The sequence below is a fragment of the Jatropha curcas genome, chromosome 2, assembly GCF_041381405.1.
Source record: "Jatropha curcas cultivar XTBG-Jc1 chromosome 2, XTBG_Jcur_1.0, whole genome shotgun sequence".
NCBI lineage: Eukaryota > Viridiplantae > Streptophyta > Magnoliopsida > Malpighiales > Euphorbiaceae > Jatropha > Jatropha curcas.
In genome coordinates this window covers 27,117,193-27,255,063 of record NC_143152.1, presented here as the reverse complement: position 1 = coordinate 27,255,063, position 137,871 = coordinate 27,117,193, and the positions used below count along the sequence as shown (strand labels likewise).

General features: G+C 32.2%; 21 protein-coding genes and 2 long non-coding RNA genes across 35 annotated transcripts in view; 12 read left to right on the top strand and 11 right to left on the bottom strand.

Annotated features, from left to right (window-relative positions):
* Window positions 1–1,395: 1,395 nt before the first annotated feature.
* Window positions 1,396–3,503, bottom strand: LOC105648085 (SMAD/FHA domain-containing protein). 2 transcript variants are annotated; one of them, XM_012234376.4, is made up of 5 exons: window positions 2,223–3,503; window positions 2,091–2,155; window positions 1,957–2,017; window positions 1,718–1,882; window positions 1,396–1,601 (listed from the first exon to the last, which is right to left on the bottom strand). In XM_012234376.4, exons 1-5 carry the CDS (start codon window positions 2,464–2,466, stop codon window positions 1,468–1,470), a joined length of 669 nt encoding a protein of 222 aa, XP_012089766.1. In that variant the 5' UTR covers window positions 2,467–3,503; the 3' UTR covers window positions 1,396–1,467. The 2 variants fall into 2 exon arrangements, with proteins under 2 accessions (XP_012089766.1, XP_012089767.1); XM_012234377.4 differs by having other exon boundaries at window positions 1,718–1,864; window positions 2,223–3,498.
* Window positions 3,504–11,382: 7,879 nt separating this feature from the next.
* Window positions 11,383–13,701, top strand: LOC105648086 (uncharacterized). Its single transcript, XM_012234378.4, has 2 exons — window positions 11,383–11,617; window positions 13,393–13,701. Exons 1-2 carry the CDS (start codon window positions 11,507–11,509, stop codon window positions 13,609–13,611), a joined length of 330 nt encoding a protein of 109 aa, XP_012089768.1. The 5' UTR covers window positions 11,383–11,506; the 3' UTR covers window positions 13,612–13,701.
* A 2,340-nt stretch (window positions 13,702–16,041) lies between these two features.
* On the top strand, window positions 16,042–18,511 carry LOC105648087 (uncharacterized). 2 transcript variants are annotated; one of them, XM_012234379.3, is made up of 4 exons: window positions 16,042–16,250; window positions 17,688–17,888; window positions 17,975–18,033; window positions 18,191–18,511. In XM_012234379.3, exons 1-3 carry the CDS (start codon window positions 16,140–16,142, stop codon window positions 18,026–18,028), a joined length of 366 nt encoding a protein of 121 aa, XP_012089769.1. In that variant the 5' UTR covers window positions 16,042–16,139; the 3' UTR covers window positions 18,029–18,033; window positions 18,191–18,511. The 2 variants fall into 2 exon arrangements, with proteins under 2 accessions (XP_012089769.1, XP_012089770.1); XM_012234380.3 differs by lacking the exon at window positions 17,975–18,033 and having other exon boundaries at window positions 16,044–16,250.
* Window positions 18,512–21,320: 2,809 nt separating this feature from the next.
* On the top strand, window positions 21,321–22,346 carry LOC105648090 (PRA1 family protein B4). The gene has a single exon (XM_012234382.4). It carries the CDS (start codon window positions 21,360–21,362, stop codon window positions 22,026–22,028), a length of 669 nt encoding a protein of 222 aa, XP_012089772.1. The 5' UTR covers window positions 21,321–21,359; the 3' UTR covers window positions 22,029–22,346.
* A 2,137-nt stretch (window positions 22,347–24,483) lies between these two features.
* LOC105648089 (probably inactive leucine-rich repeat receptor-like protein kinase IMK2) lies at window positions 24,484–27,546 on the top strand. Its single transcript, XM_012234381.4, has 2 exons — window positions 24,484–26,576; window positions 26,710–27,546. Exons 1-2 carry the CDS (start codon window positions 24,716–24,718, stop codon window positions 27,315–27,317), a joined length of 2,469 nt encoding a protein of 822 aa, XP_012089771.1. The 5' UTR covers window positions 24,484–24,715; the 3' UTR covers window positions 27,318–27,546.
* A 726-nt stretch (window positions 27,547–28,272) lies between these two features.
* On the top strand, window positions 28,273–35,827 carry LOC105648091 (BRISC complex subunit Abro1-like protein). The gene is made up of 3 exons (XM_089717339.1): window positions 28,273–29,359; window positions 29,782–29,832; window positions 34,488–35,827. Exons 1-3 carry the CDS (start codon window positions 28,469–28,471, stop codon window positions 35,574–35,576), a joined length of 2,031 nt encoding a protein of 676 aa, XP_089573465.1. The 5' UTR covers window positions 28,273–28,468; the 3' UTR covers window positions 35,577–35,827.
* Window positions 35,828–36,445: 618 nt separating this feature from the next.
* LOC105648093 (MATE efflux family protein) lies at window positions 36,446–46,067 on the bottom strand. 5 transcript variants are annotated; one of them, XM_012234386.4, is made up of 13 exons: window positions 45,608–46,063; window positions 45,393–45,514; window positions 45,111–45,245; window positions 44,858–44,997; window positions 44,136–44,271; window positions 43,073–43,169; window positions 42,846–42,946; window positions 40,756–40,919; window positions 39,923–39,994; window positions 39,695–39,811; window positions 38,134–38,229; window positions 37,931–38,052; window positions 36,446–37,039 (listed from the first exon to the last, which is right to left on the bottom strand). In XM_012234386.4, the coding sequence occupies exons 1-13, from the start codon at window positions 45,895–45,897 to the stop codon at window positions 36,976–36,978; spliced, it is 1,656 nt and encodes a 551-aa protein (XP_012089776.1). In that variant the 5' UTR covers window positions 45,898–46,063; the 3' UTR covers window positions 36,446–36,975. The 5 variants fall into 5 exon arrangements, 3 of the variants coding, with proteins under 3 accessions (XP_012089776.1, XP_012089777.1, XP_020540561.1); XR_002286001.3 differs by lacking the exon at window positions 37,931–38,052 and having other exon boundaries at window positions 39,708–39,811; window positions 45,608–46,067; XM_012234387.4 differs by lacking the exon at window positions 37,931–38,052 and having other exon boundaries at window positions 45,608–46,066.
* Window positions 46,068–48,076: 2,009 nt separating this feature from the next.
* Window positions 48,077–50,322, bottom strand: LOC149498516 (uncharacterized). Its single transcript, XR_016319455.1, has 2 exons — window positions 49,886–50,322; window positions 48,077–48,626 (listed from the first exon to the last, which is right to left on the bottom strand). It is a non-coding gene; the product is annotated as an uncharacterized LOC149498516 (long non-coding RNA).
* Window positions 50,323–66,548: 16,226 nt separating this feature from the next.
* BRCA2B (BRCA2-like B) lies at window positions 66,549–74,686 on the top strand. Of its 5 annotated transcripts, none has more exons than XM_020684911.3 (21): window positions 66,550–66,794; window positions 66,870–67,022; window positions 67,626–68,648; window positions 68,751–68,875; window positions 68,948–69,102; window positions 69,503–69,625; window positions 69,712–69,903; window positions 69,979–70,060; window positions 70,158–70,214; window positions 70,307–70,382; window positions 70,510–70,621; window positions 70,716–70,787; window positions 71,513–71,705; window positions 71,784–71,960; window positions 72,201–72,343; window positions 72,409–72,471; window positions 72,573–72,783; window positions 73,483–73,650; window positions 73,746–73,833; window positions 73,955–74,102; window positions 74,181–74,686. In XM_020684911.3, exons 1-19 carry the CDS (start codon window positions 66,632–66,634, stop codon window positions 73,800–73,802), a joined length of 3,345 nt encoding a protein of 1,114 aa, XP_020540570.1. In that variant the 5' UTR covers window positions 66,550–66,631; the 3' UTR covers window positions 73,803–73,833; window positions 73,955–74,102; window positions 74,181–74,686. The 5 variants fall into 5 exon arrangements, with proteins under 5 accessions (XP_089574642.1, XP_020540570.1, XP_012089779.1 ...); XM_012234389.4 differs by having other exon boundaries at window positions 67,614–68,648; XM_012234388.4 differs by having other exon boundaries at window positions 67,608–68,648.
* A 1,487-nt stretch (window positions 74,687–76,173) lies between these two features.
* LOC105648142 (uncharacterized) lies at window positions 76,174–76,975 on the top strand. The gene is made up of 2 exons (XM_089717338.1): window positions 76,174–76,768; window positions 76,818–76,975. The coding sequence occupies exons 1-2, from the start codon at window positions 76,346–76,348 to the stop codon at window positions 76,950–76,952; spliced, it is 558 nt and encodes a 185-aa protein (XP_089573464.1). The 5' UTR covers window positions 76,174–76,345; the 3' UTR covers window positions 76,953–76,975.
* Window positions 76,976–77,086: 111 nt separating this feature from the next.
* TBL35 (TRICHOME BIREFRINGENCE-LIKE 35) lies at window positions 77,087–80,293 on the bottom strand. The gene is made up of 6 exons (XM_012234390.4): window positions 79,948–80,293; window positions 79,483–79,762; window positions 79,045–79,216; window positions 78,713–78,909; window positions 78,456–78,608; window positions 77,087–77,661 (listed from the first exon to the last, which is right to left on the bottom strand). Exons 1-6 carry the CDS (start codon window positions 80,150–80,152, stop codon window positions 77,331–77,333), a joined length of 1,338 nt encoding a protein of 445 aa, XP_012089780.1. The 5' UTR covers window positions 80,153–80,293; the 3' UTR covers window positions 77,087–77,330.
* Window positions 80,294–81,032: 739 nt separating this feature from the next.
* Window positions 81,033–84,412, bottom strand: TBL34 (TRICHOME BIREFRINGENCE-LIKE 34). The gene is made up of 5 exons (XM_012234445.4): window positions 84,011–84,412; window positions 83,671–83,842; window positions 81,845–82,041; window positions 81,579–81,737; window positions 81,033–81,494 (listed from the first exon to the last, which is right to left on the bottom strand). Exons 1-5 carry the CDS (start codon window positions 84,376–84,378, stop codon window positions 81,146–81,148), a joined length of 1,245 nt encoding a protein of 414 aa, XP_012089835.3. The 5' UTR covers window positions 84,379–84,412; the 3' UTR covers window positions 81,033–81,145.
* Window positions 84,413–88,717: 4,305 nt separating this feature from the next.
* On the bottom strand, window positions 88,718–89,715 carry PYL4 (PYR1-like 4). The gene has a single exon (XM_012234391.4). The coding sequence runs from the start codon at window positions 89,569–89,571 to the stop codon at window positions 88,945–88,947; it is 627 nt and encodes a 208-aa protein (XP_012089781.1). The 5' UTR covers window positions 89,572–89,715; the 3' UTR covers window positions 88,718–88,944.
* Window positions 89,716–96,250: 6,535 nt separating this feature from the next.
* Window positions 96,251–98,802, top strand: LOC105648098 (uncharacterized protein At5g01610). Its single transcript, XM_012234392.4, has 3 exons — window positions 96,251–96,485; window positions 97,418–97,472; window positions 98,231–98,802. The coding sequence occupies exons 1-3, from the start codon at window positions 96,399–96,401 to the stop codon at window positions 98,599–98,601; spliced, it is 513 nt and encodes a 170-aa protein (XP_012089782.1). The 5' UTR covers window positions 96,251–96,398; the 3' UTR covers window positions 98,602–98,802.
* Window positions 98,803–100,932: 2,130 nt separating this feature from the next.
* LOC105648099 (uncharacterized) lies at window positions 100,933–102,461 on the bottom strand. The gene is made up of 2 exons (XM_012234393.4): window positions 101,385–102,461; window positions 100,933–101,281 (listed from the first exon to the last, which is right to left on the bottom strand). The coding sequence occupies exons 1-2, from the start codon at window positions 102,141–102,143 to the stop codon at window positions 101,075–101,077; spliced, it is 966 nt and encodes a 321-aa protein (XP_012089783.1). The 5' UTR covers window positions 102,144–102,461; the 3' UTR covers window positions 100,933–101,074.
* Window positions 102,462–106,079: 3,618 nt separating this feature from the next.
* Window positions 106,080–108,057, top strand: FER1 (ferretin 1). Its single transcript, XM_012234394.4, has 8 exons — window positions 106,080–106,434; window positions 106,541–106,624; window positions 106,715–106,775; window positions 106,884–106,971; window positions 107,141–107,202; window positions 107,315–107,380; window positions 107,642–107,705; window positions 107,818–108,057. The coding sequence occupies exons 1-8, from the start codon at window positions 106,154–106,156 to the stop codon at window positions 107,865–107,867; spliced, it is 756 nt and encodes a 251-aa protein (XP_012089784.1). The 5' UTR covers window positions 106,080–106,153; the 3' UTR covers window positions 107,868–108,057.
* Window positions 107,903–108,868, bottom strand: LOC110010941 (uncharacterized). Its single transcript, XR_002285996.3, has 2 exons — window positions 108,588–108,868; window positions 107,903–108,480 (listed from the first exon to the last, which is right to left on the bottom strand). It is a non-coding gene; the product is annotated as an uncharacterized LOC110010941 (long non-coding RNA).
* A 1,630-nt stretch (window positions 108,869–110,498) lies between these two features.
* Window positions 110,499–111,475, bottom strand: LOC105648101 (uncharacterized). The gene is made up of 2 exons (XM_012234396.4): window positions 110,899–111,475; window positions 110,499–110,702 (listed from the first exon to the last, which is right to left on the bottom strand). The coding sequence occupies exons 1-2, from the start codon at window positions 111,218–111,220 to the stop codon at window positions 110,641–110,643; spliced, it is 384 nt and encodes a 127-aa protein (XP_012089786.1). The 5' UTR covers window positions 111,221–111,475; the 3' UTR covers window positions 110,499–110,640.
* Window positions 111,476–112,505: 1,030 nt separating this feature from the next.
* Window positions 112,506–116,506, bottom strand: LOC105648102 (histone-lysine N-methyltransferase ATXR3-like protein). Of its 2 annotated transcripts, none has more exons than XM_089718354.1 (6): window positions 115,718–116,506; window positions 115,413–115,610; window positions 114,487–114,769; window positions 114,153–114,315; window positions 113,361–113,603; window positions 112,506–113,026 (listed from the first exon to the last, which is right to left on the bottom strand). In XM_089718354.1, exons 1-5 carry the CDS (start codon window positions 116,409–116,411, stop codon window positions 113,403–113,405), a joined length of 1,539 nt encoding a protein of 512 aa, XP_089574480.1. In that variant the 5' UTR covers window positions 116,412–116,506; the 3' UTR covers window positions 112,506–113,026; window positions 113,361–113,402. The 2 variants fall into 2 exon arrangements, with proteins under 2 accessions (XP_089574480.1, XP_089574479.1); XM_089718353.1 differs by having other exon boundaries at window positions 112,506–113,023.
* A 758-nt stretch (window positions 116,507–117,264) lies between these two features.
* Window positions 117,265–120,114, top strand: LOC105648103 (gamma-interferon-responsive lysosomal thiol protein). The gene is made up of 5 exons (XM_012234400.4): window positions 117,265–117,599; window positions 118,618–118,683; window positions 118,848–118,985; window positions 119,077–119,169; window positions 119,713–120,114. Exons 1-5 carry the CDS (start codon window positions 117,333–117,335, stop codon window positions 119,902–119,904), a joined length of 756 nt encoding a protein of 251 aa, XP_012089790.1. The 5' UTR covers window positions 117,265–117,332; the 3' UTR covers window positions 119,905–120,114.
* A 2,737-nt stretch (window positions 120,115–122,851) lies between these two features.
* LOC149498515 (gamma-interferon-responsive lysosomal thiol protein-like) lies at window positions 122,852–125,023 on the top strand. Its single transcript, XM_089717537.1, has 5 exons — window positions 122,852–123,182; window positions 123,884–123,952; window positions 124,108–124,248; window positions 124,405–124,497; window positions 124,572–125,023. The coding sequence occupies exons 1-5, from the start codon at window positions 122,901–122,903 to the stop codon at window positions 124,782–124,784; spliced, it is 798 nt and encodes a 265-aa protein (XP_089573663.1). The 5' UTR covers window positions 122,852–122,900; the 3' UTR covers window positions 124,785–125,023.
* A 1,528-nt stretch (window positions 125,024–126,551) lies between these two features.
* On the bottom strand, window positions 126,552–128,695 carry LOC149498514 (kinetochore protein SPC24 homolog). The gene is made up of 5 exons (XM_089717480.1): window positions 128,310–128,695; window positions 127,556–127,697; window positions 127,355–127,456; window positions 127,108–127,181; window positions 126,552–126,979 (listed from the first exon to the last, which is right to left on the bottom strand). Exons 1-5 carry the CDS (start codon window positions 128,485–128,487, stop codon window positions 126,870–126,872), a joined length of 606 nt encoding a protein of 201 aa, XP_089573606.1. The 5' UTR covers window positions 128,488–128,695; the 3' UTR covers window positions 126,552–126,869.
* Window positions 128,696–137,007: 8,312 nt separating this feature from the next.
* LOC105648106 (ubiquitin-activating enzyme E1 1) overlaps window positions 137,008–137,871 on the top strand; it is a 6,147-nt gene continuing 5,283 nt past the window's right edge. Inside the window, exons 1-2 of one of the 2 annotated variants that reach the window (XM_012234403.4) lie at window positions 137,008–137,204; window positions 137,525–137,871. The exon at window positions 137,525–137,871 is cut by the window's right edge and continues 78 nt beyond it. In XM_012234403.4, the coding sequence (XP_012089793.1) occupies window positions 137,538–137,871 (334 nt within the window). In that variant the 5' untranslated portion in view covers window positions 137,008–137,204; window positions 137,525–137,537. Of the gene's footprint in view, window positions 137,205–137,489 lie in introns of those variants that run through there. The other variant, XM_089717832.1, reaches the window with a different exon arrangement.

Genomic DNA, 137,871 nt, shown 5'->3' with positions numbered 1-137,871 from the left:
GGATTACTTATTATTTCTTTTGTAAGAAAAAATAAATTTGTATTAATATATTAAATTAAATGCTAGAGATAATCTTTTTTTAGATATTATCTTGATAGAGCGATTCTCGAAAATATAAAACAACTTATCTTTTTATAATTTCTATAATTGTGCTAAATTGTGTGAATTCTAACATCCATTATTTTAAAATCTAAAATAATGCCAAGTAACAAGCTGTGCTACTTACACTTGGCTTCCATATAAAACAAATTACTCTGCTTTTATATATTATATAAATGATAGATATAGATTTTTCAACAGTAATAATAATTTTGAGAATTTAACTAATTATATTGAAATAAAAAATTACGTATTTTTTTATTTTATGTTTATTATTTTTTATAAATGATTGTTATTTATTATCATATCTCGTACATTTCCGTATCTCGTGTGCCGTGTCTCTGCAGCCGACTTTCTAGTATATAAGACTACTCCATACGTCAAGGTAATCATTAAAATAAAAAATTAAATATTTTTTATTTTATAATTTGGGTGATATGTATTTTAATTTAAACTAATTATATTAAAATAAAAATTAAGTATTTTTTATTTTTTATTTTTTATAAATGATTGTTTATTTATTATCATATATCCTGAGCGTTTTGTATCTCGTGTCATTTGTCCATGCAACCTAGCTTTTGGTATAAATTAGGTATTTCTTATTTCTTGAGTTATTTGTATTTTAATTAAATTTTAATCTAATTTAATGTATTATCTTGATGCGATATAACTAATAGATATTATCATGATAAATACATTATTTAAAAAATTATAAAACAATTTATCTTTTTATAATTATTGTCATTACACTTTATCTTCTTGCAACCGTGCTAAATAATTATTATTCTTTTCATACTTGACAATTTTAAAGGCTTACACTTGGCTTCTATACAATGGAAACTGCTCGGTTTGTATATATATATATATATATATATATATGGATTGCTTATGTTCTTCGGCATAATTCACATCTGATACGGCCAGTCGTCTTGGATACCCATTTTTGCTGTCGTTTGGGTCATAAATACAAACGCATGTTGCAGGTGACAAAACGAAAGGAAAAGTTTCTCTCCCGTCTTCCACCCATAGCCAACATTTTCTTGTTATACAGGAACAAGATTTTCCCTCCGGAATAACAATATTGTTTGTTTCGATTTTCAGAGACGAAGAAGATTATACAATTAATAACCATGACTTAAGTGTGTCCTTTTATGGATATTTCAAAGGAATATTATAGATCTGGATCTCTTTCTTTTAAGCGTAGGGATGGGCAAGCATTTGATTCAATTTTAATCAAAAAAAAAAAAAAAAAATTAAAATAAATAAATAGAAATTGGACGGAAATGAACAGTAGAATCAAATCAATCAAAATACTTTTAGTTTTATTGACAATAAATGATATTTCAATTATGTTTTAATTAGAAAAGTTTAACTTGTTTCATTGCTCTCAACTGGGCTACTACTCGTCTCTGCCTTCTGTTTAGATTCTTCTGGTTCTGGATTGCTTGCAGCTTCTACATTCTCAAGTTTTTTGACACGAAACATTGCAAGGTGAATATCGCCTGGAACAGAAAAGAGCACTCTGTATTATGTTATCTTAAAAAAGTAAAAGTGAAATTAAGTAAGTACTTAATATATGTAATTACATGAAGTTACAATAATTAGTTCAGTTCAGTACCAAAAGTGATAAAACTTCCAGGTGGTACAGAGGCAGCAACTCCAGGTATCAGTTTCTTTTCGTTAATGAATGTCCCATTAGTACTATCTAAGTCTGTAATCAACAGATTTCCTCCTTTCTTTTCAATACGAGCATGAACACCAGATACTGTTAAATTTAGAAACCCTATCACTTATATATAATTAGCTTTGATTAACCAAAAACCAAAAATAGATTAAAGAAGAACAATATATATATACCTGTTGCAACTGGAATCACCACATCTGCCTTATCAGCAAGACGACCAACAGTCACCTCACTCTGCATATGTATAGCTAATAAATGATCAATGATCTAAATTAATCAATATGTATATATATGATTAGATACTCACAGAAACAATTTCAAATGCATCTGGCATGTTAACTTTGAACCCTATGTGCCTTGAATCTCCATCACCTACATAATTAATTTATTATTCTTTCGATTTTAGGAAAGAAAAAGAAAAAGAAAAAGAAATACTGACCAGCAGGTTCAAGAAGCCATCTATCTTGTTGAAGTTGGGTGAATGTAGTTTCAGATTCAGAAACGTTTATAGGTCCAAGATTCCTTTGCTTTCTTGCTCTAATTCTAACAAACTGAAGATGTGTAGAAATGGTGTTTGGAGAGTGAAATGGTATTGATTTATGAGCAAAAAAATAAGGTTTAGAATTATGAAAGATTGGTGGTGATACAGAGGCATGGGAAAGAGACTGAGCAGTCATTTCCATTTTTCCGAAACAAAAATATAAATTTTTTTCTGTTAATCAGTGAGACTAAACAAACTAATGAAGTCCACCAGCTAAAAAATAAAAAGAAAATAAAAATGATGAATTGGTTCGGATAAAAAGCTTTTTGGCCACAGTATAGCGGAAGTATGTGGTAACCATTTAATGCCTTGACAAAGATATGGATAGGATCATAGGAACACCAAATCTTTTTTGTCTTCCAGTTTTTCCTATTTTACTTGACTTTTCCCACAAATATATATATATTCTTTTAATCATAATAAAGTTATTTGGTATTGTGTATGTCCTTGTAATCTAAATATTTCCCGTTTGCTCTGTAAAACAAGTAAAGAGCTAGCACATAGGAATTTTTGCACTGACCGTAATGCTAACCATGCAAGTTATTAGAAAAATATTTATAAAATGTATAATCATATAATAGTAAATATCAAATAAATTCCAATTACGTATTTATTATATAGCAATAAAGTTTATAGGTCATAGCTTTTTGATCTCTCTTCTTCAATTGAAGCTTTAATTAGGGAAGTTAAAACTTTAAATATTGAGATTGTTAAAAATAAAAAATAAAATAAAAAGAGAATCCGTACGTATAATTTTAAAAATATAAATAAAAATTGTGGAAGAAAAATTAAACTTTCCCGGTATTGCTAGGGAGGAAAAAGAAGGCGTAGCATGAGAAAAGGAAGAGACGGTCAATACCAAGTAGAGCTGCCCGCAAAATAACCAAAATCATCTGTATATTTTGCTAAAGGAGACTAATGCAACCAACGAACAATTGAGATGAGTGATTTGACACTCTTCTTTTTAAGTGAGGTCAAAAGTTTTACATTCATGGATAGAGTACATACTCTCTAGGAGTATTTTACTCTTTAATGGGCTGATCTAATGTTAAAACCAAAAAATAAAGGAGGCTGAAGCAAATAAACCAACGAAAAAAAGTGTTTGCGGGCAATTCATCCTTGGCACCAACACCAGACTCTGATCCTCTCATGCAATGCCTCTCTTCCTTAATTAATTTCATGTATATGATGCTATGCAAATTCCATGTCTTCAAGTCTGTTATTTATAGCCTTGTGGAAGAATAAAAACCACTATACACATATCTGTCAACGCCTCAAGGGACCACCATCTGGGTTTTGATACTCACCGAACATATTCTTGGTATACATGCACAATCATAATCTTTTTCCATATCTAGAATAAGGTGGGCGGAGAATTTTCTTGGTTTCAAACACGAGAAATTATTAGGCATTAGGCACCATAAATTTGACCCCTCAAAACCTTCAAAGGATATTGAGTTATGGGACAGAGTTGAGATTTTGTTCCATCTTCTTGCACCTTTTTGTTTTTGGGTCGTGATCTCCCACTAAAATATTTTGATTTATATATATATATAGTGTATGCTAAATATTGAAATATCAATTGAGTTGGATAGAAAATAAACTCGATCTAGAGAATATAAGCCAGAGTGAATTTAAAATTTTGAATCAACTCACCTTTTTAATAATAAAAGAATGTTGAATAGATACATATCAATTTTTATATGAAACAATAATTTTAATATTTTTATACACTTTTATATTATTACAAAGAATTCTATATTTATCGGCAAAATTCAATTTTCTATAAATAAAATGAAAAACCGACTGAATATTAAAGAAAAATAAGTGATTAAAAACTCATGGTTGGTAAATTTTCTACCGTCTAATATTATTCTATTGGTAAACTATCGATCATCATTTAGTCGGTAAATCGACTAAAATTGGTCAGTGAATGGTTTCTAATCTGTTGGCAATTAGTATTTTATCTAAATTTTGATGGCCCCAAATTTGTATTGTGTACTAAATCCGTTGCTAATTATTTTTTAAAGCATGTTTTGCACTTTAGTCTTATTTCCCATTTATCTCGTCCTTTTAACTTTAAGTTGAGAAACCCATTCTCAGAGCGAATCATTTCTTTTTTATGTCTCTATGTATAAGCAATCTTGAAGACTTGACTTAAAGAAAAAAAGAAAAAGACGAAACAATGGCAGCATCCACTTGTACTATCGCCATAGCCACCACTATTGCTTCTTTAGTCCTTCTTCTTGTTCCAACAACCTCTTATACCTATCCATCGATGATAAAAGGGTTAAAGTACATTTACTTCACATAAATGGTGTTGATCTTCTTGAATTTCCTTTAATTTTTGAATTTCTAGAAACTGACTTCTTTTTGAATGGGTCTTTGTGTTATGGTTTGGATACTTTTGCTCCAAACTTGAGCATTAGAGGCCCATCACCAATTGGTGCTGAGAGAGCTACTCTAGATAATTTTAATAGGGATATTATTAATACATGAATTTGACTTTAAAATTAAATTTCGTTTATTATTCTTGAGGCCCTTAAACTTTAAGAAAATCGCTAGAAAGATAATTACCGAAAGTTCACAATGAAATTATGCTTAAGACCATGCAATTTGGTTGGCAAGAATTGAGATATTTGAGGTTTAATTAATTTTCATATAAATTTCTATGCTTATTAATTATTAATACTCTTTATAAGGCTTACCAATTGAGATGCACTTATGCCCTATCTTTACAAGTCTAAGTGCATGATAGGTCATTAAACCTATCATTTATAAAGTTTAAAGTGTCACAAGATTAAAGTTGTAAAGTTTAAGGATGAATTTATATATTCAGTCTTGAAAGATACTTATTGAATTAAGAAATACTAGCTTAGACTGGGTCCATAATGTCACTTACGAACCAAACAAATGAAACTAGAGTTTTTTTAAAAAGTGTTTCGACTTTTTCTTCTTTTTTTTCCAAGTGTATAGTCAGAAATACTCTCGTCTCAATAAAAATACTTAATTTCATTGATTTGGTCCTAAGTGGGGCCATGGAGGTAATTAAGTTTCTCCCATATACTTAATAGCAAATACTAATTCTTAATAATTTACTTTGTGTTGTATAAAAACAAGATAAACGAGGTATTTTCATCAAATAAACAAAAACCTGAGCTTTGTCAAAGAAAAAAAAAATATTAGATGGGTTTGGACAGGATAATGAACTAAAGTGAGTGCATTTGGCAATAGCTATCATGGGGTTGTTGGTGGATGCCACAACAAGAGAAAATTGGATTAGTCCTTTGACACAAAAAATGTTCCCGTATCGACTGGTTAGATATGTTTGTTATATATGCATATGCACCATTCTTTTTATCCTTTTGGTAATCATTTGGCTTGTTACATGCTTATATCTCTTGTATCTAAAAGAGCCTACTGCGTACATCCCAAATTACAGGGTTTAAAAGGGGAACTTAGGCATTAGAGGGCCTTGGGTTTAGTTTATCAAGGTTAACCTTGAGTTAATTGAAAACTTTTGTTCTCAAAATTAGGATATTCACGGTGTAAAGGTCAAAACAGAGTAATTCTGCAGCAAATCGATAAGTTTAATCTAAAAATAATTTGTATCCAATGAATTACAAGATAATGAGGATGATGTGGTTATTGTAGATGCATGGGATATTAAACTAATGATAAAATAAAACAACATTTATCAATTTTTTTTTAATTTTTTAGAAAAATATAGATTCAATTCTATCTAAGCATGAATTATTACAACATTGATTTCATATAATGAATTATTACATGGTTACACTTAAGCATTATAAAAATATAAACATAGATATGTTGTTGATTTATTTATAAGATTGGCCATAGTGGCGGATCTACATTATAGAAAGGGGTTTCTTAATTTCTTTTTGATATATATGTATTTTTTTTCCATTGACTCCGGAAAATATTTTTCTGGATTCGTCACTAATTGGGCATGATAACCACATTGAGAACTTTTCTCTAAGTGCATATAGAAAATACAACACTGCTAATTATGACTTTCAATAAAGTAGTTAAGTGTCATGAGCTAAGCTGAGGATATAATTTGATGAAAAAAAAAAAAAAAAAAAAAAGAAATATAGCTCCATCCAAATTAAGCATCTTCCATTATGAAAGTAATATCTTTTTCTTTTTTGCCCATAAAATTAGTAATGTTTTTGTCCAATTGATATATTTAGTAAGTTTCAAAATAAAATTAATACTCCAATAGAATTTAGTATGCCATTTTTAATTCTTGCATGCCTGATTGATACATTGTTCATTGCATTTAAAAATAATATATTAATTTTTTTTCCACAAAATCAGTTTTTTTTTTACTCAATTAATGTATATTGTAAATTTCATAATAAAATTAATACTTTAATAGAATTTGATATGTCATTTTGAATCTTACGTGCCTAATTGATACCTTATTCGTTGCAATTTGGAAATAATATACTAACTTAAATCACACATTAAATATAGTTTAATAAAATAAATCATTTAATGGATTTCAGGATTCCACATCCAATTAAAAAAATGAGTATAAGAATTACATTTGAAACCATATAGAGGTCCAATTAAAAACCATGTGCCCTAATTGGAACTCATTCGATAGATAGCTAAATTGATTCATATATTCACAAATAATCATATAATTCTAATATCAATCACATATGATGGTATCTAATTAAAAATTATGTGGCATAATTGGAGCTCATTCAATTGATATCTAAATAAAAACTTATTCATTAATTCATTACGACTAACAAATTGATTCATATATTTACAAGTAAACACATATATTTTCAATTTTAATCACACGAGATGAGAATTAATTAAACACCGTGTGTCCTAATTGGAGCTCGTTCGATTGATAACTAAATAGAATCCTATACCTTAGTTAGTTGTAAATTGCTTCATATATTCACAAGTAATTACGTATAATTCCAATTCAATTGGAAATCTGATTTAGAGACATCAAAGACAAAATCCCGCTTGAGAGTTGAAATATATTGAAATTAAACAGTAATTGAAATCAATTAGTTTGATATTCTAGTTAATTACATTGAATTGAAAATCCTAATTGAGATAAATTGAAATTACACCAAAGTTGTAAGTACAATATAATCTCATTTTAATTGCACCTTAATCCCATATCAAGATATAATGAAATGAAATTCATAACCTAATTAATAATAAATGGAACTCCACTTCGAAGTACATTCAAGGATGATTCTTTATTATGTTTTTAGATATTAAAATGTTGGATGAGAGCACTTAGCTCAATCGGTAGTGAAGTATGCCATTTGGCTTGATAATTAGGGTTCATCTCCTCTATGTGAAGAGATCGATAAAAGTCATTCGTTTAATAAACAATCATAAAGTTTATTATGGAAAATAATTATTTAAATATACAAATTTAGAAAGAGTATTTAAATATACAAATTTAGAAACCTAGTAAACATTTTGAAATATCTAAAAAATGAATAACAGGCAAATAAAATGAGACGGAAAGAGTATTTAAAAGGAAAAATTTTAATAGCCCTTTTTAGAAATGTAAACAAGCCTTTATCACTAGATAACGAGATGTTAATAGGAAAGAGAATGAAATTCAAATTTTTATTCTCTTTTCATAAATCCTATTTCCCAAAGGTAAAAAATGACAATTTAAGTCCAGTTACTGAAAATGATCTGAATCATCATAATCCATTTAGCATCACTCAATAAATAAATACTTTGATAGCAGAAGAATTTGTTTTTTAATTTTTTGGAAGGTTTGAGGGGTTGAAAATATTTTTGACTGAATGTAGTGGTAAAAGCTTCAAAGTGAATCTCCTTTCAGCTTTCACCATATTTCAAAAATGTTTTTTTCATCTTCTTTTTGTTCGTCCAATCAAACCATAAGAAAATATTTTAAAATTACATTTTTTAATTTATCCATAAGAAAAACGTTTACCACGTATTTAATTCAACGGCATTGCATCTGTCGACTTAGCATTAGCAATAGAATCACGTTTAGAAAACATGTATAAATACATTTTTAAATAAGGTATTATTAAAAATAATATAATTAATTAATAATATAATATAATATAATATAATATAATTAATTATAATTAATTAATATAATTAATTAATGTATGTATATGCATTAGGATCCCAATTCATGGATCTCTCGGTTCGAGAAAGAAAAATAAGAGGATCGAACCAGTTCTTCTGACTTTGTTTCAAATTCGATAAATGTTGGTTAGTTGTATATTTCATTATAGTTCTATGATTCAGAGTATTATTTCCTATTTGATCCCTTTGAATTCCATATTTGAAGTCGCGATCAAATCTATTCATTAAAAAGAATTGAGTCAATACATTTCTTATGTACCCATAGGTACTATATTGGATTTGAATCAGATTTAGGATCAATCCATATTGATTGACTGCCTCCATTATGTTGTTGCGAGCAAATACCACTATTTTTTGTTTTGGGTCTTCCAAATCATTTCCGCAGGAGATCCGGACCCATTTTTTTCTAATCCTTCGATAAAAAGATTCATTCTCTTCATAAAAAATAGGAGGTAGAACCAATAAAGATTTCTTTTTCGATTTATCTCTGGAGTTGAATACCTCATTCAAGAATTATTTTTGTCAAATTTTTATTCTCTTTTCATTAATCCTATTTTCCAAGGATGAAACAGGACAATTTAAGACCAGTTAGTAGAAATGATCTAAATCATCAAGATCCATTTAGCATCACTCAATAAATAAATACTTTGATAGCAGAAGAATTTGTTTTTTTATTTTTTGGAGGGTTTGAGGGGTTGAAAATTGTGGATTACAACGAAGATAACTCTCCTTTTGACTGAATGTGGTGGTAAAAGCTTCAAAGTGAATCTCTTTTCAGCTTTCACCGTATTTCAAAAATATTTTTTTCATCTTCTTTTTGTTCGTCCAATCAAACCATAAGATAATATTTAAAAATTATTTTTTTTTTAATTTATCCATAATAAAAACGCTTACCACGTATTTAATTCAACGGCAGCGCATCTGTCGACTTAGCATTAGCAATAGAATCACGTTTAGAAAACATGTATAAATACATTTTAAAATAAGGTATTATTAAAAATATTATAATTAATTAATTAACAAAAAATAGTGAAATAAATAACTATAAATATTTTTATTTTTAAGGTGTCAACACCTTACAGTTTACAACGTGGTGCATATGGTCGCCAAGGCATTTGGTCGCCAAGGTAGTTGCTCAATTTATGGCTTTTTTTTTATAATTGTCATATTGTAGCCTTGTCCCCATATTTTTGAGAACATATATACTCCACTTACTGTAGTCACGTGGTTGATATGCATTAATTCAGGATAAATGTTTAGTTACCTTTGTTTGGAATAAATAAATTTCATAAAATTTTATGAAATTCATTTAGAAATTCATATTTTTGTGTTTGGAATGAAAAATATATAAATTTTAATTCTAGAAATTCAATTCCATAGAATGGATATGACTACACTAAATCCTATAAAAATAGGTGAAATTTTCAAATGAATTTCACAAAACTAAACAATCAAACTTTTACGATACAATTAACATTCTCTGTCTACAAAGTCAATTTTCACTTTTTAAATTATTCAAATTATTTACTTTATCAAACTTGACCAAATCCTTTTAAAAATTTTGTTTTTTTAGAATTTTTTATTGTGTTTTTATCACTAAATTAAACGCAACAATTTTATTAATATTATAAAAAAAAATTATATAGCATAGCATGAATATAATTGGAATTATTTATTTTTGGACATTTGTTTTATATAGAGAATGTAGTATATGGGAGTGTGCCAAAACGAAAATACTAGTTCACTCCCTAGATTAGTTCTTCTATAACTATTGTCTAGCACGGAAAAAAAGAAAAGTGGACGAAAATATTTTGATTAGCATTTAATACTTTTAAAATCCAAAGCAAGCAGTGGATCAGTTATATTTGACATTAAATTCGAAGTTTTCAACCCTATTTATTAGAGACAACAACGATCCCTCTTTTTCTATTATCTAAAGAATTGTTTTTAATAAAAGAAAATAAAAATTTTGGTCGAACCGAGTCGACCCGATCTCATCACAATCCATTTCAATATCCAGTCCAGTTTTAAAAACATTAATGAAACCAAATCCATATACATAAAAACAACCTTTTATTAACAATAAATCAAATAGCTAGCGGTGGAGGAAGAGGGTCGGGGGTGGCTCTAATTTTCATTTTTTTTTCCCTTAAAATTTTAATTTTTTATTTGACCTTCTTAATTAAAAAAAAAAAAAAAAAATCTTTTGGCTCCTAGCGACTGCGTTAGATTAAACCTTTAGAAGGACCTTTTGGTTCCGTCTTAATAATAACCTCCAATCAATTCGCATTCATTTAATCTATACACAACTTTCGTCCTATCATAAGGATCTTTTAGGAGTTTTTTTTTTTTTTTTTTTTCACTTCAATTATTATTTCAAAATATCACATAAGCATCATGTACTTTCTTTTTTTGAGCATAGCATCAAGTACTTTCTTCAACTTTGTCTTTATCATTTTGATATTTTCATTTAATAAATATTAATTATTTAGAAAATTAAAAATATATGTCTTTATCATTTTGTCTTAACAATGTCACTGTTGAAAAAAATATATGAAACAGTATGCTCGTATATAAATTTAAATAAATTTTATCCATAAAATAATATGTTTATTTTAGATTTGTGATTCAATATAAAAAATAAGTAAGTCGCACGTCAAAACATATTACAGTGGTAATTACACTTACACTTTCACTCAACATTCTTAAAAAAACAAGTCTATCTACGAAGAATCAGTGCACATTTGTTTGGATTTGGGGCCCAAAGTTTTGGCATTACCGTTTTTCATGTCCTACGACCGCCAGGTGCCAATCCAGCTCCAAATGGACCCAGTGCAGTGGGTGAAACTAAACTATCCACTATATGATAGTATTTCTTTTTTCTTTTTTTATTAAATCCTCAATTATAAAAGCCAACCATTACATTTAAATTAACCAGAATAGCAAAGCTTACCAGATCAGCGAGCAACAAAGCAAAGCTCTATTTAGAGAAGGGAAATAAGAGTCAAGAGGAAGGCAAGATCGTCAAATTCACATATAAAACCATGCCTTGCCTCTACATCTCTACTAACCTCAACCTCGCCGGCGTCGATGTTGATCCCATCTTCTCCGAAACCACTAAAGCCGTCGCTACCATCATCGGCAGACCTGAACATGTGAGTATTACTATTATTATTGTTGTTATTATAAACTCACTTTCTTTCTTTCTTTCTTTCTTCTTGATTTCTCTATTTTTCTTATTTCTTTGATTAAATTAATTGATTCTTGGTTTTCATTTCTCATTCTTGATGCTTAATCTGTTTATGCTTATTCTTTTTTTTTTTTTTTTTTTTGATGAATTTGATTTTGAAATTAAGAAAATGGAATATATTTGAGTTTGATATAATAAGCTAATTCTATATCAACTAGGATGAGAAATTAATGGCTGGCCTGGCTGTATTTGTTGCAAGTGGAGAGAAGAGAATATTAGAATAGTTGACGAAGATGAAAGAAAAGAGAGAAGAAAAAGTAACTTTCTTGGCGATAAGTATTATATGTCGGAGGTTTTCTTTATTATTTAAACAAAAGATTGCAAAACTCCAAGAAAATAAATTAATTTAATTAAATTATAATTTTTTTCTTTGTATTTTCCTAATATACCTATATGTTAATTTTTGTTAAAATTAAATTATTCATATTAAAATTTTCTTAATTATAAACATTTGATTAAATAAAATTTTTTAGAAGATTAAAAGCTTATATTTTAATTTTGTTTAAATATCAAAATTTAAGTAATAATAATAATAATAATACAATATTTTGACTATTATATTTATTCAGACAAAAAAAATATATTAAATAACGGAAAAGTAGTAAAATTTAAGTATTATTCACTCCTAAAAAATGAAATAGGCCAACAATTTAAAACAGATAATAAAAACAGAAAAATAGGACAAGAATCATGGAACAAAACGGAATATAATTTATATTATTTACATCACATCATGTTATATTATTAATTAAAATATTAATTGGACAAAATCAAAATTAACAAATGTCATTAAATTTACTCAACAATTACGATAAAATACTAGAAAATTTCCAATTCCTTGGGCCTCAATTTTGGTTTTTTGCCATTAGATTAAAGGCTCATTAGTTGTATGAAGAACACTTTGGTTGATATGATATATTAATGTGTCTATACACACACACACACGTGCACATGCATATATTTATTTTTTTAGCAGCTAAATAAATAAATTATCATTTAAAAAAAAAAAATCTTTTAGCCTTCTCATAAAAGAACTCAAATTCAAAATCTCTCACTCCTCACATAAGTAAGAACATCAACCAAATTACACCTGATCAGTATCAACTAAAGATTTTAGTTTATAAAAATACAACAATTAAATATAAATTTATACTCCCTCCCTCCCATTTTATTTGCATGGTTTGACAAAACACGCATATTAAAACTTAGTCAAAAAAATTTATTTTACCCTTTTTATCCTTAACTCATTAAGATATTAATGAAAATATTTCATTTAATGAACAATCATAAAAGTTTTCTTTCAACCGAGTCATAAAGGTTATTATAGGAAAAATAATTATTTACATGTCTAAATTTAGAAATCTTGCAAATATTTTAAAACATCTAAAAAGGAATAACAAGCAAACAAAATGGGTAGGAGGAGTATTATTTTTTAATGCCTAATAAATACTAGATAAATGTAATTTAATACATTTTCTTAAATTTAAGTCATTAAATAATAATTTTTTATATTTTTTGATTATTGGCACAATATTCAGAGTTGAAATATTGTAGGATAAGGTGTTTTTTTAACAAATTCTTGATGGTGCTACCCAATTTTGATGCCTGACAATTTTCTTTTCATCCCACTTGGTTATAAACCCACACTATTAATGTTTAGAATATATTGATGTTGTGCAGCTTGTGATGGTGATACTAAAGGGAGAGGTAGCTATATCCTTCAATGGAAACAAAGAACCAGCTGCATATGCAGAGATAGTGTCAATGGGAGGGATAACCAGACAAGTCAAAAGAAATCTTATTGCAACATTAGGCTTAATTCTTGAGAACAAGTTATCTATCCCAAGATCTCGTTTTTTCCTTAAAGTTTTTGACACCACAGCCGCCTCTAAATTATAATAATATTCATTAATATTGTCTTCTTCTTCTTTTAATTAATTATATATGTTCTGTATTGTTCTTAGTTTAATAAGAGTCATTAGTTTATTATGTGTGGATTAATTATTGTTAATCACGTTATTTTCATGTGTTTTAATGTCTATTTGCACTCAACAAAATTAAATGTGGAATTAAAAATAATGGATAGAATATCTTTATCATAAATCATATTTTAATGTAAGTTGCATTATATTTAATTAAGCAAACAATAATAATTAATCAGTGATTGAATTAAACTATAATGACTTGGTGATATGTTGTATTCAATACAAATTTGCATTATTAAATCCTTAATTAGTCAATTGCATTAGTTTTGTTTTAGAAAGAATTATTGATTCTCAATCAAACAATCAATATTTTTTTTTTTTAAATCTTAAAAATTCAATTTCTTCACATATATCTTTATAAAGGGTTTGTTCGTCAAAATTAATTAGCTGTTTTAGTAGCGTTTAACTGTTAATTATTTAATTGAATAACTTTTCATAAAAAGTTAAAAGTAGACGTTATATGGATTAACTTTTTAAAATGATGAAAAATATTTAAAATCCAAATTTTCTTTATCTTTTTCTCTTCTCCATCAAACTCTACATACGATTGGGGAAAAAAATTCAACCAAATTCTACAATTATATGCTTCAAATTTAATTTCAAATCCACCAAATTGCTTAATTTCTCATTGATAACTCTACAAACAGTATGAAATGAAATGTAAGCAATAATTGATGACTCAAAGTTTGGATCTATTGAGAAGAAGACAAAATGAGGATTAAATAGGAAGAGAAGAGAGGAGGATTTGATGGAGAGAAATTGGGGGAAGAGATAAAACTAGAGTAGAAAGAAAAAAGCGGATGGATGGAGAAGGTAGCAGTGAAGTTGATTTGATAATTTTTGTTTGATCAGTCAAAAAAATTGTAGAAATCAAAAAGAAATTGTGTTTTCTCTTTATTTTTTTTTTTTCTTCTTGGGTTGAATGTCGTTGAAAATTGGTATGGAATTTTTTTTTTTTTAAACCAAAAGGTATAATCCCTATTGCCCTTTGACGTATGAATTGGTTATACAAAATTTATTTTTCTGTATAATCAAATTGAACTTCGTTCGCAATTAAATTGAATCAATTTTCAGAATTGAACTAATTTAATTAAATTGAATCAGTTTTCAGAATTGAACTAATTTGAATTGTTGGGATTAATGCTCTAATCTCGAGTGGGGTCCGTGAAAAATGCCGGTGCTAGAAGTAAAATAAAATTACCGACGATAAAAGTTAATAGCGCCGATAAAAATTTAAATTACTATTACCACATTCACCTCCAATAATTACGTATTGGATATTGACGACCGAATCCACCAGAAATAATAATCACGATAAAAATTAAATAATTACCGTAAATGTCAGATGAAAAATAGGAACACAGAGATTTACGTGGTTCAACTTTCAACTATTATGGGCTACGTCCACGGGACAAAAAATCCGAATAATTCTTCTACTAAAAATAATAGGTACAAAAAAAATTACAAAAATAGTGGCACTCTAAGTGTTTTTCAAAAAAAACACATCAAAAATTATAATACTCATTATTTTTTCTCTTTTCCAATTTTAGAAAAGAGATCCCAATTTTAAGAACCCTTTCCTAAAATTCTCTAAACTTAACCGTGTATTCTTATTCTTTTGTCAGGAGAAGGACGTCCACGGCTGCAGCATTTTCTTCCTTTTTTTTCTCTGTCTGCAGCCTTGTTAGACCCTTAAAAAAACAGGTGTTTTGTTTCCCTTTTTTTTTTTTCCCTTCAAACTTATGTGGGTCCCATGTGTTGGAGGGACCCACAACATGAATAAGTAAGTTAAAAATCTCAAACCTAATTTCATTAACCATTTCATTTTTTTTTTCTTTTTTTCAAATCTCAAACAGTCAGCGATTCAATTCATATTGAAATTTGCTTTCCAGAAAAGGTTTGTTAAAATTTTACTATCAAGAAGGGATTTGGATATCATAGCATTGATAAGGCTCCTATGGCTCTTTCAAATATACTCTTTCATCTGATTTATTCAGAAATTCTATTTTTATAATGCTTTCTAATTGTATCAAATTCTATTTAATAAAGAAAATTGGTTATTTGAAAATAAGATACCAAATAAGAAAAAAATTGAAAATTTCAAAGATAATTTTTTTTTTCATATTTGAAGAAAAAAAACCAAAAAATAGAAAAACCACCACCATAGTAAGTCGACCCCAAATAAGCTCTCTCCTGATCCCGAATAAGCTAACAGACCATGGATGGGCTAGAAAATGTCCTGTGATGGGCCTTGGGCCGAAACTCGGCCTGTTCTTAGTAAAAGAACACAAGGGTGTTTTCGACGATTCGCCTTCTTTGTCCTTTATAAGCGGGTGGATGCCGTGTAGATAATAGTTAGAACGGTTAGGTGAGGGTTTTGTACTGTAGCAAATCAGTTGTTTCCGAGTGAAGAGCGTGCGAAGTCCAAGTGAAAGCGAGAAGATGCCTTGCCTTAACATTTCTACAAACGTCGCCCTGGACGGCGTTGACACCTCCGCCATCCTCTCCGAAGCCACCTCCACCGTCGCCAAGCTCATCGGAAAGCCTGAGGCCGTAAGAAATCCTCCACCCCTATTTCATTGCGTGTTATAATCTTTTTTTTTTTTTTTCTATTTTGATCGATAAAATTGAATTAAGATGGTATCGCTCTAGTTTTATCTCGGATTCGAGGGAAATTTCATCAGTTTTTAGAGCATGTCTATAGTCTAAGTTCAAATCCCCTCCCCCAGCAAACGCCAGTAGGGTTGAGTAGATTATTTTTCCTTCTTAGTGTCTTGTTGATTAAGATTGTGGATAGAATATGTATCTTGCGCAATTTGGTTGTTGAAATGTATACTTTTTGTCACACTTTGATCCTCGGTGGTTGAAGTGTTAGCACGAAATGATGATTGTTTGTCGGGGGCGAATGCGAGTTTATTACTGTTAATTCTGTTTTCTTCCGTTCATCAGACTTGTTAATTTTGTTTGTGTTTTGGAAATTGCTGTTTCAAATACACGTGATGATATTGTATTTTTTGCGTCTCTATGCGTATACAGATTTTGCACCATCCTAGCATTTTCTATGTTCTAGGCCATGTTTTAGTTGTCTTGCTGTATGATATGTGTCTGCAACTGCTAATTATTAGTTTGCATCATTGAATGAATGTTTGAGACATGGGAAGAATGATATTGTTGTTTCATAACAGTATTGTTTCTTAGCAGTTAGCGTTTATTCTATAATACTGAATCACTTGAAGAATGCTCTTGCATCTAGTTGAATTATGTGAATGCTGATTGTATAAGTTGTTTTTTGGATGGTCTGTTTCTGCTTTCATTTACTTAGGCAGTTAGGCTTGCCGCATTTTTAGTGTGTAACTTTTGCTATGCCTTTCTTTTAAGGGGCTATCAGCTATGTTAAAAACTCCAGTGGTCTAAGGTGCAAGGTGCCTGAAGGGTTATGTTGTAATAAGTTGAGTTAACTAATTCAGTTGATGCATTTTTGCATTAGTAGCGGTTATGTTTTTGGCTTGTTCACTATGACAATTGAAATGTGAATTAACAGAAGTTCTTCTCTAGTATATTTACTGTACAGTACAAGACTTAATGTAACAACCCAAAATTTTAATTTCAGAATATTTTGTTTTAATTTAAATAATAACACAGTGTATTCGTGCATCATAATCTACTTTGGTATTTTTAGAATTGAAATATACTTTTTAAATTATTTCTAAATCATTTTTAAATTATTTTATTTAATAAGAGAACAAGTAAATAATTACACCTTTAGACAGTGGATCGCTCCTCATAGTCCTCCAAATGGGCTCCGATCAGAACTTACAGTTGCTATTAATATGAAAAAAAAAAAAAAAAAATGTAATCTTGGTTTCATAACTCCAATTCCCCTCCTTCAATGTTGTGTTGATAATAATTTTCCTTCTCATTCTCTTAACCTGTTCAGATGAACTGATGCTTGCTTAATTTTTACCACATATTGTGTTTCTTGCTGTGCAGTATGTGATGATTGTGTTGAAGGGATCAGTACCTATTGCATTTGGTGGAACTGAGCAGCCAGCGGCTTATGGCGAGTTGGTGTCCATTGGCGGCCTTAATCCTGACGTGAACAAGAAACTGAGTGCTGCAATTGCTACAATCCTGGAGACAAAGTTGTCAGTTCCCAAATCACGATTCTTCCTCAAGTTTTATGACACTAAGGCAAGCTATCTCAATTTATAACTGTCAACAAGATGGGTCATTGCCATGTGCATGTGTCTTCTCATTGCATTCTTGTGTTTGTTTAGGCCCATCAAAGTCAAGAATATGCACAGTGTTTGCACGCTTTACACCAGCATTAGATCATGTAAATAAATCTTTTCTGTTTTTGAGACTCTGCAGTTATTAACTTTTCATTAGGATCCAGATTTTGCTTGCTGTCCGATTATGTTAAACATTAGCAGCAATTTTACAGCAATAATTTCTTCTACCGGGGTACTGATGCTTCTTATTTTATTTTTCAGGGTTCCAACTTTGGATGGAATGGTTCCACCTTCTAAGTTCAGCCTCTAGTCTTGTTTGCCCACAAACTCGATGCAATCAATCAGAAAGCTGTATCTCTATGGTGATGTAGTCGTATCATAAAACTTGGCTATATGGTAGGATATTACCTCGTTTTATATCTCTTTGGAGACGTGATGTCTGGGAAATTAGATGCTTCCACCCCGTGGCTCCTTTAGGGGTTAAAAAAAAGGTAAAAACTTTTATGTTCATTTGGCATTGCCAATACTCAGTGTTGAATTATTTGATTTTAAGATTGCAAGTAAAACCCAGTGTGTTCTAAAGCTATGCTCTTTGAAAAACTGCTGCTTGCTTGCCTTGCTTTGTGAACCCAACGTGTCTCCAAAGTTATTTGAACTAGGTATAGGTTTTTATGCGACTGCCTCACATTTTTAAGTCCATTGCAATTAGTAAAGGAGAAATTAGACTAGCATTCAGATTTCTCTCCAGTCGTTGAGCTTTCATCACAGAGTCGGGATACGTTGGGTGCAAAAGAGAAAAAAAGGGAATATTTTGTTAAAAGGGGCCAAATAATTTTTTTTTTTCCCAAAATTTTTTAAAAAATTGAGCTAGATGGCCACTGCTTCATAACACATAACCATCCTTTGCCACTGGCCTCAACCAAGCAACAACAAGAATCCCAATATTTCTTAAAAGCCCCAACCAAAATTATTGTTTTTCAATTGCTTCATGACGATTTGTTGATTTCTTAATTTCCTCATATTTAAATCGTTTCTCCATGAAATTCATCTAAGATTTCGGGCACTTTCTTCAACAAATTCACCGACTGCAACTCGTGGCTAGAATTGCCACAAGTCGTAGCCGCTAAAACAAGCTTAGCTATTTAAAAGAAGAAAATGCAAATTTGAAGTTTGGCCATAGCCAGAAGCCATGACGTGCATGTAACGCGTTACTTAAGAGAAAGGAGGAGTTTTTCATTTTAAGGAAGGTTCGGCTGATGCCTGATGGTGAAGGTGGCCAAAGTCATGTTTTTGGCGCACCGACTTGGGGGGAGGGACTAAAAGACCAATAGATATGAGAGAGACAATAAAAAAAATATTTTTTTTTTTTTGTTTTAATCAACAATATAATAATAATAATTATTATTATTAGTTCGAGTATAATCACAATAGGGCTTGAAGTTTGGGTCAGGAACAATTAACTTACAATCATGCCCGACTCATATTCTAATTTACGAAGTGGCAATCCATAGAGTTGGTAATTCACGTCATATCATGTTGCCATAACGTTTATTTCAAAATATAAGAACAATGGTGGCAAAATAAAAAATAAAAATAATGGAAATAGGACAAACCTGAATCTTGTCCATCCATTTATTAATCATCTTAATAATTTCAAATACGCAGAATATGTAGTTCACTTGTAATTTTAATTTTGTGTTATCATGAATTTTATTAAATATATAAAAATTATAATGAATGATATAAAATAAAATAAAATAAAAGATGTGAGAATTCGAGGTACGTGCCTGCACGTGTATGTTAAACGAATTTAATTCGTTGGTATGGTTCAGACTTCTCTTCTTGTTAAGCTATCTTTGGGTTTAAGTAAAGTGCCGGTCTAATCTTTGGGTTTAAGTAAAGTCCCGGTCTAATAAGCTGACAAAACACGCTAACTATGCACATCCAAACTCACTTATACTGATAGCTATAGATTACTATAAAAAATTTACAAATTAAGCTCTTGCATGATCATGCTTTGGGTTTGGATATAGTTACTGATACTGAGCATCCATGTATTTTTCATTTCCTCACAGAAGGTGGTAGAGGCAAATATAAGGAAAACCGTAAAGGAGCATAAATAATGGATTTTTTTTCTTATGATCCATGGCTGACTCTTTTTTTGGCCTTGTCTTCTTAAGGTGATTGACTTTGAGGATGCCATGGCTTAAACAGCGATTTGAAGTACAGAAAAGAGACTGACATTTTTTTTTCTTTTTTTTTTTAATTTTTCTTTTGCTTCTTTATAATCAGTTTAGAAAATTGAAAATTTAAAATCCATGTGAATGAAGAAGGTTGATCAAAATACAAATGAAGGAATTTATTTGATTGAGTTTTGAATTTTGTCCAATTTGAGAACTAAGAAAAAATCGATAATTAAAAAATTAAAATAATTTACAAAAGAAAGAGAGAGATAAAGGAGAGATGGGGCTCTTAAAATAAGGGCATTTTTCTATTTTTATAGAATATTTAACGGAAAAAAAATACAAAATTTGGATAGAAGGACATATGGGCTTAAGGTAATCAAGAGTTATAGGTAAAATAATGTATTTTTAGAAATGCAAGGGTAAGCTAGTCAATTATGGTAAAATATAGAGAGAAAATTGTAACTTTTCTAAATTTTTAATACACATATCCTGAGTCGAACAAACACCTCGTAAGGTTTAATATATTTATGCCGTGCCTGCATCTGACAACAACACTTGTTGAATATTTCCGAACGCGTGTCAAACATTTTAAAAGAAGTATTATATTATTTATTTTATTTATTAATTTCGAACACTTTAAAAAACAAATGTGACACGCTCTAAAAAAACTTATTAGACAATTTAAAAATGCATTTGAAAATTTTATTAAACATTTAGATTAATTCATTAATAAAAATTTTAAAAATGTTAGTCTTAAATATATATATATATATATATATATATATATATATATATATATATATATGTTAATTATTAATAGTTTTACAAAATTAAAAGATACATAAATAAAGAACTTTATCTTATAATTAGAATATTATATTAAAAAAATTAAAATGTGGAATATCATCAATGATTAATGTGGTCTTTTAAAAATGCTGAAATTCTTGAAATTGTAAATTTTTCTTCTAAATAAATTAGAGATGCTGTGATTCTCAATAATTATGTTCATTTTAAAAAATTTAATTAATTATATTAAAATAAAAAATTAAATTTTTAAATGTGTTTTTACCGAGAAGGTACTCACCCCACTTCGATGCCCAGGTGTGAGATACCACCTGTTAAAAAAAAAAAAAATACCAAAAGAAAAATCTACCTTATTACGATTCGTTGGTTTACGCGTATTTCGTTCGCTATATTATTGTACCATTCGCAATTTCGCATAGTTCTCTCAACGGCCAAACACAATGTCTTCCCCTTCTCCTCCCATTCTCCTCATTTCCAATCCCCAACCCACCTCCACCGCTTCCTCCGCCCAATCTCAGCCTCCTATCGCCACGCCAGCCTTCCGCGCCCTAATTAATCAGATCTCTGACTCTGTCCGCCACGGCTTCTCTCAGCGTCGCCCCTGGGCCGAACTCGTGGACCGGTCTGCTTTTAATAAGCCTGAATCCTTATCTGAGGCAACCCTACGCGTTCGCAAGAATTATTCGTACTTTCGTGTCAATTACTTGGCCGTCATTGCCTCGATCTTGGCTTTCTCTTTGCTTTCGCATCCCTTGTCGCTCTTGCTTCTCCTTGGACTCCTCTCCTCGTGGATATTTCTCTATCTTTTCCGTCCATCTGATCAGCCTGTGGTCCTCTTTGGCCGTACCTTCACAGATCGTGAAACTCTCGGGTTGCTCATTGTGTGTAGCGTGGTTGTCGTGTTCCTCACCAGTGTTGGATCTGTTCTTATCTCGGCTCTAATGGTTGGATTGGCTCTTGTTTGTGCGCATGGTGCGTTTAGGGTTCCTGAGGACCTTTTCTTGGATGAGCAAGAGCCTGCTGCTGCTACTGGATTCTTGTCATTCCTTGGTGGTGCTGCCTCCAATGCTGCCGCTGCCGCTGCCCCTGTCGTTGCTGCTCGCGTTTAAGGACAGATTTGATTTGATTCGGCGGATCGAGAAGCCGATGATTTTGGTAATATAGTATACATTTGATTAATGAAGTTTATAGATTTTGGTAGACAGAATAAATATCAATTTCATATTTTGGTGAATTTTCTTTTATAATTAGTTTGATATTCATGAAATTTGTATGGATCTCTGATCTCTTGATCTCTTGCTTGAGATTCTATATTTTATTAAAGAGTCTGTAAATTTTATATTGATAGTATGTACTTTAGATGGTACAAGCTGTAATGATTTACTTCACATATCATCAAAATAAATTCTTTCTTTCTTCCTGTACAATTATTTTCTTTTTTTTTTTGACCGTTCTGTATTTTGTGCAATAATATATTTTTTTCTGATATATTGAAAAAATTCCGAACAGAATCTGTATGCATTTGGGGTTTATACCAGTTGTTCACATCAAGTAAACTGTTGGTTGTTTTGGTTGTCATTTTGTATGTGTACTAACCATGGGTTATAGCTGCGCTTGTTTAATTTAGTTTTCGGTTACTGGACCATTGATATGTGAGCTATATATTCTAACTACAATTCATAATCATGCAATGGCCATATCGATGATGCTTTTTTTTTTTTTTTTAATTTTATTTTTATAATGCATGCCTTAATTCAGTGATGTATTGCTTAATTTAGTGGTATGACCACCGATCTATTATCTCCAGATGAAATAGTTTGTTGCCATCCATTTGCTTAAAATATTTATGTGTTGCTTTGGGCGTCTAGTTCCCAAATGCTTCAATGGGTAGTGTTGCTGGTGGACTTGATAAACTATTATTACCTTTAGGATGGGAGATTTCAGGGCCATACGTAGTGAAGTTGTACTGAGACATTATTTGAGGGCTGGCGTGCTATAAGCTTGGCTCTCACATGTGCCATTTGATAATTTATCTTTAACATAGCATATTTCATTTTTTCTAGCTAGAGATAGTCAATGCAACAAAATGCTCACTTACACCTTGTCTGTTGTATGGTGAATGAATGCAATATGATTTCATGAGTGATGATGATGCCTAGTTTTGTTCCTTTTGTTCTATTTAATTTAATCACCAACTAGGGTAGGGGATTCTCTTCACTTTATGAAATTTAGTACTTCTGGATTAATGGGCATTGCAATTCTCACAAGATCGCTCACTTTTATATGGATAATTCAGTGGCCATTCTTCAATATTGTGATTATATCTTGTGCATCCATGTGTTCTTTATGAGAAGAATTGAATGAGATTCATACTGTCAACTTTTTCTTGTTAAGTCACATTACAGGATGTTCTTCAGGTTTTAGCTTTTGGGTATGAACTATGCAGTGTTCTAATTGAATGTATCATGGCCCTAAATTAGTAACACGCAGCTATATGAAACTCTTTTATCTATATATATATATATATTATCCTACTATATTCTGTTTATGTTGAATTTATTGAGATCTATAGCAGTAATTCTCCACAACACATTTGTGTTTTTTTTGAAGTTCATAACACAAATGTGTTATGAGGATATTTTTGTTTAACGTCATTTTACTGTTTGTATCCGTATAAACTCATTTAAATTCAAATCTATTTAGAATTTTACTATCCGAATTTATTCCAAACTCGTTTAGGATATTTGCAAATGTTAAACTATTTAAATTCAAATTTATTTAAAATACTTGTTACAAGTAATGGGTAGAGTGCTTGCATATATTCATGATCATGATCAAACCCGTTTTGTATAGCGGGTAATTGGTATCCCTCATCGTATAGCGGGTATCTGATATTCTTTATCTGTTATGGGTAACAATCCGTAATTTCGTTAAATGGATCAGAATTCGTTAAATGGATCAGAATGGATTTCGGATAGAAATGTGGTGGGTGCCCTAAAATACCCGAGCTTCAGAAAATGGGAAATCTTCCTTTCCATTTATCATAAAACTACAGTATTGTTTGATAAACAATTCATGAAAAGGTTCAATTGCACATTTCCTTTGATAAACAATCCAACCTTGGCGCATTTGGCCTATCTACTAGTAGACATAGTGCAACAATCACTTAATCAAAGCAAAGAAAAGCAGCATAAGGTCTAAAAGATTTAGTTGAATTCTATTTTGTTAATTTCTTTTTGAGAGATTAATTTCTTATTAAATAAAGAATAAAAGATTATTAGCTTTTCATGAGAAAAAAAAGTTATAATTACTATTTTATAAGTTAAAAAGGTAAAAACTAATTACTGGGCGTACATATTAAGACATCCTCAGTCACAAGGCATTGCCACGCCAATGGCAAGATTGTAATATTTCTATTGACCAAGCTTACGTGTACTTGTACCAGTAAGAAATATGGCCGTTGGAGAAGGGACCCCGGTCAGGTATGACTGGTTCAGCTAATAACCGTTCAGGAACATAATATTGTTAAATAAAAATAGCCGTTACGATCAAAACTAAAACCATAACTCTCTCCACTCTCATCAATCTCAAAGCTCAACTCACACTTCCTTCTCCTCTGTCACCTCTCTTCGCATGCTCTCACTCTTCATCAAACCCATCTCTCACTCTTCCCGAATTATTTCCTTTTTCTTAAACTTTCTCCTTCACTGCTCAAAGAGGAAGTACATTCTTGGGACTCTCTTTCTTCTTCTTCTTCTTCTTTCTTCTTCACCAACTCTGCTTCTCTTCCATATTAATGGAAGATATTCATTGTTTCAAGAACAAATACTTCTTTTATACCCATCTGTTATTGCTTCTACTATCTTTAACCTCTCAATCTGCTTCAAGCCAGAGATGGGATGGAGTAATTGTAACCCAATCAGATTATCACACTCTTCGAGCAATAAAAAATGAACTAATTGACTTTAAAGGGGTTTTAAGAAGCTGGAATGACAGTGGCTATGGTGCTTGTTCTGGCAGTTGGGCAGGAATCAAGTGTGCTAAAGGACAGGTTATTGCTATTCAGCTTCCATGGAAGGGACTTGGTGGTAAAATCTCAGAAAAGATTGGTCAGCTTCGAGAGCTTCGAAGAATTAGTTTGCATGATAATGTTCTTGCTGGTAATATCCCTTTTTCTCTTGGTTTCCTTCCAAATCTTAGGGGGGTTTATCTATTCAACAACCGCCTATCGGGTTCTATCCCTCCTTCAATTGGTAACTCTCCTATGCTTCAAACTCTTGACTTAAGTAATAATTCTCTTACTGGTATAATTCCTCCCAGTCTTGCTAATTCTACAAGGTTATATAGGCTTAATTTGAGTTTTAATTCCTTAAGCGGTTCTATTCCATCTAGTTTTACTAGCTCTCCTTCTCTTTCTTTCCTTGCTCTGCAACATAATAATCTTTCTGGCTCTATTCCGGATTCTTGGGGGCAAAATGGGAACAAATCTTACCAACTTCAGTTATTGACTCTTGATCATAATCTTATCTCTGGAAAGATTCCAATGAGTTTGAGCAAGTTAGCTTTGCTAAAGGAGATTTCTCTAAGTCATAATCAGATTTCTGGTAGCATACCTGATGAATTAGGGAAACTTTCTTGGCTGCAAAAGCTTGATTTTTCAAATAACGCTATCAATGGAAGCTTTCCACCTAGCCTTTTCAATCTTTCTTCTTTAGTCTTATTGAATCTTGAAAATAATCGCCTTGACAGCCGAATCCCAGAAATTGTAGACAGATTACAGAATCTTTCAGTGCTTAACCTGAAAAATAACCAATTCAAAGGGCCCATACCAGAAAGCATTGGAAACATTTCTAGTATTTATCGACTTGATTTAGCACAAAATAATTTTACTGGAGAAATTCCACCTTCACTTTCAGGCTTATTAAATCTCACTTCTTTCAATGTTTCTTATAATAATCTTTCTGGTGCTGTTCCCTCTTTTCTCTCAAAAAAATTCAATTCAACCTCTTTTGTTGGGAATCTTCAGTTATGCGGCTATAGCATTTCAACTCCTTGTCCTTCTCCTCCACCTGTCATTCTTCCGTCTCCAACCACAGTTGGGCCAGCGAAAAATCATCATCACCGGAGACTTAGCGCTAGGGACATTATCCTGATAGCAGCTGGTGCTCTCTTAATAGTTTTACTTCTGCTCTGCTGCATTTTGCTCTGTTGTTTGATGAGAAAAAGGGCTTCTTTGAAACAACAGAATGGTAAAACAGGGATAAGGGCAGTTGTAGGGAAAACTGAGAAGACAGGAGCGGCAGGCGGTGCAGAAATTGAATCAGGCGGGGAAATGGGTGGAAAGTTAGTCCATTTTGATGGGCCATTTGTGTTTACAGCTGATGATTTGTTGTGTGCAACTGCGGAGATAATGGGGAAAAGTACTTATGGAACAGCATACAAGGCAACATTAGAAGATGGCAATCAAGTTGCTGTGAAAAGGTTGAGAGAAAAGACTACAAAGGGGCAGAGGGAGTTTGAAACTGAGGCTGCTGGACTTGGAAAGATTCGCCATGAAAATCTCTTAGCGCTTAGAGCCTATTACTTGGGACCCAAAGGAGAGAAACTTCTTGTCTTTGATTACATGCCTAAAGGAAGTCTAGCATCCTTCCTCCATGGTAAGTAAATTCAACCACAATCAATTCTTAAACTATGTATCTGCACTACCATTTACGTTCACACATTAGATACAACATTAATGCTAACCGTCAAAACAATTATTTTCGTACATATAAATCTTTTCTAATGCAGCTCGAGGACCTGAGATGATCATCAATTGGCCAACAAGGATGAACATAGCCATGGGCATTGCTCGCGGACTAAACTACCTCCACACAGAAGAGAATATGGTCCATGGGAATTTGACATCAAGCAACATACTACTTGATGAGCAAACCAATGCTCATATTGCAGACTTTGGCCTTTCTAGGCTTATGACAACTGCTGCCAATACTAATGTGATTGCTACAGCCGGAACACTTGGTTATCGTGCACCCGAACTCTCAAAGCTCAAGAATGTGAACACAAAGACTGATGTGTATAGCCTTGGTGTTATCATTCTGGAGCTCTTGACAGGAAAATCACCCGGTGAGCCGACAAACGGTATGGATTTGCCACAGTGGGTTGCATCTATAGTGAAGGAAGAGTGGACTAATGAAGTCTTTGATTTGGAGCTTATGAAGGATGCACCCACCATAGGTGATGAGTTGCTTAACACACTGAAATTAGCTTTACATTGTGTCGATCCATCGCCAACAGCTCGTCCTGAAGTTCAACAAGTTCTGCAGCAACTAGAGGAAATCAAGCCAGATTTGGCTGCTGATGATGGAGCCAAAGCCCCACCACCAACAGATGAATAGAGTTCATAGAATAACAGTTTTTTAAAGTTCAAGAATAAAAAGCCATTGAGCCCAGTTTATTACAAGGTTTTTAGGAAATAGTCATCAAATTCTTTCATTCATTGTATTATTTTTTTGTTAGTGAATGTAAATATAATTTACGAGAGTATTCTTTTTGTCTGGAAAAATAATGTAATTCTTTCAATCTGAGTTGTGTTAAAGAGTAATGAAATTGCAGAAGTTTAATTAATATTTTTTAGTTTAAACTTGCCAATATCCTGTCCTAAAATATTTATCCAGTTAACCTTTCACATGAAAATGACATGAAAAAGAGATGATATGCAGATTGCACCATTCTGGCTTTAGCCTAAAGTGATGGGAATGAGTTGTTTGTTTGTTATTTCATGAATTATACATCAAGTTGGTGTGATTAAAATGTCTCACCTTTCCTCTGACAATGTCTTTAAATGAACTTTTATCTCTAACTGTAACCATTTAACTCATTAAACTGTATGACAGCTTTACTAATGGATTCTATCATAAGTTCATACCTCTGTAACCCTAATTAGGAAAATCTCCCAACAATTCTTCTTATGACATTTTTTTTCTTTAATGGAAATAACTTAATTTTAATTAAAATTGACAATAAATTCAGCATAAATAATTTATAATTAGATTTGTCTAGATCCAATTTATTAATCTATTACAAAATCAATCAAAATAGAGGTTTTTTTAAAAATTATTTTTACTTTATTTTTTTCTTTTTCTAATAAATAATCAGAAATATTTTCATTTTAATAAAAAAATTATTTTTATTAAACAATAAATCTAATCTAAACAAATTAATTTAATTATTTAATTATTTAATTATATTGTCTTATTATTTTTTAAGCACCAGACAGAAACAGAACACACCCTCTAACTAACTTTTTGTCTTCAGGTAACTGTAACTCCAAACTTTTTGCTTCGCAAATTGATTACAGCTTTACGAGCTCTGAGCTATATAAGAGCGAGAGCCAGCCCTGATACGGTGACGTTTTCCTGGTTAGCGAAATCTAGGAGAATCAATATTTCCATTTTCCCCTTCAGTACTTCAAATTGAACTCTCTTTCACCCCTCCTCTCTCTCTCTCCCTCTCTATCATTCTCTCTTATAGGAGTTGTGGTAGTGCCATGGATGACCTTCCTTTACAGAAGGTGGCAATATCGGGTCCCACATTAGCCTCCATGATACAGCGCTTCTCCTCCTCTCTCGGCGACGTGGACGGTCTCCTCTTCGGCCACGTCAACCACATCACTCCCTCCACTCTCTCCGATGACTCTCCTCAAACTCACTCCGATTCCGGTTCCCTTCAACTCGTCGCCACTATCACTTCCTTCCTTTGCCCTAGCTTCCCTCTCTCCTTCTACGACTCACTCGGCCGGGTGGATTCGTATTCCCTCCTCCGATTACTCTCCGCTCAATCTCACAACCATTTTATCGGCTGGTTCTCCGGCCGCCGTAGAACCCCTATCCGCCCTTCAATGCGCGAATTTTCAGTGTCGCGCTGTCTCTCAACAAATTCTCAATTCTCTTTCCCTATCAAAAACTCAGAAAGTCCTATAAACCTTACTCCTTGTGTTTTTCTTTTACTTGCTACTCCTTTACAAGACCAATTAATTCACACGCACGATTACCGGGCTTACCAGTTCCGTGTGTCGACGCTGTCGTTTGATCCCAAACCCATTGATATTGTGAATATAGGACCGGCGTTCCGGGGGCATTATGAATCATTCAGCCCTAATTCGCCATTGCCGATGTTGAATTGTGAGACGAGTAGCTTATCGGCTATGAATGAGGATAAGGATGAGGACAGTTTAAGTGAATTAAAGCACGTTTCTAAGGATCAGAAAGAACTTGATAAGTGTGCAGAGGGTTTTGCAGTTTCGAGTTTGAGCCGGTTGATGGGATCGGAGGCTTCCAATTATACTGCTGGTTTGGAGAATTTGTATGAGAAGATGTTGGCTAAGATTGATAGCTTGGCCAGGAAAGTGGAGAATAGCAACGCTAAGGTTCTTGAACAGGTAAGCATGAATCATTACATTTTGATATTATTCAGTATCAACATTAACGATTGAAAAAAATTGGAGCTAAATTTAGCAAAATCTTAAGGATATGTGTGAATTTGACAGTTAGGGGCTTACCCAGCTGGTAATTTGAATTATCTTGTGTTGTTGAATTGGTATAAGCTGTTGAATAGTTTTAATTAATGATTTTATGTTTCAATTGTTCCCGTAATTGCTATTTTCCGATGACTATTAAGCAATAATTCAATGTTTCACAAGATTGAAGTACTAAGTTGATCTTTCCTCATTCTGGCTACTACTTAGTGGATATTAGAACATTGAAAAATTGAGTAACGAACGTTTGCTTCATTAATTTGAACTTTCATCCTGTATTAATGGAAAAAGGGATACAAGTTGAATGCTGCATTTACTTTTGGCAGGAAAATATCAATAGGAAGTTGCGGCAGAAAGTTGCCCGGACTGGACTAGAGTAACTAATATGGCTGCTGATCATATTTTTCTAAGTTGCTTCAGGTAATTTTTTTTCCCTCCTGCTGAAGCTTATTCTCTTTGTTGCATAGAGGTAGCATTCTCATGTTCCCATCATTTCCTTTTCAGAAAATAGGTAGTAGGAAAAGATTATGAGATCTTCCTGGAAACCCTGAAGGAAAAGACATTACAAATAAATTATAGGTTTTGTAATTGAATTTTTTTTTCAGTTAAATATTGAAATTGAATTTAGAAAGCATAGATTTTTCATTTTGCAAACCATTAGTCTGCCTTGTGAACTAATACTGATTGTATATTCACGACAGTTTAACCATCTTGATTGCATGTTCAGGTTGGATACTCAATATGAGTATGTGAATTTCTAACAGAATTAGGGTTTCTAATACGCTTAATTGGCACCATTCCAAATGGCTATCTAGTCTTATTGGCATCTGTGATGTGAGGGGGAAGTGGTGGTAGGGCCTTTTCAATTTAATGAATATACAAGGATTTGCCTTTTCAGTTGAATGTGTGCTTTGAGATAAAAAGAAAAAATAAAAAATAAAAACAAAATTTGAGGTTCAGCTTATACATTATAAACATTTGTTTTACCTCAATCAGATGCTAGGGTCATAAGCTGAGGATTTGTGAAAAATTATTTAGTTTTCAGATAGGAGCGCCATTTCCTCTTGTTTCAAGCTCTTCTGATATTTCCAGTCTTATCACATTGTTGTGCCATTTTATGTGATAATATGTCCTTGTTGCCTTCTTAAAGTTGAAATGCTCAAGCTATCTTTCCTGGATTATTCTGCTTCCTCCTTGTTCATGTTAACAAGGGCCAACTTTCTTTATATCGTTGGCTTAAGAGGTCATTGTAAAATTCTCTACTTCATTACATTTTTCAGCTATTATTCCCTCGGACTTCATAGCTTGTGACCTTCCTACAAAGAAAGTTGGACTGTTTACTTTTTCTCATTGCATTGAGAGGTTTCCACTTTTGTTTCCTCTTCCCCTTGTCTGGATGTAATATATATTCAGGGACTGTTTATGTAATTCTTCAAAGTAGAGTGAATTCTAAAATATAAGGATGGAAGGTTAGAGATTGTGATATAGCAATAAAAATTAGAAAAGCTCAAGAGAATATACCTATGATGTACATCTGTAATATAAACTGATTGATGTAATGGAGGGTACAGTGTTTAACCACCTTAAATGGAAAATAGGTGTCATGTTTAGCACCATTAAATGAGTCTGTTGACGAGTTTGAGCTATACTAATTGGCATGGCAGCTGTGTTACTTCTTGGAGCATGTTACTGCTGAGAAGATTTTCAAGTTTCTCTGAAACACAGAAGTGCAATTATGGTAGAGATGTTGACACACCTGGTAATTTATAGATAGGTGTTTGAGCCGGTTATGGTGGTTGAATTTGGTTATCTTCAAATAGTTTTATATGTGGATGAAGATATTATTAAGAAGGTTTCCATGATATGCAAGTGATGATGACAATACAAGGGCAGACTATCCATAGTAGTTGATATGCAAAAACGCAGAATGTGAAACTGTTACTATCCGTAGTAGTTTATGGGTCAATTGGAAACTGAAAGATCATTCATAATAACTGTGATATTCAGTATTAAAGAAGAAAATACAATTAATGAGAGTTAAAGGACAGACTTAGTGAATTTTGCTTATTGAACTTCAAGAGATAAATATGATGATTTGCTCCTGAATTTTTTAAGGTTTACAGATTAGTTATGGATGATAAGAGGACAAAGAGAAAGGCCTTTATTAATAAATCATTGGAGAGATTTAACATTAAAATCAATGACTGCATTGTACAACTCTAGTATGAAAATTGCTTGTATCTCTGAATGTAAGTAGGGTTTGGTAGCTTTCAGTATCTCCAAGTAAATAGCTGTTAAGGCCACAGTTAGATGTTAGTGTGTCTCAGTCTGTAATTTATTTGAACAAATGAAGAAAATTTAGAATAAGTCAGTCACTACCAATATGTGTTTCTGCAGTTGCTCATGTATTTATGCATGTAAAAAAGTTAATGCTGCATTAGATGATAAGTTATTTACATCCTATTAGAAATAGGAGAAGGAATTTGATCCATGTTGATATTGCTGTCTCATTTTTTCTCTTGTTTTCTCTGGGAATCTTGGAAAACAGGGATGCACCTCATCTTGTTGTTGACATGTTGAAGATCCAGTATTCAAGGAATTTCTCTTCGATGATTCTTGTAGTTGGATATTCATGGCTACTTTTGAGCTGAAGATAGGTGATTATCCTTGAACTCGCGTGCTGATGATACAAAATGCTATCAGGGGCTTCTAGGTGGCTTTTTAAAGTGGCTTGCAGATTACCCCCGAATGGGGGTTACTATGCACAATTTATTTGCTGCATTTGGTCTTGAAATTTCTCCATATATATATATATATATAAGAGGCTTAATGTGGTTTAGAAGGCTGTGAGGGAAATGAAAAGAAAATGGGAATATTGGTATTTTGGTCTGTTTGTGTTTTTGAACTGATGTGGTATCTTCTGAATTGCTAGTAGCTCAAATGGAACCTCTCCAGCTGATAGATAGTAGAGCTTGGAATCGAATTTGATTGCTGATTAGGTAGGTGATCTAACTCTAAGCCATTTGCTCTGCTAAACTCTGGAGTTTTCTAGTAAACTATGGATCCGTTTGGAGTTGTCATTGCGTATTTACAAAAATAGAGCCGCGAATGTTAATAGCCGCAGATGTTAAAAACTCTACTGATATATTTTAATTAATTATTAAAAGTTAAAACAATCCATAAAAATAAAAATAAAAAAAATAAAAAAAAAAGGAAGGAAGGTGCTGAATGAGCTTATCTGAGGGAAGAGAGTCAAATGGGCTTCATGATTCAACTCAACTCTGGCTGATAAAATTAGTCACTATTTTTTCTTTTTAAAATAGTGATTATTACTAACTAAACAGTAGAATCTGCTAAGACCGTTTGTTTAAATTAACTTTTCAGCCTTTTTTGTTTTTTGACAAATAATTGTAGGTAATAAATTTTGGGCATTTATAGACATAATAGAGCTCTTTATAAATTCAAAATTGATTTATTATATAATAAAATTATTTTTAACTTTAATCTGAAATTTACTATTTTCTCTCTTTATTCTATTTAAACAGTCAATTTTCAGCGTTTTACATGTAACAATAAAATGATTAATATATCTTAAGCTACGTTTGCTTTCTTTTTTCTGTTCTTCAAGATTTTGTTTTTAAACGACCACCGATTATCTTTTTTGGTCGGCGATGGTACCTTTTCGTTTCTCTATACTGTGTTTCTTTATTTTGTTTAGTTCTCTTTTTAATAATTTTCAAACCTATAATTGTTTGAAATCAAATGTGAATTTAGTGCATCGATCATATAACGGAATGAAAAGATGTTATTCCATAAAAAAATCTTTGCAGTTCTCATTCTTTTACTGTCTCTTAAAAGTTGAATCACCACAACCAACTGCAAAAGAAGTATTTGAATTTGTGGTGGTAAACCTGTACGGAAATCTGGTCTCGTTAAAACCCTTCATCGATAAGCACTTTATTGCCAGCTTTTAAAAAACATTGAAACATATTTTACTCTCAGTAGTCAATATCACTAATTTTATGTAGCAACTTTTCAAAATAGTAGGGTATTTTAAAAAAAATAAAAGCAAATAATTTAATTTTAAATTTATTCCAAATATAAAAATGTCATTTATAAATAAATTTTAATTTTATTTAGAATTCAAGGACAATAAATTTCATATTTTGAATTTATTTATATTAAACGGATATTTAAATGAAAAAATATGGATGAAAATTTAAAGTTATTCATTCCCTAATTATAAATATTATTCAATTATTTTTTTATTACCTAATTACTAAATTTTAGAAAATATAATTTGTACTCTATAGTCAACATCACTAAGAATAGATAGGAACTTTAAAAAGTAGGATATTTATACATTACATATCGATAACTATATGAAAACTGCGACGAAGCACGTGAGGAAAAGGCAAAAAGAGAAAAGAGAACAATTTTCTTTTTGAGAGATACATTAAAAAAGTAGGCTAAAATCGAATTTTAGAGGAGACAAGGTGAGAAAAATAATACTCGAGGTATCAAGTCTTCTTCCCCAAGAAAATTATATATGTGAATGTTACCTTAGGTAATAGGGTTTTGCCACGTGTACACGTTACCCACCATATGCAAGTCACGACAGGATCTCAATTGGCACATACACGTCACCACCAGATATCCTTCCATCGATACCCAAAATAAAATAAACGCAGTCTTATTGTTACTATTATTATATTCGTATCATATATAAACTCTTTCCTTCCGTTTCCTTCGTCTCGAAGATAAACCTCTGTACCAAGTACGAAAGTTGACAACTCGCAAATAGCTCAAGTTGGGTCTCTTCTTCTTCTTCTTCTTCTTCTTCGACGAAATTACAAACCCTTCTTCTGTTACCTTAAGAATCAAGAAGCCAAAAGCCCTTCAGAAAGTTCAAGAAAACAAGATTTTATTAAAGGTTTGATCTAGTTTTTGTTTCATTGGACTAGAATTTTTGAGCTTTTGAACAAATCTTGAAGATATTTATATGTTTTTTTCCCAAAACGAAAAACCTTAGGTTCTTGAAAAACCTTTCTTGGGTCAAATGGGGGAAAGAAAGGTGAGTTCTTGTGCAGAGATTGTTAGTAGCAAAAACAAGAAAATACCAAGGAAGAGAGTAGAGGATACACTTGAAGAATGGAGGAGCGAAATTGATGAAATTCCTAAGCGTCGGCCAAAGGGATCAAGAAAAGGTTGTATGAGAGGAAAAGGTGGACCAGAGAATCAGAGTTGCAATTATAGAGGTGTTAGACAGAGAATTTGGGGCAAATGGGTTGCAGAAATTAGAGAACCTGCAGGAAAAGGACCTAGGAATAGACATTGGCTGGGTACATTTGAGACTGCCGTTGAAGCAGCTCAGGCTTATGATAATGCGGCCAAGACTATGTATGGTTCTAATGCTGTACTCAATTTCCCTGATTACTCTTCGGAAATATCATCATCAAAATTGAATCTTTTGGATTGTTCTGGTTTTGATGGATTTGAACAACTTAGAGATGAGAAACTTGAAAATTGTATTTCAACAACTGATTGCCGAATCTCCCATGGCGTAGAACAAACGAATGCAGAATTTGCAGAAGATGGATATGGGAGCTCGCAGGGTGAGACCAAAATTACGAAAGCTGAATTACATATGGATTTTGATGATGCAACAACTGATTACATGTCTTTTAATGAAGCGGAGATGCCAATAATGAGGAAAGTAATGGAAGGAGAAATTTCAAGAACTGAATCCGATTTTATGGTCAGACATGATAATGTGAGCAACGATTGCACAGACATCAATTGCTATACAGAAACTGATATTAAGCCTTCTACTCACCAAGATGGCAATGAGAACTCTGTACTAAAACCAGAAGGGAATTATGACTATAAAGACTTTGAGTTAGGCTTTACGAATTTCCAGCAGGGAAATTGTTCATCTAATATCTCCTGCGAGATGCAGAACCCAAGTGCTAATCTACCAGACAGCTTGAATCATACAAAAGAAAGAAACAGAAATTTTGAAAGCAATTTCGATCCGATGGAGCCTGATTTTAATTGGGATTCAGTGGAAGAAGAACTAGGATTGTCTATTGAACCATGGTTCCCTGAATTTGGATTCTAGAGAATGATAGAGGCTGCTTCATAGTTAAAAAAAAAAAAATGGTGCAGAAATATTAGCCATAGAAGTTTTGCTATTGGATCCTTCAGTGGAGTGGGTATTGGCTGTTTTGCTTACTGATGTCAATATTATGGATGATACTGTTAAGTCTTAGATAGCCCTTAGGAAACAACTTATATTGGTTAGTACATATCTTTTGTTCTTACAAGTAGTATTATATATATGCATGCATTGATCAGATGCCATTTTGTTTTTGATTGTATTTTTTTTCCCAAATTGAATCATTATTCTTCAGATTTTATGATAACAGTTAAACAGAAAGATGGAGGGAAAGAAAGCAGAGAACAGATTGAGACAGTGAAGGGTATAAAACAATATAGTTGATTATATTTTCAGAGTTTTATTCTTGTCTCATATGTATCATGTTTTATTCTCCTTCCTGCTAATAATATAACAGGTTTAATACTTTCTGAATCTGTACAAGGTGAAAAATATAAAAATCTCAAATTTATTAATAATGGAAAACGTAAATGCTTGTAGTAAAAGTTAATAATCTTTGGTTTAACAAATGATTAAAATGTTCCGCCTCAAATTTCAGATACTAGAAAATTTTAGATTATTAAAATCATCTAAATTCAAACCCTGCCTATAAAAACTTGTAATTAAAACCCGAAAAGTGACCAAAACTTGTTTAATTTTGATCTTCTTCTACCCATGAAACAGCAGAAACTTTTGTCAAGTTATTCATCCTGTTCTGCATATTTATATAATTTTAATCTGATCCGATATGATATACTCATTTTCTTGAGCCACGTTGTACCATAAGAGTCATAGTCACTGTCATTGCAAGTTGCATGAAAAAACGCAACAAGTTACTAATATAGCAATATATTAAGTACTACATCAAAAATTCAATATGCCATTTACAATTATGGCCAGTTCCTCTAAATCGCAACTGTATTCAAATTGTGGCATAAGGTCATTCAGAAAAACACATGTATATACACATCTAATTCTTCTACATTAAAATAGTAATTTACAACTAATCACAGAATGAGAATAATATAAAATTATTTGCACATCTAGCTATGATTAAAAAAAATTGTTGGAAAAGCTGTGAATCAGAAGTGCTTTGCTCCGGAAATTCTTACCATATCTAGAATCAGCCACAATAACACAACCTAAATGTGGTGAGTTGTTAGCTGTCCTGGAAACTACTAGTGCTGATGAATCCTGCTAGCCTTGACAACTAGGTCAAATTTGAAGCTATGAGGGTGAAGTAACCAAAGTGCTAATACATGTTGTTTGATAGCCTTGAACATCTTGAGCACTTTATCAAGACATGTCCCAAGACCTTACCCTCTTCTGCAGTTGTGATCATATACTGGTAGATCTCCTTCACTTAATCTTTTTCCTGCTCCTCTGTCGCCCAGACCAGTTTCCATGGCCCAGTTTTTGTGCCCAACCTGGAAGAAAGCTTAGCATTTAGAACAAACTAGTGCAAGGTGGAACAAATGTGAAGTTCAATATCCAAAACCACAAGAGTACTATATTTAACAGTTTATACATTAAAAGCACATTACTCTGCATAGTATTAAGTAGGCCAAAAAAAAAAATACAGGATTGGCCATTCTATGCATTATGGTGCAAGATGATGTCAGCACTTCCACAGTGATTCAAGGACATCAAACACAAATTCAGCTACTATATTTTGACAGATGCACAAAAAAGTGTCTGATGCAGTAGAATTAAATCTTACAATATAACGCACGATCCAGAATTAGAGTCATTAGGAAATGCCATTATCACTTGTTATTATTTAGGTTGGATCATTATGCTTTTGATCTTGAAGACAATAAATATTGACCCAGTTCATCAGGTCCATAAAAAAGAAACTCACAAACTTTAATTCGAGTTTCAGTTTCCTCCCATTGTATCTGATGCGCCCATGTTTCATGCTAAAAGAGTTTTAGAAGCACTCTGCTGATGGTCAACAACAAACATATGATGCTCTTAACTAGTCTGGATTTCTAACCAGTCCTCTCACCCTGTTACTCTAACAAATCTGTCTTTCTCACTGTGACATTATCATTGTCATTCATGGAGGAGAAACAAAAAGGTTTAGTGACATGCTGCATGTGAGGTACTAGTTGCTTTTCAAACTAAGATTATGCCGTGCCACATTCAAATGGATGTGTTGGTTAATGGTGGTGATTTCATGTTATATGTGTTAAAGTTCTAAAGAATTGAACAGGGTACCATTGGAATACATCCTACTATCCTAGGCTCATGATAATCAATTGATGATAACAATTAAGTGATTAATTGATAGCCTCCTCTGGAACCGTGATTATTACCTCCACATTCCAGCCACAACACGCAAGGTCATGAAGAGAAATAACCCAGTCCAGACACCAGCAAGACCATATGCAGGTGCGGCCACAAGTATGAACACAGACGAGATAAGTCCTACTACTACCTGTGCATTACAAATAAGGAGCTGAGAATGGGAATAGTATATCTTATTATCAAGCTTACTGTAACAGGAATAAGAACAAACCATGGAGTAGGCAGCATATCCAAAATCTGAAACGCCATAGTAAAGCCCGTCAACAACGAATGCAATAGCATTCATTGGTTGAGACCCAGCAACAAACTACAAGATAGTGTCAAACATTTTAATGAGCTTTGCAACATTATGCCTACAACTCACATGTCTAGCAACCAAAATCCAAAAATTATTTGATAACAATTAGGAGACCCATGACAGAAAAAAAATTGGACATCCATACATTCTTGTAATAGTATCAGTGTGTCACTTCTCAACTCAAAATGGATTTATCAAAATAATGGCGCTAAACAGAAGTGAGGAAAGAGGGTACAAAGACGCCAAAACTTATTAACAAATTCAAGCTAACATTTAACACAGGTGAACAGGCTATCATTTGACCAAGCAACAAGTGGTCAATTATGTTAAAGCTCTTAAGCTCATAATTTTCAATAATGAAATAATTACTTCTTAAGATACTAGCCTGTAATGGACTCCCAAATGGAGCTCGAGAGACTTATAGCACATTATAAAGGTAGGAGAACTGAAACCCCTTCCTGTGCCTTCCCCCACCATCCCAACCCACCTTTTACCATTTGTCCAAGTGTTAGGAGCTCTCAATTCCATAACAATTTTGGGGACCAAAGCTGTGCAGAATGTCCCTTGCCCATATATTGATTTCATAATTGCAAATTAAATGATAAGGGACTTTTACTTTCTACATCCCAAGGAAAACCAGTGCTACCACCTGAGCTCAAACCAAAACAACCCAATCTCGGGCCTGACTATAAAGCCACCACTATAAAAGAGAGCCTAAACATGTCTTTATTGGAACTAGGCCTATAAATACTATCCAGTATCTGAATCATGGATAAAAACAAGAGTTCTCAATTAACCAAACCAAATTGGTTCAGTTCAACCAAATGAATTTTCATGATAACTGAAACCAGACCGAGTCTATAGAAATTGGTTTGGTACCGAACTGAACCAGATTGGTTCGGCTTTGGTTCAGTTATTCCTTATTCCGAACCGAAAAACCTATTTTGGACATAAAAAAGTAATTCGGTTAGCTACATGTAAGACCGAACCGAAACAAAAAATCAAGCAGTCATCACTGTTCAAACCGAACGGTAACCAATTTTTAAAAAAGCTGACCAAGCAAACCAAAAAGAGTTGGTCGGGTTTGGTTTTCAGGTCAGACTTGAATATTGCTCCCCCCTACTCAAAGAACTAGATATTAAGCAGAACAAAAGCATAAGCAGCATAACATAAAATATGTCCCCTTCACCAGAAGTTGGATTTTAAACTTTTGTTGCAATACATATTACTATTATTAACTTGTCAGTAGTGTTTCGTCAAAAGTGAATCCTGCACTACAAGGGAGCTCAAAGAACCATTATCCCAAGTAAGAAGATCTATCATTATTTTTTTAGTATTTCTACTTTGAAACTTGCACTGCAAGCTACCTTATTATTACGGATAGATTATATTCCAATTACTTGTTTGAAACTTGCACTCCAAAAAAAAATGTAAGGTTCTCCAAGAAAAGGAATTTATAGAAATAGTCATTCACCAGAATACCAGACCAGGCAATCTCCAGAACTTCTGAATCTGTACTGAATAAGCTAGAAAATGCTCCATATCCAAGGGACAGTATCACACCCAAAGCAACTCCAGTTACACCACCAATCTGCATGACAAGCAAGTGATAGCATACCAAAATTGAATCATTTTAATTTCTCATGATGGTAAATGAACATGACCTAAACTAAAAATGCAGAGAGTTAGGAGTACCATATACCTGCATAACTCTGTATATCACTTGACGTGCTTGTTTATAATTTCCTTGAGAATAACAACTGGCCAGAAGAGCCTGATAATAACAAATTATTAACAACAGAAATTAAGGAACATCAAAAGGAAAAACTCAGCCATCATCTCATGATACTTGAGTATGATATCAAATACAGAAGCAATTCAACTCTGCTAGATACCTTGCGCCTCCCCTGATGAAAGGAAGGAAATTTCAAAAGCATTTGCACCTAGCTTTATATTTGCTTGCCCCCATTTACTGAAGTATTTAATTTTTTTTTTTTTTAAATTTTAAAAGCAGCCATATGCTGCTTCCAAACATGCCAAAGAAGCATAGAAATCAAGAGAGATGAGAACACAAAGTATGCAGATGAGGCAAAAAGATGTTGCAAACAATAATAGCATAAACAGAGTATAATCTCCTTTTTTCTAAACTATCAGGAAATGACACATGCTCTATGAAGAACACATAGTAACAGTGAAGGAGGGCACTCAATTTCTACATGAAAGATCCAGCATGCCCTTGAGTTGCTCCAGTACTCTTTTTCAATGATATAATAATAAATTATGACTGAGGTGTTCAAGAGCTTATTTGGCTTCACAACTATAGCTTCATTGCAAGCTATGCTGCAGCTTATGCATAAAGTCTCAAAATGCCAATCTCAATTGCAACACATGAACCCTTCAAATTTTCAAACTCAGAACCTTTGTTATGAAAAGTTTATTGAAGTTTCTAAGCTGTTCAGTCAATCTATTTATTGTGATTTTTATGTCCTCACTTGTTGTGAACATAATGTAAAGACAAAAATATGTACTATTTACCTGACCGGCTAAAGCTAAAGCATCATTAAGCAAAGATACAGCCAACCAGATTTGCATGCAAATTTCATGACCAGCCATAGGTATGGGGCCCTCTCTAGCTGCCATGGATGTGGCTAGTGTCATTGTCAAAAGCACAGCTATGGTCCTGCCAATAAGGAGACCACCTACAAGTTCAATAGAATTATTACCAACTTGTTTGAGAAGAAACTTAAATTAGAGGACCCACGATTGCAGAACATTCCACAGTCAATATTTGTATATAGCTTTTGCATACTAACTTGACTAATCATGAAGTCGTCACTACGGTTAAGATGTTTAAAAAAAAAATCTAATCAAATATATGAACTCGAGATATTAATAGACTGAAATATCTGAGATATAGAAGAAATCTTTAACTTGGGTAAAGGGGTCCACTTAAATGCTAAATTCATACCTAATGCTAATGTCAAGTGGGAAGCAAACAGGCCACAAGCCCAGGATGATAGCTTTTCAAGCTTGGTTTGAACATAAGAAGTTAGCGAGATCAAGACCATAATTGAGCCTAAAAGCTAAGTGCACTTCTTAACTGTTTCTAAATGATTTCTTTTACATTCAAATTAGATAAAACAACATAACTTTAGTGAACCTTGCTACAATGAGTACTTTGGAAAAAGTTTACCTGTCTCAGATTTCAAAAAAGAAGGGAGAGAAAAAAAAATAAAGAGAACTGGTTTCCTCTTTACATGGAGGAGGAAACTCTTCATATTACTTGAGGATGATGTGGCAAAAAAATCATACATATACTTAACTTTTTATTCCCCCTTTTCCCTATCCATGTGCCTAATTCTGAAACCAATCTGGATAACTTAACACTGCTTACCTATCAACAGTTATTTAGTTTTCAATAAGTAGCCAAATAAATATAAAGGAGCCTATGGAGGTCATGTAAACATTCAGTTGGTTTAAAAAGACCTAAAGTTTTTCTTCCAAATTATTCATTTAACTTCAGAGAGAATGGAAGTCAGCTAAAATTGTACTTATTCATGAGCAGTTTGATGAATACAGTAGTTCACTAGCAGCCCTAATTGTAGATCATGGGGTAATCAACTTGTTCACTGAGTTGAAGATTCACCAATCCAATATATCCTTACATATGATGTGATCATAGATGTTCACAGTTTACTACATAAACCTCTGTTCCGCAAGGAAAAGTACCCATCCCCTTTGATCTCTATTCATCTGGACTGAATAAATTCAGGATATCTTAGCCATATAACAAAGAAATACAATATCCAAACAGGTGTATAACATGCTTAACAACTTGCTGCAACTTAAGCCTATAAAGCATATTGCCATATCCTAATATTTTCATGGTGAACTGTGAGTAAAAAAGATTTGGCGTAAATATGAAAAATATGAAATTGTCAGAAACATGTCTGGCATTAAAATCCATCACTAATGCTCCCCTTCATTCTAAATGGGAAGAGAAGCACAGAAATCCGCAGAGAAAAGACAACTGCGGTAAAATCTAAACTTAATGAAAAAAATGCAACTTGATCAGGACCAACTTGGTCTTTTATATGCCAAAGTTGGTTCACAATCATATGCTTATGCCAAACAGGCCCATTAATTAATTATGCTCCCAATTGAAGGATGCCCTACGGAGAATTTTGGCATTGTCCTACCCTTCAGCATTTTTACATTTAGCAGCTACACTTAGGATTCAAAACTTTACCCTTGTGATAACCAAAATCTTCCTTATTGCACCGGGCAGACCCACCATATTGCCAAAAAAAGAAGCAAGTGAATGACTGTTCCAGCTAAGTTGCGACTTCATTGATAAAGCCAAAGTATATATTTGATAAAATGACCAACAATCTTTTCCTCTTTATTCTTATGAAATTATATGAAGTTCATCTATTTCCCTCTATGCTCATCAGCAATTAGGTTTTGACTGTTCACTATATCATTTCTGGACTTTGATTCCAGTGGACTCGATGGCCAAATGAGATTCCTATGGTTTTATGCTAGAATTTTTCTATTAGCATCAAATGTATTGTTACCTACAAAGATTGCAGTCAGGGAATATAGAAGTTCACAAGGAAACATACCAGAACTTAGATAGCTCACAACTTTCTTCCCATCAATATTTGGAGAGATCAGTGATACTCTGTCATTCAACTCCCACAGAAGGATAAAAGCAATAAGATATCTGGAAAAAAAAATGAAAATGGGTAAATTGACACTGAGATGAAACTTAAAACCACTTCCTAAATTACAGGCTTATCATATAAAAAGGGGCACTGATATTATTAAGTTTACCACATCACTGACATACTCAGAAATCACAGTAGAAATTGCAGCACCACCAATGCCAAAACCAAATGCAAATATCAATATTGGATCCAGTATTGCATTCAGTAAGTTGCCAGCACCTGATAAACCAGATAACAACCTTATCTCATGTTTGTTTAAGGATGAAAGAATAAAGTCTATAGCTGGACCTTTCAAACATGAAATACAGCATCAATTTTCAGAACATACATATATGACTGTCTTATTAATCTTGTTGGTATAGCAGTGAGAAAAACAACTTTGATGTGAATACTGATAAACAAAAAATAGTTACATCTATATGTTGACCCAATGCAACCTGTTACAGTGTTTCTTAATAACCAAATGTGGATGGACCAGCCAATAAACTCCAGATATTGGGTTAACATTCTATTCTCTTGGAAATTTAGGTCAACCAAGTTCTGTTTTGGCAAAGTAGTCACATGCATACAAGTACTTGCTTGGCAAAGTATTCACATGAGACAACCACCCGCTGAGCACAAATCACTATCATAAAAGCTGTGATAAATTATAAATTAGAAATGATAATTTTCAAGATAGTGTGATGATAATATATGTAATGAGCAAGAGTGACAAATGAGCTATATAAGATATATACAGTCTAGGTTCCTAACTGTGCTTATAACCAGCAAAATGCACTGGATGCATACAAGTACTTGCTTAATGAGACAACCACCCTCTGAGCACAAAGCACTATCATAAAAGCTGTGATAGATTCTAAATGAGAAAAGATAATTTTCAAGCTAGTGCGATGATAATATATGTAATGAGCAAGAGTGACAAAGGAGCTATATAAGATATGTACAGTCTAGGTTCCTAACTGTGCTTATAACCATGCGGCTAGATGCAAAATGCACTGGTGCGCTTTCTATTTCAGTCAACTCCTTGAATGTCAATTTAATAGAACATCACAAAATTAATAGAACATCACAAAAACAAACAGCATTGAGAAAATCATCAGCAATTAACTACAGGCATAGCCTAACAGCTGGAAAATTTGTACAGATAGCATGAAAGAGAAAAAAAGGCAGTGCTTTAATACTTGCCTATGGCAAATAGAGGTGTTTTTGTATCCTTGAATCCACGAAAAGTGCCTTGTGCAGCAAGCGCAATTACAATGGGTGGAGCACCAAAGGCCCTCCAAGCAAGAAAATTCTCAGCTGGTACTCGCATGGGTGAATCCTATAATGCAGCAAATTCCAGAGAAAGATGACATTCTTTCTCAAGACTAAAACATTTTGCATGCAAGATTGTAAGCTATGAACATATATCCACAAAATTTATAATATAAAATGCATATGCTCAATTTAAAGGCACGGAAAATAACCAACATCTTTTTTACTCGCAAAAAAGACATAATTGCATTGATTCCTAAACTTCTTTTTTGCACAATTAACCACTTAAACATTGAAAGCAGAAAAACTAGAACCTAAATGCAAGACAGAGGCCATCTTCTCAAACAAAACTTAATACAATTTAAAAAAGCACGTCTTCATTCACCAGTGGATAGCACATCAATAACAACTTTTACGATTGATATACAACGTAGTTGTTAAAACTTAAAACAATTTCATGTAGTCAAACTTCTCATAATTTATAATATTGCTAGTGCTGTATCTAAGTGTATGACCATCAAAGTAATGTCAGTTGAAAGAAAAATGGCATCACTAAGACAGGCCAATGCACCAAACCCATGGAAACATGTCATCCTTTCTTAAACATGCATTACTAACAGGAAAAACAAAATTCATAAACAAGTAGGACGTACAACTGGTATACCCATGACATTCATTAAGAATCCAGAGCCAAAAAAGAGCGCAACCGCTTCAACAATGCCAACACCAGCAGCAAGCACTAAAGACGTTGAAACAGCTGGTAGGTATTTCTTTCCTTGCAGCTGATTAATATCTACAAAGCAACCATAATAAAAAAAACCGCCATTAGGTGACAAATAGTATTATTCTCAAATAAATCTCAATAATGTATCTTACAAACATGAATTAGACTTGAAATATCATTACCTTTAGCTTCGCTAGCTAATGCCTTCTCTTCAGCTACAAATGATGTTGTGATGTTAAGTAATGGAACATTAAACAACTTTGAAACCAGATTAAATACAGAAACCGATACCCCAACTGCTGCCAAATCAACCGGTCCTATAATGAACACAAGAATCTTACGATGAGATTAGCGAGTTCAAGATTCTAATCAATCCACTATATTTTCCACTGACTTAAACAAATTATCCAACATATATACCTAAGAGTTTCAAGAGGTCAATTATAACCTGAAAATGAAACTACCTATATGACCAATGAAGGCTGTATCGACAAGTGAAGTAATGGGATCAGCAGCAAGAGCCAAGGCAGCAGGCAAAGCAATTGACAAAATTTCCGAACCAAGTTCATCAATCTTAAACCCATCTCTGCAATAAAAAACTCCTTTTAATACCTAAAAATCAAAGAAGTGAAGCAATTAATTCATTTACAATGTAACAGCTTGGACCATATTAATGCACCTTAAACGGGAGAAAAGACCAGAGAAGGAATCGGACAAAGACAAAGAGGAAGGAGACCGAGGCTCGGTCAAATCAACTCGTTTACGAGAAACCGAAGGTTTGGGCTTCTTCGGCGAAATGTCGACCGAGGTGTTGGTGTTGGTGTTGGTGGTTGTGCTCTTTTCTGGTGATGATTTGGAAGCAGCGGCCTGTAAACGAACATTGTAACAGGGAACAATTGAAGTGAGAAATCGGGGTTTAGACGAAGGATTAATTTGAAAATAGTGTATATGTGATAGAAAAGTAGCCATTGTTTGAGGAAGGAAGCGCGTGTTTCCGTTGCAGAGCAACTTCCTCTAAAAATTAAAATCTAGTGAAGAAAGCTCAGAAAGCGTGGATTTCTTTTTCTTTTTTTTTTTTTTTTTTCTTTTTTGGTTTCTTCTAATCTGTATCACAACTATTTTAACGAACAGATTGCGCGCCCGAGGGAAAAAATAAATATCTTGTATTTATGTAGATTCGCATTGGGCCTTACAAGCCCATTTAAACTAAAACCTTGGCCACCACTAAAGATTCAAAAGTAGAGATTTTGAGCAAGCCCATTTTCATTAGGATTTGTTCGGCCACTTCTTTTTAACACTTAAAATTTTGTTTTCGTAATTACTAATTAGTAATTAGGCTAGATGTGTTTCTTTTTGGGTCCTAAACCCTTTTTTTCTTTTTCTTTTATTTTTTTTTGCTCTTGTGGGGAAAAAGAATTAGGAAGAGAAAAAGCATTTCAATAATTCAAAATTAATCAAGAATATCTATCTAAAAATAATTCTTACCTACCCCAAATCCATATATCTACATATAACATACACATTTTATTATGGAATTAATGGTTTTGGAACTCATCTTGCACTATTTTCCAAATAACATAATCATTTCTTGGTGTAGGCATGCAGAGTAAGGGTGGCCACCCACTGGGTTTTTGGATTGAAATGCTTATTATATATTTTAATTTTGGTTAAAATTCAATCGGTTCTTTTAAAAATCTGAAAAGATTTGACTGATGTTTCAACCGGTTTATTATTTAACTGGTTTCGTCAATGAATTCTTTAATTACTTTTTTTTTTTTCTAGTTGGAAACTAGAACTAGAATCAAATAGCTAGGAAAAAACATCGTCTCTGTTACAATTAGAAAAGTACTACTTTTTCTGTTTCAAAATAAGTATTTTTTTTTATTTTACTGATGTGTATCTTAAAAGGTATGATATTTGATTTTATTTATTTAGAGAATTTATATCTTATTTTACTGATGTATATCTTCAATCAATGGAACCTAGTAATGCGGCATATTCCTCCATTGATGTTATTAACATATAGTAGCTTAAATTCATCCGTGTACGTCATACGTAATAAATTTTTGGAAAAGCAATCCAGGCATAGAAGATCCGGATAAATTATTTTGTCGACCAAATCAATTAAAGGACCTTACTACTATAAAGATTTATATCGGTCAAGGTTATCTTCAAGTAGAAAAATCGAATATTGTTTCTTTTAGTTATAGTTATAGTTTTATTATTCAAAATAATATAGATAATTCTTTTATTGTTGAAGGATCAACGGACTTTCTATTAATTGTGATAGTAAGTTCTATATATAATCTAATTGAGTATTTGTAATACTTGATTTTATTATGAATGAATTATATTTCTCAAAAACAATTCCAACTAGTATTAATCATATTTCACTTGAAATTTTTATTTACATGTGTTAATTTCGAATTTCAAATGAAATAGAATACTATCTCTTTTACATGTCACATTTGGAATTTCACATTCCGTAAGAAAACTATTAAATTTATATAAGTTATAATAAATTATTAATTATATTGACTATATTATCATTAATTTAACGCTCCTATATCTAAACATTAAGTAATTATTAGCCATATACAAGGGGATACATGAAAAAAAAAAAAAAAAAATAGTACTCCTTTAAAGTTTAAACTATAAATCTGACAAATATTTTGTAATAAATTATTTTCTCAAACGTAATAAGTATTATGTAACGAAAATAGTATCAAACTTCACAAGAAAAAGAAGAATTATCAAACTCATATCAATTTCAATTATCCTATTTCACTTCTTTTTTTCTTATATCTACTTTCTTTTTTTATATAAAAATAGAAGCTTTATTATTTATGTAAATCAAGAAAAAAAAAAACTTTTATACAATGTTGGTCAACAGTTTTTTAAATAATTTTTAATGTTTTAAACGGTTAAAAGTTTAATGCTATTTTTTATTATATTCGATAACATAGCATTTATACTAATTTTTAGAGGTTAAGATAGCGTTTTATCGAATTTTCTTAACTGATTTAACATATACAAGCTACTAATATAGCTAATTTTGTCGAACAGATCCAGAGTTTCTCGTAATAGAAATTGAGCAAACTTATTAACTTGTCTCTTAATCCAAGTCAATGAAACATTAACTAAGTAGTTAATAATAAGTTTACAATCAAAAATTAAAAGACCAAACTTAGACAAATCTAACCCTTTTTACTCCTTCTAGCTAGATACACTAATCCAAATTCTCTTATGGGCCTATAGCATGAATCTGGATTAATCGGATCAATAAGTTTCAAATATTGATGATTTCCAAAACAAAATAAATAAAATCTCAAGAAAACTCATCCCAAAAAATAAAAATAAAGAGAGAGCGACCAGCAGACCTTAGACGTTTGTTAATTCTAAAGGAAAAGATTAATGCAGATAACAAAAAAAAAAAAAAAAAAAAAAAAAAAAAAAAAAAGGGCTCAAATTGAAATTAGATCCGTGGGGAAACCAAACCGTAGGGAAGTAGAGGTAGAATGGGTGAAAAAGTGAAATAAAAGAGGTTTCTGTTTGGTTGGGGTCCCTCTGTAGTGACATTGTCTCTGCTCTACCCATCACCTCTGTGAAATGCTTGTGCCTTATTAAACACTTTCAAATTTCAAGCATTTATAAATTTCTTGTCCATCGGATTTCAAGGTCCCTGCAGCTGGCATTGCCTGAAAAAAGCACCAATTTACTGTTAATTTTTGTAGGTTTGCCTGACACCATTTAATACCACTTTATTTTTCTTTATAATTGCCTTTTTTTTTTTATTTTCATATATTAAATAAATTAATTAATAAACACTTTAAAAATAAACATTATTATAAATGCTTGACCATCAAATAAAATATTATAAATAATAGAATTAGTGTTATGTTTTTTTTTTTATAATATAAACCATACGTTGAACATTATTGCTGAAGAAAGCCTATTTGAATATAATAAGGTCTGAGTGTGAAAATATGTGTAACAAAAAAATAAAAAATAAGAATAAAAACAAGAGAAAGGACATTATCTAAGATATTTTAGTGGAAGGAGGAGAGGAAGCGTGGAAATAGAGTCACCTGAAAAGGGGGCAAAATATCAGAAAGCTGGAAATGAGTGCAGATATCACAGATCCATTTACCCTTTGAATTTTAGGCCATCCAGAGGGAAATGACCCAAAAGCCTAGGACAGTGACTTATACACTATCAAATTGGTGGATGGATTGGAGTAAGAGAAACAAGTCAACATCCTTTCTCCTTCCCATTTCCTTAATGGATAAACATTATCTACCATTTTCCTATATTAGTTATTTCATAACTAAAAATTCTTATTCTTTTTTTTTTTTTTTAATTACAACACATATATTTAATATCATTCCATTTAAAATTCAAACTAATCTCACAATTTTGAAAATAATTTTCGATAAGTATTCCATTGTTCATCATTTGGTTATAATTCTTGATTTTTATGCATTATTAATAATAATATTTTTTTTTATTAATTTAATTCTTATTAGATTCAAATTCAATATCTCTTACTTTTAAATTAAAATTTATTAATTATTGTCTGTATATATGTATTATATATATTAGCTGTGAGATAATGGGGCAAATGTGAACTCTAATCATAATTAGACTACCCCCACCATTATCAGAGTAGAGGAAAAAAATGAAAATGAAAAATCAGTGATGCTTAGAGATTATAAGATTGCATAAATAGGAAAAATATATAGTTTAAAGAAATAAGGCAATACTAACATTGTTTCCAATAAGAACTCCATTAACTCATTGTGGCCAAGAAAGATTATTCTAAGATTTATTTTATTTTATTTCTCCTTTCCATTTTTGTAAAGATCAAGAAAAAGGAAAGACAAGCATCAAACGAGCTAAAGAAACATAACAATAAAGAATAAATAGGCATAAAAAGAATTGGAATAGCATTGCGTACCCACAACTAAATAGCAATACAGAAACCAAGCGAGGGAGAAACGAAGCAGAAACAGAGACGGAGATGGATAGAGAGATAACACAGCAAGAAGAAGCCATGAAACTCAGGATGGATAGCGCTATAGAAAGAAAATCAAAACCCCAAGGAAAAAAAGAGTAATGATCGATTATGGCGCTATCCCTCCTGAGCTTAACAGATTCTTCCATACTTCTTTTCTTTCCTTTTTTTTTTTTTTTTTTTTTTTCTGTTGAAGATATGAAACAGAGCCCAAGAGCCAAAACAAGCTTCCAAATGTTGTGAACATTGGTGGGGAAAAGTATGGCAGAAAGAAGCTGTATTTATAGAAACTGAGAAGGAGAACGTGGGGACATGCAGACAAATGTCACCTCCTCCTGGAGCCATGAGAAGCTTGACTTAATACCCTTCCCCATTTGACAATTCACGGTGCTTCCCAATTTATATTTATATACTATTGGAAATTCACAAATTGTAAAGGAAAAATAGTCATTACAAAATATATTTAAAATATAAGTTATTATTGTGCATTTTTGCCCCCACAAATTCGAGTTTTTAGTTGCCATTAGTTTAGCTGAATGGCTGAGAGCTGATGTCCGTAGGTTTAAACCCTACACCCTCAACTTCAAAAATAAATTTGTGCCTTTAACTAGTTTTAGATCACATATTTCTAACGGGCAATGCTATTCAAATAAAATACTTCGATTTATGGTGATTGGTTCAGTAACGATAACTCTAAATTAGACTTGTTCATTTAGTTTCGCGGAATAAAAACTAGCTCAGTTTGATTCGTTCGAATATTTCTTATTTGAATTGAACAATGCAAAAATTAAATTTGATCGAACCCAACAGATTTTGCTTCTTTAAGCATAAAAATAAATTCGATGTGATATACATAAAATCAAATTAAACATTGATCAACTTTCTCTGATAAAATTAAATTATGAGTAAATTTTTTGAAAATCTTATCAAATTAGACCAAAATGAATCGATTCGAACCGAAATTATAAAAACAAATACGGATGAAATTAATTGGGTTTTTAAAAATTTTGTAGTTATTGTAAATTTGGCCTTGGTCTTGAAAAGTATAGTCACAATGTTGAAGTTTAAGTAGTCTATATTAATAGTGGAGGGACGGATTTCTTTTATTTATTACTTATTTTTACTTTTTGGGTCAATTGATTTTTATTTTATTTTTATATTACTTCTTCTGCCGACTACGATACGGTAGTATTGAAGTATTTTAATACATGTAATGAAATATTAATTAATAGAATGCTAGATTGGTGAAAAGTGACCTGTTCTTTCTGTTTCATGATTACTTTCCCTTTGTGTTAATCTTCTGATTAATGATTACAATGAACAATCGTACATAAATGTATAGTGTTAATCACTTCAATTTTTCAACAGGTAAGAGACTAATAATATTATGAACTTTGGTTATTATGAATTTGTAACCTGTTATGATTACCACGTTGTTTTGTTTTGATATGACTTGAGTTTGACACAGTAACAATATTATCAACTCATATTTTATTTTATTAAATTATAAAAACGAGGAAAAACTTATTGTTGGGAAAATCACTATTTTCCCGCCCGTCGGATCGGCTTTAAGCAGGAACAAATGAAAAAATAAAATAATGATTGAGAAATTAAAGAGAATAAATAACACAATAATTTAACTTGGAAAACTCCCCAAGTGAACAAAAACCACGGCCGTTGCCAAACGACAATCAAGAAAAATATTCACTATGCGGCAAATTGTTACAACCACAATTACAAAATATATTTCTACCCGACACCCTCAAAACACCCCAAATATTTTATACTCCAAGGGACTCCAAGAGACTTGCTCTAAATCTCTAATATAAAACACATTCAAGTGTTTTTGGTGTGTTTAGAAACCTAAACTTTGGCTTCCTTTTATAGCCAAACCTACCACCCTCTTTTGCTCATCTCCCCGATATGGGATTGAGCAAAACTATTTTTTTTTTTATTTGTTTTCAATAAAGGCGGCTAACAATCTCCACCTTGAAAATACAATAAAAAAAACACAACATTATCTGCTACCGACAATCATAATTCTTAATGTCAAGAATTATCATACTCCACCATAAAAGAGTATCGCCACTTGGAACCACTTGACCGACTCCAAGAATTTTCCATCGGCCATGTCGGATCCCGCTAATAGTTTATGGTGCAACCCTCCTGTTGACTTTTCCGGGAGTTCATTAGCCATCGATATATTTTTTCCACCACACACTTTGCATCAACTGTCAACCAATGTCGTGCGCATTTCCGTGGACTAGCTACCAATAATCCGTCCTCTTCCATGACATCTCAACGCGTAGCAATCATGCCATGAGGACACACATCTCTCAATTACAGAGAGAACACATCATCTCCTTCGCCACTGGAGATCACATTGGCAGCAACAACGTTAGAGCTTCTAGCCGAATCAGCTCCACCATTCAGGCAATCCTTCCTCACGTGTCCAGTTTGACCACAACCCCAGCAGACAACTTTCCTCTTTTCGGAGCTTTTATTCTTTTTCCTGGTACCGACAGATAAAGTTGAATCCTCATATGATTTATTTTTCATTTCATTCAGTCTTCTCTCCTCAGTAATGAGCTTACTAACCACATCCGCATACATCACTTCCTTACTACCATATTTCAGAACAGGTTTCATGTGCTCATATGTCGAAGGAAGTGACAGGATGAGTCGAAGAGCTTTATCTTCATCTTCGGTTTGCACTCCAAGAGTTTCCAATTCAGAGACGATGCCATTAAGAACACTCAGGTGATCTGACAGCTTTGTACCTTCTGTCATTTTCAACGTATGAAATTGCTCTTTCAAATACAACCTGTTAGATATATTTTTGCCCTGGTACAATTCTTCCAGTTTCTCCCACAACTCCTTTGTCGTGGACAATCCAAGCACATTAGCAAGAACATTTTTTGCTAGATACATGCGAATTTGACTTGCCGCTTTGATATCCAGCTCCTCTCATTCTTCATCGCTAATCTTGAATTTTTCTAAGTCTCCACTACTACTGTATTTTCCTGAATTCTTTCCGCTAACTGGTTTACCCTTCAAAACCTTATGCAGTCTAAACTGAATCAACACGTCTTTGACTTGCACTTGTCACAGTGCAAAATTCATTCTCCCGTCAAATTTCTCAATCTCACATCTCATAGCCGACATGCTTACTTGTGCTTATAACAGTGAACCCAATAATTAATGAAGTAAACCGATTCGGCAATACCCAGGAAATATCACAATGATTTCCTAGACAATATTACCATTCCACGTAAAATCTCAGTTGGACGGAGGGGTCACAAGTGGTCCCACTTAAAATCCGGCCTTCTAGACAGAAGTTACGTGCACGGTATATTATCAGAACTTTCGTACCAGAATAACTTCAATAATTATCGTCAGGACCTTCACCACCGGTACTCAAGCACACCAAAGCAAAGCTCCACCCGCTTCAAGACTTCCAAAACTCCACCTGCTTTTAAAATAAAATAATTTCTAACAAAAGTATTTCTGATGTGGAAGATCAGACTAAACCGCAACCACAGTGCATACTTATAATTTAAATTACAAGAAATTATTTTAACACTAAAAGCTCCGCCTAACAACTAGGCTCTGATACCACTTGTTGGGAAAATCGCTATTTTCCCACCCTTCGGACCGGCTTCAAGCAGGAACAAATGAGAAAATAAAATAATGACTGAGAAATTAAAGAGAATAAATAACACAATAATTTAACGTGGAAAACTCCCCATGTGGAGAAAAACCACGGCCGTTGCCAAACGACAACCAAGAAAAATATTCACTATGCGGCAAATTGTTACAACCATAATTACAAAATATATTTCTACCCGACACCCTTAAAACACCCCAAATATTTTATACTCCAAGAGACTCCAAGAGATTTGCTCTAAATCCCTAATATAAAACACATTCAAGTGTTTTTGGTGTGTTTAGAAACCTAAACTTTGGCTTCCTTTTATAGCCAAACCTACCACCCTCTTTTGCTCATCTCCCGATGTGGGATTTAGCAAAACTTTTTTTTTTTATTTGTTTTCAACAAAGGCGGCTAACACTTATCATATACAAGGTGCTGAGAAAAAATTACAACTTAAATTTGATAAGTGAAAAACTTGACTCTTAAAATCTCGAACTAAATAGACTTGGATATTTTCTTTTAAAATAAGAAAAGATAAGCTACAAAAAAATCTGTAATTATCAAAATAATATAACTCTTACTTGTTATAGCCAAGTCAAAAAAGGTACATCATCCTCAACACTTTTTTTTGTACTATATGCAAAATGATCGCTATTTTTACTGACATGTCTAAAAATTTAATATGGCTCAATTGAGAAATGGTTGAATCAAAAGACCATTTTTCTTTACATGTGTTGAATTGTTTAACTCATGAGCTCCGCTCGATGAATTTATTTTATTGAGCCAATTTCAAAAAGTTCAGAGATAGTTTATTTCATTTACAATTTTATTCACACACGTCGAGACTTAAATGGTGTACTAATTGCTGAATTTTCAAAAGATAAGATTGCTTAGGGAATGATTTTACATTTTCTTTCTGAATCGTCCACTTGGATTTTTTCTTCTTCATCAATAATAATAAAAATATTGAAACTAGAAACTATGTATGGATTGGCTAGCAAATTATATGATTTGAAAATAGCACTAAAATTACACGATTTGATCAATAAAATCTTTGAATTTCTATTTTCCATAATTTGGTGCTCTTGAGTCTGCTGATTTAGATATAATTGTCTAAATTACTTCTAAGGAGGGTATAAAACCCAAATCTAAACTTGTCTAGGCCAAAAAACACCAGCTCTGTCACCCTCCAAAAGATGAGAAATCATGGCAGAAGGTGAATGCACCAAATGGAAACCTCTACTCATCTTCAAGGCCTCATTAGATAGACCATCAGCTACTGAATTTGCTTCCCTGTAAATGGCATTAACTTCATCCTCCCAAGAACGACTTAAAAGAGCAATACAAGCAGAAGGGACATTATGATAAGAACCAGCCACAATCTTCTTAGCTTTGAGCAAATTATTTTAAGCGAGACTTTTTTTTTTAAAAAAATGATTTTGAGTGGTTATTATAAAAGTAATGTAATTAGGAAAATTATTACCTAAAATGATGCAAACTTGAAAGAATTTCAAAATTTGATGCGATTGCCTTCCGTGACCCCATGCATTTTCTCCCTGAATAGTTAACTTTATTTTTTTCTTTCTTCATCGATGATAATAATAGAATATTGAAACTTGAAACTATATAAATGGATTGGCTAACAAAAATTATATGAGTTGTAAACAACAAAAAAAAATTATATGACTTAATCATGAAAATCTTTGAATAAATATTTTTCATAATTTGATTTAGACATGAAATATTTATCACGCTGAAATTTTAGATAAATACAAATGTAAAAGTTTAATAATTTTTTATAATTATTTATATATTAATTAAAAGTATAAAATAAATAAGCTTAATCTAAAGAATGAAAAACTACAAGTGACGGGTTAAATTTAATTTTCATATACAGTTTTTACTTGCTTTTTCACGTGATAGGGTTCGAGTCCTCTTAATCACATGAATTTTCACCGATTTAGTAAGTTCTTATTAGGAGAATGATCCGTATTGTGTAGTCCATAGTATTATTTACGTCAAACCTCCTTATAATTTAAAGAAAACAAGTGCAAGAAAAGGTTTCAAAATTCAAATCTAAACTTTTTTTCACATCATGTCAATAAGTATATATATATAAATAAATAAATAGATATTGATAACCAATGAAGTTTCATCCTCTCCATTAATTGAAATTATACGTGATCATAACACAGTATAAATCTGTGGGACCTCTTCATAATTACATCAATTAAATTTATGATCCCTAAAGCTGAAAGGTACTCTTTCCAAATTGTTTGTTGTCGGCCTTAGAACTTTAACTTTGATTTTTGAGTTTCTTTCCCCATTATTATTGCTTTGACCAAGCACGCCTTTAGCTTCTTCTCTTCCTTTTAATTTATTATCACCATAACAAATTCATTATAGTCAACTATTTTGGTCTCATCTGTTTTAAGTAGATTATGATTTCATGACGCATTCCTTAATGCAGAGTCCTTTAGGACGAGGGGAAGAAAATGAAATTTCTAGTGGGTGAGTAGTCTCATGAAAATATATATATTTATTTCTTTTTTCCAAATTAAATGATGAAGCGTTTTGATTATAATAAAAGTTACGTGGTAAATGATAGAGCCAAACTGTGTTGAGTTTAAACTCAGCTTATTGGCTCGAACCCTAGCTTGAGTTTGGCTCGTTTGTTAGACCTATCATGGTTTGGACTTAATTGGTTAAATTTTTAAATAAATTTGTTCTGAGTTAATAGGTCCCAATTGGGAAGTTCTGGTCGGCAATCTCTTTACCGTATAATAAAACGACAAGAGTCATTGCATCCATTGAATAGACACCTGCCAATGCCATAATAGCCCTAAAGCCCCAACTACTGCCTCTATTGCCAATAAGGCAATAAATTACAGCCACCTCGCAGCCACAGCACCTACCCACACATTCTTTTTATGTTCTTGAGATGACAACACACAACAACTCAATATTGCTAAATACAATACTACTAATCAATCCATGTAACAAATTTATCATTTCACTTTTGTATGAGACTTAGCAAACATTCAATCTGACAATACTCAACTACCGAATTGGAATCCACTGCCCTTTTCTTTTTTCTTATCAAAATTTCTTTTTCCTTTAAAATTAAGGGTAATTTATTATTTAATCCCTCAAATTTTACATAATTAACCAATTAATCTCAAATTTTGCGCAAATATCTAACTAGTCCCTCAGGTTTAACTCCGTTTAATTAAAAGATCATTCCGTCCGAAAAGTTGATTTTTTTCCATTAATTGAAGACTAAAAGACTAAAATACCCTCTCTGGTTGACGTGGACCAGTATAAAGCGATAAGGGAAAATTATTATTTAGTCCCCCAGGTTTTACATAATTATCCAACTAATCCCAAGTTTTGCGTAAATATCTAACTAGTCCCTCAGGTTTAACTCCGTCTAATTAAAAGGTCCTTCCATCCGAAAAGTTGGTTTTTTTCCATTAATTGAAGACTAAAAGATTAAAATACCCCTTCCTAGCTGACGTGGACCAGTATGAAGCGATAATAATATACCTAGTTTGTTTCCCTTTTATTTCTTCCATGTCATAATGATATACCTAGTTTATCGTTTGCACAGATAACCTTGCATTAAATATTAATATTCATATTCAAAGTTATGAAATTATAATAATATAGGTGGCAATAATAATTACTTTTTTTATCTATAAATAACTATTGTTTTAGAGCCCGTGTTTTCTCGGCAAATATCTTTTTTTTTTTTGAATATTAATGAGTAATTAATTTTTTTTTAATTTTATCCTTATTTGTATTAAATTTAATAATTATTTTTATAATTTTCCAAAATCAAATAACATCTCCTCTCTTACTTAAGGTTACTTAATAAAATTAATTAATATTTTGTTATAATTTATAAGAATAAATTTACTTACTTAATTACCATAAAAACATTAAAAGTATTTATGAATAGATGGAATACTTTGTTTTTTTTTTTTTTTAGATTTTATCAATGATAATAGTAATGTTTCTTGATAAAATTTGCATATTAAATATGAATAAAATAGAAAATTATGTTTATTTTTTTTTTTCTAAAAAAGAAACTATGATGATAATTTGGGGTAAAAAGAAAAATGAGGTATTTACATTTTTGAAGAGGTATTTACTTTCATGATTCACTTAAATTTAATAATATTTAATTAGAACATCAAATTAATTTTTTTATCCTTTTTTTAATACTGTCTTTGTTCCATAATACTTGTCAGATTTGAGAAAATAGTTTGTTCTAAAATATTTGTCTAATTTGGTCTAAAATACTTGTTATATTTGCGGTTTTATGGAAAAAAATCAACTTTTCGGACGGAAGGACCTTTTAATTAGACGGAGTTAAACTTGAGGGACTAGTTAGATATTTTTGCAAAATTTGGGATTAGTTAGATAATTATGTAAAACCTGAGGGACTAAATAATAATTTTCCCTTATCGCTTCATACTGGTCCACGTCAGCCAGGAAGGGTATTTTAGTCTTTTAGTCTTCAATTAACGGAAAAAAAATCAATTTTTCTGACGGAATGACCTTTTAATTAGACGGAGTTAAACCTGAAGGACTAATTAGATATTTGCGCAAAACTTGGGATTAATTGGTTAATTATGTAAACCTGAGGGACTAAATAATAAATTACCCCTTAAAATTAATGCTTAATTTAGAGACCGTCGATGACAATGTCCTATGAGTAGAATAATCGGAAGATAAAGTATCCTACAATAACTCTAATGCTTAATTTAGAGAAAGTTTTTTAATTATAAACTAAGTATTCCTCCTAATTAAGTAAGAATTTGAAGTATTTACTTCTGATTTTGTTTATATTGATAAAATTACATATTTGTATTTCAACCATAGGTGATACAACAATAATATATAATCGCTTGATTTTGTGAATAATCCTTGCAAATTGACTTTTATAGCTCGACTAAAGTAATATTAAACATTTCTGACTACATCGAGTAAAATTAAATATTTTAGTAACTGTTAATTGTTTGAGTAGTTTTTTATAAAATGCTAACAGTTAAATATATAAAGATTAATTTTTTACAAACAGTTATTTTAACATTTAAAAGTTAATTTAAACATTATATTATTAAATATTATAAAAAATAATATTTAATATTAAAAGCTAATTAAAAAGCAGTCTCCCAAAATTGTATCTACTGTATGAATTAAAATGAGATTGAAAGAGTTGGCTATGAAAATAATGAATAGATATTGATTTTTGAACAACCCAAAAGGGCAGAAGTTGAAAGTGAAAACACAATTTTGATTGGATATGTTATGAGCAATAAACTCCTGCAACCTAACCTACAGCTTCCTGCGCATAGGAATATAATTTAATAAAAAGGTACCAAGAATTTATTACTAGTTGTACAGATTGGTCCATTTTTTAAAAATGAATACCACGTGATAGGCTGAGAATGACAATGATGCAAATGTTAATGTTAATGTACTCAGGGTCAGGGTCAGGGTCAGGGCAGAGCCAGCAAGATTACATTGGCTATAATAGAGCATTTTTGTGGGTAATTCAGTAATTTTTTGCAAGATCAGGGTTGATTTTTGGAATACCATTTATGGAAAAATCCCAAATTCTGTCAAACTCACCACTGACTCTGCAACCCAAATAAACTCTACACTGACTCTTAGGGAAGGAGAAGAGCCTTGGAAATTGTACAAAAGGCCCCCCTACCCTCCTATCATTTACTTCAACACCCTCCCCTATGCCCTACCAAACTATATCGCCTCAATTTCTTTCCTTGTTTTTTCTTCCCCACTTCTAATTACATTTGTGACCCCTACGCCAACCCAATTCCAAGCTTTCTTTTATTTTTAAAAAATTATTCGGTCCATAAATATAAATAATTTAAAATTGTTATATGATAATTAAAGAAATAATTTAATTCATTTAAATTAAATTAAAATATTTATTAATTTGACTAAATCACATTTCAGAAAATTATAGAGATAATTATTGCATTTGATATAATAAAGATAAATTTAGAAAAAAAAATATTAATTATTCATTGATATTTTTAAAATGACTTATATTTGTGCACAAGTGAATTATTTTAAAATTACTTATATTTATAGATGCGGGAGTAATAAATATAAAAATTTTTAAAAGATTTTCAAAAATGAAATTATTAAAAAAAGTTTAAAATTAATTTTATAACGAATAAAACTCAATTCGCTCCTGAATTTGGGAGCAATATTCAGTTTGCCCAAAAATTAATTTTTTCCCTGCACTTACACCAAAAGAAAAAAAATTCCATTTAAAAATTTTAATTTAAATCAAAATAGAATTGAAACTAATGAAATATTGTTTTTCGGTGAAATACAATTAAGAAATAATTAAAAATTAATAAATATTTTTTCTTTAAAAATATTCATATAATCAAATATTTTTAATCTATAATTTTTTTAAATCAAATATTTTCTTAAATTATATTTTAAACCAAAGATAAGACACTATAATTTTTTTTAATTTTTTTTATGTTTTTAAATAATTTTTTTCATAATTGTGAACTTGTTAAATAATTTTTATTAGTTAAAAATATTTTAAATTTTATTTTTTATGAAAAACTTGATTTGTTTGTTCTTTTCGTGCAAATTCAGAAGGTTAAATTACATAAAAAAATTAATTTTTAGACAAAATAAATATTGCTATAAATTCTAAGGATAAATCGAGCTTTTTTCCATTTTATAATTTCTTAAAACGTATATGCATGACATTGTTCATTGGAGGTCAATAATATCAAATAAAAGGGTATATTGGTCAGAATGTATTTTACGTGCATTCTCTGCAGGTTGGCAGTGTCCGTAAAAAATGCGCAGGCATAGTGACGGTGGTGATATAAATGAGGCAGTCTGGTCTGGCATACCGCTGCTTGACGCAGTTATGTTATGGCAGCACTTTTTTGGTATCGATTGTCACGATTCACGGAGCGACCGCTAAACCATTCCTGGCCCTTGGATACTCCTTGTCAGATTTCTTTTTTTATTTTATTCTATTTTCTTCCAAATAATAATAATAATAATAAAACTTTTTCCAAAGAAAACATGCAAGTTATTTTTAGAAAAAACAAACGAAGTCTTCATTTATTTATAAATGAATTATTTTATTTTAATTAATAATTAACACTTAACAACCCTTGGAAAAAAACAATCCTTAATTATTAATTTTAAACAAATTATTTCAAAAGCTCATATATTGATTTTTGTTTACTGGATTTTTAATTTCTTTAAAAGTATTCATATTTAAAAAATTCTTGTATCTTCATGCAAATTTTGAATTGTACTTATATTTAAAAAATAACTAAATTACTATACCATTTATAAATTTAAATGTTAAGTTAATTGAATCATAACTTGAGACGTCAGGTAAAGAAAATAAAATAAAATAAAATAAAACAATACCAATGTCAACCATCTAAACTTTTTTCTTTTTGAATAATTATGACTAACTATTTTAATAAATAAAAATATATTAATAATTTTTAGTGCAGATAATATGAAAGTAATAAAAAAAGAGAAAAAAAGTGTTGGATTTTTTTAGTTCAATTAGTGTGGAGGGATATATTAAACAATTGGCAATTAAATTATATATAATTTAATTTTTTTTTCTTTTATTTACCAATTAAATAATATAAAATTGGTTCGTATTTAATATTAAAATCCAAATTATTTAAAAATGTAGAGTTAAATTTAATCCGGTCCATTAAGATAAATAATTTAATAAAAAAAACACAAATTGAGCCCCAATTTTTAATTCCAAGGGATAAGACAATTTCCTCCATTGATTGGTATTTACCAGACTTCATTTTGGCTGTAAAATCCTTTCCTGAAATCAATAATTTACACTATTTTATTCGAAAAAAATTAAAGTTCCATTCCACATTTAAACGATATGAAAAATTTGTCCTAATAAATATAAAAAAATAAAATAAAAACGGCTGACGGCAAAACCCGTCAGTTGGTGAAGAGTTGGTTGGAAGAGCTTATCAAATCTCAAAGATTTCATTCGAATGGATACTCAATCATGAGTAAAATATAAAAAGACCATATTCATTGTATTCTATGGACCTTCTATATATATATATATATATATATATATATATATAAACTATAGATTACCTCTTGCCATTAATATTTTAAGTCATAGAATTAAAACCACAAATGTTGAATTGTATTTAACCAAGGATTAAGATACCCTAAAACTGTCTTCTCAGGGAAAAAAAAAAAAAAAACCCTAAAAATATACTTTTGATATCATTTTAAAATTATTTGTGTACTCCAAATTGAATCTTTATCGGCTAATTAATGAATTGATGGACATTTTTTTTTCAATCTTATTGATTAAATTTTGATCAGCATGTACGAAGCAAACTGGAATACATATAACTAATACGATATTATTAAAATCAATCTAATGTTGGTGAAGGAAGTATAAGTAACTCATTTTCCATATTGATTTGGAATAAAGTCTTTATTCAAAATATAAGATATTGAAAATATAAAAATTAGGTGAAATGTTCGGTTTGTATTTAGTAATTAGTAATGAAATGTAATATAAGACAAATGATTCTCTAACCTAAAAAAAAAAAATGATGCCCTGAAACTTTAAGAACTATTCTAAGATTTCATATTTTGGCTAATCTCGTGTTGAGTTTAGCCAGAGATGTATTTATTAATTAGAATCTAATAATGAGTTCCTAAAATTGGAGATTATGGGCATCTAATATCAGTAATAATCTCCCTAATTGCATTAAAGAAAGTATAAAAAACTTGCCATAATGACAAGCTAAGAAAAGTTGTTGCAGTGGATATTTGGAGAAATGCGAATCTTGATACCCAAATCCCATATTAGCTGTGCTTGCTTATTCTGAGGCCGATGGGATTTGTGAAAAGATGCAATTAAAGTCTTAAAGATGGTTGAATGAGACTATTTACACGATTAGCTATCCCAGCCCATAACTTTTCATACAATATTAGATTTGATTTTGACGGACCAACACCTGTCCTTAAGATGTCGGCTATACATAAGATACTATATACCTTGAATTTCAAAGAATCTAAAGTAATCTCCTTTTCATTATTCATTTTTTTCATCAAGAGCACATCTGAATTTCTTGAATATAAGTATTTTTCTTTTAGCACACGTGTCTCTACATTCGGGCTATTGAATTTATTTGAATAAACCTTCTACTAGTAGTACTTTTAGGCTATGTTTAGTATAGAGTAAACCATGAAGAAGAGGTAAAATAAGGAATGCAATGGAAATTGGTAAAATAAATCTAAATAATAATAATAAAATTATTAAAATATATGGAGAGAATAATATAAGGGATATAATATATTCCATAAAAAGCTAAACAATGTAATAAGAATTCAGAGGCAATAATAATAATCTTTATTGCTTAACTTATTAGAAAATTCAGTATCTATTTCGTAGCACAACAACGGTTGTTTAAACTATTCCCATTTTCATTCTCATTCACATCTTTAAATTTTAAATATCAAATTTTAATGGTGAAAAATATATCGTAGATTTTTAATATTATATGCAAATAAACGGTATGTTCAGTAAAGTTAGCTATTTTAATAGCGTTTAATTATATGAATATCTTTTCATAAAATGCTAAAAACTAAATATTACATTAATTAATATTTTATAAAATGTCATATTACTAATTCAAACGTTATATTATTAAATATCATAATAAAATAATATTTAATTAAAATGTTAAAAACTATTTAAAAAGTGATTATAAAATGGAAGAAGATGACCGTTAAACTTTATTCAATGTTGTGTGCTAATACTTGCATTTGTCTATTCATACATATTCTCAATTGTGCTAATAGTGAGGGAGAGGATTAGGACTGTAATAATAAATTAATAATTTATAAATTATAAATTAGAGTTTGGTGGAAATAAAATAATAAAAAATATATATGGGTTTGTGGAGTGGGTGCGTCCAGGTCAGCCCTTAGACTGCTGAGGGCCAGTGGTGGTGGCACATTAGGGCGTCTCCATTCGCTCTCAATGCACCACGTGAGGCCCATAGTTATATCAAGTGAGCCATGCTATTGCTCAATTTTTATATAAATTGAACCAATAGACAATTGTATCAAATTGATGAACTTTACTTATGATGTATTGAGAGCAGGGGTTTGTAAACGGTTCCGCGAATTTGATTAATTCGGTTCGATAAAATTGAAAATTGATTTTCAATTTGGTAAATTTGATTTTTTTTTAATTGGTTGTGATTCATTTAAAATTTAAACTAACTATATTAATCAAATTAATCGAAATAGAAAATAAATAATAAGTTTTGGTGATTCAACGAATTTAAATGATTCGGCCAATTCAATTTGTATAATACAAAAATTAATTAAACTAATTTACTTCAGTGCAGTGCATATATAAGTTAATTAGACCAATTTAGTTTGGTTAAATATGTTATTTGATTAAATTCAGTTAATTAAAAAAAACCAATGAATTCAAGTCGATTAAAAAATTTCATCTAAATTTATCGAATCAACTAAATCATTAGCTCTAATTGAGTGAGTTTCATCTGAATATCATTATTGATTTAAATATAAATTAATTCCATTAACGCAAATATGGAACAACAACAAATGTGTGATGGAGAAAATTTATATGATAGAGAAATTGATTAGCACGACTCTTATTAGTCCTTTGAACTCGCTTATTACAATTATATGTGCGAAAGTATATATTATATATTTATTTGAATTATTTTTTTATGCTAAAAATGTTGGTTATTTCATTTATATAATATGATGAAGTGGACCAAAGAAGGAAGTCAAGCGTCCTAATGGCAACACTGTAGGTCAAAAAGTCAAACCAGGGATTTGTTGTTGGTAGCTGTTTGAGTGTAATCTGATCATCATGGTCATGGATGAAAGGGGGCCCACTCTATTCCGACATATCTTAAGTTTTTTATTTTTGATCCTGTTCCATACGAGTTATGCACCCAGCGCCAGAACCGGATCAAGTGCTGCGCCCCCACATCTTTATTAAGGGGGTGTAACTACAAGATGCTACCGGTACCATTATTTTTTTAGTGTACCTTACTTTCATCCATTCGATCGTGACTATTTTGTAGCAATCTATTTTTCCAGTGAAAAGCTGGTTTTGATTTATGCATTTTTAAGATATAATTCGGTAATTAGGTTGCTTTCAAGAATTTTTAATATAAAATTTTATGAAAATTGTTAAGCCAATTAAAGAAATTTGGAAAAATTATATAAGCTTTTTAAATTTCTTTTTATGGTTTATACAAGTATTTCTATGTTCAAACTAAGATTTTTTTTTTTTAGTTTATATCACAAGTGTCTCAGCACATTAGATTAAGTATAACTTTTCCCGTGCTGCATCAAGCTCATAATGAAAAACACATTTAGCGATAATTTTTTTCATTCATAAAAATCGAAGATTCGATCGACCTCTTACATAAGGACTTTAAATCCTTTTTATCTAGATCAATCTTGTTGATAATTTGATAGCAATAGTTTCGCAATGTGTAAAATTCACTTAAGAATGTAATCTATTTTCATTGATCCAACTGTTGCTAATAGAAAAAGAAATCTATTTTTATTGATCCAACTGCTACTAATAAAAAAAATAAAAGAAAGAAGCAAATAGACTTTTCAGAGAAGTAAATTTCCATCTTATGCATATATTACTAGCTTTATAGATATAAAATTATGCTCTCCAATCAACTCGACCATTTCAAATATTACCTTCGTTTGAACCTCTCATATGCTTTGGCTTTGGTGGAATAGAAACAATTGGCCTAATACGAAAAGTTAATTAAGCTTGCGAGTGGTGATCTTTCTCGTGAACAAAAAAAAAAAAAAAAAATAAAAATAAAAAAAAGGGGATTCGTTGAATGGACACCATTGTCTGTAAGAGCCAAATTCTGGTAACATGCCCCAAAATAATTCTAGATATCTGCAAAGTTGTCTGGTTATTATTTAATATTTATATTTATATATTTATTTATGCCTAAGGCTAAACTTAACCTTCAAGTTACGTGATCTCATTTTGTCCATTAGTTTCTTCCTTTTAATTCTTAAATAGATAAAAATAAGGTATGATCTAGAAAGTACAAGAAGTTACTCTTTTCGAGTTGTCCTCCTCCGCTGAAAGTTGAAAGAAGCCAAGCCAAGCGATTCTACTTTGATTATGATAATATTAATAATAATTTTGAAAAAAGTAATTAAGTTTTGAAATTAAGGTATCTTAAAAACGTATGAAAATATTAATATTATTGAGTATAAATATTTAATCAAATATAACATTTTACATATTATTATTTATTACTAGTTGTAAATCCATCCCTTGCGTTGAGTCAAAATTTGTTCCTGAAAATATTATTTTTTTACATCTTGATGACAGAAAAAAATGCATGAAGTAAACACACATTCATAGTAAATAAAAATATTATTTTAGTTAAATTAATTCTAATTTTGTAAATTTGTGAAACAATTTAGAACAATTTTGACAAATTTAATGGAAATTACACGGTTAAAAATAATTTAATAAATTTTAGAGTTCTTATTTCAGTGTGCAAGCATGTTATGGTCGTATGACTTGTGTATGTTTCTTTCTTATTTATTTAAAAAATATTATTGTAAAAAAAAAGCTAAAATTACATATTAAAAACACATGTTTTTACAATAAATATTGTTCATTTAATCAAATTATTACTATTTTTCTGAATTTGTTATTTCATTCTCGTTAACTTGGGCTTAATTCGGTTAGTTCACTAGGCTCAGTTTAAGTCGATTCCCGTTTAGCCTAACCTCATTGGATGTAAAGCCCAAAACAACAGCCCATCACTTCTAAATTGTAATGAATTCCTTATCCACCGCCAAATTTAACTTTCCCGCTCTCTGTAACTGCACAATATTCTAAAAATAATACAGAAAAGCCAGTGATGCTATCAATAGCCTAATTGATTCTATCCCGGCAAATGTCGACGTGGCAGATATTCTCCGACACCGGAAATAATTTTCGGTGGGAGATTTCCGGCCAAATCCTCCCTAGCAAACCTGCAGATGGACCCAACGGCGCTCCGATTCAACCTCGTAATTCCGCTCATCGTCTTCCTTCCATGACCGATCTACTACTTCAAGGTCTCTCTCTCATTAAACACGGTGTATGTAGATGCAAATCTATACTTTTATTTTTATGCTTTACTTGTTTTGTAGAGTGTTCGAAACTTCTAGAGAGCGGCGAAGAAGAAGATGTTGGGCATGCGCCGATGTTCCGAACAGGATTAGGGAAGTCGGTTGTATTGAAACAGTCTTCGATTGCTAAAGCCCTGTCTGTGCTTGGCAATGGTGATGGTGCCATCGGCTCAGGTGCGTGATCCTTCTTTTTCCATTTGCTGTCCATTCTGTTGCTCTAGTTCCTTAATTTGCATACTCAGTGTTGAAACTTTTTTAACTCTTTTTTCTTTTTTTTTTTCTTTTTTTTTTTTCTTTTTTTTTTTTTTTTTGACAACCTAGCAATTTGGTGCCTGCCTCTAATTTTTGTCTATTTGTAACATGACTGTGCCCGTTATCAAAATTTGGGTCTTTAACTATTGAGAACTTTGCACACTATCATAAATGCTTTGATTGTTCCCAAGCAGGCTGAGCAGACTATAAAAGTGTAGATACAAGAACTAAGATTTGGGCTTAGCTTATATTCAATTTTTTATTTTTTTTGGTTTCTGAGAGTATGAAGAGAAATATCAATTGAGACTGGCACTTTTGGAGGAAGCACAAATTGATTCTTTTATCTTTTAGAAATTGGAATAATGGGAATATGGGATACAGAATACCTCCTCTTAATGTCTTTTGCTGGTTTCTTAGCAAATAATTGATTGCTTGTATTTCATATTTCGCAATCATATTTGTGTTAATAGTACATGATATTAGATTAACCCTAATTTGGTTACACAGCTTCAGTGTGCTTGACAGGTGAAAAACAGGATTCTGATAATGTATGTGGATTCACCAACTCCCTCTTCTCTACTGGGTCTGGGAAATCGGTTAATATATCTTCAGCTGGTTTGGTCAGAGCCAAGACATTATTAGGCTTGGAAAACAATAATGTCTCCAATTTTCAAGGCTTTCAACATCCAAGGAAATCACCTAAAGTAAATGAACAAAATGAGTGGCAGGATTTATCATATTTGAGGATGAAAGAGGATATGGACAATAGTGGAATGCAGTCAGTTTCGACACCATCTTTAATTGGAAGCAAGCTATCAAATGCAGTGACTCCAAACTTGTTGCAATCTGAACTACATAATTCCACGCCGAAACCACCTCCAATCAAATTCCACACTGCAGGTGGAAGATCCTTATCTGTTTCCAGTGATGCATTGGAACGTGCAAAGAGTCTTCTTGGTGACCCGGACTTGGGAACTTTCTTAAATGAGGATGATGCAGTTGATCCAGCTCATACAGTTTCCAAAGTATGTAGACTCAGTGATGCTTCAGTTATGAGGGAAGCAAATTTTCACTCTGCTTTTACTTATCCATGTGCTGCAAAGAGCAAGCATATTGGAAAAAGCTTCGTATCTCCTCTCAAATCATCTTCAAACCAAGTTCTGTCATCCTTCAATTCAGAAAATATTATTTCAGGAATTAGCTTGATCAAGAAATTTGATGCAGTGGATGATGAAAAGTTTGGTGGGTTGAATAATACTATATCTTCCATCCAGAAGCCATTAAGCAATGGGTCTAGTGGGTTGGATATGTTAGATGATAATTCCTCAGCAATTGGTAATGGACTGAGGATTAACACCCTTGCAAGATCATCTCGTGGGCCATTGGTTGACATTTCAAATACCCTGGGCACCTCTTGCACAAATCACAGACGTGTGAATAATGAAAAAAGGAAACTTGGAAGGGGAACTTCTATTTCTCAATTCAAGAGGCCCCGCAGTTCCAAATTCATCATTCCTTTGAACAAGAATGTTTCATACGTTCTCAATGGTAACTTTACAAGGGCTTTTGGACTAACCTCCTCTTTATTTACCCCTTCTGTTTTTGGTCATAAACAATTTGTGCTTCTCACTACGGTATGCTTTTAAGCAGGTTTATCTACTTCATCATCTGAAAATTCCTGCTGCAGAAGAACAGTTTCTACTAGATATCCTTTTCGGACTCCAAGAATGTATATCAAGGAATACTTTGAAGTGCCTTCCTCAGATAAAAACATGGTATGCAGATTTGATCATTGTTACTTGCTTTCTGCAGGTTTATTCTGCTCTAACACTGAAATTCTTTTGTAGCTGGAGCACTTCACGGACCAAGTAGGGTGGATCAAACCAGAGGCTGCAGAGAAGTACAAATTCTGTGATGAATCTGGTGTGAACTGCATTGGAGCGGAAGCTTTATACCATATGTTGGTTCAATCAGGAGCTTCGATACAATGTGTTTCCAAAGAGTATTCATCAATTTTTTCTCTTTCTATATTTCTGTGGTGTATTTTTGAATTACATGTCTTCTTAGTCTGTAGGTGTGTTTTGTTACTCAGCATGAAGTTCGTGTCAGTTTATTGCTCTCAAATTTGTCTGTGGATATTGGAATAATGATGAATTGTTGACTTAGAGTTAAACTTTATCCCTGGCCAATTTATGATTGCTCTAGTTATGCGACTTTGCATACTAGAGCTAAATTTGGAGATATAAATTGCTTGTTGTAGTCTGGAACTTCAAGCCCATTTCATGGTTCATGAGTATATTAATAGCTGTTTAACTGGTAACTCTTATATCCATGAAGCTGCCCTCTTTACTTGTTTTATTAACAACTTAGTAACCCATTCTATATTCCATTTATCTGTCAAGGTGGACTATGAATCACTACAAGTGGATTATTTGGAAACTTGCTTGTTATGAGAGATGTTATCCCTGGAAATCTGCCACAAGGTTTTTGACAGTCTCCAATGTGCATGAGGAACTGAAATATAGGTATCTGAATTACATTAAGCTGTAGTTTTACTTTAAGGTTACAGTAAATGATGATAAAAATATTAAATATTTGATTAATGTCATAGATATGAAAGAGAAGTGAATCATGGACACCGTTCTGCAATTAAGAGAATTCTGGAAGGAGATTCACCGCCTTCTTCTATGATGGTTCTATGCATTTCAGCTATCTGCATCAGTTGTAAACCAAAAATAGAGAACCTGGCATTAAATGGGGATGAATGTAGTAATGCTGCAAGAATGGAACTAACAGATGGATGGTAAGGAAGTCCCAATGCTAATGATTACTCTCCCTTCAATTTTCTTATTAGTCTGAATGCATCTTTGGCTCCCAGGTATTCAATAGATGCTCTTCTGGATATACCACTGTCAAAGCAACTTTCCGCTGGAAAACTTTTTGTGGGGCAAAAAATTCGAGTAAGATGTTTGCTTCTGCTTTTCATTTCTGTTTTATGATTGGAACATCTTGGACAAGGTGCCCATTGCTTAAAGTTTCACTTTATGTATTTCGAAGATATGGGGAGCAAGATTGTGTGGCTGGGCTGGCCCTGTTTCACCCCTTGAGATTCTTGTAAGTTTTTGGTGTTTGAACGAAGTTTAAATAATTAGGATCTTTACTTTATTTCACGACTGAGCTTTCTTAGGTTCTGGCTTAAATTCCAGGCATCAAGGACTGTCAGTCTGCTGTTGCATATCAATGGAACGTATAGAGCTCATTGGGCTGATCGGCTAGGATTCTGTAAGCACTGTTTGGACTATATAAATTACATTTCTCACACAATTTGTAGCAATTTGTCATATTTGTACTTTATCTGCTTTCTTGTCTCCTTAAGTCCTTATCCATGGTTCTTGATTATTTTCTACAGGCAAGGGTGTTGGTCCTCCTTTGGCTTTTAGATGCATAAAAAATAATGGTGGTCCCATCCCTCGGACTTTGGTTGGAGTCACGCGAATATACCCTATTCTATATAAGGAGAAGTAATCTGCAGCTAGTCCTGTTTTAGTGTTTTCCCATTCAATTTATGTGCATATCATGCTCAGTTTAGTGGTTTCTTTTTTCTGTTTTCTCTAGGTTAAGAGATGGAGGATCTATTGTGAGATCAGAGAGGATGGAGGCTAGAACAATGCAATTGTACAACCAGAGGTGACTACTTTCCTACTGGACTAGTTATACTATAATTAGCTTTTCTACCTCCTACATTACAGATACTTTTTATCTCTAAGGGGATTAAACCATGATCGCTTAGCATATTCTCTTTTCTTCAGTATTTTCTTCTTACTTTCTAAGGGTTTGAATCTTTGAATGGTTTTTGATTTTCTATGGCCAGCTATGGCATGATCTAGTTGAATGATTGTTGCAAATTGCATTTTGAACCTGTTAATTTCATGACATAGCTAGGATTTCTTACATTATTTTTTTACATTATGCCATACTAAGTTATATAGAATTACATGATTGACAACTTATCCATGCATAGATATAAGAAGACCTTGGGATGCAAATGTTATTAAGGATGAGTAACATGTGTAAAATTAATGAAATGAAATGAAGTGAAAGAATGTGCAGATTGTAAAATTTCATGTGTGTAGATTGTAAAAGATTTTAGATTCCACAAAATTGGTCGTATCATTGGAGATGCACTTGATCACTCAACCCCAGAAGGTTAAACTGAGTTGATTAATTGTTTACCAAGTAGCTACCAGTGCCTTCATACCTAAAGTAATTAGGGAGGAAGTCAGCTTCTTTTAGATGGTTCAAAGTAATAATGATGCATCTTTTGGTGTTGGTGGCGTGTGAACTTACATCAATGTACTTCATAGCCCAAAACAACTAATGCTTTCCATGCCTCTTCATTTTTGAGCTTGCAGACATTCTGCAGTTGTGGAAGGCATTGTTTCCGAGTACCAAAGAAAAGGGTCCCATATTTATAATGACAGTGATAGTGAAGAAGGAGCTAAAATCTTGAAGATACTTGAGACAGCGGCAGAACCAGAAGTTATAATGGCAGAGATGAGTCCAGAGCAGCTAAATTCATTTGCTTCTTACCAAGCAAAACTAGAGGTGTGTTTCAGATGCTTTACTTCAAGCATTGGTCTTTATTTGCAAGGTGATCATTAACCACCGCAGAGCTGATCGTAGGCAACTAAGCAATTGGACATGGATAAAGCAATTAAGAAGGCTTTACAAGATGCTGGCATACAGGAGAGAGAAGTAACCCCCTTCTTGAGGGTTAGAGTGGTTGGTTTAACTAGTTATCATGGTAAAGCTGTTGCAAAAGAAGGCTTAATAACAATTTGGAGCCCGACAGAGAAACAGGTGAATCCAAGTGTGTTGTTTTTTTTTTCTTATTTTTTTATACCTTCATCTCTTTCTCTATCTGTGTCACAGTGTGTGAGGTTGTATGCCTATATTTTGTGCATATATATCTGAACACTATGTTATTCCTTCAGCTTCCTTAGTTTCTTTTATGTTTATGCTGGCCTATTGGATATTGAGAAAATTTATATTCAAGTTTTGTTCCTTGCATATTTTTGAATTTACTTGCACTTGTAACAGCGAAATGAGCTGGTTGAGGGACAGGCCTATGCAATAGCAGGATTGTTACCAGTGAACGCTGACTCGAATACACTTTACCTGCAAGCAAGAGGATCTACGACCAAATGGGAACCCTTGTCTCCCCTAGCAATCAAAAACTTCCAGTAAGTCTCTGTTTGCTTCATCAGTTATCAGTAATTTAATCTAGCTAATTATTATCCTTTTATAGGCCTTTTTTCAATCCTCGAGTATCAGTATTAATGTCAAATTTGGGTGAAGTTCCTCTTTCCAGGTGATTCATGCCATTGTTAATGCTAAGATTTCCATGTTTAGAAGAATCTAAGAACTTGTGAACTTACTATTATTCTCATATATGTTCTTTACATTATGCAGTGAATTTGATATTGCTGCATATGTTGTGTATGTGGGAGAGGTTTATACAACTGCTCAGTGGAAGAAACAGTGGGTTTTTGTTACTGATTGCTCCATTTCTGCCTTATGGTCTGAAGAATTATCAAATTCTTTACTTGCCATCAGCTTCTGCTCACCTTATATAGATGATGATTCATTCACCCCAATCAACTATAATCTTGAAGGATCTGCTGTGAGTGCATTTAGTTCATTTTACTGTCCTTTAAAGGCTTTACATTGCGGAAGTAACAAGCATTGTTCAGTAATAATTTCCAAATGGGACATATGGATCAGTCTAACTGTAATGTCTCACACTAGATAAAATCTTCTAACAATCAATGCATTCTTCTTTGACTGTGTTCAGTAACTATAATAGAACTCAGAATTCTTATGGTAAAGGAGTCTGTTCAATTGGAGGATCTCCAATATTCAAATTGGTATTTCATTAATTATGCAGTGTTCCTTTGTGCTCTGAAATTAAGCTTTTTTGGTTGGATATAAACGTCAAACAACCATCTGACAAACTGATCATTGGATGACTGCAGCCTAGTAATCCACTAAATATAATTGAGAAACCAATTAGATGACTCTTTGCCTATGCATGCCATGCTATTCTGCTTACATGAAGTCCTTTTTCTTCTTCTATATAAATTGCTACTCCTATTTTGTAAGATTTTAAAGTTGTATTAATGAAGTTATATAGAAGAAGAAAAAGGACTTGTTCTCAAAAGTTATCTGAGGACAGACATCTACTCAAATATGCTATTAAATGATTACTGCTTTCATGCTCCTCTCCACTTGTGAAAAAGAAGCTACTTAGCCTTTTTTTTTTTTTTTTTGAAAAGTTCCTTGCTTGTCTGCTTGACAGAGCTTCCATGCATGACCTTTGCAGGTTGGCTTCTTTAATCTCATCAAGAAAGCAAAGGACCAAATAAATCATCTCTGGATAGCAGAAGCAACAGAAAATTCGACTTATTCTTTCAGTTTTGATTCCCCAATTTGTTCTCACCTTAAAATTGCTGCTGCTTCTGCTCAAAGCTGGGGGAAAACGTCTAGCTTGGTGCACAATCTTCAGAATTTGGATTGTCATCTTTTTTGTTTGTTGTAATGATGCCTGCTCTTCATTGACTATGTTTCTTGCATTACTTCATGCAGATTATTGACAAACTCAAAGAGAAAGTTCTATTTATTGTTGGTGATCATAAAGGCTAGAAGCTAAAGGGCACACTGGACTGCCTGACAAGTAAGCTTCTTTATATGTTAATCCAATCCTCTATAACTCGACTTTGATGAGAGAGTTTTAGCCTGTATGATAATTGATGATTTTGTTCAAAATTATTTTCTTGTCTCGGCTACTTATGTAGTCGAAGATGTCACCAGCAATGTACATGTATGGAATTGTCATTTGATCATAGTTAATTGACATGGAAAGAAAGAGGGAATGCGGTGTTGGCAGTAGCAGTTGTGACAAAAACATCCATTCAAATCAAACCAGCTATTCACATATTTATGGTATGACATTGGTTTATGACCGAGTTGTCAGCTTAAACTTATCATACTTTCTGATAATCATTGACATTCACCTTACAGGACTTTGGAGAAGCATGTGTACAATGCAGTTGGCATTTGCAAGTTGGTCATGGAGATGGAGGCACGTCCACCAATTTTGTACAATCCCAGCGCTCAACGGTTTGTAAATATTCAAGATGGGTAAATGATCAAGAGCCAATTTTATTTTGTAACTATGGAATTCAGAAAAAAATGAAATTTTTTTCAGGCTATTTAACAGAACCCCGTTTAGAAATGCCGTGTTGCAATTTACAGAAGGAAAAAGTTGCTAATGGAAGATTCTAGTGGTGGTTTTTATTAGGCTGTTCATGATTCAATTTGGTTTGTTTTGTACATATCAAATTTATAATGGTGGTTTATAAAATTTCAAGCCGAATCAAAAAAAGGCATTGAAATCAACCAAACCTACTAATGCAGTTTGGTTCAATCGGTGGTTTGGTTGATTCGCATTGTACTGTGGGTAGTTTCAGACAATTGATACATCTGCTCATGTATTATTTCATTTATTTTACATGTTTGTTCGATCACCAATACTGATTCCTTTTATCATTTATTATATAGTTTGCGCATTTTTCCCATGTGTCTGAAGATTGGATACCTTCAGCAATTTATTTTGGGATCCTGTGCAGGGACATTGTAAAGGCCATAAATGTTGCATGCCAATTGGCAAAATTTCGGACCTTAACTCCATTGGATGAAAATAATTTACGTGAGAATATCAAAACTATACGTGGTATATGTGGTGTTGTAGCAGCTTAGGGAAGCTTTGGTGTTTGTTCTCGTTAAAGGTCAAGAAGAATTATCACATTTGAGAAACTAATGTCTAATAATCTAACTATTGAGCTGTAGAAATCAATGTTCACTGTTGAGTTTCTAATATCTAATTATAGATGTTTCTAGTAAGTTTCCAGAATGAAGAAATGCAACACTGTTGGACCTGGGGGAAAGATTTTGCGTAAAAAGCCGTTCAATGTCTGAAGACATGTCTTTGAAATGATAATCTAGTGAAGGAAAAAACGAGTATACTGAATTATTTGATGGCAATTTGATTTTTATTTTGTTTGTGAAATATGTAGAAATGATACCCTCAATTTTTTGTTTGATTTTGGCTGGTTGAAAATCTATTAAAAGAAAATTTCTATTTGTGAAAATAGAAGTGCTGTTGTATCATCCAAATAACCCCCAACCCCTAGGCCCTAGTCTCTGGAGAGTTGCCCTCATTTTGCAGCTTAACCTTAACCAACAAAGTGTTAGATTTGTTACTACAATAATAACAACTAAACCTCAATGCTAAACTAATTGGGCTCGGCTGTATAAATCTTTTATCACTGTATCCGCTGGAGTTCATAATGGCAAGAAGACAAAGCATAAAAAAATATATTTTTTATTATAATTAAAAAAAGAAAATCATTGATCAATTAAATCCTACAGTGCAGCATCTTCTGTGACAAATACGATCTGTAGCCATAAAGTAAAGCAACAGATCATTAGCATCAGTTTCTCCTATTATAAGGCATAAAGTGGCTCCTTTTCAGTTGCTGCTGGTTGTGCATGTTTGTCCCTACAGTATCTTATTTGATCCCTCAAATTTCCATGCCAGTATTGCATCCAAATGTTAGAAACAAGGCATTCTTGCCTTAAAGCTTTTCATCTCCATTTCTATCTTCCAAAAGATCATATCAAAATGTCCATTGGTCCCTTACAAAGAACTTCTAAAGCATTTTTTAGCTAATCTCAATAAAATACCCTTCTGGGTCAAACTGAAACAAGCCTGTTTCGGTAATGCTAAAACTTGTGATTTAATTTCCTCCTTTTGTTTGTTTCTTCTCTTTGTTTTGTGTTTAAAATTTGGCATGAGACAAAGAAATCATTAGTTCTTTATCACAGAATGGAATTTCTCTGAAAGAACAAGTACAGGGTTTGCACTTTGCATGGAATCTCATGTGTCTATAGAAAAAACAATTATTCTTCTGATTGTAAAGCATAATTTACTGATTGGTGCTGTCGCAAAAGATAACCTAATTAAAAAAATATCCATGAAAAATCAAAATGAAGCTTACAATCACTAGAACCCATTTTGATAAATTTGGTCACACATACCATAGCAACTTCAATTCAGGCACACTATATATTAAGCACAGCTTCTCAAGAAAGAAGGAACAGTAGGATTAAGAAAGAAATTGAAAATGGCAAACGATGGGAAGAAGATAATAATCAAGGGCTGTATTAAGAGTACGAAAGGGCCTTGGATAGTAAATAGAAGTACTAAATATGGTATTGTTAGCAAATATAGATTTCCTACTGATAGAGAACGCCAAAACAACAAGCAAAGAGAGCGAAGAAGACGAGCAGTGGCTCGTAAGATATTTGCAGGACTTAGACAGCATGGAAACTACAAACTTCCTAAACATGCTGACAGTAATGACCTACTCAAAGCTCTTTGTGAAGAAGCTGGTTGGCATGCTGAAGAAGATGGCACTCTTTTTAGGAAGGTGAGCTCATCCAGAATTATATTATCATCCTTTTTTTTTTTTTTAATAATATATACTTGTTTTTGTTTAGTATTTCTTCCTCTCTTTTTTTTTTTCAAAAAGAACTATGAAGACTGTTTTTCTTTTTTAAGTTATACTGGACTAACCTCTCTTTTTCTTCAAAAAGATTGTGAAACAGGATTTTCATGTGGGTTCAGAATATGGAGCACTGCCATCCAGTTCATCAACTTTAGAGTGCCATGGACAAGAAGGAAATGATCTTAACCTCTCACTTTCATTGTCACTTTCAAGTTCAAATTGAAAAAGAGAGATATTTTGGCACCCAAATATGGTATATGGGTTCAGCCATGGCAATTAATTTCCATATTCATCTGAAATTTAAATAAATAATCCAGCAGAAACCAGTTATATGCACTTTCTCTGAATCAAACAAAATTTTTGTTTGTGTAAGCCACTCTATGTATATTACACGATCGGTACTTGTACAGGACAAGAACTCTTCCTTGGCTATAACCACTTGCTCACTAGAATATCACTTGTTCTTTGCAATCAATTTTTCTAAAGAGTCAAGAATTTAAAGCAGCAATTGCTAGTTGCCAACAGGAATGCACATGAGCCTCACTAAAATTCCTGGCTATTGCTATTTGAAACTGCTAATAGCTCAAAGGATATATTTGCTTTACAAAAAATGGAATACCAATTCATTCCATACATCAGGTACACCAGGTAAGCACCAATGTATGCAATCAGAATAAGTCGTTGGTTTGGACAGCTGTTCGGGGCTCAATGTCTCCCAGAATTTTCGGTAGATAGAAGGGTGGCCATCCTTTCGATACTCTGATAACTGAGTGATGTTGAGAACAGAAACCTTTGAACCCAATCTTGTCAGGATCTTTTCTACCATGCGCATAGTAGGCAAGTTGGAACCACTACCCCAGTAGCCATCCCAGTCAATGGGGGTCCTCTCATTGTAGCAATTTCCTTCACTTCCAGGCTCCCATTCCCGGCTCCTGAATTTTGAAAATCGTTTAGTTTGATGAAAACATAACAGCATGGTTCCCGATGGATTCAGGAAATGGTGACCACGAGCTACAATAGTAGCATTAACTGGATATGGCAATCAGCATGCTAAAAGTTTGACAATCATGAATTATAATTTTACTATAGGTATTAGGTGAGAGAATTCTAATTTCTTTTTTCCGAGTTTTTTTATCATTTCTTTGTCATGTCACGCTGATTTGAAGTTCATATAGATTTTGGTATGGATGCATGTGAGAATGTTGAAAAGGAAAGTTTCAATCTTTCAAATTTGTAGCTTTTGTTTCTATATTCCAATGAAATAAAATAAACTAATTATTAGCTAAATGCTTACTATACAAGACAACAGGGATGTAGATGGAGAAAATATTCACAAACGATTTGTTTGTTTAAAGCTGGCTATCAATAACTAGAAGAAGATGCATTTTGGAAAGCCTCTTGTATTTCAAGCACTAAGCATGATATTCCCAAATTAAGCCTAACAAAAAGTTAAAATGACAATCTAAACCAGCACATGATTCAAAAAAAAAAAAAGGAAGATATAGGACTTCTAAATGTTTAACAGCAAGCAAGAGGTGATTCATGATAGACCCAACTCCTAAAGCTATAAGTTTTAAACTAAACTCAAGCTCATAAACAGGGAGCAAGAATCATACAACCAGTCATTACTGGTGTCCTGTTTAAGTCTTGAGCCTATATATTAACCGGAGATGCTATATCCTGAGAACCAGTATTTGAGACCATCATACCACAGGTTCATACTCACCAGAGGTGTGTTGGAGACATGGTAACAAAGAAAATCTGTTTCTCATGGGAATTAGCCTTAGAAGCTACCCAGTCAGCCCAGGCTCCCATGGCCAACTCCATGGCTCCTAATCCATCTAATTCTTCACAAGCTCCATTTTCTTCATCACTCCATCTGAAAAAGTTATGAGGCAGGATAAAAATGCCAAGTCTGAATATTTTAATCACTTCATTAAACCTAATTATCATAAAATGAAATCTGAATGGAAATGTACTCACAATAGCTTAACGGGGCCTTGTCTCCACCACAAGTATGTGTTGAATACTAATATATCAGCATGCTCCCACTTTGCTGAATGCTTTAGAATTGAATCAGGACGGATTATCCTCTCATTCAATCTGTGATTCACAGGGTCGTCAGAATTAGAATCAACAAGAAGTGGAGCCCAGAGAAATTCCACAGTGGCATTGTACTCCTGCAAATTACATAAACACAAGACATTAAAGAAAGATTTCTTAGAGAATAGTGAAGAAACGCATTGCAAATGCATTTCCTTCCTGTGACTGCATGATAAGGTTTATGATTTATTCTACTACTGCTTTTGCCTTACCTCTGCCCTGAAAATGGTAAGAGGAGCATTTGGTGACATAGATCTCTTATCTGCGGGAATCACCGACTGTAACAAGCACACCATTGATATCCATTGCCCTCTATTTAGTGAATCCCCCACAAACATCAGTCTCTTCCCTCTCAACTTCTCCCACATTTCATTCACATTCCATCTATAGCACAAAAAAATGAGATAAAATGGGGACAAATGACAACTAAGCAAAAGTCCTGTCTAACAGAAAACCTCATAATTCATAAAAAGCTGTATATCATTTTTGAGCAAACATAATAAGGCTGCATTTAGTTCTAATAGATTGACTTCCAAAAATTCCAGTTCATAAGAGCAAACAAAGCCAACTAAACAATAGAGAAACCGATGTTCATAGATCAAAAGAGTTTCTTTTATAGATATAGAAGAATAAAATAGAGCAAAAAATACCTCTTCATATTGCAGTTGTGAGGTTGCCACCTCCAGTATTGGTATCCCAAATCAGACCTTCCATGCTTGTGACATGCCAATTGGTCAGACATGTACGGACAATCCGATTCATTATAAAGAGGATATGATTTATTATCAAATACCCATTTGCCTGAGAACACATCACACCTCTCTAAACTTTCTCCACGGCGACCCACTTTCGGTTTCGGGTCAACCCACTGGATTTTCTTACCACTGTATTCCCTAGTCGAGTTGCATCGAACAAACCTATCCAGAAACTCTGAAATCCCAGAAAAAGAAAAAAGATCATAATTATATCCTAAAAGTAGAAATTGAAGAACTTAAAAAATTCAACCCAAGAAAAGGAAACACATAACAAAGAAAGAGAAGCACATAGTAAAAAGTTAGACCCAATATTCGATAAATCCCTGCAAAGAAGAAGAAGAAGAAGAAGAAGAAGTATACCTGGAATTCGCCCGGAATGGGTACCAAGATTTGGTTTTATGTAAGTAAATGCAGTTTCTTCTTGTTTATGAGAGACATGAACTTCGCTATCTTGGATTTCTTGAATGCTACTTTCGTTATAGAGAATTGAACAACCAATAAAGACAAGCAAGACAAATGCTAATAGAGGAAAATGAGATCTTTTTCTGTTCCATCTCTGCATCATCGTTTGCAGAGAAACGAAGCTGAACTTTGAAGATGCAAATCTACTTAGTTAAGCTCTGCTGCTAAAAAAATTAAAGAATCATTGAAATAGAGACGTTTTTTAACTGGCAGTGGAAAATGACTGACCAAGTAGAATATTACAGGGGTTTTGACCTGCGTATTATGCTATTTTGGTGCTTGTCTATGATAAGGTGCTGCCGAGACTACTGAGGAACAATATGCCTTTCTCGTTGATGGCATGGTAATTACTACTGTTATTTCGCAGTAATGTTCGGAGGATTTGGTCCCACAGATTGCACAGTTGGTTTTGACCATTGATGTGTAGTTAGGGAATCAGATTTTGTGATGAAGATGAGATTAGGCATTTATGATACACTGAATTTTTGTCGGTCTGATGTCAAAAATGACCAATTTTGCTAAAGAAAGGTTTTGACCATAGTGAATTGGGATTTGGAATTCTTCTTTTGGATTTTTTTTTCCTTTTTTAAGCAATATATCAAAATTGGCCAAGATTACATTAAGCTCATTTATAGAATTGATACTTAATTCATAATTAATAGCTAAATTTGGTAAGGAATTTAAATATAAAACAAAAAAAAAAGACAATTAAATTTATTTCAAAAATATACATATAATATTTAGTTCATTTTACTTTCGTGAAGAAGAAAACTCTTTCGAGAACATCATCATTCTCATAGTCTATGGTTGCACACAAGTCAGATTATTGCCACTGTATTAAAATAAAAATACCATGGAAGACATCTGCGCAATTACTTCTAAACTATCCAGACCTTTTGTTTCTTTTTCCCTTGGAGTTTGATAAATTTTCCTACCCTCTTTTAAATATTTTGATCAACATATGGATAAAGATATATAAAAAATATAAACTAATCCAAGGCAGGCACATTCAATTTTTTCACTCATATGTATATAAATACCCAAATTTGTGGGGTTCCCTGAAATATTTTAAAGGGTACATTGGATTAAATTTGTGTCAAAGATTAATGATGTGAGCATAAAGAAGCTCATTCCAAACATCAGGAACTCCAGGTAGGCACCAATGTATACAATCTGCATAAGTTTTAGGGTTTGATGTTTGTTCTTCTGTTAATGGTTCCCATTGCTTTCTATATATAGATGGATGACCTTCTTTTCTGTACTCTGATAACTGTGTGATGTTAATCATTTGGACATTTAAGCCTCTTGTTTTTAAGTCATCTAACACTCTGTCCACTATACCCATCATTTCTGGACATGTTGCCTGTCCTCTATATCCTTGTTTCTTTATTTCTTCTGTTTCACCATAGCAGTTTTCATCTTCAGCTCCGCCCCACTCTGCAGCCCTGCAAAGTCAAAATCATTTGGTGAGTTGAAGAAGATCTGAGAAAATGGAGAAGATCTGAAAATTAAAGAATTAAGGAACTTACTTTTGGTGAGTTGGAGAGATGCTGATGAAGAACAATTGAGTTTTGGTTCGATTAATGTGGACTTCAAGCCAATCAGACCAAGTCTTCAAAGCCATCTCATAAACACGTGGCATCTGTACTGCTTTGTAAATTCCATCTGGGCTTTCAAATGATCCCCACCTGTGATCAAAATTGCCATATAAAGTAATATTTGATAATAAACAGTTATCAAATAATTTTAATTAAGAAATTAAGAAGAAGAAGAAGAAGAATAAATTTGTACTTACAGAACTGTCATATTGGATCTTCTCCACCAAAGGTAGCTATTGAAAACGAGAATGTCTGCGTCAGTCCAATGTCTAGCATGTTTTTCAATTCCCTGAACTCTTACTATCCGATCAGGTACCCGGTGGTTTACCGGATCATCCGAATTTGATTCCACTAGTAATGGAGCCCAGTAGAACTCTATTGTGGCATTGTAGTCCTAGATTACATTATTAATTGACATTAAAAATGAGTTACATTGTGTAATATATAGCATTACTCTCTTCTTCCACTCAAACCGTCAGTTTCGTTTAAGTGTCATTTTTCAAAATTCAAGAAAACATATTATGTTTTTACTTTTTTTTTTTTACCTTTATTTATTAAATCCCACTGTAATTATAGAGTATATTGGTAGAAAATTAGTAGAAAGGTATTAAGGTAATTTAAAATGTAAATTTTGGAAATAAATTGATCATTTTCCTAACATTATTCATTCCCAAAAATAAAAGCGAAAAAACAAATTTCAAATTGTTAATAGGGTGGGCCCTTTTTTTAGATAAATTAATCATTTTCCTAAAAGAAAATAATAATAATCGCCTCCCTAAATTTTGGTCTAATTATCATTTGAGAACCTCTATTTCCAAAACGTAATTATAAGATCCATAAATTTTGATTCTGTTAACGGTTTTATCCCTACGTCTAAAATTGTATACTTTTCTGGTTAATCTTAACAATTTAAGTGAGTCCAATGAAAGAGAAAAAATTTAAATCCACCAATAAGCACTCTAAGCATAACAATGTCATCTTCCTGACGATAACTGAACTGCGACCATTTCCTACTACTGAACAAAAAGCGATGAATATTGCGCTGCAAGAACGACTGCACAACCATATCCGTCGGTATCGCAGCGAATCCCTATAAATCAGATCTTGCCGATATCATCCTTACCTCCATTGTTGTCATACTTCGATCTTACAGAAATAGTAGAAAAACTGCTTGGTTTTGATTATTTTCTTGATTTTAATTATTTTGGTTTTTATGCTCATATTGTCATTATTAAAGAAACCGTGAATAAAACCTCCTTACCACCTTGCAACCAAGGAAGTTGTTTGATCAGCAACCTCCACATCCAGGCTGAAATATTCCACAAGACAAAGCAAAAAATATCTTATTTAATTGTCTTCATTATTTCTTTTGAATTTGATTTGATTGTTAATTTATTCGTCGATTGATGCTTCGAAGCTGAAGAAAGAGGATTTTATGATAATCAAAAAACTTATTTAACTCCCTTATCACAAAAATGGAGATTGAAGCCATATTGGAGGCCAAACTGAAGTAGAGGGTGATGTTATAGATGTGGTTGAAGACCAAGGCTGTAAGTGAAGTTGGTAAAGGGTACTTTCGTATTTACGTATTAATTTAATGGTTAAAAGCAGGTGTTTTGAACGGAAAGATCAAACCATTGGCAGAATCAAAATTTAGGGATCTCATAATTACTTTTTGATAATAGAGGTACTCAACTATTAATTAGGCTAAAATTTAAGGACCGTATTATTATTTTCCCTTTTTCTAATATTATTTATTACCAAAAATAAAAACAAAAAAGCAAATTTCAAATTTTTAGTTAGGGTGGGCCCAGAGGCAAGCCTATTATTTAAATATTAAACCTTGAGATTACTGAACTCAGATATAAGCCCAATTGAAAAATAAAAATAAAAAATTAATTGTTGGGAGTGGCATTTAAAACCCACGCACTTTCAGACCAGAACCTTAATCCGACCCCTTAGAGCACCTCGGCCATCTAAACCTAGTTGTTTATTAGAACGCAACAACTCTATTAATACTTACAATAGCCTTGAAGGTGGCCAATGAACCGTTCTGGTGCATGAATTTTCGATCCGGCGAAATGGAGGAATCGACAAGACAAAGCATCGAAATCCATTGTCCCCTGTTTAGCGAATCCCCAACAAACATAAGCCTCTTGTTCCTTAGCTTCTCCAGCAATGTCGTGGCATTGAACCTTTATTTGTTAAGCAAAAGAAGAATACAAAAAAGAAAATTCCAAAAGAACTCAAAAAGATAGCCAAAACGTACGCAACCTGTAAACATAATCAGTCACCATATATACATATATAATATATCAGACAAATTCAAAATAAGTGGAAATATAGAAATTAATTAAAAAAACCTTGAAATGTCACATTGGTGAGGTTGCCATCTCCAGTTCTGGTAATTCAAATCCTTTCTTCCATATTTCTGGCAAGCCAACTGATCGGACATGAAAGTACATTGCTTCTCTTTATATAAAGGGTAAGTTTTGTTATCGAAAACCCACTTGCCGGAAAATAAATTGCAAGTAGACAACAAGTCACCTGAACTAATTTTACTCGTAGTTCTATCTTCTATAAGATCCTCACTGTTCTGGGTTAGATAAACGGCGATTATGACGGCGCCAACCAGAAGGGCAACAAGGGATTGGAAAGTGGTTCTTATTCCCCATGCCCAACTAGAAGGAGCTATAGGAACCATTTGGATTTGGTGTAGTTTCTTTGCCATTGAAGTTGAAATGAGATGGTGTGTTGTTATGTTGTCTCCATTTTTGAAGTTTGTAAAAAGGCTAAGGTTGTTAGAAATCGTTTTCATGGCTGTGCTATCCAAAATTAGGAGTAGTGGAAGTGAATTTCATGGTTGTTTGCTGAAAGCGATCGATACAAGTCCATTTGGAGGATATCTGGCCAATCACTGGCCAACTTCATTAGTCCTTTACCAAAATACCCATCTCTTTGGTTTTTTGGTTCTTTTAGGTTAGTATGTTTAATGAATCAAGCTTAAGATATTTTAACCCATGCTGAGGGATAAAACTTGCCCAGATTTAGTCTATGTGTGACGTGAACCAAATTATTTACAATATAGATTTTTTTGACCAACAAGTTTCTATATTTTTATCTAAAATGTAATAAATTAATTATATAAATAATAAAAGAAGATAATTTTAATTTGAAATATGTAATCAAGTTGATAAAGCATAATATATGTGATATAGGCAATCACTTGCTTCATTTGATGATCATTTATGGCCATAGCTCTATAATTTTTTTAAAAGTCCAATATGATCACCTTTAAATTTATTGTGCATGAGATTTGCGACTCTTTCTATATAAGAGCCTAAATAAAAAAAAATATCATAAAAAATAAAAGAAAATTTAAAGAAAACTGACTTAGAAGGAAAATGATTAACCACCAATGAGAACTCATTAGTCATCGCCCATGGAGAAAATTCGGCTGTTTTGAATTAAATGACTCAATTTTAGGATTTGATGACTCATGAATCAATAGTTTTAAGTATATAGTGATACATTTTCCATGAAATGGATATAAATCTCTTTTGAAACATAAAATATAAATATTTTTATTCTTAATAAATGCATATTTTAAAAATTGTAGTTGTGTTTTTATCTTGACGACTAATAGATTGTTCTTTAAATACAAAGGAAGAGATAAAACCCCAAAAGAGAAAATTTAAACTTCTCAGCGCGGGTGGTCAAGCTACAGCCAGCATATGTATATCCCATCTCAAGAGATCCAAAACTTGGTCCGGAGATATATATAGAGCTTTGGGTCAAATTGTTATAAAGAATATTAAAATAATTTTGGTAATAGAAAGATACTGGATGATTATATGTGCATATTGAGGGATTATTTAGTAACTTCAACAATGCACAAGCTGTAATGCACTATTTTACTTGTATTTTTTTAGTTGTTGAAAAGACTATGGTCAAATAAAATAAGTTGATATTAGGTCGCAGTGGTTAATATCTCCACATCCACAGGCCATAGGCATTGCCGTGAAGGTTCCTCAACACCTTCTAATTTCAAACTTCAGACGCTCCCCTTCATTTCTTTGCATATATATCATTGGTGATGTGCTTGAAACTATCTGATTCCTCGAAGATGGGTCCTCAAAATTAGCCTGCAACTCCCTGTGGATAATAACTATTCTTGTTAGATTAGTTAAGACTTAAAGATGCATGCTCATTGGCAACCATAGATGTGAAAACTTCACCAACTAATAAACAGTTAGTTTTCCTGTAAGTTATTATAAAATTTGATAAGAAGCTAAAAGAAGGCAACCAAAAACCAAACATTGGAAACCAGTAATGGTGAAGAGAGAGTTAGATTTAGATATTTCTTCTACTAGTTAAGAATCTCTCATCTCGTTTGGCATTAGTACATCACAGCACAACCAATTAATGATAATGACATCATTTAATCATTTCAAATTTGTTATCATGTCAACATTTAGATATGTTTTAATACGGTGGCATTATATTCATCTCTAAGTAGTAATGATACAGTAATAGAGAAATAAACTCATTTAATTTTGACCATAGACGGTTCTAAATCAATTAAAATCGTGAACCGTTCCCTTCTCTAATATCGAGTAAGCATTGATTTCGAAATCTCAATCAACTGTAAAATTTATCAAATACATTATAATGCTATATGTAAAAGGCTTTTTTTTCTCTTGTTTTTTAAGTTGGAGGAGTTGTTATAAATGGATAAATCTCCCACGTACCATTCCCTCCGGCAAAACTTGGAAGTTGGAATATTTTACCCGTCTTTACTGTTTAATCATTAGGTATTATGTCTAGAACTAGAAGCACCATGTGTTAAATTTAGTTTTGTGCACATAACTTCTACGTATGCTTTTTTAGTTTCTTCTGCAAATCATTTTTGCTCCAAGTTTTTAATAGTACCGAGGAGTTTTGCGGTAGGAGTTTTTAATAGTAAATTCTAAGCTTATAACCCAAAAACTCTAGAATCCTAATAAGTTTAAATTTTAATTCCAAATCCTAAATTATTTTTAAGAGCCTGCCATGTATAATTTTCTTTGAAGAATCTAATTCAGAAATTTTTAGTACGTTAAAAGCTCACTAGTGATTGATTTTTTTTTTTATAAAACTTAAAAACGTTAACATTTTTTTATTATGCTTCTAACAAATCAACTTGCCGAGGGAGACAAGTGTTTGTTTTCTGGTACAATAAACACATGCAAAATTTTAAAGATGTAACGTGAACAAAGCTAAATTTATCTGCCAAGAGATGGACCATACCATAGAAATGGACGATTGACTGGAATTGGCCAATAGTGATACGAGTTTTGGATTCTGAATCTTGAATTTACAGTTGAAGAGTTTTTATCATAATGTCCAAAACAAGAAATTGAAATTCCTATATTCAGAAGAAGAAGCAGCAGAGAGAATGAATTAAGAATGGGTGGTGGCGTGAACGCATTCAAAAAAGGTAGACCCTAGTACACGAGAACATTAAAAGCAGCCCCTTCCCACTTGCATATCAACTTGCAACTTGCAAAACCGTCCTATTCAAAATATAAAAAAATTAAAATAAAAACCAAAGACTAACAGAAAAATAATAATAATTTTATAGTCTGCATTCTGCAACTTGCGCATTCTTTTCTTTTTCTTTTTCTTTTTCTTTTTCATATATTTTAAGAGAGAGAGAGAGAGAGATTAAATAGATAGAGAAAAACAAATTCGCAACTTGCTCTCTATCTTTTAACAGCTGCTTGTATTATCAAAGTCAAGTTGCAGGAGGCAGCTTTTGATTCGCTTCACGCTATTAATCTTCTTCTTCTTCTTTTTTCTAAAACTTAATTCCAAACATGTTCCCATTCCAATCTCGTGCATTATGCCTTAAAACGAAATTTCTAGGTTGGACTCGAATATATGACATAGAATCAAAACCATACACCAAATTGGATAAAGTAAATGTTTTATAGTTTAAATTTATATTTAATTGAATTAGACAAGTATAATTAGTGCAATGCCTTAAAGTTAATTTAGAAACTATTCATGCCATCTAATCTAAACTTGTATTATTTCACCAATAATCACTTTAATTATTACCAAAGCACTACACTATAATGCAATCGAATTACCAGCTTAATGGTTGAGTATTTGCATCATCAAAAATGAAATCAAAAGTTTAAGATAATTAAGCATATCATGTTAATAAAATAGTCTGCGCATAGTTCACCCCCACAACCTAAATCAAGGGTTAAACGTTGCTTATATGTTATTTAACAGCTTATCCCAAATCAGTATGGGATAACATATACACCTAAACGAAAATAATTAAGCTTTTCAGCTTCATTTTCCTTAAGAATTTTTAGAAAAATTAAAATATTGTAATGTAGATTTTTTTTTTTTTTAAAAAAAAAGTGAAAAATCTGAAAATTTGATACTATATTTTTTTCATATGATTCAGGGGTGATTGAAGATATTCATGAAGCATATTGGATTTAGCACACCGTCAAGTAGGAAAGTGATGTGAACCACACGAGGGTTTCAGTTGGTACATTACAATTAAATGATAAATATAGTACCTCCATTTATATGTTGTCTCTTATTACAGTCTTCATTTTCAGCGGTTAATATAGTTAACTGTTAACATGCTCCTAATTTATCTATACGCACCAAATTTGAAGTCCCAATACTGTATATATTCCCTTAACTTCAATTATTGCCGACACCATCATTTTCCGGCCATCGTCAGCTGCCATAGATATGCATTAACTCAGGGTACGATTAAGGCCATCCACCGCTAATCAATGACTGCAACTCTGATCTTATTTTATTCATCTTCAATCTCCAATAAATCCCAATCTTTTAACTTAAACTATATTATATTTAAAAAAATGATAATAATTACATAGAACATTTATTTGTTCTTTTTGATTATTGTTATTATTATTATTAAATTAAATTACTCCCATCCAAACCAACAATGTCGTTTAATAATTTATTAATAACCATCACTTCGCGGGTAATGACGACGGAGGAAAACTAGTGAAAGGTCGCATGAGAGAGAGAGGTGATGGGATGTGTCATTATTCATTTTCTATTTAACAAATTGATGAGAAAAAAGAAACAAAGAAATAGCAGAAGTAGTAATATTACAAGGAAAAACAAGCTGTTCAAGTTTCATTGGCAAACCTACATCGGATACTCACAAAAACGACGGTGTATCAGTATCACCAAACCATTTGATATTTTAACACTAATATCTATATAATAATATAATAATATTTATATTTATCACTCACGAGGATGATTTATTGCGTCTGGTCAAGTTCTCGGCCATTTGAGCAAGCGACTGCAGGTTGCAACGAACGATGGTATCCACAAACACACACGTGTCCTCCTTGGTGTTGCCCGGCGGAATATCCACCACGTAAGACTCCACCACTACAGTGCCGTTACCCGTAGGAGAAGGGTGGAGAGTTGTAACGGACCTGTAATTCGTCAGCCGGTGGTCCCCACCAACAACGCTAAAGCTGATGACGTGTCTCTCATCGTCGAGGATCTCTAACCGTTCCGTGCTATTTTCAGCGGGGAGTCCAGAGATGACGTGGACTTCTCGGAGAGTACCGACTGCGCCATCGCCAACGATGACGTTGCAGCTCTTCAGGAAGTGTTTGTAAGCTTGAGGATTATCGAATCGCCGGACGACAGACCAAACAGTAGAGACAGGGGCTGCGATCTGTTGTACGACGGCGGAGCAGCACTGGTTGGGACCTAACTCATGGTTGTGATAACATGCGACGGTTTCTGGCACTGGTGTAGCGCAAGAAAGAGGAGACCAGCGTTTCTGGGCGATGGTTGAGTTAGTGGCGTTGTTGTTGATCCGATGAAGTAAAACAGAGGATTTCGGAGGATTAGAAGGCATTTCTTGAAGAGAGACGGATTTTAGGACTGGAGGTTTAAAAATACTTGTGCTTTGTGATGTATGTGTATATATATTTAAGAGACAAGAAAGAGCGGAAGATAGAGTTGAGGTTAGTCACTTTCCAACTGGAGTTGGAGAGAGAGAGAGAGAGATTTGAATTAAGGTGTGGATGTTGTTGTTTGCAGTGGTTTATGTATGTTTATGCCGTGACTCTGAGAGAGAGAGAGAGAGAGAGAGAGAGAGAGAGAGGGTGGTGGGTGGGCGATTTGGATTTTTCTCAAGGAGAAGAAAGAAAGGTTAAGGAAATGAAAAATCATGTGAGGTAATAAAATAGGAACCTAGTTGCTCTTATCAAATTACCTAATTAGCCCTCCATTTGAATTGCTTACAATTACTACAATACCCTTGTTTAAGATCGAGCTATGTGAAGCGTCAAAAATGGATCATAACTCGGAAAGATGATTCACCGTGGCACAAAATTAAGCATATTAAAATTGAGTTTAAATAAATTTGTATCATAAACGATTGTCTTGTATATGATATAGTTTAAAATTTAAATAAATCATGTCATAGATTAATTTGTTCAATCAATTTAATTTATAATTAATTAGGGATAATAAAAATAGTTTATATATATATATATATATATATATATATATATATAAATTAAATAAATTATAGTCATTTTTATTAGGTTGCTTAATACGCATGCGATCTATATATGATAAATGAATTATAAGTGTCGTGTTTATATCATGTCTCATATTTATATTATATATTTGACATGATTATTCAATGTGGTGTTCATATTAACTCTAATTAAGTAATGTATTAAACGGATTTATGTTAAATTCAAATGCAAACCCATTTTGACACTTCAATAGTACTTTTTCAGAGTAATCCTGGATTTCCAGTTTTAAAAGGCCTGTGGCATATGTGTAAATTAGGGAATAAAAGCAGGAGAGAATGGGAAAAGAAAAGTGGAAAGAGGCAACAAAATGGAAGATGAAGTTGGAGCAGAGGCTTAAGCTGCTGGATAAGATAAGCATTCAAAGAGAGAGAGAGAGATATTTTAGCAGGTAAAGACTGCAAATCAAGACAAAAATATTGAAGAAAGAAAATTAAGAAAAAAGTGAATATAATTAGCAAGTATGTTATCTGCATGCTTAATGCCTTCACTACTCTTTCTCATGTCCCGCCAAAATTAGCCAATAGGCCCCCAACCCATTTTACCATTTTCTTTATTACTTTAACGTGATTCGTTCTTTCTTTCTCATAATCTCTTTATCATATCATCATCTTCTTCTTTCTTGTCTTGTTTTCAACTTCTAAAGATTATTCACCAACTTCTTTTTTAAATTGCACTTTTTTTTTTTTTTTTTGTAAATTATAACAACTTGGACCCGTTTGCACATGATCCACTGCTACATTTTCTTTCTGGTGGTCCGGGTCCCATTTTTGTATATTAATATAAAAACAATTACCTTTTGGGTCCTCAGATTATGGTTCATTTGGTCCTTGACCATACAACCATCCATTGAAAGGTTCTCTTGTTTGAATCTTCTCTCTTCTTCCCTCTTCATAAGGGCATTTCGAGTCAATTCAATGTCCTCCATCATTTGGATCTTCCACTTATAATAATAATATTCTAGTTTTTTTTATAAAATAATTCGTGAATTAATGTTTAGTTTCTTGTTTACTTTCAAATATTTCATAGAAGAAAATTCAACCACGTTATCTTTATTACACTAAATTCTTTTATTTCTTTTTCTATTATAAATGTTTCAAAAAAAAGTGAATCACACCAATAAGATGCTGAATGGATGGTAACCGATCTCAATTTTCTTAAGAATGAGAACACAAGTTATTTTTACATTTAACACCAAAAATGATTAAACCTCCTAATTATTAAAAAGAATGAATAATTACTATTTCATATCACATAATAATATATTAGTGAAGTTATTCTATGTTTAAAATTTAATTATATAGTTCATTGATTTTTTCTCGTTAACTAATTAGTCATCATTAACAGAAAGATTAATTAGTATAATAAGGATAGATATTGTACAACTAAATTATATGCTCTGAAAATAAGAATCTTGATTAGTTAATATATCTGAGTATAACCGAAAATCAATTTAGTTATTATAATTTGAAAAGTTTAATTGAAGCAATTAAAAGTTATTATAATTTTTTTTTTTACAAAATTATGGTAATTTCATAAACTACTAATTATTCTATATCTGGATAAATTATTATTAAGCTAATTTTTTGAGACAAAAAAGAATCTTTTTCATTTACGGAAAGTTGGAAAATGTTTCCACTTGGTAGTGTTATTTTATTTTTATATTGGTATTATCTCTATTTTAAAGTGCTTTGGTTATCATCTCTCAAGAGTTCTTTCTTCTAGAGTGATTCCCCTCTCTTCCTTGTCTAAAATATTCTCTAATAATATCACCGGCTTCCTTCTACTTGATAATTAAATATCTCCAACCTGATTGTCTAATGAGACCATTTCAAGCATTAGCTAGCTAATTAATCTAATAATATATATTAATTATCTTTAAAATAAAAGATAACACACTTCTTAATTTTTAATATAATATTATATAGGAATTAATTTCTAAATTATATATATAATTATGGTTAAAAAAAGAGCTTATAAACCGTTGGAACATAAGAAAGGGCACAGAAGCAAATAATATTGTGGCTCTCTTACTGAATCTGATGCTAAAAATATTTAGACTGTGATGGCATATTTCTTTTTCAAGAAAAGGATTTTTTTTTTGTGGCAATTTTATTTATGAGAAATGCAAAGGATAATTCAAGAGAAAAATGTTAATTTAATTAGAGAAAAAAGATGGTGATAATTGGGAAATTAAGGTAAAATTAGCATCACCTCCATGCTGTAACGAATATATTAGGGGCTTGTTTGGTATTATTTTTATTTTTTATTTTTTATTTTTAAAATTTTTATATTTGTAAATCGAAATTTTTGTTTCTAAGAAATTCAGTCGGTGAAATAAATACAAATTGTTTTCCTTTTTTTTTTTTTTTGTTTATTATAAATTAAATAAGTTGAAATAGTATTATAAAGTATATAATAAGAGATTGAGTAAACTTCTTAAATTGATACAAACGTATTTTTAAAATTTGATTTTAAAATCTCTCTCTTTAATTATATTCTTTTCATAAAAAATGTAGAAAACGAAACATTGAATTCCATTTTTTTATACTTTGACTTATAATGAAAGTCAAAAGATAATATAATTAAATACTTATAAAATGTTTTCTTAAGGTTTTCTGTAATATACATGCATATTATGGAGATAAAATGTCATTTTACGTTTTCCTTTTTCGTGTACACGTTATATATAATGTATTTTCCTTCCATATATATCCCTTCTTTTCATTTTTTTTCCCCCCTATTTTCAGAATTTGCCACAATGCATGCATGTGTTTTTCGGTGCTCAATAGTAAATACTACATAATGTTTCCTAAAATAAAATTTTATCCACTCATGTTATAGCTTTGTCTTAAATATTTACGTCGATAATAAATCCAGTTCATATTTCCTTTCTTAATATTAAAATAATAATAAATTTTTTTAAATTGATCTTCTTTTCACTTGAATATCAATATTTTCTACCGTATCGCACTGAGTAGCACAATAAATTTACATAAAAAGTATTGCACAAATCAATGATTTGAATGAAAATAATAATAATTATATCATTTAGGATGAGTAATTACTAAAATTTTAAATAAAATTCTTTAGAAATATAATCACAATAATTTATTTATTATATATAAATAATTCATGAAACAAAAGACTTCTTCATTATATTAATTATATAGATATAGATACAATTTAAGGTTGACAAAGCAAGTTGCTCTAAATAAATAAATAAATAAATAGAAAGGGAAATGTATGCATATATTTGCTAAATGCAATGAATGTATTACTAATTTAAGAAGAAATCAATTCAATGGTTTCATTTCTATTTTTTGTTTTTATTTTTTGAGTATGAGTGGTACAAATATAAATACAAGGTACGATATATCCGTTCTTCTTTCAATTTCTTGATTTTTTTTAATTAAAAAAGCTATATATATATATATATATATTAATTGCATATATTCTCACTCTATTGTATAGAATTAAATTGTATTTATACTGAGTCGATTTAAAAAAAAAAAGAGTATTTTTCACGAGTATTTACTTTATTGATAATATTTGAATTCTCAATTTATAATTAAAAAAAAGGCGTAAGAACCAATTATTTCAATACTCATTAATCCAGTTAAAAGAATTTAATATTTGAATCATGATTTGTTAAATGTAGAAATGAAGCGGTTGCTTTTCGAATTGTTTGTGTGCATCGATTTAGTGCAAGTTCCAATACACGTGTTTTGGTATAAGTACATACGAAAGAGAAGTTGTGAATTCATAAATGAAGGTGATGCAATGCAAGATTTTTTAACTATTTTGAAAACCTAATTAACTGATATAACTACATACTCTTGTGTTTTTTCAGTTTTATTTTTGGATCATTGTGGAAGCTTCAAGCTTCAACCTTTACCTTTTCAGTTGGCGAAAGGGCATGTGAATTTAATTTAATTTAATTTAATTTAATAGGGAATAACTGAAATTGAGTAAATTTAAAGAAATAAAAATTAAAATTAAAAAGAGAGAGAGAGAGAGAGAATGTGACATATGCCAGTATGGAAGGATTTCAGTCGGTCCAAGATACTTAGTAACAAGAAAAAATAAAAGCTCAAGTTAGGTTTCCTATTCTCTACGAGCAATACAATTCAATTACAAGTACAGTTGATTCATTTTGTCCATTTTATCCTTTTTGTCTATTTTTATAACTATAAAATACCAAAATATAAAAAATTTAAAAATTTAAACACACTAAATTTAATTAATTAATTATGTGGCAGCAAATTGCAATTTGGGCATGTTTATTATTGATAGAGTGGTTGTCAAAAACTGAAAATTCAAAAAGAAAGATAAAAGCGAATAGTCCGATTGGTCAGAAAGGTGACACTGTTGTTGTCTCTACGAATCTTCCCTTGTTGCTTTCATGGATGGATAAGCAGACATGCTATCTTTTTCTTCTCTCTGGTTTATTACTTGTATAAGCCAATCAGCTTCTAAGATCTTGGTTTGATTATGATAAATATTATTTTTTAAATGTCTACATAATTGTTTTAGGGGCACAGAAATAATAAATTATTAGTACTCAATTTTCAACTCGTTAATAAAAATGAATTTCGTATCAATAGATTTAGGTATAATTTTTTATAAATTAAATTAATATTAAAACCATATAATTGAAAAGACAAATATACTAAATTATCAAGATTAAGAGTTGGTTATGAAAATTAATTATATATTAAAATTAGCAAAATGCATGTGTTGTACACAGTAAATATTTTTATCAATAATCTTAGAGATATTGTGGTAATATTATAAAATATATAATTTAATTAAAAAATATAATTTAAATTATTTTTAATTTCATATTTGTTAATTTTGTTGAAAGTTATTTAAATTAAAGAACTTTATTTCAAATTCAAAACATTAGAATAATTATATAAAACTTAATGTCTATAATAAAATTGAAAGAAAAGTAAATATATATTAAAAATTAATGTAGGTCATACTAAGGGTGTTAAAATGGATCATGACACGCAAACACACTTTTCCTAACCCCCGAAAATGGATTAGAGTTGAGGTTAAATGAGTTTGTGTAATAAACGAGTCACTCATTTATGATACGAATATAAACGTATCGTAACGCGGGTTGACACGCAAGTTAGGCGAATAATTCATTTATTTAAGAGTAAAAATATAATTTTAGTGCCGGATATAAATATTCCAACCAAAACCTATTTAAATTTTATTGTTGTTTTACTTTTTATTTTAGTTATGAATCTTGAAGAATTTATGCATTTTATATATGAAAAATTATTTTTAAATATGATAGGAGTTAATTAGGTTAAAGTTTAAAAATATTATAAGCAGGTTAAGTGGATTGTATACTAGTTAACATGACTCATTTAACCTGTTTATGATATTAAGCGGGTTACACCGATTGTATACGGGTCAAGACAATCCACTTATCTTATTTATGATATTAGGCAGATTAAACGTGTCGTGTTCGTATCACCTGTCTAATTTTCGTGTTACTTACCTAATTTTCATGTCGTATTCGTGTTAAAAAATTGAACACAATTATTAAATTGGTCATGTTTATGTTGACCTTAATCGTGTCGGATGATAGACGAATCCGTATCAAACCTTACGCGACAATCTATTTTGACACTTCTAAATTATATTATACATGACTTTTGATATTGCATATTTTAGTAAAGGTTTTACGAGATATTTAAGAAGAGATGTTTATGACATTGAAATATTTTTTTTAGCAGATCTCAATAAAATTTTATAATGCATTTCACATTATTTTATTATATAATTTTATTATTTTTAAATAATATTATAATATTTCATCTTGTAATATTCATCCGCGCTTCACTCAGCTTGTATCACGAGTTAACTTTTAAGAATAGAAATTGAGGTGGTACAAAACTTTTCATAGCATTTTTTTTTTTTTAAATGGGCCCTAAAAACAAAAATGAAACTGGTAGCCAATAACGATTACCTGTCTCTCTCAAAATTTTCTAGAGAGAGAAAGGAGTCAAGAATTCCTTACTTCGATCTCTTTGCAGATAGGAAGGGGCAAAATAAAAATTAATCTCGATAATCCAGTATCTCAATCGACGATTTGAGACAGAGTACTGCAAATATAAACATGGATCAGGTACTGAACAAGGTCGGATCTTTTTGGTTGGGACAGAAGGCCAACAAGGAGCTCAATTCCGTCGGCGACGATATCAATGTACGTTCCCTTTTTTCTCTCTCTCTAACTTCCTTTCTCTCCATTTTGAGTTGTTTCTTTAAAATTAGCTCTTTAATTTGATCAATAACTTCGATCTGCTCATAATCTCGTTCCTCACCTTTTCCATGTATAAATTGTGTATCAGATTAGGAATTTCTTACGATAAACTTCAATACGAAGATTTTGCATCGATTAATAGTAGTAATTGCGATCATTTTTGAAATTTTTGTTATTTCTTACTTAAATGGATAGACTAAATACTAATTTTGCTGAAATGGTTAGAATTAGGGTTTATTTGGGAACATTTATAAATAAGAACGAATGACTGCTTTTTTAATCCAAGTTAAGCTTGCAATTGTGATTCGGTGCTTGGGCATGTGATACCTAAATGGTTCTGAATTGAGGTAATGCTGGAGACAGATGGTTTATGGTTTTCTCATTAGTTTAACTTGGAGGAAGAATCGACTAGAGACTATTTGGAGTAATATAAATTTCCAAAACTGGAAGTTGGAACAAGTAGAATCTCTTAACATAGTTTGATGCACAAATATTACGTAACTTTCTAAGCTTTGGTTGTGGTCATTGACGGCTTATCAAATTTAGGAGTGAGAGATTGAAGAACGCTGAAAATTTTTTTACGAATAAGTATTGTTTGAATTTTTGAAAATGCTGTCATGGAAAATCACATGGAATATGAGTTCTTTTCATGTTCAAGCCAGATATTGCAAAATGTACCCTTCCCCCTTCCCCCTTCCCCTTCCCATCTGTGGTAAGATGATGTAATCTAGTTGCATAAATTCTTTGTAATTGTGAGTTGCTCGTTCATATTAACATTTCTCCATTTTGCATGTTCCCTCATGCCCATATGTTATGCTGTTGTTGCATCTATCATTAATGCATTTTCACTATGACATCTTTACCCTCTTAATCAGTCATTGTCAACGAGTATTGAAGGAGGAGCCAAATGGATAGTCAACAAAATAAAAGGTTGGTCTTGATTCCCTCTTTTCTTGCGCTTTCTTTTTCTCCTTTCTGCGACATTTGATTTTCTGCTTTTTCCATCATGATATAATCCTGTTCTAAACTACCTTTGCTTCCTTTTTCTTTTAGTATTCAGTCTATGCACAACCCGGAAGTTAGATGCTTGTGTTGTTCTGTTTTACTTTCATGTACAAACAGCTTTTCTGATTATCTCAATGTGAAATATAGGATTGCGCTGTGCCCTTTTGATATGATTTGGATTTTGGGAATTTTTGCAAAATATTCAACTGTTTGGATTAAGGCTTAGTTGTTGTTGTTCGGCTGTTTGGGACCTTGAAAATAAGTTTAATTTGACCAAGCATATATTTCTTTTTTTTTTTTTTCAAATGCAAGTTGGGGTCTCAACTGGGAGCCTGTAGAGAGGACATATCTGTATATTCAATATTCATTAGATTTGATGTCACTCTGGTTAGAAAGATCTATTTGCAATAGACAGAAGGCTGGCTAAATTCAGCTGCCACTTGGCTTAATCGAAACCTTTTCGGGAAATGTCTGGTGATATAGTTAGAGTGAGTGCCATTGAAGTTTGTTGGAGTAAGATGTTAGCTTCATCCATGAAGCCAATTGCTATCTCCCTTGTTTTAATGAAAGACTACATGGAAAGTGTCGGTTTCATTAGCATGTTGAATATGTTGATTTGCCAATTTCCTCTTTAAATATTTTCTAGTGGATTGCATAGAACTGAATTAATATTTGGTGCACAGGAAAAATGCAAAAGCCATTGCCAGAATTGCTCAAGGAGTATGACTTGGCAGTAGGAATCTTCCCTAAAGATGCTACAAATTATGAGTTTAATGAGGAGACTGGGAAGCTTACTGTATTTATTCCTGAAGTCTGTGAAGTGGGTTACAAGGATTCATCCGTGTTGCGTTTTAACACCATAGTATCTGGGTATTTGGAGAAAGGGAAACTAGCTGATATAGAGGGGATGAAGACCAAGGTGATGATTTGGGTTAAAGTGACTTGTATCAGTTCTGATGGACCGAAACTCCATTTCACAGCTGGGATGAAGAAAACCAGGAAAAGAGAGGCGTATGAGGTCCTTAGAGACGGAGTGAATGTAGACAAGTTCTGAAGTGGTAAAAAGTAAAATGCTTTGTAGGCATAATATTGTTGTGAATAACGCCCTTGATCTGTTATTGCATATGGACTCTTGTGCAAGCCTTCCTCATTTTATGGGTAAAATGAATTGTTAATTGTATTTTGTGTGTTCCATCTGGAGTCTGGATATGGTAATGATCTAGTGAAATTTCATTTATTCTAGATTAATTTTAAATTATCAGTGTTACCAGGTCACAGATCCGTTCTCATTTCGACAACATATTTGGTTTGCATGAAGCTTGTTCTTTAATTATACATGAAGCTTGTGCTGCTATGGCATGGCATGACATTTCTTTTTCCGGTAGTTTGTTAGTGATTTGAAATCTGGAGGAGAACTATTCCTCTATTTGTTTTCTCTTTTTAAGGGAAAAATTTCATCTACCTGTTGTTATAAGACAGAATCTGCATGCCATAAAAAAACTACTCTAGAAACTGGTGTAGTAAGAAATTCCTATTTGCGGTAAACGAAGCCTCTGCGTGTAGTGGTAATTTTGATGGAAGGTTTTTGCCGCCAAATATTGTCTTGGAAAACCTATTGTTGAACAAGTTAGCCCATGTGCTTGATCATTTTACTATCTCAAACTAAATACTGGACTGCCAACTGTAAAGACCGAACTGAGAAGAAGTATATATATCTTTCATCTCCATTCCAAACGGAGGTAACATATCAGAAAGGCACAACCCAAAAATTATAATCACATTTTCCCTGAAATTTTCAATATATATCTTATATTTCTGTTATTACGGTGAAAGAGTGAATCATTTTTTAAAAGATTATTTACTAGTGATGCTATTTATTTATTTTTTCCATACAATATTATCAAGTTGACTTTCTTTTGTTTTTTTTGAAGGTTCAAATTGACTATTTACGTATATAGACAGAAATAGCAAAATAATTTACCTAAGAATAAGAATTCTTTTATCCCATCAAAACGATATCATCTTATAATCTTGATTTTTTCATTTGATTATACTATTCTACAATAAAATAATACTTTAAAGTGGTCAGAAAAAAAGGAAAATATTTATTTAATCCCCGAGGTTTGTTAAAATTATTTTTCCTACATTTTCCGACAAATAATTAATTTTCCAGAAAATAATAATAATAATAATACATACAAGTTAAGATAGCGGTATTAAGCTCTAGCTTTATGGCTACTTATGCTTACTAATAAAATTTTCGTATTCTTTTTTCAAAAAAATCCTGCTCTGACTTGTCAGTCCTTATATTGTACAGGCTGTGCAATTGGCAAACTAAACCGACCGAATCAAATAATTAAAAAGCCCATTTAACTCCACAGTTCACGTTTAATAGCTGAAAACAGTGGCTGATAATTAATGGCCGATAGAAATTAATTAATGAATATTTGATGTTTAATAAAATTTTAATAGCAATTGCTGTTAAATCATTAAGTGTATAATTATTTTTATATATTATGATTGGTAATGCATTATTTTTAATTTTTAGGGTAAATAATATATTATATAAATGAAAATATTAATTAAATTTTTTAAAATAATATTTAATAAAAATATTATTTCCACATAATTATAAATAAAACCATCATAAACAATATTAATTTGAAAGATAATAATTTTATAAAATCTAAATTTACAATAAATACATATAAAAAAAACTTCAAAATATAACATAGTTGATTGAAATTTTTATAGCTATTATAATTAAAAAACTTATTAAATACATAATCAATCTACCTATTGGATATGAATCAAACCTTCTAGAATCAAACCTTTCTAAATTTCTTTTGAGTTAGTCAATTCAAATATAAATTTTATAGAAAATAATCAAAGTGAACTCCATAAAAAGAAAATAGAAATTGAACCGAACCGAAAAATTCTTAATATTCAACTATCAAAAGGAAATCTAAGGTTCCAATTTGATTCTTAAATTTTTCAGAATATAAAATCAATTTTTGAACTAATATAAACCATAAATATGTTCATAATCAAAAATTCTATTTTAAATAAAAGTTAAGGAATATTACACTTTCTATACTTTTAAAATAATGAAATTTCTTTTATATAAATTTAACAAATAAAATTTTTAAAAAAATCAAATCAATTGTTGGAAATAAGGAGGAAAAAAGAAAGTAAAAACAAATTCGTTTCTAATCGTCACATTTTTTAATTTTATTATTTTAAAAAGAGAAAACATATTATTTTATTGTTTTTGAATAAAAAACTTAAGAGTTTATGTATTAGTGTGATCCACAGATAATTGGACAACTTAAACATCTAATAAAAAAAAAAAAAAAAAAGGATATTATTATTATTATATATAGAGTGAAAGCAAAAGCAGATGTTCAGTATTATTATTATTATTATTGGATCTGAGTGCAACAATCTTGTGATATACATGTAAATTGGGGGCTTTGGCATAACTTACCAGCACTTTTTTAAAAGAATTATGAGATTCAACCTCAAGCTCAGTTGTCTTCTTGGCTGCAATTGAGTTGTTGAAAGAAATTCTTGGCTGCTTCATAAGTGGACCAGCTAATGGCAGCAGCTGGAGAATGGAACATCATTCTGGGGATCCATCCCCTCATTAGCCCATGGTATCCATCCTTCTTCACTATTGTTCTAATAACATTCCCAATTGAACTACTAGAATATCTATGGCACCCACATACTCCCTGTATCAATCAAGTATAAACATCAAAAGTTATTCTGTTTCATCCATGAAAGGAGAAGGACCATACAGAAATCTAATCCAATAAAAATGGAGTAACATATTACCTGACACTGCAACTGCGTTTTCACCACATCAAGCGGGGTCGTAACAGCAGCAGCCAAGGCACCAGCAGCTGCACCGGCTGTGGCATGAACTATCACTCTTTCATCACTCGCGCTTTCTGGCGACACCTCCATCAACGCCCTCTTTGCCGCCTCATAAGTCGCGAAGTAAACAGCCGTAAACGGCGCGTTCATAACAACTGTAGTTCTATACGATGCGTAAAACGCTCCAGCTCCTTCTTCTATCAACACTTTCCTAACACAATCACCAACTCCTTTGTACGGACTGCTCTGCAGCTGCAATCTCTGCTTCACCATATCCATCGGCGTAAACACCGCATCACTAGCAACCGTAGCACAAACGCCGGAGACGGCGTGCACCATGGAATTATTCGGATTCCCGCGGGAAAAAGACTGTTTGCAGGACTCATAAACGGAAAAATAAACGGCGTGAGCGGGTCCAGCTCCAAGGCCCATAGCGCCTATACCGCGATAAAGTCCAGCTGGACCCTCCAGTTTCAAAATAGAACCGAAAGCCTGGCGGACTCCAATAGATTGGGGCGGGCATGACCCGCCAATAGCTTGCATGCGAGTCTTAAGCGTATCGACGGGGAACATAGCCATGTGCTCGACGGAGCCGGCGATGGAACCGGCAATCATGTATTGCCAGAAATGAAGACCGTCGTGGGAGACCGAGATATCGGGAATCTCGGAGGGGTGAAAATCGGGAGTCCGATATTTGGGGGAGGCATCAGTGGCCATCGGTGGGAGGAGGAGGAGGAATGAATGAAAAGAGTTAGAGTGTGATTAGAGTTTAAAAGGGAGAGTGGATGATTGAGGCCTGAGAATCGCTTTCGAGAAGTGTGATGGGATTGGGTTGTCGCCATACACCGAAATTATCTTTTGTTAGAAATTAGAATTTTTAGAATGAGAAAGAGACTGTCTAATTCACAAAAAAATGAATAGCAGAAAGGAATCGAGAGCAAGGAATTTTTTTTTTTTTTCTGAAATTGAAGAGGCAGAGGAAGACGGCAGAAGTTAGAGCAATCGGTTAGCGGTAAACTTGGATTGGTAAACGTAATTGGGTGCTAAGAAGATATGCTCTAAACAGTAAAGAAAGTACCTAATTTAGACACGACCATGATTGCTCTAAAACGGTTTCTAGTTTTTTGAAACTGACATATATCGATTTGATTTTAATTTAAAGATGTCGGACACCTTCTCTCAAGTTTTACTTTGTAATGTTTTTAATTGTGTAACATAAATAATTAATAATAGTAAAACAATAATAAATTGTGGTAGAGAAACAAATTTAATAAAAAAAATATTAAAATTTACTTAAAAAAATTTAGAGTTTCTTTGATATTTTTATTTTATTTTATAATTTTCTCCTTTTTTTAATGCTTTAAATTTAAATCTTGTTTTAAACTGAAGTTGTACGTTCTAATTTCAAAGAATTAAGAATTAAAATTGAATTATAGACACACACCATGTTAGTTATAATTCGCAATCAAAAACTGTTGATTATGATTTAATTTTTTTTTCTATTTATTTAAGTTTATTTGATTTCAATTTAAAATTTAATTGTGATCATATGTAAATTAATTGATTGAACCTCGAAAAGCAATTTTTACCTTTTAAAAAAATGAATTTTATCATATTCTTCATTATGAAGTCATTGTTTACTTATCTTCTGAATATAAATCACACAAACTAATTGTTTAAATAAATTATTGTTATAATTGATATCCAATATCCTTCTAATTCATATATCAAATTAAGATTACAATTTAATATTATTCCCCACTTTATGAATAAAAGTCATTAGGATAAAAATTATAAAGGAAGTATTTTTTTTTTTATCCCTAAATTCTTACATTTCAATTTTTATCCAATTGAAAATTTAGATTTCTTTATAGTTAGATTCAATTATTGAGTCGGCACAGTTTTAACTTCTCTAAATTCATTTGGCTGATACTAATTTAAAAGGAATTAGAAATCATGACAGTTTTAAATTACTCTCAATTCTAATTTTTAGATGTCAGATCAAATAAAAATGACAGAACTATTGATTCTAATAAAAAAAGAAAAGATTAAAAAAATACAAAATAAGCTAAAACCAAAATTGACAAGGCTCAATAACTTTCAAGAGAATTAATTTTGTAAAAAGATAAATACTTTAGGTATAATATGGGTCAGGTACAACTACAGTATAATACGGTGAAAGGACAATAATACCTCGTTGGTAATATAACTATGCATGGTGTTGCTGATGTTATAGTTATTATATTAAAGTTATTATAGTAAATTTAAAAAAATTATGGTTCGCACTGCGCTCGGTTAAATTTGGAAATAAACCTCAAGACTTGTGTTAGCCACAAGACTGAATAATTATGTTAAATTTTCAATATTTCATGTCGTTGGCTAATAGTGTAATGGGACAAATTGAGGTTTGAATATAATTGAAGATCATGAAAGAAATGTGTGAGCACTATATATCACGCGTGGTATCCACAAGCCCCTTTACCAAAAGCACCAGATTTGGACATGTAGCCAAAACCCATATATCGACAATCAAACTTGTTGTCGTCCGAATCCGATTTGAAATAAAACGGTCCCCTATCCTTTCATCTTAATCTCATATCACATGCTCTCCTCTCTCTGCTACTTCTAATGCTTATAAGATTCCTTGCGTGCGTTATATAATATTATATATGAATTCTTCTTTTTTTACTTGTATTATATAGATAATTATTATTTGACAAAAAGTATAATGTATCAATGTCAATCATGACAGTAAAACAATTCAAGCCAGACAAGTTGCTATCCAAGATAAATATCCTGATTCACGGTTGGGAGTGAAGAATTAAAAGTTGGGTTAGGTTGTATTCAAATTTTAATATTTCAATCTAAAACCCATTCTTTTTTTTTTCTTTATTTAAATATAAATCCAATTGTAATTATAAAAAAAAAACTTTAAAATAGCTTATCAACTAATTGCTGATTAAAATATCTTTATTAAACAGTTAAATACAAATCAACTATTAACTATATGAATTAACTGAACTAAATACATTTCAAATGAAAGAAATCTTTGCTCCCTTTTGTTACAATCTCAGGTATTTATTATCTTATATTGACATTTAGGTGCATTATTTTTAATATATTCGGACACTCCTCAATGAAATCAATTCTCGTCGATAGGAAAAAGGAAGACTGCCGTCTTACTATTTCATTATTTAATTCTATTCATTAGTTATTATAGTTTTTCATTTTCTCCATTTCTTTATATTTATTTTTAATTTTTGATTTATTAGAAATTAAATCAAAAATAAAAATAGATGGTCTCGCTTAATCAAAACGTGTAAAAGTTATTATATTTGGAGGCACCTGAATATGATATTTTAGACTCTGTGATTCTTAGAAATAAAGAAACTAAAATTATATATGATTAAATTTTTGTGTCATCTATTGCTCATTGAAACTGTTGTAGATCTTGTTGTGTCTAGAGAAGGGTCGTCAACATATTCATTTTGTGTTAGCAGGATTGGACAATTGGTTAAATACCGAACAAAATTTGCATTCTCGTGAAGCGCTATGAATGCTTCATCAATTAATAATTTCATTACCATGTTTTACTATCATCTCTTTTGGTATTATTATATTTTTTTTTCCGTTATTTTTCAGTTCTCCGGACAAAATATCTATCTATCTACTCTTGCTCTCATATTTGTGGACAGCCGACCTGCGCACAGTGGAGCAAAGTATCTGAAAAAACAGGTAAGGTAACTAATTGATTTGTCTGTAGGTCACTTGATTAACAATAACTGCACATATGCATTTAAATATATATGGGTACTCTTTTTTTTTGTTTTTTCGTGTTAAGTGAATATTGCTCTAAATGGTTTTTAGAATTGATGTTTAAGTTAATGCTATCCGTTTTCCCATGTAAGATTGTGCTGAGTTCACCAAAAATTGGTCTAATTTTGCTTATAAATTAAAATTTTAATATCTTTTAATTAAATTTTTAATATTATAATCAAATAAGTTATTTAAAAAATATTTTTTAACTTTCAAAAATAAATTGTTTTTGGAAATACAAGGATTCGTCTTTGTTTTTTTTTTTTTTTTTTTTTTTTTCCTTATTTATCTTTCCTTTCTCTTTTCGTACATGAATATATATCGGTGATGTCATTATGGAGCCAATCTGGCAGATACGTGCCCTTTCCACTAATCCTATTTTGCAACGTAGAATTCTTTTGTTTCGCTAGAAGACCGAGATGTCTCTGCCCAAAATTCCAGCCTAGAGATAGAGCGTGACACCCAAATCCTACTCGCACGCACGCGTGGCCTATTCTACAGGCTTTATCCATGCAGACGGAGAAGTCGCTGGAAATACAGCTGTCAGCTAATACTCGCGAGTGTTTCATTTAATTAAACTCTCAAGCGATTGTCCAATTTTTCATCATAGAAAATACGACTTTAAGGAGATTAGTACTCCACGTGGATCGGATATTTGGGACGAGATCGCATTCCCACTGGATAGGCACGGGCTCGCCACACGCCTCCTACACGTGGTACACATCTGACCCCTCACTGCCCAGTTAATCTGACGGTCCAAAATAAACCCCATCCACTCTGGAACTCTTTATGGTTCTCCGTCCAGTGACTTCAGTCTATATATACATCTTCTCCCCTACTTCTTTTCTGCAACCAGCAATCTCCATTGAAGCCTTATTCCCTGTTTTTGAGATCAACTTCTAGTAGCAACGATGTTGTTGAGAGCTGCTTCAGCTTTTTCTCTGACAACCAGACAGGGGGATTCTGCTTCGTCTATGGCGGCCCTGACATTATCACCGTCGAGGCGGCGAAGCAACAGTAACCTCGTGGTTTCTGCCATGGCGGATGGCAGTTTACAGCTTACTGGTGTAGTGTTCCAGCCATTCGAAGAGGTCAAGAAGGATGAATATTTGGTTCCTATCGCTCCTCAAGTTTCTCTTGCTCGCCAATTTTATGAAGATGAGAGTGAAGCTGCAGTTAACGAGCAGATCAAGTCAGTTTTTTTATTCAATAAATTTTGAATCTAAATGATTCTATTTAGGTCCAAATTCCCTATTAAAAATTTCTAATTAGTGTTTTGTTATTATGTTTTTCTACAGTGTGGAATACAATAATTCGTATGTATACCACGCCATGTTTGCATATTTTGACAGGGACAACGTTGCCTTGAGGGGCTTAGCCAAGTAAAGTTTCTTGTTCTGAAATTGTTAATTTTTTTTTTAAGTTTCTAGTTTTATTATTATGAAACTAAGATATGATTTATTTGGAACCAGATTTTTCAAGGAGTCTAGTGAAGAAGAAAGAGAGCACGCTGAAAAGCTAATGAAGTATCAAGTACTTCCCCTAAAATTTTTAAGCTCGTTGTTCTGTATTATTTCGTCAATGAAAAACAAAATGGGTATTTGATTAATCTCTAATTATTGTTTCTTCAATTGTGATTAGAACGTACGTGGAGGGAGAGTAAAACTTCATCCTATCCTGAATCCTATTTCAGAATTTGATCATGCAGAAAAGGGAGATGCATTGTATGGTAAAGTCTTAAGAACTCTGTACGGTGTTAGAAACAAAGCTAAAAGCAGTTACTATTATGGAATGTCTTCATAAATGGCTGAATTCATAAGTTGTAGTCTGCAAACTCTGCTTCTGTAATGGTCTGTGTTTCCAAATTAACTTGAGCTATCTTTACTTCTTTGATTCAGCTATGGAATTGGCATTGTCTTTGGAGAAGTTGACAAATCATAAACTACTGGGCTTGCACAGTGTAATGCATCTTAACCTGCAAAATCTCATTTCTGTTTGTTGAAGGAAGTTGTGGGCATTTTCTTACGTGAAAATTGTGCATATGAACCATTCTTTGTTCTTGATGAACACAGGTGGCAAATCAAAACAGTGATCCCCAACTGCAAGAATTCATTGAGAGTGAGTTTTTAGGAGAACAGGTGAGCTCAAAGAATGCTTGAAGGATATGCCTATTGATTTCCCAAATAATTTAGTTGCTTGTCTAGTAATTTGCCATCAAAACTTGCATAACTCTGAATTTTACTGGTGATTTCTCATATTCATAGAGTACATATCTGTTCTGTTCTGTGCAAGAATCAGATCAAAATAAAACAACCAGCTAGAGAAGAAGAATATCACATTTGTGTTAAACTTTAAGTGAACTTCAACTGAAATATAAATATTTCGATTTTCTTTTATAGGTTGAAGCAATTAAGAAGATAGCAGGGTATGTCGCTCAATTAAGGAGGGTTGGTAAAGGACATGGTATGTGCAAACTTTCCTAGTCAACTATTTATCATCCTGTCTCTTTTAGATACTTCAATTACTTCCCGTTCTGTATGTATTTGTACTGAGAGCAAGTATATGTGGCTTGCAGGAGTCTGGCACTTTGATCAGATGCTCCTCCATGAGGGTGATGCTGCGTAATGAACCATGCAGTTGTATTGTTCTTGGTTTAAGTATTTCCTTTACTATTGAAACTTTTAGGAGCTTTATTATTGTATAAATGCTTATGAACTTCCATTGCTGTACGTAGGGTGACTATAAATGTTGTAATAAAAAGCTTGTAGCTTTTTTGTTAAAATAAAATGAGTAGAACTTCCAACTTTTATTTTGAGTTCTGACTTTCTAGCATAATGTGAATATAAGGCATTTGGATGACAGACATACCGTGAGAACTCATTTGGACAAGAAACAAATCAGACAAAATAAACTTTCCTAAAATGATGTGATGAAAGATATGAACCTGAGAGATTTCTTTTGGACAAGAAACAAAATCAAGCAAAATTCTCTTTTTTCTCTGCTGCAGCTGCTATATACATCAGAATCTGGGATGCTTTTTTTTTTTTGCTCATCTCAAAAGGAATAATATTATTTATGCTGGCCTGAAACAGAAACTCCTGTAAGGTCTCTTCCTTCTAGTACTATAATCACTTGGAGAAGAGTGAATCATATCCCACATATTACATAACCTGTATATCTCTATATTCCCCACAAGATTCCAAGTCCTTGTAAAGACCCATGAGCCCTTGATTCGTCACTGACATTATCATCAACATCAAGGAAAGGAAACATTAGAAAACGATATTGCATGTAATAAGATAATTCTTTGTAGAGACTATAAAATGAATTTGGTATTTTTATTACCTCTTGCTTTGGGTCTTAAACTTGAAGTCAGCTTAAAAAGCATCCACTTTGCTGAGAAGAGAAATGTCTGCTTGAAGCATAGGAAGCCCTTCCACCCTTCCATCTTCACTTAACTTCTTGCTCAAATCCCTTAACTTACTTCCATTTTATATGTATAATTTTCTGATTTCAATTATTTTTTCCATTATTAACAAATACTGAGCAAGTAACCAAGTGAATCCGACAGAACACAAAACAACATTTGTTAAGACAATGGAATCTTTCTCTTGTAAAATTGTATACTGCCACTCGTGTGGTGTGGATAACTTAAAATTGTTGACCAGGTGTAATTTTGTTAGTTAAAAATTACAATCAACCAATCTAAAAATAGAGGGTGAAATTAAAATTTTATTGTAAAATTAAGATTTCGATTTATCAAAGGATCCTATATATGTAGAATGGAAGAAATGGACATTGAATTTTTGGAGTTAGCAAACTTAGCCTTCCCTCTCACCAGAGATTCTCATTTCTATTATATTCAAAAGAAGCAGTAGCGGGGCCCAAGTCAAACGGTTGGTTGGTGCTTCCTCGAGGGTTTTCCTATTGGTGATATTATGAGATCAATTTAAAAAGAGTCGTAATTGAGATTAAAACATTAATAATGTCAAAGAAGAGAAATTGGAATATGCTTAGTGTTATTGGGTTCTTTTCGCATCGCTTTCGAATTGTCTTCTCAGTTCTTAATTTACTAAGTAAGAAAGAAGACCAAAGCATGTGCTTGGCAACCATTTTTAGTGTAGTCTATTTCACCAACTCTATTCCTTTACCCAAACTTGTTCTCTTGTGTGTTGTCCACTAGAGAAGAGAAGAGTGAAAAAAAAAAAAATACCATGAACATACGCAAATTAGTTTGCATTGCCAATGAATCTAACGAGTGACAAAAAAACCTTAAGTGCTTAATTATTTCATAATGTAAAGGATTTAAAATAGGAGATTCATACATCACCAAATAGATTAAGTTTTAACTAAATTATAAATTATAATTTTCTAATCAAATGTCATTTTTTCTCGGACTCTGGCCATTAGCCAAAATTTTGTGTATGACGCACTTTTTGTAAATTTTATTTTTCTTTAAATCATCTGATGATTTGATCGTGTGATATTATCTTTCAAAAATATTCAATTAAAGTAAATTATTAGTTTACTATGTAACATCTATATCTATTTATAGTTTTATTTGGATTTGATGCTTATATTCTACATTTGTTGGATTTTTTTTTACTGGAAACAAGTGTTATTATTAAAACTTTCCCAGTAATTAATGATTTTATCGTAATTTAAAGAGTGATTATTAAATTTAAGTATATAAATAATAAATTAAAATTCAAGTAGAAGGTTGTCCTTAAAAAAAAAAAGGGGGGGGGGGGGGGGGGGGGGTAGAAGGTTGAAATTGGACGGTGCACGTACAATTTACATAATTTGAATGAATTAATAGATATTTAGTTTAATCTACATATATTTTTTTTTAACTAAAATAATCTGTTTGATCTAAATATACTCTTCCTATTATTGTGGTCAGTTCACAAATAAGCATTTTGGTCTCAACATGAACGGTATTATATATGTATATATATATATATATATATATATATATATATATATATATATATATATATATATATATATATATATATATATATATATATATATATATATATATATATATATATATATATATATTCATCGGACAAGTATTTTTAGCTCACTCTTCTACTACTAATCTTATTCAATCTATTATATAAATTCCATTTATAAAATTCGAATTTTTGATCTATCTTAGTGTAGAAAAGCATGAACTATTCATTCCTTTCAGATCCTTTGTTATAAATGGTATATTTTAATCAAACAAAGGAAAAAAAATCTGAAAGAAAATGAACGAAAATAAGTAAGTTACAAAATAAAAATACATGAAAATACAGAGCCCATTGGCCTCAAAAAAAATGAAGAATAATGCATGACCTAAATTATTACACAACACAAAGGCTGTATATAGCTCTCTCTAAATCCTAATGAATCAATCATGGATAATGGAGTGAATTAGAATGGTGGCCTCGTCCGTTGTGGGAACAGCTTCATCTGTTTACACAAACAAATACACAATTGAAATCCTAATCAATGTCCACAACTTCAGGGCTTTAATTACAAGTTGGAACTCATAGAACAAAAATCTAATTTGGGAAGCGAAAAGAATAACTGCTCGATCGAACTTAAACAATAATCTTTATATATGCACTTAAAGAGTTAAAACCATCAATTATTAAAAAGAAATTACCTGGAATGGATTTAGGGAAATGGGAAACAATGTTATCAATTATGCCGCCACCAGCAGTCTCCTGATCTTGAAGATGAGCCTTCACTTGCTTATCTTCTTCTTCTTCTTCTTCTTCTTCTTCTTCTTCTTTATTACCATCTTTTTGTATTGGATTCAAAGGAGAAACGAAGTGGGAAATAAGATTGTCGATAATTCCACCTGATCCCTTATCTTCATTATTACTATTCTTTTCTTGTTTTTCTTCTTCACCAATATGATGATTGTCTTCTTCTTCTTTAGGCTGCATAAGAAAGCTCTCAGCTTCAGTTACACCATCTTCCATTCTTTTCTTTCTTCTCTTTTCTTTTCTTGTCTTCTTTCTTTTTGGCTGATTACACGCCGATTATAAGTAGAGGGGGGATCGGGTGGGGAATCCCACTGGGGATGATAAACGCCTGCGCAAACAACACTTGTTTTGCAGGAACCGTGATTTTTTTACACGTACTTCATTAATCTTGTCTGGTTGAGCTTCCATTCACCAATTAACTCTTGACACGTACCCTCCTCGTTTGAATACAAAAGGTCGGTTCTGAATACATCTTAAAAAAAATGAAAACGATAATGCATCATGTATGGTGTTGATTTTCATTTGCAGGCTGATTGAATTGGTTAACCCTGAACCACTTCACTTTTAAGTTGTTTTTCCTTATTTAATTAATAAAAGATTAAACAAAATGAAAAGCCCAATCCTTATGTGTGTGGGATGGTTCTGTCAACGGTGCAGCGTATAGGGACTTATCTTTCAGGTTTAGGTATCAGAGTCAGGGTCAGCAATTTTCACTGTTTAACTGGAAATTGAATCAAAATCATTTATTTTGGTTTAATTCAGATAATTATTTTAGAAATTTAATTACTGATTGTTTAGATATATAAAAACATTTGATTTTCGATTTTCTATTTGATTACAATATATAATTAACTGAATTTTTTTTTTAAACCCAATGTAATTAATTTGATTTGAATTAACTGAATCTAAACCAATCAAATTAATTTAATTTAGTTTAAATTGATTATCTTTAAAAATATTTTTGAATAGACTAAAATCAAGTTAATTCGACTTAATTAACCGAACCCTCACACTTGTGTAAAGTGTATCTTTATACTTTATACTATTAACGGCAGTTATAACAATTCCAAAATCCATATAGAGACGCAGTACAACCCACTGAGGAAAAGGATACAAATTAAATAAATTATCAAAATAAAGGATACAAATTAAATAAATTATCAAAATTCGAATCTGGGACCTTGCCATTACGCTAGGGATCTATGTATGAGGCATATAATCAACATGTTATTTTAAAATTAAAGAGTAGATATGATCTTTAAAAAAATATAATAAACTATACAGATATAGTGTCGCATTTAAATCCTCTAAAAATCTGTGGCGTTTGAAATTTCTGCCCTTACCTCATGAATTTTAATAAATATCTTATAGTTTATTGTTCCAATTTATTTATGATTTTAAAAATATTTTATTTATTTATATGATATTTAATTCCAGTTTTAATTCTAATTGGCTCTAGCTAATAGCCCCGTGACTAATTTCAACTTGACACAATCGAAGGTAATGTAAATGTAGATAAATTAATATAATTAAGTAAAAATTGCAAACGATTTTTACAATACGAAATGGGAATAGAAATGGAGATTCAGATCAGAACCACTGAAACCCACTACCAGTAAGAACTGTCTCACAGTGATACAGACAGGATGATAAAACGATCAAGAACTACAAAGTCAAAATCATAAAAGGATTCAAATCCAACTTTGTGTTTTAGATCTCTTAATGGAGATGGATGCAGAATAAAAGACTTCACGATCAAACACATGTAAAGGCATGCTAGTACTAAACTAACTCTAGTTACTTCCATTTTTATGCTACAATAGTTATTCACTAACCTAGGAATATCTGTTCTGGAGCCATTTAAGTTTCTGCCTCTCTGTGAAAACTGCAGCGGATGCTACCCCATCATGGTTTGGACACCAAAGTTGAGCCCCTTCAGCCCAGATTAATACACCATGCTAATGATGTTGTCATGTCTTTCATAAATTTTTTAACAAAATCGGATGGTAAGTACTCTACCTGCTAAACAGACATGTTTAACAATGCACCAAATGAAATTAAATTAAGTTAGCACAAAAGAAGTTGAAAAGTACCATACTTGGCTACGAAATTTACGTAAATATTTTAGACCATGAACTACGCATTCATATCTCGCTCCTCATGCAAAAACAGTTCACAGAAGATACAAGGTTAAACTACGCTGTCTGATACAAGGTTACCAGCTTTGAATTTCATGTTTGATCAACTTTAGAGTTGAAAAAAGAACTAACTACAACTTTGAATTTCATTGTCATTTTGTCCAAAATTTGCCTTCAGCCAAACATGGTATTTGATAATATATTGACAAGGGAATTACCATTAAATTGTCCAAAGTCAGGAACTTTAGATTGTAGTGACCCTATGGATCATTCTTAAGTCGTCTGTTTAAAATCATTTCCTGCTCAGCTTTCTTTTGCTCTTCCCTCCTTGCTTTGCGTCTTGCATCCCTGGTGGAAGCATCAGCATTGACTTTTTCCATTATAGTACTAAAACCAGGAATTGTCCTCTCCAATTTGTTGTAAACTTGGATGCTGAGATTGTAGAAAGTCCGAAATATTCTCTGGAGATACAGAAAATGCATAAGCAGAGGCACATGCATTAAAAAGGCACAGTAACAAAAACAAGGCCCCAGCAGAAAAGGATCCATAGAAAAGGCATAACAACTTTGGAACTAATATACAGAGACAGCTAATTGAGAACCTCTTCAGAATCATTCCACAATTTTGCACCATGCAGTTCACTAGATGGGCTTTTCAGTTTTAGTTTCCAAATTATTTTCTTATACCAAACAATATATAACAAATTTGAATTGAAAGGGTGGAGATGCATGCTTCAATAAGAGGTTAGAACCCCATGAAAATAAAGTTGAATAATGTGGGCTTACTTGGGCTTGGCCACCAATGCTAAAAAGTTAGTACTGACCAATTAGCTAGCTTGCTTTCCACCCTCTTATGCGCTTTATGGATTTGTTTGAACAATTTGAGAATCTTAACTTAAAGTCTACTAGCTCAATGTCTCCAGGTAACTTGAAGTCTGCCTAAACTACCCAGCCCCTTCCAGCAAAAAGCTCAATTGATTTTTTTTTTCTAGAAGTATGATATAACTGTACCTTGACATCCTTGTTCCAGTGCCGGACGTATGGCGGACCAGTTGTATATGAGCCAAGAGGCTCACGATACCACTTTCCACCATATGTTATTTGGTCCATTGCTTGCTCCACACTGAGAACCTCCCATGGCCTTAAGCCAGGGATAACTTTAGCCAATTCAAGCCTGACACACAAAAGCAACGAAGAAAGTGAAATAGTTGAGATGGGTATCTACAGCGGTGCAATACTGTTTCACATAAACAACATGCATGAAATAGTTGAGAGGCACCAAGACAACCTTTCCTTATCAATAAGAGACAATTTGACCATCAAGCAAAAGATGCAAGATCTGTACCTGAGATCTTTTGGAATATATTTGTTTGGCATATGGTCTGCTTCCAAAATAGTTGTCATCTCAGAACCACTTGCCCAAAGAAATAAAGCATGGCTGGGAATTCTAACTCCTGGCCAAATGCCATCATTAGCTTCCAAAACAGCCAAGTCACGCCTTTTACTCTCTATGGCCTCTTCTTGCAGCTGCTTGTAAGTTTTCTTTTCTCGTCCTTTCAGAGGAACCCAAGGAGGAATTCCTTTCTGAAGCTTGTGTAGAAAAGCTGTTGCTGCAGCGCCGAGCCTAACTGAGATAAACCATAATCCAAGACTTAAAACATTTGAAATGCTCACTCAATATAAAAAATATCACTGAAACATGAGAGAATCAAAGACAAAGGCAAAGACAAGAAAAGCACAGTTTTTACATAAAACTGACGCGGTCAACAAAATTTTTGGGTTGGATCACTTCAGTTGCCATGTTTCAATTAGTTGTTTAACTGACCCTAGATAAGCTTTCTTTCAATCTTCAAATGAGAATAGCTTTGATTCCCTGCTGGCATTTAGAGAGACAACTTTATTACCAATGTTGTACTTACTACATTACAACTACAACACAAAATTTCTTTATATTATAGAAATATCAGATGGCAACACAGAAAATAAACATAGATTTATCTAGAATTACAGAATTGATTTTTTTTCCCCAGCAGTATTTCCACTTCTAGAGATATAATAAAGAATAAGGATCAAGCGATACAATCTTTAGAATCACATCCAACATAATACTTAGCCCATATCAGTATCTCATGCTAAGTAACTTGACTGATCTAGGACCAGTGAGCTACCATTGCCAGTGATCAAAATAAGTATATATCAAAAATTGCAGTCTTCTACTTACTTTACTGTATAAGCAGACAAATAAAAATGCAAAACTGAAACCACACAGACCTTCCCAAGTAGCAATTGCACGCTCCATGCCATAAATCATGTGTATTGGTGCCCATTCATCCATGTCCTCACCCCATATGAAAGTATCCTTATCAATTATCCCAGCACCCCATGCAGTTTTAAGTTGAATAAGCTCCATTGGCCCTCGTGTCCGGCCCAAGCGATCCTTATAGTAAAAGCCACCACTTCTCATGATAACTATGATAACAAATTAAGAAAATTAAAAATCAGACATAAAATGGAAATGAAATTCTCAAAACTGAACAGCATTAAGAGTAAATCACAAGTTTCCTATCTCAACTTACAATCATAGTATCGCTTCTCCAGCCGCTTATAGCCAATAGCCTGAGCAACATCAATGGGTCGACTAGATGGATAAGGTCTCTGTCTAAACCCCCAAAGCCCAAAAAAGAACTGCCTTGCAAAATCCCAAAACTTATCATCACTCTCTTTCCTCGTCTTTATTGCCTTTCGCGGCATTGGCCGGCCATCAGGACCAATAACGTGCGGCACTGCTTGCCACATCTTCCTATCCTCCCATCTATAAGGAATCGAGTTTTCTTTCAGCTCCAATTCATTAATCTTATCGGCAATTTCCTCCGCCCGGGCCAAAAACTTGACAACCGGGCTGGATTCAAAGTCCTCCCACCATTGCTGGTTTTCTTTGATTTCTTCTTCAGTTGGGTTTTCTTTTTTTTCCAAAAATGGGTGTTCGTTCAAGATCTTCTCAACTTCTGGTGTGTGACGGTAATCGGGTAGGTTCTCGCACTCATAGAAGTACTGGTCCAGCATTTGCTGCCAGTAACCCGGTTCTTTAGATTCCGTTTCCGGTTCTTTGGGTTTCTTGAGCGGGTTTGAGAAGCTAATAGAAGCGAAGTTGGTGGATTGAGAGGTTTTAGTTGTGAGAGAGTTAATTAGCGGTACAAGATTGACAGGAGGCAGCGGATTTGGAGGTTTCTTGAACCAGTTATCAAAGAAATTGAAATTGACAGAAGCCATTAGTATAGATTAAAAGATTAGGGTACAAGGGTTTTGGTTCTGACTAAGAACAGAACTTTGAAGAGAAACTGGAAAGAAACAAAGAAGAAAGAAGATAGTGTAACAGTGTCAGTGACAAGACGACTTTAGGGCTGTAAATGGGCCGCAGAGTCTTCGCAGTTAAACCTGATTTTTTGGGCCTCATGGCAGTTTGGCCCAATACTAATAGGAACACAACACTCCCGCTTTCCCATCTCAAAATTACATGTTAATTGTAACTTGTGCCGCTCAAAATTAATGGATAAGTAGAAATAAACCAAGTCCTACTTGAGCTGGCTGAGGCTCTATTAACCAAAAAAATATCATTTAAGTCCATTGAATAAGTCTAATGAGTTTATCCAACTCATCTAACATACAAATCAGAGTTTAAAAAGGGTAAATTTTTCTTTTTAAAATTATAAATTATAAATAAACTGAGCTCGAGTTTGGTTTTTCAAACTTGAATCTGAGCTCTTAAGTTTAAACTCATAGATATTTTTATGAAATAGAATTTTAAAATTAAACTTATCTGTGCTTTTATAAAACTAATATAGAAAACTAAAAATATTTGATTTAGATCCAATTTCGGTTTTTTCTTTATTTAGGGATAGGTCAATGCAAAATAAACTGGTCCACCATTTTTCTTTTCTATAAAGCAATATCCCAAATAGATTCCACTTTCTTCATTGGCCATATCCAATTTAATGTAAATAAGATTCTTTAGTCGTCACTAAGAACAAGTAAGAAAAAGAAAGAAAAAGTTGAAAAAGCAAAATCAAAGAGCACGTTGAGAGAGGCCCACTGTAAGATAGAGCGTAACGAAGCAGCTTATCTTTGCTCATCTCAAAAAATCAATAAATAGAATCAAACACAGCATTCATTCTACTTTAAAGAAGATTGAAAATGGCTTCTCTAATTCCGTCGTCGCCGTTAATATTCGTTTTCTTTCTTCTTCTTACTAATTATTTCGCATCTCCTTCAGCTTCAATTAGCAGTGAAAATGCTGTGACCCTGTCTTTGTACTACGAAACTCTGTGCCCTTATTGTGCAGATTTCATAGTCAATCATTTGGTGAAGGTGTTTGATGAAGGACTTATCTCCATTGTTAATCTCAGGTTGATTCCTTGGGGCAATGCTTTTGTGCAATCCGATGCTACCTTCGTTTGCCAGGTTTATATATATTAATCTCTCTCTCTCTCTCTCTATATATATATATATATATATTACATTATCAACTGTCTTCTCTGCAATCTTCTTGAATCTCGTACAAAAATTAATTTAGCTAGTTTTGTTGATTTATGATTTAGAAATAATGTTTAATTTGCTCTTTGAATTTATTTATGATTAAAAATTATGTAAAATTGATATATTAGAAGGAAATTTCGACCAAAATCAATTTAACTCATTTATTAGTTGGTCAAGGCACAAGAGAGGTAGATAAGAACAAAAACCAATTTTCATTGAATGATTTAATCAATACTTCTTATCCCAGTGAAAAAATTAGTCAAGTTTGTTTTTTAGTTAAAAATTCTCACTAAAAATCGATTCAAAAGTTCAATTTTAATTAAATCGAACTTCAAGCAATAATTAAAAAATTTTCAAGATAGTTTGATCTAATAGTTAAAGTACACTGGACTTTAATCTGGATATCCCATAATTGAGTCGTAAGTCACATTTGTTGGGTTATAGGTGGTTTCTTAAAAACATAAACTTAGTAGTAAAAAACAAGATTGAAAATTTGCAATTAAGTATATCATAAGTCATAATCAAGTCAAGGAAACAAAGAAAATATTATTCTTTTAATTTTTTACCAGAATTACCAGAAAAATGAAATCAAGAAGTGAATTGTTAAAAATGAATCTTATCTGTTTGAACTATAATTTTAAAGTTGTTGTATTGCTAGTTATAGTAAATAAGACAAAGACAATGATTAAAGAGGAATTAATGCAACTTGGACTTGGAGGGTCCATTTTTATGAGTTTGAGGGCATCCTCCTCGGACCCCATAATGTCCTTTAAATTTTTTGAACAAAACCATGACTAACTTACACTGACAGCTCCTCTCCCAAGATCCTAGTTATCAATTCACCTGTCAAAAATGGCTATTCTTTTATTATTATTACTATGAATAGTTAGTTCTCTTCTCACTCCCTGGGTTTTACTTTTCTTTTAATTATTGCATACAACAGCATGGACCAAATGAATGCTTCCTGAATGCCATTGAAGCTTGCGCCATAACCATCTATCCTGATGTGGTAATCTTTCTTTCTACATTTCTGTTTTTTTGTTTATCAATTTTAGTAGTCCTTAACCCACTAATTTTCTTATTGCTAAAACTAGTCCGAGCAATAAATATTGATCTAGAGACTCATAGTAGCTAATTTAAAAAAACAAAAAAAATTATTTCTTGATATGACAGGAGACGCATTTCAGACTTATACACTGCATAGAACGTCTTTCCTTAGAGAATAAACTCAATGAGTGGGTTAATTGCTTTGAAATGGCTGGGCTTGGGAAGGAACCCATTGATTGCTACACAAGTGGATATGGCAATGTGGTCAGTTTCCTTGCATTCTTAGATTCAGCTCAATTCCTTTTATTTCCTTTTAATACAGTAGTATACAATTTTCTCAGTTAATTACTTGCAGCTTGAGCAACAATTTGCTGCTGAGACTGCCCAGCTTAATCCACAACATAGATTTGTACCATGGGTTGTTGTAAATAATCAACCTCTCCAAGAGGTTAGTCCATAGTTATTAATTTTAGCCTAATGATCAATTTTACAGATTATTCGCAATTTAACTCCATGTTTTTCCTTTCTGTGCAATTGAATTCAATTTAGCTGGGATTGTTTGACAAATATATTTGAAGCAAGAACGGTAGCTTAAAGAATTAAAATTGTGGATCTTGCAGGTTTATCTAATCCATCCCGAATTCGTTTTACAATAAGCTATCGAAATTTAATATTTAAGAGTGTAATTTTCCTCAATAGCTCAACCTAAAGTTAATTCAAGTGGGTTAAGTGAGTGCTTGATCCATCATTTTCAATTTTATAAAGCAAGTTTGGATACCAATTTGGAAAAGAAAAAGAGCCTTACTTAGCTGCCCCAATCATGCTTCAGATGAAATTGTATATAAGTTTGCTTAATAGGGTTTAATTGCCAAAAAAAAAAAAAAAAAAAAAAAGCTTGGATAAAATTGCAGAAGGTGACAAATTTTAAAGTTAATTTGATCATTAGGCATCAATTTCGAAGCAGATAACTTCATCCTCTCTTTCAATGCAGGATTTCAAGAATTTTGTGGGGTATGTATGCAAGGCTTATCAAGGCACTCAAGTACCAGAGGCATGCAAGTCTTTGTCCATGGAGATGGAGACCAATTCACTATGGAAGGCAAATCCCATTAGTGAAGTTTGCTTTGCACCCAAAACAGGCAACTTCACATCACCACTGGCACCAAAAATAAGAGCCTTGTGATCATAAAAAGATAACCTATGACTAACAACTAAGATGGAATCTTTGGTCTAGTAATATCTTTATTATGGTGAACTACTACGTAGTCCTTGAGATTTGACCATAATTACTATTTTATCCCTCCTTTTTTGTAAATATGTTAATTCATCCTTGATATTTTACCCTGTTAAATTATTTAATCATTTCGTCTAAAAGTAGCAATTTTTCCATTAATATCTTGTCTTGATTATTGTGTCATTTACATTTAGTGTAATGATAAAATTTAGCCTTCGCATTTACTATTTTTATCAATTCTTGAATAAATTAAAGTATATTCTTTTTTTATAGAAAAACTAAATAGTTCAATGGAAAAATCTCATAGAAGAATTAATGTGCTTACCAAAAAAAAAAAAAAACTAAGTCATAATTAGGCCAAACCTCAAAAATTAAAGAGTAATTCATCCATTGTATTATAATTGGATGAAAGTCAAATAAGTTATATGAAGCTCAAATAAATACATTTTTTAAAAATAATTGTTTTAATAGTGGTTAACTATTATATGAGTGGTCAACTTAACACTTCATAATCCGTTTCCTTAAACTTTAAACATCACGTGAAAAATTGTTGCCGAATAGCGCTATATTCTAGAGTCTAGTTTAGTTTGTGCATAAATTATAATTTCTCTTTTTTATATGGGCCGATTGAGGCCCTTTGACATAACTATTGCAAATAATGGTCTTTCACCTTTTTAAATATATATATATATATGAAGATCTTTTTTTTAATTCATTATAAGATCCAATATATCGAAATAATACTGTAAACTATAGAACATGAAGTACTCCCCTTATTCATTAGATGGGTAAAAATTTTTATAGTAAAAAAGACTCAAACTGGAAACTTTCATTACTCAAATTATTGAAAAAACTAATCAAATCACCCCGATTGACGAAATATAATCATTTTAAATCTAATGATAGAGTAAATTCTTGTAGGCAATAGGTTTTAGCTTTCATAGATTATTGTAAAAATTTCATAGTTTTCATAAGTTCTTATTTTAAACTAATATTTCAAAATTTCCCTATATAAGCAAATAGGGTTTAGCTTTTATAGATTTATACATGTATAAATAAGTGAGATTGAGTTGTTTAAATTTAAACTAGTAAAGTTAGGAGTGATAATGTTAACTCAATGCATGTAACTTTTTCCAATCTGATTTTTTTAAAACTATCCAACATCAATCTTAGATCAAAATTTTTCCTAATCTTCATTAACATCTCATTTTAGGTAGTTTTACACCCATAAAACACAACATTAAAAGAATATATAGTTTTTCTATTCGACAAGAGGCGTTCAAGTTTGGAATAGTTGGTCCGTTTTCAAATTTTATAAACTAAACCAAATCATTTATTTTATAAAATAGTAATTTTAGATCGGTTTGAATTCATTTGGCTCGGTTTATAGTGTAAACAAGAGGTGGTACAATAAATAGGGTGGTTTGGGTTTTTGTTAATTGAGGAAACAGAGGTGTGTTTCTGTCTCTGTTGATGCTGTTTAAAGCTTCATCAAATTTGGAATACAAATGAATGCTATATGGTCACGGGTAAGGGATCATAAACTTGGTATTCAGTTCACACCATAACCTTCTTCTTCTTATAGACATTCAAAGTCTGGCGAAGAGATTCTAAGTTGGAGAGGAAACAAAACAAAACAAAGAAAAAAGAAGAGTAACATGCAAAATTAGGTATATTTTTTGTCAGTTTTCAGATTTAAGTTTCGGTTTCTGTAGCTTCGAAAGTCTCCTTTTTCCCTTCATTTGCTGTTTCTCTTGTCACATTTGACTTCGTGTATTCACCCAATACGCGTAGAGTTGTATCAATACGCGTACAGTGATAATACAGAAGTACTGCTTAAATATGACCACAGCTTCAATTCATCTTTCTTGATTAATCTTTTAAACTTTACTTAATTAATAAATAAAATATACTCTATTCATCTTTGCTTTTACAGAGACTAAGAAAATGTAATTAATATTGTTTGGACATAAATTTTATTCATAGACAATTGAAAAATTACTTTTATTTTCAAAAATAAAAGTGATCTCTAATTTGAGATAAACAAAAAATTGATGCAAGCCTATCTATTTTTGAGACAGATAGAGTAAAAAATTTTAAATTTAATAAATAAAACTTTAATGTAAATTTTAAGCTAACTAAGATTTTCTTGAATCATGGATCAATTAAATTAAACTATTAATTCTAAAATATAAATTAAATAGATTTTTATTTGAAAGACTTTCTTGAATATTTAAGATAAATCTCTTGGGGAAAGCCAAATAATAATAATAATAATAATACACATAATTTAACTATAAAATAATGTTGTGATGAAAATATTTATATACCCTTGAAAGTAATGACTATTCGCATGTGATTATACAAATAGTTTTACAATGTATAAAAATTTAAATATATTTAAATTAAATATCCCAAGAAACCTGAATTGATTTTTCATTTTTTAATGGATTGATGTTTATTTACTGTACAATCCAGATAAGATTAGAGAAAAGAAGGACATCAAACTTGCATGCATCATCATAATGCTTTTAAATCCGGCAAACATTTAGAGTCGTTATCATTGAAAAAGTTTGAACCGAATATTATTCCGATTCGAGTACTGAAATCTGGGGCCTCTCAGATTATGCATGATAAATTGATACTATCCAAAGCAGTAAATCCAATCTTTTCTAGGCCCCAAATAATAATTTGAAAAGCTGCAAATAAATAAACATTAATAAGGAAGTTTGTTCAGTCAACAGTTACATACATCAAATAGATGGTCACCTTCTTTATGATGGGAATTATGGCATGCAGTTAAGCCCACTAAAGGGCATTCTTGACATTCAAAAAAATACATTTCTTCGATTAATGTGAGCATTTTCCTGCTATATATATGCAGGGAAGGACACTCGTATTGCAAGAGAGGTATCAGATTAATAAGCTGACAAACTGAAAAAAGAATGAGTTGGTGGAAATTAGTCTTCTTTTCATGCACTTTTCTTTTCTTGTTCATATCTCCATGTTTTAGTGCTTCTTATTCTTTCAATAAGAAGGTTTCTTCTTCCTCTTTGAAAGTTAATCTTTCAGTCTATTATGAAACTCTATGTCCATCTTGTGCTAATTTTATTGTCAAAAACCTCATGAGTATATTCAACAATGGCCTCATCGACATTGTCAATCTCAAGATGGTACCTTGGGGTAATGCTCATGTGGATAGACTTAACAACACCCTGGCCTGTCAGGTCCAATTTCATCTTCATTTTTCTTTCTTTCTTTCTGTCTGTCTTTCTTTCTTTGAACTTCGTTTTTTTTTGGTCAATTTGGATTCAGTTGCAGTTTGAACTACCAATTTTTCACAATCCTGGAAATGAATTTAGTACTCTTAAGCCAAATCTCATTGACAATCTTTATTTCTCTTCTGTTTATTATTATTCGAATTTACCATCATCATCGTTAACTAGAATCTTATACCAAATCTTGAGAAACTCTTTTAAGGGTTTGATGGATATTATAGTTCTCTTGGAAATTAGACTTCTGATACACAATTCTTTTTTAGCTCTCAAGCTTCAAGAGAATGGGTATAATGGAAAATGAGGCTTCATTTTGATGTTTCTGGACACACTCTTTAACATTATTGACAAGTCAATTTATTAAATAGCAGGGCCCATCTTTTCTTTTTTTTCTTGATTCAGTGTTTCTTTCATAATTAAACAAGAAAAAAAAACACAGTGTATTTCCTGTTCTTGATTCTTGATTAGCCTGATACTATTAAGCTCTTAAAAGTTCTTTATGCCTCCTTAGTTACATCTTCTCCATTAAATGGCATCAAATAATGACAATGAATATGTCACACCCACACCACACAAAACAATATACATTTTTTATTGCAAGTTTGATCTTTTTTTTTTTTTTTTTTTATCTTTTTTATGCCAAATTTTTGCAGAATGGTCTTGATGAGTGTGAGCTAAATACAATTCATGCTTGTGCCATCAATGCCTGGCATAATAAAGTGGTAGGTTTACATTTCCAGTTCTATTTGGTATTATTGTTTAAGCTGTTGTTAAGAAAAATATACATTCTGAAATATTTTATTAGATGTCATTATAACAATATCTTTAAGGTGACTCTGACATATTCTGGATTAATATTGTACAAAACATAATGCAGGACAAATATTATGCTTTGATTTATTGCACTGAGTTTATAGTCATTGAAGGAAGGCATCAGAATTGGACTACTTGTTTCAACTCACTGGGCTTGTCTGAAAAACCTGTTTTTGAATGCCTTAAAAATGGCACTGGAACAAAGGTTAGTTTCAAAATTTTGATGCTTTAGTATTTTTAATTTTTCTTTTTACATTGCCCAAAGCCACGAATGTGGGATGCTTCGTGCACTGGGTCGCCCTTTTACAGTGTCAATTGTACTTTTACTTCCATAATATCCTTTTATTACTGAAATATGCAGCTTGAAATTTTACATGGTTATGAAACTGCACACCTTAGTCCTCCTCCTTCATTTATGCCATGGGTAATTGTCAATAATCATCCACTTGGAAATGTAAGTACCTAAAACTCACTCTTTCTGCGAATGTGTGCGTGCTCGAGCTAATAACAGTATTGGTTTTGCTGCAGGATTATGCAAATTTTGCAAGCTACGTCTGCAATGCATACAAAGGTAATGTTATACCAAGTGTGTGCAAATTGCCTTTGGAAAGGATTAGGGAATCAAAACCAGTCCATCCAGTCTGCTATAGAACTGAAGCTAAAACCTTTACTTCATTTGGACCAGTAAAGAGAATTTCAAGGTCAAGGAAAGTTTTCCAAAAGGGAGTCTTAAGAAATTAATTATATCCTTCTCCATTGTAAAGTTATATAAATATGCATTACATGTGATGGAATGAGAAATGGTAGGAGATGAGATACTGAGGGTTTACAGTTTAGTAGTTATATTACATCACCGGCCGGTGAGGTTTAACCCGCGGTGCAGGTGTGTTTTTAATGCAGAATGAGAGAGAGAGAGAGGTCAATTGTATGGACAGCACTACAATCTTTAGCAAAAGAAAGTTCTTTTTGTTTTTTTTTCACTCAATCAACATATTTCTGCAATTCTTGCAACCTCATGCTGATATAAGTAGAAAACAAGAATTTAGCCCAGTCCAGAATTTTCAATTTGGCTACCCTGACTGTACTAACAAATGCATTTAAGAATTCATAATTCATTACAGCTCACATGACATATATTTCAATTAATATTTCCTCTTAATACTATAAACAAGTCTGCTTCCACTTGTATCAGATTTGGATTTTATATAATTTCTTGCACACAAATCTTGAAAAATAAGCTCTATAAGAGGCAACGAAGCTCCACAGTTTCCCACTTCTATTACCATGTAGATTGGTACTTCAAAATCTAAAATAAGCATATATCACATGGCATCTGAGTAAAGTCCATAAAAACTTGCAAGGTTTGTGGTTTTATGGTCATAAAAACTTATCAGCACTTTATCCTATAACTAGAAGCACTAGCTGTTAATGGTATTGGAATTCAGATTGCAGGTCAAACAAACACTTCCCTATCTCAGTGTTCTATTATCTTTTTCTGGTATTGTATTGAGTCTGTTAGACACTGAACTCTATGTCCAACCACCTAACTTGCTTATCAACTAGCTAGCTAGTTGATGCCAAAAATAGAGCCATCACTGTCTAAACCATGGATTCGATTCTGCATTATTAATAAAAGATTACCTATTTTCCATATAAAAAATTTATTATAAGTTGCATTATTAGCCTTCATGGAGTTATTGATGTTAGTTGCAAAGTCAATTCCAAGTATCTGTTTAAGAAATGGTAAGTAGCAGCACCAGTAGGCAGTGACAAGGTTACTAAGGTTAATAGTATCATATTTCATTTGCTTAAATGATATACAACAAATCATTTTGTTGCACATTAATTAAAAGGAAATGCTCCCTTACCTCTTCCCACAAAGATGAGCTTATTTCTATATCTTAAGACAGATTAACGAAATTAAGTTAATATAGTTTGAACAGTTAATTCAACATACAGTTTTCCTAATATACTACTCTATTAATATTAGATGTCATTTCAAAATTTAAAAAAAAAAAATTGAATGAAAAAATTATTGGCGTATTAAATGGAGATAATATTAGAGAAGTAATAATGATTGATTACCTGAAAAATTGCAAGTAGAGAAAGACACGATGACTTGCACATGAAACTTCTCTTTTCACTAAATAATAATAACAATGATAACAAAAAAGTCCTCATACCATTGATTCCTGGTTACTCTGACATCTGCATTTTTTCTTAATGAAAAATCAATAATATATATATATATAAAACGTAAGGAAAAACTTAAAACACATTAGGTTTCCCAACACACCCGACCTAGAATCGGAATGCTAGGTGAGAAAACCTGGCAATTGACATCGAAATTAAGTAAATTATAAATAAAATCTACATTTATTTAGCCCAATATGTAGAATTAGCTCCAGTATTTTCTCTTTATTAAAATTTAGGGAAAGAGAAATTGACTGTAAACTGAGTAGGAAAAGAAAATATCTACCCATATTGATGAAAGAACTACATGGCACCTTATGAAACATATGTCCACATTGTCCAAACATCTTAACTATTGATAGCATTAAAATTGATTCCACATTATCTTGTTAGCAAAATTTCAAAGGCATTAAGTAATATCTAATAATACAAAAGGGAAACAGCTCTTCTACCAACTTCTGTTACTGCAGCACATATGACACAAGAAATGCCATAGCCAACCTATCAAAAGCACTTCCTACATAAATATTAATCATTCAGAACTGTTACAGAAAGACTGATACAGACAAACAAAAGATTAACATATAATCACTAAACAATGATTATGCCAGCTGAATGGTATATGAACAATGTCTATCGCTGATTTATCATCTTCCAAATGCTCTGGCATGTATCAAATGCAGCCATATTCGATGGGTCAAACTCAAATTTCTCAACCTTCTTTTTATCTCTATCTACAATATCTGAGATTGGAATTAAGGACAGTCCATACATACTGTAATATTGTCTTCACCATTAAAAAAAAAAAAAAAAAAAAAGACCTATCTAACCTGAAAAAAGAAACATGAAATCAGTTGCAAGAAAAGGATACGGCCTGAGATTTTGGAGTGATCATCCAAGTTGGGAATGATATTTGTGACACAAGCATACATTGAAAGTTTACTCCTGCAAGATGGAATAAAAATGCTTTGATTTTCGAATCTGCCAGAACTGAACTAAACCATTAGACTGCTACCACCTGCTCAAGTCATTACTTATCCGAAATGAAACTGTAAGCGTGACAAGATTTTTAAAATGGTACTTAGATGATTGAATAAAGGTTCTGGTTATATCCTTACTGAGCCCTTATCTGTTCTTGCTCAAGTTTCTTCATAGTTAGCTTTTGTTCTTCTATAGCAATTCTTTGGCGTTCAAGATCATTGATCTCATTGTTGATAACTGTGTTTATGCAAAAGAGACATAAACAACCAATCAATGCCCCTATATGAAATGAAGAATTTGAAAAACCAATTAATTAACATCAACTAGTATATACTTATCTGAGCTCTTCCATCAGCAAACGTTCCTTTTCATTTTCTGCTTCCAATTCCTTTTGAAGAATATCTAAGTCAGCATCTGCTGGAACTTCAAGTTTTGCCTTCTCTGTTTTCTGCTTGCATTCATCTATCTTTTTCTGATAATCTGATGAACTGAAGAAAATGTCAAGTGCATGGGGAAAAAAAAAAAAAAGACAGCTATCTAGATGCACAACTGCAACAATGTCAATTAAGGTATTGCATTTGTTAGTAAACCATGGAGCCCTATGTTATTAACCACGACGTAGTACAAGGGCAAATTTTTCCCATTTTGCTTCAGATATAACAATTTGCTTGAAATAATGAGTCATTTAGTAACAGTCAAAAAATGAAAACGCTATGGACAAAGCTTACAAGGCAAAACCCTGACAAAATGCTCGTTAAAATGAAAGAAAAAGAAGTAAAAATGCTATATAAATTGAAGATATGAATGCATAGTTAAGGATTCCAACACTGCATATACAGAAGGATAAAAGAATTATTTAGGTCCTGATATTCCACTCCTCGTAAAACCACAAACGAAACCCATAAATTAATGAGTGAACATGAAAAAGATAAAAGTTTTTCGACATAAACAGCTAACTGGGAAGTAAATTGGCATAAATTTGTAGAATTAAAGTGGTCAACTGACACCAAAACATGTCAACAGAGAGATAAGACCACCATTACAATTAATTAACCTAGGAAATAAAAAAAGTACACAGGCAACGAAATAGACCTTCGAGAAGGCTCCGGCCGTCGGTGAATTCGGCGTCACAAGATGATCGAAGACCCTTAGACTGGTCAAGAAGCTGTGTCAAAGCGTTAATGTCCCTTTTCTCCTTCAATACCGCGACAAGGTCGTCGCTATACGATATTATCTTATCCGTATCGAGCTTTCTAGAGGTATCTCCCATTTTCACTATCTGAAAGCAAATCGGATGTCAGTTATTGAAAATATTTAGGGTTTTAGAGTTTATCTACGAAGGGTAAAGCCTTGATTTTAGGGCTCCGATCTAATGAGCATTGGCAGAGTATTTTATCGACAGGGAAAAGGTTATGAAGTGAGAGGGAAAAACACTCGCTCTGATCAATTTGAAGAAATTCAAGAAATTTCAATCCCTTTAGTTAAAGAGTGAATGAACGATGTCGTTCTGCTATTTAATTTAGCCGGGACCCGAGAGTGCGGAGTTGACGCGACATTGTCCAAAGATGATTTACCTATCCTACCCCCGCTACCTGCTGCTCGATTCGATCATATTTTAACGGTTTTAGAAAAAATTTTTGAATTGGATTCAGGTTTAAAGATTTGGTTAGCAGCTGCTTGTTATTCATTTAATTAATATTTTAAAAATATTTAAATAATATTTTTTTCAAAAGAAAATTATATATATATATATATATATACTTTTGGGGAAAAAATTACACAAAATCCCCGATAAGTCAAATGAGGGAGCAAAAGAAAATAACACACAATTTGATAACGGAGTTCGACCAATCTTGCCTACGTCTCCGGACCGCCACAGATCTTTTATAAGAGAAAAATAAATAAAGTGTTTGCATACATTCATAATCCTCTATTCAAGAATACCCGAAAAATTAGGCTTAATTTTTCTTCTTGGATAATCTCTCTATTTTTTTTCTCTTACAATTGCTCTCTCATTTAATGATCTACATTTTTGCTGTGTTTCTACTTACTGTGGTGTGTATGTTTGCATGCTGTCTCTGCCTCTATTTATAGGCAGGTTAACCCGTAAGAATGTCGTGTACAACTCTATTGCCTTCCATTTTTGACTGCGCATAGGAATGCCGTGTACAACTCCATTGCCTTCCATTTTTGACTTCTTTTATCTTTCTTTTAAATTTATTGTGGGTCCCACTTGAGTGGGCACCGCACAACAAATCTCCCCCTGCACACTCAAGTGGGGATGTTAGCCATACTCTCCATCATCCTTGCAGCGAACGGACAGTATTCGACTATCATAAAATATCTGATACCGTTCTTGATGAATTTCGGTTCATTCAATAATTTCTTCAGTCACAGCAACTCCTTGTGCCTCAGTTGTTAACAGAGCAACATACTTCTGTAATCTTGATTGCCACGACACGGCTCCCCCTGCAAATGTGATTGGATATCCTAAAAATCCATTTCACTGCAGTTCAATGTTCCTTTCCAGGATTTGAAAGAAACCGACTCACTACTCCAACTGAGTGAGCAATGTCTGGCCGTGTACAAACCATGACATTTATCAAGCTTTCAACTGCTGAAGCATATAGACCTTTTCCATTCTTCCTCTCCATACGTAGAAGGGCACTGTTTAGAACTTAATTTAAAATGATTAGTAAGAGGCAACTAACCGCTTTTGCGTTCTCCATTCTAAACCTTTGAAGTACTTTCTTAATGTACTTCTCCTGTGACAACCATAATTTCTTGGCTCTTTGATTCCTTATAATCTTCATGCCAAGAATCTGCTTTGCTGGTCCCAAGTATTTCATAGCAAGAGACTTACTTAGCTGTTTCTTCAAGCTAGTAATTCTGACCAACAATCAACATATCAACCACATAGAGCAAAACAATGTAGTCATCATTAGAGAATTTCTTTATAGAAACACAATGATCTGAAGTAGTCTTTCTATAGCCTCTGCAAACACTGGCCCACTCAACTCTGAGTTGCTGGCCACTGGACTTTTTGAGATATCGTCCACCTCAGCAAATACTAGCCCACTCTGCTCTGAGTCGCTGGCCACTGGACTTTCTAAGATATCGTCCACATCTGCAAAACACTGGCCCACTCTACTTTGAGTAGCTGGCAACTGTGTTATGCCTCTTGTCCACCTCTGCAAACACTGGCTCACTCTGCTCTAAGTCGCTGGCCACTGGACTTTTTGAGATATCGTGCACCTTTGCAAACACTGGCCCACTTTACTCTGAGTCGCTGGCCACTCTGCAAACACTGGTGTAACATCCCTTCCCGGTCCACCCGTTAACCCGAATGAACCAAGCCGAGACGCTACAATCTGGTTGAACTTATGTCTTGTCATGCTGATATCATCCTGTATGCTAAATATGAATACAAAACACTCCCAATTAAACTCTAAACTTCCAATATATCCAAAGAATCATCATAACACAATAACACTTTATATATCTTTTCATAATTGTATAAATCCTCAATAGCATTTAATATCCAGCAATTAATTGCATTCATTCTATATATCAAGTCTTCATGACCTAATCATACCAACTATAGTAAAATATTTCATATTCACTCATTTCATCAGTATTCTTGTTATCTCCAATACTTACACCAAAATAATTACATGCTTCACTTATATTTCCAATTACATAAGCTTTAACAAATGTAATAATTATACATGCCATAAATCTTAATACATGCCATAATTCTTAATTATACAACTCTCAATCTATTAATCACTTCTGCTTTGATAGTACTCTTCAAGTCTTCAAGTAGCAACCACAATCTTCAACCTATGCGTGATAAAAATCGACGCGCTGAGTATAAAACTCAGTGGTGCTCATAATTCACATACTTAACAAAGTGTGATGGCAACTAACTTAAAATACAAATTGCATAAAAGCATTGAAAATCATAGATTCAGTAAATTTCAACATCAATGTATCTTTATAGCAAAGAATAAACTTCTAATGCATAACATAAATAATTTAGTTCAAATTATCTCATAACTCCTTTACATGAACTTTTAATCACATATATCATGATACTATCATGATCTTACCTGCTGTTCATTATGTTGTATGAATGAAATCAATAAACATGTAAGAATACATAATAGTATATTTTCATTGTCTTACTTGCTATTCATTATGCTGTATGACTTATGCACTTTTAGTCACATCATATAAGTTATGGTTAATAACATCTCATAATTGTATGGCTCCTTAAGAATTAAATAAATAAACTTGTAAGCATATATAACATTATACTTTCATGATCTTACCTGATGTTCTTTATGCTGTATGAATTCTGCAACTTTGATTAAAACTCAGTGAATATCGCAACGAATAAAGAAACATATAAGCACATACATATGTAGAAATAAACATGTACTCACATATGGAATGTAAGCACACATATCATGATGCTATCATTATCATACTTGCTGCTCATTGTACTGTATGATTATGCAATTTATAGTCAATATAACTGTATAGCTCCATAAGGTTATAGTGAAACCAAAGTGATAAGAAAAACTGTATGAAACTGTATGAATACTGTATGACTGGGCTGCTATGGCCATTATATAATCATATCCACTCAACGGCCTGTAGCCGGAGTACCAAACTGTATGGGGCGCAGATCTACTATCCTATGTCGCGACATAGCCTTATCTAAGTGGTTTCTACCTAACCTCAATGGAGCATATTAGTGGTATGTCAATAGATAAAACAAAAGCATAGTAACGGTGTCATAATTTGCATGCTTGTGTCATGTTATTTTCACATGCTTGTGTCATAATTTGCATGCTTGTGTCATGAAATTAACTGCTTCATAATTGCCTAAACCTTACTGCTTACCTGTATGCTGATAGCCTCGCCAAGCGGGCAACTTGTGTCGCGTTAGTTGACATCATTTGCATGCTTGCATTTTGTGTTTATACATGTGTTCATGTTGTCTTTTTGTTTTAAAATGATTGAATGCATACAAATTGAGTAAAGGAATACAATTGCATAGAATTCATAACTTCATACACCATAGTGTTTACCTCATTTCACATTATTTGCATGCTTGCATTTTGTTTTGATACATGTTCTCATGTTGTCTTTTTGTTTTAAAATGATTGGAGGCATACAAGTTGAGCAAAGGAATACAATTGCATAGAAAATGAAGTCCAAAAGAGCATCAGAACACAATTCGCGAGCGCGCCATGCAAAGTCGCGAGCGCGAGAAGCACATATGAGGGTCAGTGAGTTTACAGGCCAAATTCGTGAGCGCGCAATGAAATTCACGAGCGCGAGAAGTGCAAAATGAGAGTCAGAGAGTTTACAGGCACAATTCGCGAGCGCGCAATGAAATTCGCGAGCGCGCGTCGTGTTTTCCAGCCTGCGCAGTCTGTACTATTTTGGTCATATCTCTCAATTTACAACTCCGATTTGGGTGATTCAAAAACCCATGGAAAGCTAACACATAGAGGAACAAATAACTCTTCTATGACACTTCCTAATTCCATCATTAAATAGGGTCAAAATCATAGTGAAGTTACTGGTTACTTTTCCAGCAAAACCTGTTTCAGTAAAAACTCAATATCTACTTCATTTATTCATTTCATCTCATGCTTTTTCACCATTTTCAGTCTTCTCACTCAACATTAAGCAACATATCTTCTCATTTTCAACACATCACACAAATTATCATGTAAGGAAATGAATTAAACTAAAAGAGATAACACACCTTCACTTAACAAGCTTGGAATCTTCTTCTTAGCTTCCTTTTACCTTTGAGCTCACTTCTCCTATACATAAGAATTCTTATGAATCATCTAAAAATATCACCAAATGATTCAATTATGAAATTCAAGAAGGTTTACTTACTTGGATAGAATAGAAGTTGAATTAATGCTTAACTCCCATTAAAATCTTCACTACCATTAAAAGTGATGGAGAAAGGAAGGTGGAAGAGGAAAGTAGAGGAAGAAGATGAAGATAAGGATGAAGAAATGAAAATGAAATGGAACTCACGGGTACATCTCCAAAATATCATGATTTTGTGTGAAAATTACCAAATGGTACCTCAAGTGTCACAATGGTACAACTCAATACCTCAACTTTATATTTTAGTGCAAGCAAGTCCTAATCCTTATACTTTGATCTTTTTGGTTCCTTCAAGTAAGTCCACTTCTTTTCCTTATTTCAGTTACATCCCATTCTACCCCACTTTGGACTCTAATAGCTCGAACCGGGTTTTGGATTAGTCTGACTCGACTCTAAGCAACAACTCGATTCAATAGAAAAATGGGACGTTACAACTGGCCCACTCTACTTTGAGTCGCTGGCCACTGGACTTCCGGAGATATTATCCACCTCTGTAAACACTGGCCCACTCTGTTCTGAGTTGCTGGCCACTGGACTTTCTCAGATATCGTCCACATCTGCAAACACTGGCCCACTCTGTTCTGAGTCGCTGGCCACTGTGTTATGTCCATCGTCTAGTCTTTTCTTTTGCTATGTTGAAGGCGACATTGTGAGAGAGCGTTAAATGAATAACCCCGAGTGCTTGTCTGTCTAGAAGATTCCAATCTTCTTCCTTCATAGCCTCTGGCTTCGTTCCGGAGAGAGGTTTGAAAAGACCTATCTGATACAGATAATCCTCTATCTGCATTTTCCAAAAGCCAAAATCTGCACCGTTGAATTTTTCAATTTTCGACTTTCCTTCATCTGCAGCCATTGCTCTCACTCGAGTCTGACTCCGCCTTAGTATACTTGAATAGTAGCTGTGAATAGTAACAGTATGCGTAAATAGTAACCATACACGTAAATAGTATTATATGTGAATAGTAATCGTACACGTAAATAGTACTATGTGTGAATAGTGCTCAACAACAGTAACACCAATAGTACTGTTCACCATCAACTTTGAATTACTATTTTACTATTCATCACTAAGTCGATTCTGCAACGACTTTCCGAGCGAACAGCACCAATAGACTCATCGTAATTTTCTCGTCATCGTGATATAGTTATTTTTGAAATATATCCACGAATCCGGTAGCACTATTTGACTGGCTGGACCTGTCGAAATAAGGCTCTGATACCAGTTGTTGGGAAAAAAATTACGCAAAATCCTCGATAAGTCAGATGAGGGAGCGAAAGAAAATAACACACAATTTGATAACGGAGTTCGACCAATATTGCCTACGTCTCCGGACCGCCACAGATCTTTTATAGGAGAAAAATAAATAACGTGTTCGCATACACTCACAATCCTCTATCCAAGAATACCCGAAAAATTAGGCTTAATTTTTCTTCTTGGATAATCTCTCTATTTTTCTCTCTTACAATTGCTCTCTCATTTAATGATCTACATTTTTGCTGTGTTTCTGCTTACTGGTGGTGTGTATGTTTGTGTGCTGCCTCTGCCTCTATTTATAGGCAGGTTAACGCGTAGGAATGCTGTGTACAACTCCATTGCCTTCCATTTTTGACTGCGCATAGGAATGTCATGTAACTCCATTGCCTTTCATTTTTGACTTCCTTTATCTTTCTTTTAAATTTATTATGGGTCCCATTTGAGTGGGCACCGCACAACATATACATCGTGCTAATTACACTATAAATATATTTAATATTGATTTTATATTTTTTATTAAGCCAAAACATAATTTATAATTTTTACTTATTTTATTCTTAAAAATAAAATATATGTTAATGCTAAATGGGTTCAGTACTTTAAGCATGTAATTGTAATAAGGTTTTGGTAATAAAAGTGTATTTTCAAATGGTTTTAGGATGGTTCAAATACACAATTTATGGTCAATTTTGAATAGTGCAATTTAAGCAGGTACTGACCTGCTGCCAAATCTAAAAAAGGCTATTAGTTTGCTCTTAAAGGGTAAAATTAGATGGTAAGGATAATTTTTCTCTTAATTGGAGTCTTTTTTTAATATTCATGAATGAATGTTTGCTCTCTTCGTGGGCATGCTCGGTAGATATGTCTATGATTTCAAAATTATAAAAAGAGTAGAATTGAAATCAATTTTTAAGACGATTTTGAAATTGCTGGTTTCGGAATCGTTTATTACAATTTGATATTGATTTTAATCTATTCGATTCAGTCCAATTCCAATTTAAAATTAAACTATAATTATGTCCACAGTACAGATATAAATTAAAATTAATCACGTCACAACGGATTATAAGTGTTTGATTTTTTGAGCAATTACACGAGAATTCCAGCCCAAGCTAATGAAGAAGTAAAATAATATTTTTAAATTTTAAATATATCATATCATAATGTGTACGTAGAAAGAAACTTTAACTTGAAATGAATTGCACTATTGTCTAATTTTTTGAAGAATTAAATTTTATAATAATTGGAAGTTGGTATTGCAGTCTTTAAAATATTAATGCGGTTCCTGTTTGGAGACAAATGTCGGCACCTTACATGTGATATCCTATAAAACTATAACAACATTTCAAATTTCCATTTCCAGTAGCGTCTGTAGCCAAATTGGAGTTTGAAACTGAGAATCTGCTTTGAAGTTAAAAAATGAATACATAATCCTTTCAAAAAGAAAAAGGCACGTTTCTTCTACACTTTACACTAGATTGAAATACTATTACATTTCCATTTTCCTATATTTTTTATAGTTAGAATCTTTAAATTTAATTACACTCTCAAAATTATAATATTATATGTAAAACAATTTACTGCTATGAGATATATAATTTTGATTAATGACAACTTAAATATAATATTTACTCTCTAAATTTATTTTCTTTTATTTTTATCGTGTGTATTTTGAAGTTATTTTATTCAAAATTATTTGTTGTTTTTAAAAAAGTTTATATATATTTTTTTAAATTATGTCAGTTCAAGTAAATTAGACAAGATAAAGAATACTTTAAGTAAATTAAGTTCCATTAAAAAAAAAAAAAGTAAGTACATTAAGTAATATTCTATTCGTAATGTAGATAATTTAATTGTTTATTTAACTATCCTCTCCAAATTTTTAAATATAGAACAGTTGACTTAGAAGGAATTTATATTGTTTTTGTTGTATGATTTACATTATATAACACCATTTATATAGGTGTTATGTACAAAAAGGAAAAAATAGAATCAAACTCATATACACTAAGAATAGAATAAGATATATTAAGATCAGATTTAGATATACTATGATCATTTTATTCTAACAAGAACAAATAGACTATCATATAAATACTTAGTTGGTAAATATTGGTGTTTGGAATAATTTTGAAAACTCCAAAATAATTTTTGCATGAATAAATGAGTTGAACATGACACTTTAAATTTTGCGGGATGCATATTATGCTCCTAAAAGTTATGAATTTCAGTAACTGTGCTCTTCACATACTAACAATAATAGTAATTTTGAATGCTTTTGGTTTTTACATATAAAATATTTTTTTTAATATACGAAACAATAATTTTTATATTTTTTCTTAATTTTATAGCTATTTAATTGATTTAGTTATACAATTTAAAATTTTTTGTAGAAAAATTAAAAAAAAATTAAATCTTCAATAGTTATAATTTTATAAATTAAAGTGTTAAATGGTTACCGTGAAAATTTGAAATATCTTAAAAAATTTTGTAATATAAAGTATACGACAATATGAGTGACTTGCATTATTTAATTAACGAATAGTTTATTCAATAACAAATGGTCTGCAAGGTCAATTCTCCAAAGGAGCAAGATAAGCCACGCAACCAAACATAGTCTGAAAAGGGTATGATTTGCACTTTCTTTATCACTGGCTTCTCCCTGCAAAGACGAACCTACCCACCTGACCATCATCGCATAAATCTCAATCTCATCGAGCTTGTACAAACCCTAAAACGCAGCCCATTCGCCCTCATCTCTACTCTTAGCGATCGCACCCGCTTCCTTTCTTTTCTTGTTCTACTCGGTATATTCTTTATCTTTCTCTTTCGTCTCCCTGTAAACTTCCCCTTGCTTGCACTTATATGTTTCTTTTCTTTTTAAAAACCTGAATCTGTAATTTAGATTGCTACTTCCTGTTTGCTTTCCGAGAAAAAGCGAAAAGACGAAAGAAACTAAGTTTTTGGTTCTCTAAATAACTTTGCGTCGATATAAAGCTGTTAATTATTAATTAAATTTATAAATTGCTAATAATTTCTGAACTACCGAGAGAATATTTAAATATTAGATTTGTTTTTAGAGTTTTTAACCGATAATTTTGACGAAAATGGCATTGGATGTGAACAGTTCACCGCACTATATGCTTCCTAGCAAGAGAGCTGGTGGAGGAGAGGTTGTTGTAGAAGAAGAAGGACCAATCCGTAGCGCCACCGAATCTCTCACCAAGAAGCCTCGCATCGATTCTCTTTCCACGGCTGCGGCCAGTATTGAATCAACCGAAACCACGGGGAATATTAAGAGCACCGACTCCACCACATCTGCTCCCGATACTACCGCTGCCGCCACCACCACCCGCACTAACAACGTCAACAATAATCACAGTCGTGGCATAGTTGAATCGCCGATAATGACTTTGGGTAACGGGAACTCGCAGGACATTGATGAGGATCTTCACAGCCGTCAGCTTGCTGTTT

What these genes read in the sequence shown, in the direction of transcription:
- LOC105648103 (XM_012234400.4), top strand. Translation starts at nt 117,333, where the DNA reads ATGGCTTCTCTAATTCCGTCGTCGCCGTTAATATTCGTTTTCTTTCTT. An exon ending in ATGCTACCTTCGTTTGCCAG is followed by an intron (nt 117,600 to 118,617) that starts GTTTATATATAT and finishes TGCATACAACAG; the next exon opens with CATGGACCAAATGAATGCTT. An exon ending in TAACCATCTATCCTGATGTG is followed by an intron (nt 118,684 to 118,847) that starts GTAATCTTTCTT and finishes TTGATATGACAG; the next exon opens with GAGACGCATTTCAGACTTAT.
- LOC105648099 (XM_012234393.4), bottom strand. Translation starts at nt 102,143, where the DNA reads ATGGCCACTGATGCCTCCCCCAAATATCGGACTCCCGATTTTCACCCC. An exon ending in AAACGCAGTTGCAGTGTCAG is followed by an intron (nt 101,282 to 101,384) that starts GTAATATGTTAC and finishes TGATTGATACAG; the next exon opens with GGAGTATGTGGGTGCCATAG.
- TBL34 (XM_012234445.4), bottom strand. Translation starts at nt 84,378, where the DNA reads ATGGCAAAGAAACTACACCAAATCCAAATGGTTCCTATAGCTCCTTCT. An exon ending in TGGCCACCTTCAAGGCTATT is followed by an intron (nt 82,042 to 83,670) that starts GTAAGTATTAAT and finishes AATGTAATCTAG; the next exon opens with GACTACAATGCCACAATAGA. An exon ending in ATCTCTCCAACTCACCAAAA is followed by an intron (nt 81,495 to 81,578) that starts GTAAGTTCCTTA and finishes TTGACTTTGCAG; the next exon opens with GGCTGCAGAGTGGGGCGGAG.
- LOC105648085 (XM_012234376.4), bottom strand. Translation starts at nt 2,466, where the DNA reads ATGGAAATGACTGCTCAGTCTCTTTCCCATGCCTCTGTATCACCACCA. An exon ending in ATGGCTTCTTGAACCTGCTG is followed by an intron (nt 2,156 to 2,222) that starts GTCAGTATTTCT and finishes TTAATTATGTAG; the next exon opens with GTGATGGAGATTCAAGGCAC. An exon ending in ATGCATTTGAAATTGTTTCT is followed by an intron (nt 2,018 to 2,090) that starts GTGAGTATCTAA and finishes ATACATATGCAG; the next exon opens with AGTGAGGTGACTGTTGGTCG.
- LOC105648101 (XM_012234396.4), bottom strand. Translation starts at nt 111,220, where the DNA reads ATGGAAGATGGTGTAACTGAAGCTGAGAGCTTTCTTATGCAGCCTAAA. An exon ending in TTTCCCTAAATCCATTCCAG is followed by an intron (nt 110,703 to 110,898) that starts GTAATTTCTTTT and finishes TTGTGTAAACAG; the next exon opens with ATGAAGCTGTTCCCACAACG.
- LOC105648102 (XM_089718354.1), bottom strand. Translation starts at nt 116,411, where the DNA reads ATGGCTTCTGTCAATTTCAATTTCTTTGATAACTGGTTCAAGAAACCT. An exon ending in TGCAATTGCTACTTGGGAAG is followed by an intron (nt 114,770 to 115,412) that starts GTCTGTGTGGTT and finishes GGTTTATCTCAG; the next exon opens with TTAGGCTCGGCGCTGCAGCA. An exon ending in TATATTCCAAAAGATCTCAG is followed by an intron (nt 114,316 to 114,486) that starts GTACAGATCTTG and finishes TTTGTGTGTCAG; the next exon opens with GCTTGAATTGGCTAAAGTTA.
- PYL4 (XM_012234391.4), bottom strand. Translation starts at nt 89,571, where the DNA reads ATGCCTTCTAATCCTCCGAAATCCTCTGTTTTACTTCATCGGATCAAC.
- LOC105648090 (XM_012234382.4), top strand. Translation starts at nt 21,360, where the DNA reads ATGTCTTCCCCTTCTCCTCCCATTCTCCTCATTTCCAATCCCCAACCC.
- FER1 (XM_012234394.4), top strand. Translation starts at nt 106,154, where the DNA reads ATGTTGTTGAGAGCTGCTTCAGCTTTTTCTCTGACAACCAGACAGGGG. An exon ending in GCAGTTAACGAGCAGATCAA is followed by an intron (nt 106,435 to 106,540) that starts GTCAGTTTTTTT and finishes GTTTTTCTACAG; the next exon opens with TGTGGAATACAATAATTCGT. An exon ending in AACTACTGGGCTTGCACAGT is followed by an intron (nt 107,203 to 107,314) that starts GTAATGCATCTT and finishes TGATGAACACAG; the next exon opens with GTGGCAAATCAAAACAGTGA.
- LOC105648086 (XM_012234378.4), top strand. Translation starts at nt 11,507, where the DNA reads ATGCCTTGCCTCTACATCTCTACTAACCTCAACCTCGCCGGCGTCGAT. An exon ending in TCATCGGCAGACCTGAACAT is followed by an intron (nt 11,618 to 13,392) that starts GTGAGTATTACT and finishes GATGTTGTGCAG; the next exon opens with CTTGTGATGGTGATACTAAA.
- LOC105648142 (XM_089717338.1), top strand. Translation starts at nt 76,346, where the DNA reads ATGGCAAACGATGGGAAGAAGATAATAATCAAGGGCTGTATTAAGAGT. An exon ending in AAAAGAACTATGAAGACTGT is followed by an intron (nt 76,769 to 76,817) that starts TTTTCTTTTTTA and finishes TTCTTCAAAAAG; the next exon opens with ATTGTGAAACAGGATTTTCA.
- LOC105648098 (XM_012234392.4), top strand. Translation starts at nt 96,399, where the DNA reads ATGGATCAGGTACTGAACAAGGTCGGATCTTTTTGGTTGGGACAGAAG. An exon ending in CCGTCGGCGACGATATCAAT is followed by an intron (nt 96,486 to 97,417) that starts GTACGTTCCCTT and finishes CCTCTTAATCAG; the next exon opens with TCATTGTCAACGAGTATTGA. An exon ending in GATAGTCAACAAAATAAAAG is followed by an intron (nt 97,473 to 98,230) that starts GTTGGTCTTGAT and finishes TTTGGTGCACAG; the next exon opens with GAAAAATGCAAAAGCCATTG.
- BRCA2B (XM_089718515.1), top strand. Translation starts at nt 66,632, where the DNA reads ATGTCGACGTGGCAGATATTCTCCGACACCGGAAATAATTTTCGGTGG. An exon ending in ATACAATGTGTTTCCAAAGA is followed by an intron (nt 69,103 to 69,502) that starts GTATTCATCAAT and finishes TTATCTGTCAAG; the next exon opens with GTGGACTATGAATCACTACA. An exon ending in GGAGCCCGACAGAGAAACAG is followed by an intron (nt 71,961 to 72,200) that starts GTGAATCCAAGT and finishes CACTTGTAACAG; the next exon opens with CGAAATGAGCTGGTTGAGGG.
- LOC105648091 (XM_089717339.1), top strand. Translation starts at nt 28,469, where the DNA reads ATGGATGACCTTCCTTTACAGAAGGTGGCAATATCGGGTCCCACATTA. An exon ending in ACGCTAAGGTTCTTGAACAG is followed by an intron (nt 29,360 to 29,781) that starts GTAAGCATGAAT and finishes TACTTTTGGCAG; the next exon opens with GAAAATATCAATAGGAAGTT. An exon ending in TTGCCCGGACTGGACTAGAG is followed by an intron (nt 29,833 to 34,487) that starts TAACTAATATGG and finishes GAAAAACCTTAG; the next exon opens with GTTCTTGAAAAACCTTTCTT.
- LOC105648087 (XM_012234379.3), top strand. Translation starts at nt 16,140, where the DNA reads ATGCCTTGCCTTAACATTTCTACAAACGTCGCCCTGGACGGCGTTGAC. An exon ending in TCATCGGAAAGCCTGAGGCC is followed by an intron (nt 16,251 to 17,687) that starts GTAAGAAATCCT and finishes CTTGCTGTGCAG; the next exon opens with TATGTGATGATTGTGTTGAA. An exon ending in TCAAGTTTTATGACACTAAG is followed by an intron (nt 17,889 to 17,974) that starts GCAAGCTATCTC and finishes GTGTTTGTTTAG; the next exon opens with GCCCATCAAAGTCAAGAATA.
- LOC105648089 (XM_012234381.4), top strand. Translation starts at nt 24,716, where the DNA reads ATGGAAGATATTCATTGTTTCAAGAACAAATACTTCTTTTATACCCAT. An exon ending in TCTAGCATCCTTCCTCCATG is followed by an intron (nt 26,577 to 26,709) that starts GTAAGTAAATTC and finishes TTTCTAATGCAG; the next exon opens with CTCGAGGACCTGAGATGATC.
- LOC105648093 (XM_012234386.4), bottom strand. Translation starts at nt 45,897, where the DNA reads ATGGCTACTTTTCTATCACATATACACTATTTTCAAATTAATCCTTCG. An exon ending in AACACCTCTATTTGCCATAG is followed by an intron (nt 43,170 to 44,135) that starts GCAAGTATTAAA and finishes CTGGTTTATCAG; the next exon opens with GTGCTGGCAACTTACTGAAT. An exon ending in GTTGTGGCTGGAATGTGGAG is followed by an intron (nt 37,040 to 37,930) that starts GTAATAATCACG and finishes GCTTTCTTCCAG; the next exon opens with GTTGGGCACAAAAACTGGGC.
- LOC149498514 (XM_089717480.1), bottom strand. Translation starts at nt 128,487, where the DNA reads ATGGGAGATACCTCTAGAAAGCTCGATACGGATAAGATAATATCGTAT. An exon ending in CAAGAACAGATAAGGGCTCA is followed by an intron (nt 127,182 to 127,354) that starts GTAAGGATATAA and finishes TCCATCTTGCAG; the next exon opens with GAGTAAACTTTCAATGTATG. An exon ending in TCACTCCAAAATCTCAGGCC is followed by an intron (nt 126,980 to 127,107) that starts GTATCCTTTTCT and finishes TTCCAATCTCAG; the next exon opens with ATATTGTAGATAGAGATAAA.
- TBL35 (XM_012234390.4), bottom strand. Translation starts at nt 80,152, where the DNA reads ATGATGCAGAGATGGAACAGAAAAAGATCTCATTTTCCTCTATTAGCA. An exon ending in CAAGGCCCCGTTAAGCTATT is followed by an intron (nt 78,609 to 78,712) that starts GTGAGTACATTT and finishes TAACTTTTTCAG; the next exon opens with ATGGAGTGATGAAGAAAATG. An exon ending in ATGTCTCCAACACACCTCTG is followed by an intron (nt 77,662 to 78,455) that starts GTGAGTATGAAC and finishes TTCAAAATTCAG; the next exon opens with GAGCCGGGAATGGGAGCCTG.
- LOC149498515 (XM_089717537.1), top strand. Translation starts at nt 122,901, where the DNA reads ATGAGTTGGTGGAAATTAGTCTTCTTTTCATGCACTTTTCTTTTCTTG. An exon ending in ACAACACCCTGGCCTGTCAG is followed by an intron (nt 123,183 to 123,883) that starts GTCCAATTTCAT and finishes AAATTTTTGCAG; the next exon opens with AATGGTCTTGATGAGTGTGA. An exon ending in ATGCCTGGCATAATAAAGTG is followed by an intron (nt 123,953 to 124,107) that starts GTAGGTTTACAT and finishes AACATAATGCAG; the next exon opens with GACAAATATTATGCTTTGAT.